The sequence below is a fragment of the Lynx rufus genome, unplaced genomic scaffold (genome assembly GCF_022079265.1).
Source record: "Lynx rufus isolate CCGP_SWC_20201006 ecotype Redwood Valley unplaced genomic scaffold, mLynRuf1.p SCAF_14, whole genome shotgun sequence".
NCBI classification, from domain to species: domain Eukaryota; kingdom Metazoa; phylum Chordata; class Mammalia; order Carnivora; family Felidae; genus Lynx; species Lynx rufus.
Window position 1 is genome coordinate 7258744 of NW_025814828.1, and position 144179 is coordinate 7402922.

At 45.7% G+C, this 144179-nt stretch overlaps 1 protein-coding gene across 2 annotated transcripts; it reads right to left on the reverse strand.

The window, feature by feature from the left end:
• Positions 1–16310: 16310 nt before the first annotated feature.
• On the reverse strand, positions 16311–117030 carry MID1 (midline 1). Of its 2 annotated transcripts, none has more exons than XM_047076356.1 (9): positions 116485–117030; positions 80949–81044; positions 59622–59729; positions 49377–49525; positions 41055–41182; positions 35654–35797; positions 26478–26639; positions 22052–22259; positions 16311–16910 (listed from the first exon to the last, which is right to left on the reverse strand). In XM_047076356.1, the coding sequence occupies exons 1-9, from the start codon at positions 117028–117030 to the stop codon at positions 16562–16564; spliced, it is 1890 nt and encodes a 629-aa protein (XP_046932312.1). In that variant the 3' UTR covers positions 16311–16561. The 2 variants fall into 2 exon arrangements, with proteins under 2 accessions (XP_046932312.1, XP_046932311.1); XM_047076355.1 differs by having other exon boundaries at positions 116371–117030.
• Between the last annotated feature and the right edge of the window lie 27149 nt (positions 117031–144179).

Here is a 144179-nt window from a genome sequence, read left to right on the forward strand (position 1 = left end):
TGTAACCCTATCACCACCGGAGGCTGCTTTTCCACTTCTTTGTTTGCTTGTTATATCCTCGATGAAGATACTCCACGGGTGCTAGGACTCTGCCTACCTTGTGCAGAGCCTAGCACGGTGCCTGGAAAATGGGAGATGTTCCATAATTTGTCAAATGAATACGTGAAGAATTCGTTGTAGGCAAGCCCCCTCTGAAATCCTCAGTGCAGATTGAGGGACACGAGGGAGGAAGTAGCAGACATATTGGCTGGAGGAGCTGGAATTACTTTTCCACCAAGACCACTCAAGACAGGGGAGGGGGAATTGCCCATCAGGGTTCTGGAGTGCTATCGTCTTGGGAAACAGGGGTGAGGCAGGTAAAACCCGACAGATATTTAGTAAAGTTTGTAATTATGGCATAGAAAAAATAAACTTTTGAGCCCCTAGATTCCTGGATCGGGGTGGGCAAAGATTTCTCTGTAAAAGGCCAGATAATAAGTATTTGGGGACCTGTGAGCCATACGGTCTCTGTTGAAACTACTCAACTCTGCCGTTGTAGGACAAAAGCAGCCATAGACGGTATGTAAGCAAATGGGTGTGGCTGTGTGCCAATAGAACTTTCTTCCTGACACTGAAATTTAAATTTCATGTAAATTTCACTCGCCACTACATTTTTATTCTTTTGATTTTTTTCCAGCCATATTAAAAAAAAACCAAACATTCTGCGCTCACAGGCCAGAGAAAAACAGGCGTCAGGCCCGATTTGGCCCACAGGCAGTAGTTTGCTGACCCCTCTTCTAGATGGTCAGACAACTCAGCCTTCATACATATGAGGATTGTTTTCCCCCCAGCTCCCACGGCTACTTTATAAATAACGTTTCATAAAACATTTTCGTGTAATCCTTGAGTCTCTCGGGGTGCTCTGGGTTGGGGGAGGATATAGGGAGAGAGTCTCCCAGGCCTAAATGGTTAACGTTTATATTGCAACATAAATAACTCTTTGCTCCAGATTGCCTGTGCTATCCGTGTAGAATGATTAATGTCAAGATGATAAAATGATGCAGTCTCTTGAATTTGATTCCAGCTGTTCCTGTCTTTGATATGATTTGTGAATGACATTTGTATTTTTCACTGGTGATTAGTTAATGCTGGAAAGGACGGCCAGATGATAGCTGTCTAGAAATGTAAAGCCAAAGATTTACTTGGCTGGAAAGCTGTTCAATAGAATATCGTTACAACATTTACCGCAAATTCATTTAGCATTTGTTATTAGAAGGTGCTTAGCATCAGGGAAGCAATCTATAGCCTGTAGAATTTCTCCGACCATTTGATTACACCATGATTACAGAACAAGGGTAACCCAAAAAGGCTTCTATCCACATGATGCATTACTCTTGTTTAGGTCGCAAATGAACTCTTAAAGAAACGATTCCAGTTTTTCTGAGAGCTCCTTGTCAGCTTGCTCATGGCTAGAGGACATCCCAAGTATGCATCTCGGTTTAGAAGCCACGTGTCAGAAGTTACTGGCTTTGGCCCACGATGACATCAGTGACCATTTACCGAGCCACTGACAATGTGCCAGGCACTACACTAAACTATTTTACACTCATTTTGCCTTCACACCAGGGCTTTGACACGTTATACTACACTGTTAGAATATTTTTCCATCCACCAAGCCATCAGGAGGGCAGGCGGTCTGGTCTCGCTCTGTCTGCATCGTGTGGCCTCTTGGGTTGTGACTCTCTCTGGTCAAGGGGGGGATGAGCTTAACCCCAAGTTCCTCGACCTCAGCCCTGGTGACCTCTGGGGCTGGACCACACTTGGCCGTGGGGGCGTCCTGTACACCATAGGACAGGGAGCACCATCCCTGGTCCCCACCCAACTAGGTGCCTATAGCACACCCCCAAGTTGTGACAGTAACTCTTTTGTCTCCAGACACTGGCAGTGTCCCCTGCAGGACAGAATCACCCCAAGTTGAGAACCACTGGTTTAACTCAATCTCCCCAGTGTAGCATCGTGCAGGTATTGCAGTCCTCGGGGTTCAGCCTGTGTTTTCACTTCCTGCACGAGACCATCCGGTAATGAGTTTCCTTTTACGTTAGGAATCGAAATGGGGGTCGAGCCTACTTTATCATGAGTTCTGCTTCATGGAAAATAGAGTTCATTATGATGTTGGCAACGGTGACTGGATTCTTTACTCGGGATCCAAGTTAGTATAAAGGAGGTATCAATGTTTTTGACAAGTGGAAGGAGCAGATGATAAGAGTCTCTCTGTCTCTCTCCTTCTCTCTCTCCCTCCTTCCCTCTGCCCATCTCTTTTGGATCAACTTCTCCATCTCCGGAATCTAGAGGCAGACAAACCAGCGTTTTCTCTGCACGTAGGACCGTGAAGTATAGTTTTTGTTTTCCTCTGCGCTATTCTTTATTTTTGAAACTGTCTGTAATAGACATGTATCGTTTTTAAATGTTTTTATTTATTTTTGAGAGAGAGAGAGAGAGAGACGGAGTGCTAGCGGGGGAGGGGCAGAGAGAGAGGGAGACACAGAATCCGAAACAGGCTCCAGGCTCTGAGCTGTCAGCACAGAGCCCGACCCGGGGCTTGAATTTCGTGAACCACGAGATCGTGACCTGAGCCAAAGTCGGACGCCCGACTCACTGAGCCACCCAGGAGCCCCTAAACATGTATCATTTTTTATGTCAGATACAAATTCCTTCAGAAAAATGGAGTCGCTAATCCACGCTTAGATTTATCAATTTCTTTAGACAACACGAGCCTCAACTTTCTGATACAGACACTGATGCCATCGTAATTCTAATGGTGAGACTTCTTGGAGAGAACTTGATTGGTGGACATGGGGAAATGATGTTACTTAGTTGTGCACATACAATTAGAGCAATGTCCTGAACATTTGAGATGCCAGGGACCTGGAAAAAGAAACATCCCGTCGCCAGTTCTGAGTTACATAATATTCTCATTAAAGAACAACGGGGGACAGGAACAGCGGTTGCTTTGAATTACATGCTATATTTGGGATTAGCAACAGTGGATTAACAAGGTTTTACTGCATTTCGAAGGCGTATCAATGGTTAATTGTCAGCTTTCATATCTACGTATGAAATGTACATACCAACCTTCCAGGGCACGGGATCTTCAAGGCAGAGGTTATGTCTCTTCTGGATTCTGCACAAGGCTGGACCACACTGGAGAGCCCTAATACACTAGCAGAGGATTCTGACCATTGATAACGGCGTGTGGACCCTTTAGCTCAAGATCCCAAGGCCAAGGTAGAAACAGCCCGGGAACAATGCCTGCAAAAGCTTTTTATGACTATAAAGCCCCAAGCAAGCGTATAGCTTTCCCAATCAGCAAACGCACTTGGCTCTGGTCTGTCATTAAAATGTGGGCATGGGCCCAGCCCCAGGCCCGGGAAAGCAGCCCCCTCCATGAGCAAGCTTCCCTGAGCAGAGCAGAAAGGCCTGGCTCTGGGCCCCCTGGAAGCCGGGAAGTTTCCTTGAGTGGCCTGGACGCCAGCTCCCGCCTAGAGAAGTTGGGAGAAGTGATGGCTTTCAGGCTGAGGCCTACAGAAGCAGAATTCCCAAATTCCCAGCCAAAGAACATAATCCTGAAGTGGAAAAACAAATGGAAGTCATACAAACTGAACCCAACAATTCCCTTTCCTCATTGGAAAGGAAATGGCGGGGAGACGGTGGTGGACAAACAGCGCACGGGGGCCACACTCCTTCCTTTTTCTTATGGCGGAAGCCAGAGGGAACTCAGCTCGGAGCTGACGAGGTCGGAAGGGCCAGTCCGTCGGTGGGTCCCGCTGATCGGCAGTGCCCTCCACGGGGCTCTCTACGCCATCAGGACACGTTTCCTTTGGTTCTTAATTTTTGTTTAGCTTCTGGTTCTTTGGCCGATGGGAGCAATCGGATTTCTTCACCAGAATTAAATTGTTAAGTCCCTTATTGCACAAGGGAGGAAACGTTCTCCAGCAATTTTCATTCGGATGAAATGGGGATAAACTGGTCTTGAAATAGAAGGAAAGAATTAAAATAGTAACTCTATTCCCAGGTACGTTTCCTCCCGTAGGAAACAGCGGTTTCAAGTTTGTGGAGCAGGTTAATGAGTTGGAGAACCTTGCCTTTTGGCCCATGTCCTAAAATAAGACTTAAACACACTTCAAAAATATACAACACTTCTCATTAATGGTGAATAAAGAATTAGGGTTTGAGTCAGGATGTAAAGGCTGAATGATGCATGTGGTAACGTGCAGTAGAAATGAGGTTTTTCAGAAATGAAATATTTCATTGATTAAATGATTCCTGGAACACCACGGGCATTTATTTTGCTTTGCTTTTTCCCTCGTGCTCTTTGATATCGTTCCACATTTTCTTCCGTCGACATACATGACCAGACTGGAGAGAAACGGACTAAATTCGAGGCCTTTCAAGAAGTGCAGTTGCTGTCAAAAGTCTACAGAAATGGAAAATTTTAAAAAATATTTTTTCCTTTTTGGTTTTGCTTGAAGGTCGTGGGATGGATTGGAGGACTTGTAACCCGGTTCTTTTATTCTACTTATGTTTACCTTTTATGGCTCCATAGCGGAAGCCCTGTCCTCCCGTCTAATGGGAACGGGAATGGGCGTAACTCGAAAAGCTGGGCATCTGTCGACTAGTTACGGTTACGTATTTTCTCTTGCTGTCAGTTTTCCTTCAGCCGAATTTCTTGGATCGCCTAAACAAACCCACACGTCGCTTCTTTTGGTTCTACATGAGATGCCGGAGGCCGGAAGCAGTACCAGCTTCTGGGTTAGGTGTGGCAAGTGAGCGTAGGTTAGGCTAAGCATCAGTGGTGTAATTCTTTTGATCATGGAACAAATCTGATTTGAGTACGTATTATATAAATCTAACACTGATATCCTCCCTCCGTCTCTTCTTTCTTTTCTTCTTTTCCTTCGATTTTCCCTCCTTCCTCCTTCCCTCCTTCCTTCCCTCCTCTCTCTCCTTCTCTCTCTCTTCCTCCCTCCTTCCTTCCCCCATTCTCTCTCTCCCTTACTTTCTTTTGGCAGTAAACATCTACTAAAGACATACAACGCACTAGCAAGTGGGTTAGGCCCCAGAGATATTAAAAGGTAATCAACACAATCCCTACCTTCAGGGAGCTTAAGGTCGAAGAGGGAAAAAAAAAAAAAGTCCCTCAGGGGGAGGAAGGCAGAAATCTGTGGATTCTTCTGAACTGTTTAAGGAAAGAAGAAAGAAAGGAAAGAGAAAATATGATAGCTATACTTTGGGGCTACCGTGTTCTTTCAAAAAGCAGCCCCTCATACCATACGGAAAATACGCTTCCGGCCGTCAGCAAAACCAAAACAGAGTCAGAGACCAAAAAACTGTTCTCTCAAGTTAGAGAGAAGCTTCATGTGATGACAGAAGAGCAGTGATGTGGCCGTGACCAGGGACCTTGAGGTCTGATGTGGAAAGTGAGGGTGCCAGTATTTCTTGTGCTGCAAGAAAGTTCAGAAATAATCTGTTTTTGCAGGGCAGGGAAATATTTTGAGGGCTTGAGGAAATTCCCATTAAGTTTTATTTATTTATTTATTTATAGAGCAGGAGAGAGTGAGCAGGGGAGGGGCAGAGAAAGAGAGAGAGAAAGAGAGAGAGAGAATCCCAAGCAGGCTCTGTGCCCAGTGTGGAGCCCAACTCGGGGCTTGATCTCATAACTGTGGGATCATGACCTGAGCAGAAATCAAGAGTCAGATGCTTAACCGACTGAGCTACCCAGGTGCCCCCTTTTAAGTATTTTTTAAAACACATCTATGGGGCGCCTGGGTGGCTCAGTCGGTTAAGCGTCCGACTTCGGCTCAGGTCGTGATCTCACGGTCCGTGAGTTCGAGCCCCGCGTCGGGCTCTGTGCTGCCAGCTCGGAGCCCGGAGCCTGTTTCGGATTCTGTGTCTCCCTCTCTCTCTGCCCCTCCCCCATTCATGCTCTGTCTCTCTCTGTCTCAAAAATAAATAAACGTTAAAAAAAATTTTAAAAATGTAAACAATAAAACACATCTAGTAAGCTCACTCTTTTTTTTTTTTTTTTTTGCAGTAATAATAATTTGTATACGAAAGCTTCTTGTATCGGAGTTCCACATTTACCTAGAATCAGATGTCTTGGGTATTTGCTTATTGGCAGCTTCCAGATCTAGGGAGAAGCTGGAAGTGTTTATTCTTCCCACAACCCTGCCTCCCTCTCTCCTGACTTTACTGATAGCGCCCCGGGCACACGGGAGATGTTGAACCGTGAGCCGGACGATGGCTGCATTATTGCCAGACACCCCACAAGTGACCCAGTGGCCCAGGAGCGGAGAGGAAGGGATAGAAAATCGGTAGGAAGGTGACATGAGAAGATCCTGTGGACAGAAGGAATATTATGCTAGAACGTTGATGGAACATGTACAACATCATATTGTTATAATGATATAATGTTGATATTACGGTTGAAGCCCTCATCTGGGCCAGTGGTTCTCAAACGGGAGTGACTGAGTCACCCAGGGGACATTTGGCAGTGTCCAGAGATATATTCGGTTGTCACACTTGGGAGCAGCAAAGACCAGGGCTGTGGGTCGACGTCCTACAACAGCCAGGATGGTCCCCAACAAGGAATTGTCCAGCCGCAAATGTCCACGGTGCTGAGGTAGAACGCCCCTGCTTTAGAGACAGGGCGTCTGGGGAAAAGACTGAACAATGACGAAGGCAGGGAATCGGAAGACTTTGTCCACAGAACCAGTGAGGTGAGGGAGTAGTCACGGCAAATACAGTCAACAGCTACTGGCTTTTCCGTCCTTTGTCTCCGCGAAGGCAGAAGATTCTATGTGGCAATCTCGTTAGACCCTCCATACATAAGCAGAAAGTTCGCAACATCCTGCCTAAGTTGAAAAGAACTGGAGACACGGTTTTCACTTTTCCCCAATTCAGCGGCGCATTGAACCCTCAGCCACGTCGTTTCCTTCCAGAGCTGTAAAGGTGTCTTGTCGATCTCCCTGCCGTGGAGCTGTTCTGCGACACAAAGCCTGGCCGTCCGGCTCCGCAGATGTCTTTCTCGGAGGGCCGTGTCTGACGGCGTTAAGGGAAATTGTTCACGTTTGTGTCTCGGATGCTGTCACGAGCCGTGTCGATTTTGCTCCTGTCAGAGCTGTCCCTGAGGACGTCCTGCTCTTAGGGGCAAAAGCCTCAGGAAGGATGAGCTGCCTTCGCAAGCCGGCCGCCCGGACACGCGCAGTAGCTCTCCGAAGTCACTGGGACGGAAGCCCGGCCCGGTGTTCTGTGACGTCCAGAAGCATCTCCGGCGCCTGCTTCCCCGAGGGGAAGGGGAGGCAGGCCTGTGGGGCTCCTCTGGGCTGTCCTCCAGGCCCCGGATGAGTCCCGCGTGGCCATCTGCGAGGACGACTGTACCCTCACCACTTGCTTAACCACCGGCAGCGCTGCTGGAGCAATTCTGCCGAGGAAAGATCGACCGACTGGGAAATGCTCAATATACCTGCGCTTCAGGGCCTAGGAACGGAGCCCGGGGGGGAGCAGGCGGCCTTCTGTTTCTGGCACCAGGTCCCGTGGCATCGCTTAACGAGAACCGCCTGTGCGACACCATCAAGGGCTTGGGCCCTGCGGGCCGGTCGGCCCCCGTGAACTCTGGGGTTCGGGTTCACGCCCTGGCACTTCTGCTTCCAATCACCTGAAGGTTTCAAACGCACCCCCAACGGCAGGCTTCTCCGTTTCAGGATGTCCTGAGCGCCGGGTCTGGAATGCGGGCAGGGAGCGAGAGGCAACCGACAACAGATGCTGCCGTGCGGACACCCGCCCCTCCTCTCTCCGTGCAGACCCAGTCCCCGGGGGGCCAAAGGTCAGAGGCCTCCATCGGGCAACTTGTTCCACGCTGAGGGCCGGACGTCTGTTCGTGTCTGTGTCTCTTGCCGCTTCTGAACCTGGCCTCACCGAGACGGACTCACCTGACGCGTGACGTGGGGATCGAAACCAAGAAGATTCATCTCTGTCAGCATCTACGGTAGCTTGTTTATTGGGCGCCAACAGACTCCAAAAAGCAGTAGGCCCGGCCAGAAGGCTGCATAGCCGACTCCACAGCCGACTCCGTTTGGATAGGCTTGCTCCAAGTCCTCCAACTCCAGCCCTGGTTTTTCCCGACTGACCCCGTCTTTGCCATCTTTTGGGGGGTGAAAGAAAGTGGGAATTAGGAGGGAAGGAAAGGGAGAGTGCTTTACTTATTCAGTGAATTGACTCACAGGAAATGTCCTTCATTGGGAAATCTACTTTGCTGTCGACTTAGCTACTCCGGCTTTCGCTTGATGAGGGCTGGCACGCTCTATCATTTGCCATCCTGTACCTTTGGACCCATCTCCGTCTCTCTTGCTGAAAGTGAGTTTCGCGTAGATTGAATGTTGTGTCGGACGGATTAGCCCGGAGCTGGTCTTGGGTTACTTGGGAAACTTGGGTTTCCCAAAGGTGCCCGTGACGGGTTCCTTTAAAGGGGCTGCGGGGCAACAGGCCTGGGAACGTGGCAACAGAATCTGAAGGAACGAAGGAAACAGAGAAATCGGCCCATATAAAGAAGCAGGCAGGAGCCCCCGGGTGACCTAAGACCAAGCTGAACAAGCAAGTGACACAGGCATTGGGCAGGATTCCACGTGCAGGGCTACTGCTGCCCGGGGGGGTTCAGAGCACGCGCTGCAGGTCAAGTCAGGGGGCCGGCTACTGAGAAGAAATGAGAAAGGAGGCTGGGGCTCTGTGAATCGGTAGTGAAGATTAAGGAGTGCGCTTTTGGGGAAGCTGGGCAGAAATGCCGAGGAGGCAGGGCACCGAGGTCAAAGGGGACCTTCTCTAAGACCGAGGGGGACTGTGACGCCTCGGAGACCATTTGATTCGCACCTGGATTCTCTTAGAGTGTGGGATGAGCTGAGCGGGCAAGCGAGAAGTGCGTACATACGTACAACCCCAGACCCACAACACAGGGACAGGAGCTGGGCAGGAGGTGACAGAGGACACGGAGGGGCGGAGTTACTCGCCCAAATTGAAGGTTTGATTTTTGCTTGATGACAAGGAGTCACTATAAAGAGAGGGTGGAATTTGCTAGATGGTAGGTTTCCTAGCTTTTATTTTGATAGTATTTTTTATTCTGTAGCATTTGTGGTTTCTGCAAATACGAAGGACATTTTTTTTTAACACAAGGCTTGTAAAAAGGAGAATAGTGGATGTAGTAGGTTTAAGAGGCAGTTACAAGTGGAACACACGCATGAGGAATAATGATTCTACTCTCTGTTTATTGAGCACATACAACACGGCGAACACTGAGCTAAGTCAGTCTTGGCCTCAGACTTCGGGAACGCTACCGTCTAGTGGGGGCAAAGGAACAGAAAAAGTAAACAAAACTTACACAAATACCGGCTCAATTTCAAGTGTGACAGACACGCGGGGAAGCATGGGCTGCTTTACGGATCAAAATTGGGGGAATTTGGCTCAGGCAGGGAGGTCAGGGTAAGGCTCTTGGGGAAGTGATGGCTGAGAAGGAACCTGAAATATTAGTGGTATGGAAGAAGGTGAGGGGAGTAAAGGTCTGTGGCAGACCAGAGCGGGGCTACGGTAGCCACTGTGGCCAGAGTGCAGGGAGTAAGTGGAGAGTGGTCCAAGGTGACGCGGGGGACAGACGCAGGGACCGTGGCGAATCGTATGGGCACTGCAGAAGAGCTTCAGGGAGAGTTTTAAAGTCAACGTATAGGGGTGCGGAGTGGACGTGAGAAAGGCCGAAGGACTATGCGGGGTGAGTGTGACATGACCCGATTTTGAGATCACCTTGGCCACTCTGTCACCTGGGGGCTGGTGTGGTGTGGATGGCAGGTTAGGTCAACTGTAGAGTGGGAGATCTGGAGGCTGGGACTTGGAAGTTGTGTGCAGAGACAAGAGTAGGTCAAAGAGATACTTAAGAGAGAAAATCAACAGGATTTGGTGATGGATGGGACATGGAGGGCGAGGAAGGCTCTAAACACGAACCTGTGGTTTGGGGTTCATGAAACAGGTTGGATGAGGCAAGGTTCAGGGGGAGAGAGCATGAGTGCAGTTTTGGACATGTGGAGTTTGAGGTAGCCTTCAGACATCCAAAGGAGATGACCAAATAGGCAGGCCGACGTAAGGGGCTGAGCCGGGCAGAGAAATCTGACGTAGAGATTTAAATTTGGGAGGCTCCTGCACAAAATGGTGAAGGAGGAGGGGGTGTGGATGGCGTTGCATAGGGAGGGATTACGAAAGAAGTGGTCAACATCTCAAAAGCTGCCGTATGTCAAGATGAGGCCAAACGTGTATGGTAGAGCGAAGGCACTGAATGCCTGGTGGAGGGCGCGGGGTTTAATGAGAGGTGACGACATAGAGGCAGAACGTCTGAACCTCCCTTTGAGAAGCTGGACAAAAAAGGAGGCGAGAGAGGGTAGAAGCTGGAGGGAAGATAGGACTGGGGAAGTTACAAGCTTTATTAACTGAAATATTTTACTGAAATTGAACAGCTTTTAATGACCAGAAGCAAAAATTAAGCTTTGAGAATAAATAGACCGTGCGGAAGCACCAATGTTCATTAAATCATTTTTTTCTGTGTCTCTCCTTAATTGGTAATTGGTTTTCGGCCATGACACATTTGCTTGTTAATTGCTATACTTCCTGTTTGATCATGCTTTTGTAATTCTCTCTGGACAACATGGCTGCATTCCTCTCCATAAATCGCCCATGTTGAGACAGAACAGCTGCAAGCAAGATTTTCCAGAAGGCCTCAACCCCGTTTTAATTTTGTTCTTGAATGTGCATCCCAGGGAGAACGATACTCAAGAGAGAAGGACTTTGCAAGTTCCACGTCTCTCCCTTTCTATGCTCCTCTTCTAATCACAAGCAACTACCTTCTTCAACATATTGTACGTCTATATATATACATCTATATTGTATATGTATACATATATATATATATATAGAATTTTTTTTTTTGAGAGAGAGAGCAAGTAGGGGAGGGGCGGAGAGAGAGGGAGACAGAGAGTCCCAAGCAGGCTCTACACTGTGAGCGCAAAGCCCAACACGGGGCTTGAACTCACAAACCGTGAGATCATGACCTGAGCCAAAACCAAGAGTCAGACCCTTAACCGACTGAGCCACCCAGGCGCCCTTGTATTTTTAAAAATAATAATTTACCAAAGAAGGCAATGTGGGCTACTCTCTGGAGTGTATGGCATGCCCTTCAAGTTGACTTTGAAAGGTGATTAATTTCAGCAGTGGTTGTTCAGTTTCAAACGTTCAAATTAGATGTGCTTCAAAACTCTTATTAAAGGGAATATATTTTACACACCTGTCACTTGTGAGAAGGGCTGATTCGAGTCAAAATTATGAAAGAGGTAACGTTAATCATTAGACCCGACACACTCTACTCTGTTGAATGAAAGAATCTTCTAATAACCTTTGAGTGGCCCTGTCTTAAGCACTCGGTAACTAATTCTCCACGAGTTCTGTGATTTCAGGATTGATGTAATTCAAAGGTGGAAAGGACTTGAGAGCTAAGAGGCCCAGAGCCCTGAGGGGCTGCTGAGCCCTCAGGGAGAGAGAAGATAGAGAATGTCCCATGGGCTTCGGGCCACAAGTCAAGTACTATATCCGTTATAGTCGGGGTTGGCAAATTGCACCATGGGCCAAATGCAGCCCCGTGCCTGTTTTTGTAAAGTTTTATTGGAACCCAGCCTCACCCATTCATTTGCGTATCCTCTATGGCTGCTTTCACTCTATAGCTGCAGAGTTAAGAGGTTGCCACAGACATAGGTATGACCTGCGAACCCTAAAAAAACTCACTATCTGACTTTCATAGAAAACGTGTTGAGGGGCGCCTGGGTGGCTCAGTCCGTTAAGCATCCAACTTCGGCTCAGGTCCCGTTTTCACATTTTGTGAGTTGGGGCCCCGTGTCAGGCTCTGCGCTGACAGCTCAGACCCCGGTACCTGCTTCCGATTCTGTGTCTCCCTCTCTCTCTCTGCCCCTCCCCTGCCCGTGCTCTGTCTCTCTCTCAAAATAAATAAACACTGGAAAAAAAAAGGCAAAAGAAAAGGTGCCGCGCCCCAGGTGTCTAGCACTTTCGAATCACTCGAAACAAAAGGACAGCGTGCTGGGCCACACTCTAGACCTTCTCAGCCCCAGTGTTTCAGAAGGGGATCCAGGAGTCAGCATTTCTAAAAAAGAAAAGGCAAGTTTCGTGCTCGGCCGGGTTAAGAACCAATCACCGCATTACATCATACGGCCTCTGAAGCACTTTACCTCGAAAACACACTTCGGGTCGTAAGCGCATTTTTCACACGGGAGAGGGGACTGGGTAAAGCCTTCCGGGGCTTTGCTTCACAAACTGTGGCCAGCATCAGAATCGCCGGGAAGGCCTGTTGGAACTTACTGCTGCTCCCACTCCCGGAGATGCTGCCGAGGAGGTCAGGGCGTAGGGCCGGAGAACGGGCATCTCTAAGCAGCTCGCAGGTGGCACTGAGGCCGGGGACCCACGACCACTCGGCAGAGCCCGGGCTTCCATCGAAAGGGCTTGCACCTCTAACGGGACAAGGTCAAGTCCCGGGGCCAGGGGATGGGGTTGGGGATAGACTTAAGACTCGACATCAAGCCTTCTTGCGCTGGATCTCCACTCCTGTATGGGTCTTATTGTGGTTTTGAAATTTCCTAGGGATTATTTTGAGGCTTGTAAAGGAACTGCATTTTGCACGGAGAGAAGCGGGATGCTGGATGGGAGAGTTTCGGGCAGGAAAAGGAGACACCGTATGTTGCAAAGGAGTTCAAAAAACCAGCAGAAGCTGAGTGTTTGTGGAAACCACGAATGCGAACACACAAAATGATGACAAGGCAACAGAGACAGGCGAGACAGAGGGCCTCGGAACCACAAAAATGATTTTATTTTGAACCAGAAAGCAACAGCAATGGAGAGAACAGTCCGGGCCGAGGGCGTGGCACTGCGACTCGAGTACCAGGGACCGGATTCGTTCAGGTGAAGGAGCAGGCCTACACAGAGTCCACTCTGCCTTTCCAAGCTAAGCAGATCGCATCCAGATCTCGGTGACACCAGTCACCGGATTCCCGTTTGCGCAGGCCTGGACCGCCTTTCAGATTCCAGATTTTTATAACGGTTTCGTAAATAGTGTTTAAACTGAAGGAGCCACGGCAGTGAAGCTTTTGCAGTGAAGCGTCCCCTTTTCTTTTCGAGAGATCAGGCATTGAATGTTTTGCCCGGATCGTTCTTGGCTGTGGGGGGCTGCGCTGTGCACTGTGGGAAGCTGAGCGACATCCCTGGTCGTCTACCCTCCAGATGGCAGCGCCCTCTCCCAAGCTGGGGTAGCCAAAACTGACTCCAGACATTGCCAAATCGCCCCCTTGCTGAGAAGCACTATTTCAAAAACATCCTCCCGCTTCCTGCTTAACATTTCACACAGGTAGACCAGATCATCAACTTCCCAACACCAAAAGCACACGTAGGCGAGCGTACGTGCGTGTGTCTCTTCAGGCACCGCATACGTGCCTGGAGCCGAAGCCGAATCCCACGCTCGCTGGACGGTGCCGGTTCAGTTCCTTGGCAAGTTCAGGGTCAACATCTCAGTACCGTGACGAACCGCCCGTTCGTCATCAGGCCGTTCCCTCTTCTCCAGCTGAAATCGTCAATATTTGCAGTCAGTTTTTGAAGTCATTTTTTGTTTTTTTCAAGCTGGAAAGAAAATCTCCACCCACGCCCGCTCTCCTCTTAATCCGTCTAGATTCCTCCTTGAATGACACGGCCAGCCACGTTTGACACCGGACGCAGGTTTCTTCATTTGTATCCACCAGGAAGAGAGGTACCATGTTCCTGAGTTCCGTTATGAGGACCGGCTACATAACGTTCGAGGCCCAGCGCAAAATGCAAATGCAGGCCCCTTATTGACAAATTATTAAGGATTTCAAGATGGTGATAGCACCTATTCACACACCCACGACGTCAGACCCGGCGGCCTTGGTCAGTGCCGCATTAATTTATGGATCTCGAAAACAAAATACGGTGACCCCAGTCCACTTAAAGAATTGTACTGCAGCAAATGTTTATAGCATATATTTTTTTAGACTCTCAAAAAAAAAAAATCCACATGGAAATCTTTTCTACATCATTACAGCAACGAAAGGAAACGCTGTGGCCTTTCACCATATACATATTTTCCTGTAAATAGGACAACAGGGAAATAGTAACTGCTACTATCCACAAGGTTTTTAAGTTAGCAAAGAGTGAGACTTCCACAACCAAATTATAACATAATCCCTCTCGTCCTTATAAAAATAGCCAAAACATAAACTAAATGGCTTGCGGTGAAAATTTGAGTAGTAACTTCTTTATGTTGAAAAACATTATATTCACGGAAATATCGTCCTTGTAAATGCTTTACATTAACATCATAAGGCAAACCGTAGCATCTACTGGCACCTGGCGACCATGATTTGAAAAACTCAGAAGCTGAGTTTTAGACCCTTTTATTTAAAACCTGTTGGTGTACAAAGTGCATTAAAATATCCATTATCCAGCTACCAAAACAGTATGTAAAAATTACAACCCTTTCAGTTTGTCCAGGAAGGCAAATACACATTGTTTTATGTCGTAAAAAAAACCCAAAAACATCGTTTCCAGAGAATGATTAATTTTTTTCCATTGAGGTGTCCATCTGCTAGATGTGAAATTGTCCTAAGTAGCTATCAAAATATTCATCTGGGTATAAATAATATAGTAAATATATAAACTCTATCTGTTACGAAAAAGGAGAGTGTCTGCCAGTGAAGGGGACAGAAACACCCATGACGTGGCCCATGGGGTCCGGGCTCGCAGTCACATGACGTGATTCTGAAAACAGTGGGTCTGTGGACGGATTTCAGGGAGGCAATTGGTTGATTTGGTTAACAACGAAATTGCTAAGAAGCAATGCTTCAATTCATAAGTCTGTTCAGTCAAAATGGCCAACCCAGTAGTTCAGATCGATACATTAGCAAATGAAATCACTTACAGGTATCATGCCCTTCGTCAAGATAGAACCAAGGCCAGATTCCTGGTCCGGGTCCAAGGACTGCTTAAGAAAGCCTTACTTCATGGACCGTTCCATCTTACCGGATCAGCATGCCCAGAATCCCACCTGACAGCTTATTAGCTGGTTCTATTAGCAGGTTCCAGCGCGGCAATAGTTTGATTTTTTTTGCGTGTTTTTTGTTTTTTGTTTTTTTTGTTTTGTTTTGTTTTTTGTTTCACAACTCTATCGTAAACTATACTAGAACACAGAGGGTCCTCTACATCTTTCAAGATGTGTTTAATAGAAGTCTTTTTATAACTTTCGAGGCACGTGTACCAGTAAATAGTACTTTACGCAACGTCCCTTGTCATTACCAACTCATAAATATTAAGTGTTTTTCGGGTGAGTTATATTTGGACGTGGTAGAGACAGTCAGGGCCATGTGTTGATGTCCTGGAGAGCAAAGTCAATCCAAAGTGGTGCTGCCATTTGTAACAGAAAATGTTTATTCCCTCAGCCCCAGCAAGCGAAGAAAAATGATTCGGGGGAGAGGGAGATAGGACAGCTATTAAATGTAGTAAAGCAATGTCACAGGCCTAAAGACACTACTAAAAAGGAAGAACGAAATAGACTTATGTCATGAAACCGAACCCTACTTCTGATCAAAGACAAATCAGCCTCAGACGTTTTGAAAAATCAGTAGGATTCAAAGAGAATATTCTCAATTGCAATCTCAATTCTTAATGTTCTCCCAGAATCCTGAATCCTGGGAAAGGTAAGGTCACACATGGCCAAAGGCTTCACAACCTTTCTTTCCAACATTACCCCACCAGCCATTGGAGGGTGATTAAAGACTGGGCCATGGTGGAGTCCAAGCTCCAGAGTCAATTCATTCAATTCTCTCTTTTGCTCTCCGTTCCGGTTGAGCCAGTAAGTTTTTGACATCACAGTTAAAACACTTCGAAATAAACCACAGTAAGAAAGCCCGTTTACTGCCCTACTAGGCTCAAAGCTATGTTTTATTTTTAAGATACTTGCATATTCTATTATGCACTGTCAGGGCGACAGGACCTACAAGGGGATCGGTATGAGATACGACGATGTGAGAAGGTGGATAAGCACACAAAACTACAAGAGTTTTTCCTCCAGCCCACAGAGCGTGACGAGACGAAGGCTGTTGTGAAGAGCCCGTACGCTTCTGGGCCTCTTAATGTGCAAAACCAAATACTTTCTAAGAGTTGGAATTCCGGTTATGTTTCTTTTATAAATAATCTATAATTTTTCCTGTAGATACAAAAAGAATTGAAGAAATTATTAAAGCGTGTACTTAATACAAAAGACAGCAAAGGGGGAGAATCGCCTATTTTGAGTCCTATCCTAGCTGATTTCTGGACACTTTTTGGCGAGATTTAATCACACTCTGGAAGCCTGTGCTTTCTCGGTCCCTGAAATGGTGGCCACGGCCCTTTTTAATCCCCCAGAAATCAGCTCCACATGGCCCAGTGCTCACGGCAGCTGCTCTGTGCAGTCCAGATGGTCTGGGATCGGAAGGCCAGTTATAATGGTCAAACACTTGTTCCACAGCGTGAAGGTGGGGCACACAGGCTGCGAGAATGTGATGTCGAAGGTGTAGAGGTGGATGGAGTTCAAAGCATCGTAGAAAGCGATGGAACCATTATCATAGTCCAGCAGGATGCCGACGCGCCGGAGATGGGGGGCTGGCTCGATGGGGGTTTCCTTGCTGTTGTGTCTCACCACCCAGTTATTGTGACAGCGACACAGCGCCCAGGAAGCAGAGTTCTTGCCGATCCACTCGTGCTTTGGGGCCGATTTGTAAGCAAGGCCGATGGCATACCTGCACAAACAAAATGGTGACAGCGAGAACGGTGAGGCGTGGGGCACAGGTGCGCTAGATCCCTTCTACGGTTTTCCGGGGTCACGAGAACCAGATTCATTCTTCAGTGAAAGCTTGGCAAGGACCCTGACACGGGTGTTCCTCATCTCCTTCCCTCCCACACATACAGTGGGTGGAAATGGGCTGCTATATTTACTCATATTCCTGTTTTTAGTTCCGACATTACATGAGAATTTGAACTTTGTGTTTTGCTGCCTTTCTTTCTTTCCTTCCTTCCCTTCCCTTCCCTTTCCTTCCTTCTTTCTTTCCTTCTTTCCTTCCTTCCCTTTTTTCCTTCTTTCTTTCCACTCATCAAGACCCACACAGTGAATTCTCTAGACCAGCGCTGTCCAATAGAACTTTCTGCAATGAGCGAAAGGTTCTGCTCTGTTCCGTATGGTAGCCACGAGCCACATGTGGCTATTGGGCACTTGAACTGTGGCTGCTGAGACTGAGGAACCAAACTTTAAATTTAGTTTTAATGAAGTTAAATTATGCAAATAACTGTATGTGGCTCAGGGCTACCATACTGGACGGCACAACCCTAGATTTCTCCTTTTGACCTACTTTGAATTTTTCAACCGGCACCGTGTCTGTCATTTTCCATGACTTCAAGCACACTTTGCAAAAGGCAAGTGTGGAGAATGATTTTCATTTGTAGGGAAAGTTCCTCGTCCTCTCCTAGCCATTTTCCTCATCTATAACACAGGGTCAATGACAGCATCTATCTCGGATGGTTATTTTGAGGAGTAAAGGAAAGAACACATGTAAAATCCTGGGCACGAGGCCTGGCAAGGAATCTTCAGTAACTGCTGTTTTATTCTTTTTGCCCAATAACACATTACTAATAAGCATCAAAATCAGTACTTGAACCTCAGATGACTCAAAAGGCCCCAAACTTAAACAACACTCTCCCATACCTTCCCTCACCAGAAATTATGTGATTCATCATTGCCAAGAGCCCTTCTAATTAATTTCCTACTACATTAAAAAAAATTCTGAATGTCTTTGAGAGACAGATATCCTGGTTATTCTAAACGTACTCGTGGGGCGCCTGGGTGACTCAGTTGGCTAAGCATCCGACTCTTGATTTCAACTTGGGTCATGATCTCACGGTTTGTGAGTTTGAGCCCCGAGTCGGGCTCTTGGCTGACAGTGTGGAACCTGCTTGGGATTCTCTCTCCCCTCTCCCTTCCCCCTCTTGCGTGCTCACTCTCTCTCAAAATAAAGCTTACAAATAAATAAATGTACTCTCAACCGCTCAAAAAAAGTTGAGAATTCTTTCTACAATGTTCTAAGCTCCCTAATCTCTTTTTACCCTGCTGAGGTATGCCTCCATTAACATTTGCAATATTTCAGACATTAAGATAAGCAAAACTCATCATTCTTAAGAAAGAATAAATGATTCAGAGCCCAACTTTTCATATGTTGTAGCAGAAGCCAGTCTAAGTGGATATTGACATATGGTACCTTACCCAGTGCAGACAGAAAAAAACTTCATTGGTCTTTGATAAAACGACGTTCTTTTAAAAATCACATGTTGGACTTCAAATACAATCACTTTAAGAGTGGTGTGTTAAAAAGAAATGAGTGTAACATGCTATCACTGAATTAAAAAAGAGGATGGAATTGAAAATCAGTAAAGGCCAGTGTACCAGCCTGTCAGCCATCACCTTGGCCTCCTCTCTTCCTTCTTGCCAATCCTGTTCTGCATCTCAGGGTGAATCCGGGCACTGTATCTCCCAGAATCCCTTTTCAAGTGGGAGTCTGGGTCGCGTCCTGCCACCGTGATGGCTTTGCAGAAGATCTGGAAGTTCTAAGAGGTGGGGAAATGCCCTTTTCCAGACAACAGACAGCAGAGGTGAGGTTTGCGGGGGCTTCTGGCAAACTCCAGAACTTACCAGGGGGGTTCTGGTAAGCCGCTGGCTCCCCTCCTCCGTGGGGCTCCTCGACCGACTTTTGTTTTTCTGCTGAACCCTACCTACCTGAGGCACGCTGGAAAGGTTTTTGTTTTGTTTTTGAGTATTTTCCCCAGAGACCTTCTCTATGCCCCAGCAGACGCCGTTTCCGTTTTTCAGATAACCCGGAACCTGCGTTTGCATCACAAAATAGCCATGTCTGTATTGCTTCCTTCTTGTCGCCGGTCACCACCTTCATGTTTTATTAAAGAACGCTGCCGTTTATTTCCCAGCTGAGCCTTAACTGAACCCGCCGTGAAGTAGCCGCGGCAGGTATGACGGACTTCATTTAGCAAATGGGAAAACACGGAGGTTAAAATCAGGAGCAGAATCCAGAATCTCGCCCCTTCCCCCTCGACTTCTGGCCCAGTAATCCATGTACGAACCCATGTTTAGTTAAGACCATTTCATAAAACACCAAGTGCACATTAACAGCATTAGGGAGTGAGAAAATAACTCTGTGTATAGTCCATTAAGCAAAGGAAAATATCATTATATGATCATTAATCTGTAAAACTATGTACGTATTTCCATCGAGCTTGAAAGGTGCAGGCGAAGGTAATGTTCCATTAAGTTACGCAGTGAGACTTGGAGAATTCAGAAAGTATAAAAATTACGTTTCTCAGAGCGATGTTAACATGCCTCATTGCAGGGATCATAACATACATGTTAATTGAAAGTCAGGACTGTATTTCACGAGAAAATATATGTGTCGTTAGCTGGTGCAAATCAAGGCGTCACAAGCATTTGATCATACGGGTCACCCCTTCCTCTCTAACACCTCCCAGGAAATGTTAAACTACTTTCTACATGAGAATTTTTTCTGAAATTGACACAATCCAGTTTGTAATGATCCAAAGTGCGGCAATTAATTTTAGAATTCTCCCCCCCTCACGAGTTGGTTTTGACATCTGGAGGGTGTTTTCAAGGTAATACCGATCTGTGTTTATATAACTGAAGAGGTCTGGTGGAATTTCCCGCACCATTCGTCAATGGGAATGAGATCATAATGATCGGGTATCATTTATCATAAATAATTATTAATGGGGTTGTAATTATTTAGACACTGGATTCTGTCCCAGGTTAATACAGCACGTTAATTAACTAGAAATGTTTGCTCCTTTGCACCTGCAAAAATTCATCGTATTTTCCTTTGGGCTTTTATCTTGCCCCACTGCAGCTATAAATGCCAATCTGGCCCAGAGCCGAATAGGGAGGTTGCGGGGGAAGGATTTGTCCTCTATCCTCCGGCAGGATGTTGGAACAGGAAAATGTTCTGGGCAAAGAGAATCGTGGGGATCACAACGGAAGAAAACCTATTTGCTTGGCCAATATAGGTACCATTTTGGGGAGAAAGGAGACACCCAAGCTTATGATTTCACTTTTTAGATTTCTGTCGACTTGTACCAACACTGCAAGGGACTTCGGACACAATGTGTCTTAGCATCCTTATCTCAAAAATAGCACCGTTACAATACTCATCATTGCAGGTTATGCCCATTTGAGGTGTGTCTTTTTAAGCAAGGTTGAAGCTCTCACTCGTCAAGCATACCATTGTAAGCCCTAGCGTGATTATAATGTTTCAAAAACACAAGCACGGTGGTTAAGAGCAGAAAGAGATCAGCAACCTACAACCCATGGGCCAAATCTGGCTCTCTGCTTGTTTTTAGAAATGAAGTTTTATTTGTGCCCTGCCACACCCATTCGTGGACATATGGTCCGTGGCTGTTTTCCCGCTACAACAGGAGAGTTGAGTTGTTGGGATAAAAATCATCTGGCCTGCCAAACCAGCAACACTGGCTCTTTAGCCCTTTACAGAAAAGCTCGTGAACCCTTGGCTAAGCGCTTGTACCCTGCAGACTTCCTAACCCTACCACCTCTGAGCTTTGTGACCTCGAGCCAATGGGCACGTGCCTCAGCCAGCTCATCGGTAAAGTAGGAATAGCAGCACCTGCCTTTGTGGGGCTGTTAGGATGAACGGATGAGTTAACATCCGTAGAATGCTCAGACCAGCGCCTGGCACATACGCCAAATAAAAATAAAACAGCTGCCTTTTTGGGCAGTAGCGAACAGGTGTTTGTGAGACGGCCAGCCAGAGTAAGGGGTGGGGGGCAGTCTGTGGCTGTGGAACAGACAAGGTCAGCTTTGTGAGACGAACTAGGCAAGGTTAACCAATTCCAGCGTGGACACCGCACCCTGACTGGATCTAACGGACCTTTCGAAGGGATTTCCAGCCTGTGATCACTGCTTCACCCTCTCGGCTCCTGGCTATTTACAGTAATCGGCCCAGTCCAGAATCACCAAACATACAGGGCAACGGCAATTAGTTTTCTTTAAAGGTCAAAGAGTAGTGTTTTAGAGTAGGAATCAGCTAACGTTTCCGGAAAAGGGCCGCCGAGTTCCTATTTTCGGCTTTGTGGACCACAGGGTTCCATCTCAACTGCTCGACTCTGCTGTGTGGCTCAAAGGCAGCCACAGACAATGTGGAAAAGAATGGGCACGGATGTGTTCCCATTACACTTTATTTACAAAAACAGGCACGGGGCCCCAGGGCTCTAGTCGGCTGACTCGCATGGGACGGGACTCGATCACCTTAGCTGCAATTCTCGGAGTAAATTAAAAAAAAAAAAGTTCTTCCTGGCTGAATGGTAGATCAGATGACTGCTTTGCGGATACTCACCCCCTCCTCTCACCTCCATGGGAGGAATATACTTCCCTAGACCACTGGCTTTGGGTGTGGCTCTGTGACTGGCTTTGGCCAATCAGAGGTCAGCAGACGGTGACGGAAGCAGAGGCTCCTTGAGAAAGACATGGCCCGGGTGCCCCTCGCGTCCAAAGAGGATGAATAGACACAAAGAATGGACCTAGATCCAACCTGCAGCTTAAAGCAAAGCCCGGCTGAGATTGGTCTTGACAGCTAACCCATGGATGTGGGTGGTTGGTGAGCGATAACAAACGATCATTTTGAAGCCACTGAGTTTCGGGGCGCTGGTTATGCAGCATTACCATAGCAACAACGGACTAAAAAGGCTTTTCTGCCTATTATTCTTCAAGATGGGCTCTGGTATGGATGAATGCTCCGACACAGCACAGCCTAAGACGTGCCTTTTGTATAACGGGGGGACGATAGATAGAATTGCCTACCATGTGCTTCCACTTATGACCACCTCCCAGTAATGCCGACCGCTATCAATGAACACGTTTCCGGCGACACCATAGCTCCCTTGGCTGGTGAAGCGTTCAGGCGTGTGACTCTTTTTGGATGATGACTCATCACGTTCTACTGTCAAGTTATCGTGGGACACCTTCAGCTTCCGATGTGCAGATTTGGGGTCCAGTTTAAATGGTTGGCCTGGGAACGAGTTTGCGAAACACAAAGAGGAAGAAGAAAAGGACTGTTTATTTTGACACGACCAAGAATGTCTTCTCAGAATCAGATTTATTTTTTTTTTAAACGTTTATTTATTTTTGAGACAGAGAGAGACAGAGCATGAACGGGGGAGGGTCAGAGAGAGAGGGAGAGGGAGACACAGAATCGGAAACAGGCTCCAGGCTCCGAGCCATCAGCACAGAGCCCGACGCGGGGCTCGAACTCCCGGACCGCGAGATCGCAACCTGAGCCGAAGTCGGACGCTCAACCGACTGCGCCACCCAGGCGCCCCTTTCAGAATCAGATTTAAAAAGCACGGTAATATAGTGGAGATGAACACGTCCCTGCCTTCGTGGACTCCCTGTCCGTCAGTTCCGAGACAGGGATCCACAGCTGTTACACCTAAGGACTCAACAGTACCATGGGCAGGGCTCAACCACAGCTATCTTCAGGGGTCCCAGATGGACCCAAGCAGCACAGGTACATACTGGCCAAACGGTGTCCCAAAAGGAAGGAGAAAGTGAAGACTTCATTTTTCAACCATTCCCATACTCAGTCCAGCTTAAAATGTGGCTCATGCTCAGCACACTTCAGACAAGAAACCAAAGAAATCAAGACTGCAGATTTTGGCAGATCGAATATTCTATAGGCTTTACGTTATTCTGAAATTGTTGAAAATGAACCATTGTTCCCGTGAGCTCAGAATGGCTACAGAGATGTGTATTTCGGGGGCGCCTGGGTGGCTCAGTTGGGTAAGCATCCGACTTCGGCTCAGGTCATGATCTCAGTTTGTGAGATCGAGCCCCGCGTCGGGCTCTGGAGCCTGCTTCGGATTCTGTGTCTCCTCTCTCTGTCTCTCCCCTGCTTGTGCTCTCTCTCTCAAAAGTAAATAAATAAACTTTAACAAGAAAAAAATGTGTATTTTTCAGCCCACAACAAGGTCAGGGAAAAAAATGTGATCATAACACCTGGGTTTTCTACTCCTGCGTTGTGTGTGTGTGTGTGTGTATACATAATCAAATAAATATGAAATAAAAAATATATATTAAATAAGGCCCTCCCTACCTCTCTATTTCATTATTCACATTTGTGTTTTGGAGACTGAACCATTAGAAAATCTTGGCAGTCCCACCTGAACATCTTGTCATAGCCGTTGTTACTCCTTTGGATTTAACACTGCTTTGGAGGACCGCCTGCCATCCAACACTACATAGGGTACAAGCTTCTAAAGGTGGGAAACGAGTTACGAGAGGACGCAAAAATACCATGATGCCCAAACTCCACAGCCACTGGTGCGGTTGGTAGGCCCGCTGGGAGACAGCCAGTGGAAAAGTCTGGGAGGTTGGCTGTGGCGATACATGATGCCGCTGAGAAACTGACACCGAGAGCCTGGGGGAAGGCGTGTTACGTCACGTGCGGGGAGGCCAGAGGATTTCCAGTCGCCACTCGGATACAAACACGACGCCGACACCCCTAAAATCCTTTTAGATCAGGGCCAGCACATCTTTCTGGTAAGAGGCCGGATAGGTATTTTTAGCTCGGCTGGCCATGTGGTCTCTTCTGTGGCCGCTTAACGATGCTATTGCGGCACGAAAGCAGCCAGAGACAAGAGGTAAAAGGACGGGCGTGGGTCGTGTGCCAATAAAACTTTATTTATAAAAACAGACAGCCAAATTTGGCTGTAGTCTGGGCTGTAGTCTGCTGACCCGATTTAGATTTCCGTCCACATCACAGAAAAGGTTAAAGGGAGAGCTGAGAAGATCTTCAAGTGTTGATCAGGGCACGGACATTCTCAGAGGCTGTGAGACCTATTGGATTACCTGTGTCATTCACATTTCGGCTCGTCCTGTGAAATAAATATGCCCTCAGGAGTGATCACATCAGCAACTATTAGGGATAAAGTATGAACTAAGGCAAGAAGAGCATGAAGATAGTTTTGCTTCAAATATTTCAACTTTTAAAGGTGGAAGACGGAATGTATGCAAAAATTCTCGCTAATGTCAAAAAGGCCGCCATCACGGAAAATGAGGGCCGTGTTCTGGTTGCCCTTCTTCCAGTGAGAAATATCAGAATGTTATAGCCACCAGAGAGACTGGCCTCATGGGGCGCCTGGGTGGCTCAGTGGGTTAAGCGTCCGACTTCAGCTCAGGTCACGATCCCGCGGTTCACAAGCTCGAGCCCCGCATCGGGCTCTGTGCCGACAGCTCGGAACCTGGAGCCTGCTTCAGATTCTGTGTCTCCCTCTGTCTCTGCCCCTCCCCCTCCCTCTAAAAAATAAATAAACATTAAAAAAAAAAAGAAAGATTGGCCTCATAATGGTGAGACGTGTCCTGTCTCGTCTCAGCTCACACCCTCACCTACACATGCACGGAGCGGGATCACGCCAGCTGAGGTCAGGCCCAACCCCTGCCCCCTCAGTGAGCAAATTCCACCTGTGCCTCAGCTGTGTTTCTCACACAAACCCTCGCCTGCTCTGTCCAAGTCAGAGGCTTCTGCTTTCATGAGGACACATCAGTGCAAGGAACAAGTTAATCACTTACTTTACTAAAGAATTCAATTCACTGTAATATTTGCACACATAGGAGTTTGGCAAAGCACAGCCCGCAGGCCAAATCCAGCACACTGCCTGTGTCTGTCAATAAAGTTTTATTGAAACATAGCCACGCCCATTCATTTATGTGTAATCTGCGGCTGCTTTTGCACTACGACGGCAGAGCTGGATATGAGCGGATGGTGACGGAGACCATCTGACCTGCGCAGCCCCAGATATTTACTATTTGGCACATTGTAGAAAAAGTCTGCCAACTCCTCGCGTATAACTTGATAACATCTGTTCAATGACTGCATGTCTAGAAATAGAAGATGACATTATCTATAGTCTACATGAAATGAATCCATTATCTTTAACATTTAATATTTAAATCTGATGGAGCACAAGCAGGATGTCTCCAAGATACAGAATTAACCTCGGTGTATGTATTTACTCATTTTTTCCCCCTAATTAATCTCTAAAAACATCTCCTCCTTTACCAGCAGAAACACTGAGAGGAGAAAGGAGCCCAGGGTTTAAGAGCATGTGTCTTAAACACCTATGTGTGGAGGAAAATAGACGTATTTGACCACTGAAATCAAGGCCTTGGGTTAAGTGAGGGTTCCTCTTGAAAAGCAGTTAACTATTCCGTTGACCAGCTGAGAACCTTACAACACGGTGCCGTACCGACACGCTCCAATTTGCTTTCTCTCGGGAGGTCCCGGGCAAGGAAACTCCATGTTACGGAACATATTTCTAGATCAAAAATAGTCAAGAGAGAAGAGAGGATAAAACAAAACACATGTGGGCAGAGACAGAGAGGGAGACGACGGTGTTACCAGACACATGTATCGGCCAGATTTCTCTTTGTTGTGTCCTGTGTGGTGTGGGATGTTTCGCATCAGCCCCGGCCTCTAACGACTAGATACCAGTGGCATCCGCCTCAGTTGTAACAACCCAAAATGTCTCCGGACATTGTTCAATATCCCTGGGGTGGGCAGAATCGCTTCTAAGAATCACAGACCTAGCTAGACAGATATCTGGAGTAAAATAAAGAATTCCTAAAGAAAGAGCTGTTCCTGTGCTCTTCTGCTATGGAAAGCAATACTACAGGGGCGCCTAGGAGGCTCAGTCGGTTGAGCGTCCGGCTTCGGCTCAGGTCATGAGCTCACAGTTCGTGGGTTCGAGCCCCGCGTCGGGCTCTGTGCGGACAGCTCGGAGCCTGGAGCCCGCTTCGGATTCCGTGTCTCCCCCTCTCTCCGCCCGACCCCCACTTGCGCTCTGTCTCTGTCTCTGTCAAACACAAATAAACATTAAAACGACTTGCTTCTTTTTTTTTTTTTTAATTTTTTTTTTCAACGTTTATTTATTTATTTTTGGGACAGAGAGAGACAGAGCATGAACGGGGGAGGGGCAGAGAGAGAGGGAGACACAGAATCGGAAACAGGCTCCAGGCTCCGAGCCGTCAGCCCAGAGCCCGACGCGGGGCTCGAACTCCCGGACCGCGAGATCGTGACCTGGCTGAAGTAGGACGCTCGACCGACTGCGCCACCCAGGCGCCCCGAACGACTTGCTTCTTGAGGCCGTCGGCGATGCCCGAGGCAGAGAAAAGGAACAGAAAGGGGGGACCGAGGCAGCTGAGAGGAGAGCAGGAGGGAGGCGACACTTACTGTTTGTCTTCAACTTCCCAGGCTCGCTGCTGCGGCTGCCCGCCTGGTTGATGGCCTTGACGATGAAGATGTACTTGGTGCCGCTCTGCAGACCGTGAACGGTGTAGTGGTTCTGCTTGATGTTGGGCACGATCATCCAGCTGTCGGCAGAGTTACACAGACCTGCAAAACCAAGCAGAAGACGGTGCGGTGCTTTGGCGCAAGCGTGGGGCGGCGTCTGCGCGACTCCGAGTCTGGGTAATCGGGGGTTACGTGAACCACAAGTGGGGTGCCTGGCCACTTCTGAGAGAGGCCCCTAGTATGTTCCAGTGCTCGGTCGCCTGCCTACGGTAGGTGATCAACCTGTATCTGTTATTATATATTCCTATTATGTGCTCTAAATGGAAAAACCAATTGCAACTATTATCTTGCGGGGCGCCTGGGTGGCTCGGTCGGTTAAGCGTCCGACTTCAGCTCAGGTCACGATCTCGCGGTCCGTGGGTTCGAGCCCCGCGTTGGGCTCTGGGCTGACGGCTCAATTAAAAAAAATAAAAATAAAAAAAATTATTATAACACAAATTCCGTTCAGCGTAAAGAGCAGCAAAGGCACTTCTGTCTGGTGTCTTGTGCACGTGTGTGTGTGTGCGACGTGTTGTTAGGGGCCGTGGTGATGTAAAGAAAGCGGCGGGTTCCCGCTGGGTCCGCTCTCTGCACCCTCACCCCACACTCTCGTTACGGTAACCCTTAAAATTTGCACCTCGTCAATCGTGAGACTCAGGAAAGTGAGAAGAGACCTGAATCACGGATGAGAAGCTGACCGTGCTAATGTACACGTAGTAAATGGCATTTTTGCCTCTAATTCCTCACCCTGCCCCGGATGCAGGCCTAAGTGACTTCGCAGTGGCTCGCTCCCCAGATGGGATATATCGCCCTACGACACGACCTTCGATTTGGCCGTGTGATTGGCTGCAAGGGCAGGCATTACAGGGCCTTGAGACTTTGTGTTGAGCCCTTGTGCCTCTGCCTTTGCCACGGGGAGAACATTCCCCAGATAGCCTGCTCATCGCAGCAGGAGGAGAGATCTAGGTCACAGCTCTCCAGGCAGCCGGTGCGGGAGGGAGGCCAGCAGGGCCTGGCCCAGCTGCTGACAGGGGAGCTAGGAAAATGATCACCGGGGCTGTTTGCGTTGCAGACTTAGCGTGGCCGTAATTAACCAAGTCAGGAGCCTACGAGGGTTCCCTACAAGAACCCCGAAGCAGGCAGCTGAGGGCCCAGTGCGGCTCTTAGAAGAGCAGGAACGCGGAGTTTTGACCAGCTGCATTCCCTGGCACGGCTGGTTTCAGAGTAGAGTTCCGTCCGGCTGCATTCTGCAGGATGTGGGTTGGGGGGGCAGGCTGAGGATTTATGATGCTTGGGAGAACATGGAGGGAAGAGGAAGCCCGTTTTGTTTTGCAGCTGACTGATGCTGAAAACATCTCTTTGGTATTGGGCCCAACTCTCCTCTCTCCACCCATCAATCTCCATCCACTCTAAGAGAACATTTTCCCAGCCCCCCCCCCCCCCCCCCCCCCCCCCCCCCCCCCCCCCCCGTGACTGGCTGTCATGAAGTTTCCTGGCTCTGGTGAATTTCCTTCACCATTTCTTGGTAGAGGGCTGGGCCCCTCCACTTCCTGAGGGGCTCCCAACTCCCCCCACTCTTTCCCTTTCAGTGGATTTGCAAGTCAAAGGGTTCGTTCTTTTGATCTTGAGGCAACTTATACCTTACCATAATCCCGAGAAGCAGTCCCTTAATCTTTCTTTGGTCTCACCTCTTTGAGAATCTAATAAAACATTTCTAAAGAAAGAAAGTCACATGTGCATTTCCATACCAACCCACAAATATTTGCATAGCATTCCAAGGTATTCACAGCCCCGTGACATCTGTCTTTGAATCCTACTAAATGCTTTCTCCAACTCTGGAGCTCAAGTGTTCCTGGTAGTCTCACAGTTGGAAGGAACCCTGAAAGTATTTTGTCAAGTGTGAAAATTCACCTCATATGATTTGTACCTTAGGTGCATAGTATCTTTAGACACACTTCAGTGAGTCATAGATATATACATGACCCTGTGAGTTTTCTGTCACCTCTTTTCATCCCCACCTGCGAACATTTCGCCAGGAGGACTGCCAGACTTGATAAAGCCAGCGAAAAACAAGGGAACAACGGGAAACTCACAGAACGGGTTGAGTGGGTGTCGGAGACATGGCAACTAACAACCATCCACCCCACTCCTCCCCCCAGTTTCCCCCTGACTCTTAGACCCAGGAAAACACGCATAAGTGGTTCAGCAACATGGGACTCTCCTTACTACGTATCTTTTTTGATACTTTCTCACCTTGAATGTAGCTGCAAGAAACTCAATGCTTCTGGATAGCGGCATGGCCAAATGAGAGACTTCGATCCAACCAAAGAAGGGCCATTTTGAACGCTGAGCTCTGGGCCCCAAGCCTGTCTAATTCACTTTAGACATTTAATAATAATCTTACAATAGCAAGCAACGAGCTTTTCTATTGCCTAGGATAATCTACTCATATGCCTAGACCTTTGTCAACAGCAGTCAAGCACGAACGAAAACAACAACAGCATTCGGGAGAATCAAATGAGAATCCTATCAATGTCACTGCGTTTACACTGGTCCCGTTTAATTGCCTACGTTACAGTAAAATGAGTATTGTGGTCAAAGAAAGCGAAGGTAAAAATGTTTCAATAAACTTTACCTCACTGTACAACCGAAAAGCTGGGCCTCATGTGGTGGGGGAACGCTTTCAACAACATGCTAAAGCAGACAGCAACTTGGCCTATAATCCTGAGTCTTAACCCAACAAAGATTTAATGTTTCAGAACGCTTTACCGAACAGGAAAGGGACCCTGACCATCCTGATTATTTTGAAGAGGTCACTAATTTTTCTCCTTGACGATTAAAAGAACAAAATGTTTACGGCGTAGTAAAATTTGACTGGATGGCTTTGCACCGGGACAATCCGCTTTCGTGAACACTCACTAGTCCTGTCTAGGCTTACCTCTGTGTTATTATTATTGCAGGGGCAATAACCGAGGAGTTGATTAAAAATGCCAAGAAAGCAACACCGACCATTTTCTTTTGGGGGCTGGAGTAAGGGGGCGGGTGCCTCAGAGTACAAAGCTATTGCGCGGCTAGTGGCGGTCTTGTGCCAGACCTCTCTGCCCCGATACCCCACCGTGTCGGGACTGTCGACCGGGTTTTCTTCACCTCTTTATGAGACACCCATGCAACCATCCCGACAGAAACTTCCCTCGTCTCCAAATTCGTTTTCAATCGTCTTCGAGGGTATTCCACCGTTCACCTTCTCTAATTCAGCTTGAAGTATTAAAACAACAATGGAACTTGGAAGATAATTAGTTCGTAATGAAACTTAATTGAGTTTTTCAATTTTATACATTTTGTTCTCATTCACAACGGGTCAGAAGCATTTCCCTACATAATGCCGCTCATTACAAGATCCTAATTACATTTGGGATTTCAGAGCCTTGTATAGCAACTGTCATCTTGCAGTAAAACATTATGTATAAAACATGATGCAACACGGACACCCTTCTGAGAGGCTGTGCACCGGCTGCTAACATCCTTTGTTTCTTTTCACAGATTGGACAGAAGCGCACATTCTTTTCCTCCTTCTCTATCTGTTTAATAACTTGCACGAATGTTTTCAAAATGACTAAAATTAATTAAATACAGATAACTGCTTTGCCATGAACACTTGGAGAAATGCATCTTATGACTTTGGCTAGTGATAAAAATAGGCTGCTGGGAAAAGGCCCCATTTAAGATTGCAAATGGTGCATTGGAAGAAGTTCTGGAAGAAAACATGAAAAACGTGGCAAAATTAAATACATATCTACTTATTAATAAGCAATTCATTAACATCTGCAGTCGCAAAGTCTGTTAATAAAAATGCGTGATAAAAAATTAATAGCGTCATTCATTTTGCATTTGAATGTATGAATTTGATTAGGGAGAGCCTTTTTATAAGATTAAAAGCTGCACAGATCTTATCTAATTCTCCTTCACCAAAGTCAGTTGTGGGCAATTAACTAGGATTTATTCTGACAAGTGAAGGCACCGGTGACCTAGCCGCACAAGGAGCCAGGACCAGTTTGGGAGTATAATGCCTTTGAATTTTCCGTACAGTTTTATTATTAGATCTTGTCATTCAATGTGACATCTGCAAGGGATATTCCTCCAAATGGTAGGACAGATGGACAAACAATATTCAGGGAAGGGCTTTCACGTGACGATTGTGCAAAATGCTATCGCGTAGACAATCCAAATGTCATGACAGACATTTACCATATGACCAAAAATACTAGCTTTTTATTGTTTTTAAAGGTTCTTTGGTTTTTGTTTTTCACATCTATTTGTTTTTGAGAGACAGAGAGAAACAGGGTGCCAGCAGGGAGGGGCAGAAAGAGACAGAGAGGGAGACACAGAATCTAAAGCAGGCTCCAGGCTCTGAGCTGTCAGCACAGAGCCCGACGCGGGGCTCGAACTCACAAACCGCGAGATCGTGACCTGAGCCGGAGTAGGTCACTTAACCCACTGAGCCACGCGGGCACCCCCAAAATATCAGCTTTTTTTTTTTTTTTTTAAATGCAATGACGGGCGACTGTAGTCTATATTTTTGTACGAATAAGAACTTTGAATATTTATGTGCCGACACTGCGGCAAATGCGGGGCTAAGACCTACACTTTTGTTATCGCAACCATGTGAAGGTAAAACATTACCTCTTCTTACAGATGAGGAAACAGATTCAGAGGACGTTAGATGATTTGCCCCCAAATTATGGAGCTAGTGTGGCCCAAAGTTGGGATTCAAATCCAGGTCTCTCTCAGTCACTACAGATACGTATAATAGTTAAGAAGAAAATAATTTGAAGATCTTTGCATCTCACTTGCCTTTTTAAAATGTTTTTTAATGTTTACTTTTGAGAGAGAGAGAGAATGCCAGCAGGGGAGGGGCAGAGAGAGAGAGGGAGACAGAGAATCTGAAGCAGGCTCTACGCTGTCAGAGCAAAGCTTGACGTGGGGCTCGAACCCAGGAGCAGTGAGATCGTGACCTGAGCCACAGCTGGTCGCTCAAGCGGCTGAGCCACCCGGGGGCCCCTCAATTGCCTATTTATCTAAGTTTATTCTTTCCTTGTTACAACTTGATCCTGGAGGCCTCAGGGCTTCACTATACCGGCTCAATGGACATTCAAGGGACAAATAACTCTCGAGACCAACAAACGGATGAGTGTACCCCCATTAGATGAGCACCTACAGTGTCCCTGCTTTCCATCCGTCCTGGGAGAATGGCCTTTTTGGCACCTGTGCGTTAAATAAGCAAGGTCTGTCATCTTCATGAAGTCATTGCCATGTATTTTCTTGTGGCCGCTGCTCTTGGGGAACAAAACACCTTCCCTGGAATCACCAAGCATAAAGCTGTGGATTCAGGAGTGCTGTTGCCACTGCATTTCCACGGGCGTGGCCTTCGCTCCTCTATTCCATTTATATGTCTTGTTGGGGTATTATTTTTCATGCCGACAGCACGGGAGCCAAGTTAGTCACAGCTTAGCCACCTGAGAAGCCCTAAGTTTCAAGCAACAGATCTCTTCTTTTCATTCTGGGGATGGAGGGACGAGCTGGTATCGAGTTAGGGTTCTAGAGCGGGCTGCCTTCTGGCTCTACTCCCTTGCTCCTGGCCGTATCCGCCCCCCTTGTGATGGACCCTGAAGGCCCTCGCGTTCTGACTCTGGCCTCGCCCAGGGGACTTGCTTTGGCCTGTGGCACATCGGCTAACACGACAAAGGCAAGGGCTTGCAAAGCACGTGTGCAAGCGGGCCTGCCCCTCCACCGGCACGCTGCGATCGCCAGGAGAAGGCGCCTGAGCGGGACTGTGGGAGGGCGCTGTGTGCCCCGGCCGAGCAGCCGGACCAGGACGGAGCCTCACCAAGGTCAGCGGGACCCTCTAGCGGACTCCCACCGGATTCCGGACGCACAAGCGATGCGTGTGGATTGTCATCCGCCACCTAGCTTCTGCGGTTGTTGGCTGTTCGGCAGAAGCCAACTGATACAAAGGCCCGCCAGTCCAGGCCAAGGCGCTACGTACTGTCCAAACGCTCATAATCATTTGATTCAAGACACCTCAGGAAAGACATAACTTGGGTAGCCGCCGTGGTTCTCACTCTACTATTCATGATTTTGTGCATTTCTTTCTCCTTGAGTGTGAGCAACACCTGTGACCTGCTTTTAGCCAAGAGAATATGGCAAAGGACAAAAGTCTTACCATCGTTATCATCGTTAACGCTCCTGGTGTTATATTATATGGCAAAGGTAAAGGGAGTCTGCAAACGTACTTAAGGTCCCTAATCCGTTGTCCCTGAGTTCATCAAAAGAGAGAAAATTCTGGGTGAAAAAAGCAAGGTAAGGAGCTGTGTATGGCATGTTACCTTGTGCGCCCCTAAAAAGGTATTTCTCTGTGACTGTGAATGTATACGCACGCCCGTCTATTAACAGACCGTCCCAGGAAAGAGGCATGTGAAATAGAATTGATGTAGTGGGTAACTTTGTTTTTTTTTCTTAACATTTTTCTTTTTTTAAAGTTTATTTTGAGAGAGAGAGAGAGAGGGAGAGGGTGTGAGCAGGGGAGGGGAAGAGAGGGAGAGAGAGAGAATCCCAAGCAGGCTCCCGCTGTCAGCGCAGGACCTCCCATGGGGCTCGAACTCACGAACCACGAGATCATGACCCGAGCCGAAATTACGAGTCAGATGCTCAATCGAAGGAGCCACCCAGGGGCCCCACAGTGGGTAACTTTGGAGCTGAGGTGGCTGGCATGTTGAAAAGCATCCAATTTTCACTAGATACATTTTATACATTATTATACAGTGTTCGTGCATTGCTCACTAAAAAGAAAGATTTTAGGGGCGCCTGAGTGGCTCAGTCAGTTAAGCATCTGACTTCAGGTCATGATCTCGTGGTTCATGAGTTCGAGCCCCACGTCGGGCTCTGTGCTGACAGCTCAGAGCCTGGAGCCTGCGTCGGATTCTGTGGCTCCCTCTCTCTCTCTCTGTCCCCTCCCCAGCTCATGCTCTGTCTCTGTCTCTGTCTCTCAAAAAATAAATAAACGTGAAAAACAATTTTTTTTTAAATAAAAAAAGAGAAAGATTTTAGGGAATCAGCGTTGCTTCATGATTTGCGGGGGGCGTGTAGGGCTGGGGCCGGGGAGCGAAACCAGACGAATCGAAAATCCTGATACCCCCGTGCCTCTCAGATGTGCCCCCAAAAGCACTCCAAATAGCTGAAGATAGTAACGGTGTTCCCCGGGGATACGGGTGAGAGGTGAAGTCTTTCTGGAATCATCTTCTCCCGCCCTCGCCTTCTTCGGTGCTAGTGCCCTTGGCGGGTCCCGGCCAGCTGTGCCTCCGTGAATTACTACGGGCCTCCCAGTTCACGTCTCTGCTTCTAGTGTTGCCCTGTCCCACTCTCTCGTCCCCAGCACTGCCCGACACGGCTTCCAACCGATCAGATGGCAGTGCGGCTCCGCGTGACGCCCAAGCCCACAGGGGAAAATCCAACACGCTGTGGCCGGGTCTTTACTGCGGGTTAGGATTTAGAGACTGATGATGAAGGACACGTGCTTTCCGGAACCAGACCTACTCGGGTTTGAGTCCTGGTTCTACTTCCCCGTCTTCACGTCTCCCCGTCTCCCCTTCCTCACTCAATTCTCCAGCCAGGCTTTCGTAGGCGGTGTCTCCGAAAACGCCTGGCCATTCTAGGTCTCTACAGGTTTGCGCCTGATCAGGTGGCTGCCTGGCGTCCCCTTACCTCTCTGATACGTACCCACTCTCTTCCGAGACTTAGGCCATCATCTCCCCCAAGACGTTTTTGTTACACCTGCCGCTTCTGCCCTCTGTTTCCCCCCTGCTCGGGCGGCTGGCCAAAGCTGTTCTCGACGTTTCACGGTTTTCCCCCTTACACATTCTTGGAAAATGGTAAGATTTTAATAAAGCTTCCAAGGCAGGCCAATTAGGGAGGGGAGGGTCCGAGGGGTGAGGAGGGAAGCCTGGGAAACGAGGCGCTAAGGAAGCTGGGGGGTCCATTTGTTGGCATGAGCCAGTGACCTTCAGTTACTCAGAAGCAGGGCTCTTCGCCCATCACTCTTTTAATTAATCCTACACCTGATTTCTTTTTTAAGCATCACACGTCTCAGAACTGTGTCAGAATTACACGTGCGAGGAAAGAACAGTGTGGTGAAGCCGAGAAGAGGTTTACATAATAAAAGCACATTAAGTTGATACTGAATTTTTCAAAACACTTCTTTGTTGAAAAGTGGCTTCTATTCTATTCTATTCTATTCTACTTTGACATGCTCTATTTTAATTTGCTAAAGAGGCTTCAAACTTGCTCCCCTGAAAAGCCACTTCCTCTGGTCCTTTTCCATTTACTCAACTCAATTGAAATAGCTGCGGGGGTGGGGAGGAGAGATTCCTTTGTGATCACCTCTCCGGCCAGCAACTGGGGCGATGTGAGATCATCACATTGTCTCTGATGCCAAATATCTCACGGGCCCCAGGGAGAGAGGGGCCTCTCCGTGTTTCAAGGAAGGGCTGAAATTCTTCCCAGGTGGGGCCAGTTACTAACATTGCTCGCCTCTCCATTTTATTACATTTTTTTTTTTTTTACATCGTGAAACAACACTCGAAAAAGTACATAAAACTAAATGTATGATACAATGACTAAACCATGTGACTCCCACCCAGAAAGTAGCCACCCCGCTTTTATCTCTAGTTGTTACACGATCATATGCATCTCTAAGCAAGAGTTTCCTTTTATCTTTAAGTTATGAACGTACAAACGGACTCGTACTGCGTGTATGCTTTGGTTTCCTGCTTCTCTCTCTCACATGTTTGTAAGATTCATCCATGTGGTTTGCTAGAGATCATTAATTTTCGTCGCTATTTGGCCAGCTAGTTTTGCTCGTAGAGCACGAGCGAACGCCATCATCTTCTTGGTTAGGAAAGGCAGCCAATAAATACCATGGATCCTTTCCTCCCTTGTCTTCCCCCTGATGCTTAAATTTAGAAACGCAATCTATCCGGAAACAGTCACCAAACAGAGAGACCGATAGGGTGCGCAATACTCACTAACGACATTGGCTTGTCCGGTGAATATGGTGTATTGGAGCTCATAGGAGACCACACTGAATTCATCATCGGACGTCCAGTGAACGGTGATGGTGTCATAGGAAGCTGTGCAGAGCTCTTCTCTAATTGTGGGAGGGTTGGGAGCTGTGGGGATCAAGAATGCTCATCAGCGACGAGGCAGGCACCTCTGGGATACGTTGCAGAGGAGATGTGTGACAGTCAAAGCAGGCCTTTGTGGACAGGTCCATCAGGACCACCGTCCTAGAGACGGTGGCCCCAATCCAAAGCACATTTGGTTGGCTGGTGATCGCTGTGATTTTTAACAGGTAGCGTGACTTCGGCCCTCCAGGAGGGACTTGTCTCTATCGTGAAAGCAGGTTGAGGAGACTAAGCAACTAATACTCTTGTCCATGCAAGAAAACATGTTAGGCAGAAAGTAAACGAGATGAACTTTTGGGATTTCATCCGTGGGAGGGGGGGGGGGATGGCAAACTTTTTCAGTAAAGGGCCAGATGGTAAATGTTTTAGGCTTTGCAAGCTATATGGTCTCTGTCACAACTACTCACCTCTGCCTCTGCACTACAAAAACAGCCACAGACAATTCAGACTCAAACAGACATGGCCAGGTGCCAGGAGAACTTTAGTTACAAAACCAGGTGAGCGCTAGATTTGGCCTGAGAGCCAAAGTTTGCCAACCCCTGAGGTATGTGAGGCCACGTATTTTATGAAACCAATTGGAAAAATACTGATGTTCGTTATGCCATAACAAACCTACCAAGTAATTGTTTGAAAATTTTCTTTCATTACATGTTTTTTTTTTTTCAACGTTTATTTATTTTTTTGGGGGACAGAGAGAGACAGAGCATGAACGGGGGAGGGGCAGAGAGAGAGGGAGACACAGAATCCAAAGCAGGCTCCAGGCTCTGAGCCATCAGCCCAGAGCCTGACGCGGGGCTCGAACTCACGGACCGCGAGATCGTGACCTGGCTGGAGTCGGACGCTTAACCGACTGCGCCACCCAGGCGCCCCTAGATGTTTTTTTTTAAATTTATTTATTTTTGAGAGAGAGAGAGAGACAGAGAGAGCAAGCGAGTGCGTGTGTGTGAGCAGGGGGAGGGCAGAGAGAGAGAATCCCAAGCAGGCTCCGCACTGACCGCACTGTCAGTGCGGAGCCTGACTCGGGGCTCGAACTCACAAACCGTGACATCATGACCCGAGCCGAAATCAAGAGTCGGACACTTAACCGACTGAGCCACCCAGGTACCCCTTTCATTAGATGTTTCGATGCCTTATAAAAAAAAAACCCTTATTAGTGTGGCCCTATTTTCCCCTCAGTTTTTAATTTATAGGTGATATTTCAAATTAAGAAGGACATGATGAACAATCGATCATATCTAAGAAGTACATTTTCCTTCCCCGAAGAAAACACTGGAGAAGGCTGCTATTTTATGTCTTGAACACAGTCTGGAGCAGAGAGGTCTAAATCCTACCAAAATAATTATTTTAAGTTGATTTAAAACCTACCGGCTTGATTTCAGTACCTGGTTTTATGAGAAGAGTTTGTGAGCAAGAAAAAGACTAGGCAGTGAGTGCTTTGCACCGGCAATAATCTTTTAGAGCAGGGGTTGGCAAACTATGGCTATGGGCCAAATCTGGCCCACTGCCTATTTTTGTAAATAAAGTTTTATTGGAACACAGCCAGGCTCATTCATTTACGTATTGTCTGTGGCTGCTTTTGCGCAACAGCAGAGTTGAGTAGTTGGGACCATATGTCCTGCAAAGCCTAAAATATTTACCATCTGGCCCTTTATAGTCAAAGTTTGCCAACCCCTGGCTTAGAGAACTGATCCAGGCCTTTATTTCCACTCTTCTGGATACTAGAACCTAACTTCAAAAAAGGAGAAAATTGCAGCATTCTACAGATTGGTAGCAGCCTCAGTTTACATCATTGCAGAGTTCTTTCTTGCTTTAAATTGCGATTAGGATTGGTGAGGCCTGAACAAACCCAAAGAAGGAGAAAAGTTTATAAACATGGCAAATTTAAGACCCTAATTGTTTTCGTATTCTTCCTTTTGCCACCTGACGGTGTATTCAGGACAAATACGGTAGGCGGCCAAGTATGAAGTGTGTTCGCTGTACAAAGTCACATAGACCAGCTTTGTCTCTTGGTTATTGGATTCTACAAACATTATTAATGAGCACCTACCCGTGGCAGAGGCTGCATTAAGCTGTGCATTAAGACAGAAAGGCTCTGTCGAGCCTTTAAAGCATTCTTTCTGGAATATGTATTTACACACCTATCTCCTGAAGTATCCACACGCAAGACTTAGTGTCATGCGCTGTGACTTTGATGTGCATGAATCAGCGACGCCAACCCAGAGACGCATTCTGCGGGGGAGGCCCGGCCGCACCATAAAACGTGCTTCCAATTGTCCGTGTTCGTGTGGGATCACCCCGCCTGGACCAGTGGAGAAACGCTTATTCTCCCGTGATCTAAATAGTTCACTGAATTATTTTTTCCACCCACCGCTGTAGAAAGGTTGTGTTCTTTCTGCATTGCAATATATGATTAAATATAAAGAAAACTTACGCTCAAAATAAGCGAGTGGCTGGGAGGCACACGGCAGTTGCTGCAATCGGGGAGGAAATGTCACCTCTCCGGGTTATTAACTTGACATACCGCTTAGAGGCATGTCACAGGGGAAAAAAAAATCTTGTTTTCACAGCCACGCGGGCTAACCCTGTTTTGATTATCAGCCCAATGGGTTTGTCCTGAAAAGTCAATACCTAATTTACGGTAAATGAAAATAGCACCATGCTCCCAATTTCAATATTCATGGACCGGGTAGCAGAGCTGTTATTTTCCTGCCTCTGTCATAAACAGGGCACAAGAAATGGCGGGCTCATATTCTGCAAACACTTCATTTCCTGCTTACGAACGTCTGATAGGCTATTTGGACTTGGCAATATCAGCCAAGCATCCTACGTTATGGCCAGGATCGCTGTTATGTCTAGAAGTGGACCAAATTCGTATTTGACGTTGACAGTTAAGAAGGCATAAGAGCAGGTACCCCATGTGATCTTTCGTTTGGCATAAACAGGCATCAGGGATGATACATGGTGTGCTTGGTACTAGTCGGTGCCAAGTGCTTTCACATTTTCTCCTTTAATCACTACTCTGGCATTGGCTTAGAGATTAGCCCATGAAGGTGTGCCCACTGAAATACCATTAAACAATTCTTGGGGAAGGGGAGGATACACTCAGGTCAACGAGACACTGATTTTGTGCAGAAAGGCCAAGGGCCCAGCCAAACAGCGTTTCGTTCTTCTGTGTCCTTGGCCGTGACCTTGTGACGTGGATCTGGCCCATAAGACACAAGTGGGAGTCTGCTAGATGGGTCTTCTGAGCAAGCTTCTCATTTTCCTAATAACCCAAGACAAAGCTGGCTCACGGATCTTTGTCATCATCTCCCCTGTGTCCCTCTCTTTTTGCCTGTAATTTGAGCATAATGCACGGAGGTGGGGTAGTTGTGCTGTGATCGTGTGGCGAAAAGGCAACACAGTGAAGACGGCAGAGCAAAAAAAGAAGAGAGCTAGAGTCTGAGGTCGTCAGTGAGCCGCTACCCAGGCCCGGGACACACAGCTCCGTCCTCCTGTTCCCGGGATACAAACACTCCTTGATGGGTTTAGTCACTGCTAAGTGGATTTTCTGTTGTTGCCATCACACTCAATCCCAAATGATGTAAGAAAAAAAGAGCTTTTTTTAATCGGATGTCATTATGAAAAACAGCTTAGCCAGAGAAAGCACTGTCTAATGCAGTAGCCACTGAGCTCCATGTGGCTTTTTAAATTTCAATTACATTTAATTACAGTTAAATAAAAGTAAAAACTCGCCACACACATTTCAAGTTTTTGATGGCCCCATGCGGCTAGCGGCTACCATAATGGACAGTGTAGATATAGAACGTTTTTATCATCGTGGAAGGTTCTGTGGGGTAGTTAGTTTAGATAAATCTCAGAGTGAAAAGCTCAAAAAAGGAGGGCAGGATATTCATAAGTGTTTGAAACCAAGTTTGGTTCCTTACTGCAAATGCATTTTTGAGTCAACTTCTTTGAGTGGTGTGGTTTGAAAGAATTACAGAAGATAAGAAGTTTGTGGGATGACCGCTTCCCTTGCAAATGCAGAAAGGCTAAAAACAGCGCCTCGGATTCTTGTGAAGAAAAAACCTGTCTGGGTATAACGCCCCTTGGATGTAAAACTCCTTGCTTTTGATCCACAGACTGTAAAAACAAACTATACACAATGTTCCCTTTCTCCTGCTCCGTCTTTTCCAACCACTCTCCCCCAAACACACACACACACAGAGCTGGAGTCGAGAAGCTGATGCCATGCTAACTAAGCCAGGGATGTGGTCTCTCGAGGGCCGCCTGTCCTGAGTTTGGTGCACATCTGGCTTCACTGTATACGTGGAGCTTTCCTGAAGTCATGGGCACCGGTGGCTTTGGCTAACACAAATAGAGGTCATCTAAACAGTCCACATCCTCCCAGCGAATGATTTCAGTTCTCGCTCTAGAGGTTGACAGCAAAGAAAAGTCTGGAAGCATGGTTAGGAATGGGAGGAGGCTAAGGTTTTCTTTTATTGTTGTTTGCTTTTGTTTCTTAAGTTTGACCCAAAAAATGCCTATTGGAAACATGGTACCAGGAATTCGCGTGTGATTTCTGGGACGTTTGCCATGGTGACCTTTGCCAAGATGAAATGTGGTCTTTTACGAGAAAGACCAGGAGGTCTTTGGGAGTCTGTACAGACCCAAGCAAATGCTAACTCTGCCAAGTCCTTGGCTACCTGACCTCCCGCAAGATGGGTGACCTCCGTCCTCTGCAGAATGAGGCTGACAACACTTGACCTCAGTTGGATGTTGGGAAGATTAAACAGGCTCTCACATACAAAAAGCCGGAGCAGGGTAGACACCCAATCGAAGTTAGCTGCCAAGTTTTTCTCTGGCAAGACACCGTGAGAGTCCGATGCCTTGCTGAGATGAAATGGAAAATAGCCACGCTCCCTTATGTATCCCTGCGATGGCCAACAGAGCCATTATTTGTGGTACCCACACTCTGAGAGGGAGGGAAAATGGTGGTAAATATGTTTTCAGTTATTGAGATTCTCCTTTTTCCTCTGTTCCCAGTTTGGTCTCAGACTGTGTTGTTTTGAGTGAAAAAAAAAAAGAAAAAAGAGTGCCAGAAATTGTTTATGGGAATATTAGACTCCATTCCTAAATCAGAAGCGCACCCCTCTGGTTTTTAGGGAACGGATCTGGGGGGCAAAGTATGCGTATTACTGAATGTACACAATATTAACCCCCCCACACACACACACACACGCGCGCGCGTGCAAGACATTACCTGTAAGGTAATCCAGACATTCGAGCAACTTCTTCTCTCGGGAAAAATCTAAGGCAAAGGTGTCAAAGGTGTCATTGAGGTTGATTTCAGGAATTAGGACCTGGGATGATGCAGTTGCCATGGAGACTCTGTAATGTAAAGAAAACAACATTTTAGAACTGTCAAGATGGCTTTCACTGTCGCCGCATAGGAATGAAAGACAATAAAAGGACAAGAAATATCATTTTAAAACCGTGCTGTTTTCACACGTGAGCCTCAGAAAGGATCTTGGAGTGGCACAGCACAGCAACACCATACTAATGAATGGAAGCTCAAAGACCAGGCAAAGGAATTGGGTAAACAGTAGAATAGCGTTCTGCCTCCCCCCGCCGCCTTTCTTTTTCCCTCGGAAAAAAATTCCCCACGGAGGTGAAAGAATATTCATATTTCATGTTGCTGTGTATTTAACAGCCTGGCCCCTTCACATCTAACCCCAGCGAGAAGCTCATAGCTCCGGGCATTTCTTCACACATCTGTCTGGGAAACGGTTTGTTCCTTTCAGACCCGACCCTGCTCTACTTCAAAGAGGAGTCTCCAAAATTTCAAACTGCATAAAAGGCAAAGTGAGGATTAAAAAAGAATGTTTCCAGATATTGGATTGGTTTCATCAATTACCAGCCCCTCTCTGAAATAAACATTAAGAGAGGAGTTTTCTCCCTGGCTCGCTCCATTCTCCTTGTATTCATTGTTTTGCCCCATATTCCCGGCAGATGCCATGAAAAATATTCATGAGCTTTCTCTCACATTCCTCCAACGGATACACCGTTTCTCCTCTTCATTTAGGGTTGCTAGTTAGAGTTCTCGTTCATAAACTCTACGGCAAGGTACTGGTGGGTCTGACTCTCCTGCTATGTGTGAGAGATCTCCCGAGAGGCCTGTGTGGAGCTCTCAAGTTGATTTGCAAAGTTCAGTTACTAATGGCAGAACAATCTGACTAGTTAAGAACCGCAGGCGATTCTCTTAAAGGCAACACAATTGTGGCATGATGTAGGCCACTTCTGAGCATATCAGGCTATGCCAGCCTCATAATCTTGGTGATCTGGGTATTTCATTAAGTTTGGTAAACACCACCATTTATACAAGGTCACAAAGCTGGCTGGCCCCAGCCAGGAGGAGAATTCCAGGTCTCTACTCTTCCGTTTAACCTAGAAAAATTTCAACCTCGTTACCTAAGGGGATGTAGCTCCTCCTATACCTCTTAGTGGCTCTTAAAACTTTGTGTTTTATTTTATTTCAAAAATTTTTTAATGTTTATTTTTGAGAGAGAGAGAGAGAGAGAGAGAGCGCGCACAAGCATGGGAGGGGCAGAGAGAGATACACAGAATCCAAAGCAGGCTCCAGGCTCCAAGCTCTTAGCACAGAGCCTGATGCGGGCCTCGAAATCATGAACTGATAGATCACGACCTGAGGTGAAGTCAGCCACTTAATCAACTGAGTCACCCAGGCGCCCCGGAACTTTGTATTTTATAAACATAATATATTTTCGGGGCGCCTGGGTGGCTCGGTTGGCTGGGCGTCCGACTTCTCAGGTCACGATCTCGCAGTTCGTGGGTTCGAGCCCCGCATCGGGCTCTGTGCTGACAGCTCAGAGCCTGGAGCCTGCTTCGGATTCTGTGTCTCCTATGCTCCCTGCCCCTCCCCCGCTCACACTCTGTCTCTCTCTCTCTCTCTCAAAAACGAATAAACATTTAAAAACCCTTAAAAAAGATAATAATAGGGGCGCCTGGGTGGCTCAGTCGGTTAAGCATCCGACTTCAGCTCAGGTCACGATCTCGCGGTCCGTGAGTTCGAGCCCCGCGTCGGGCTCTGGGCTGATGGCTCAGAGCCTGGAGCCTGCTTCCGGTTCTGTGTCTCCCTCTCTCTCTGCCCCTCCCCCGTTCATGCTCTGTCTCTGTCTCGGTCTCAAAAATAAATAAACGTTAAAAAAAAAAAAGATAATAATAGTTACACCTGTGAAGTGCTCAAAATCCTTAGAAATAGAATTTCTGTACTTGTACTTCTGGTACATTTTCAGTTCTGTGGAGGGGAGGGAAGGAGACAGGATAATTAACAATGTAATAATCGGAATGATACTGGGATCCATAGATGAAAGTTTGAAGAGGCATAAACTCTGGAAAGAAAAGTTTCAAGTGTTTCAATGAGGGTGGAGAGTCTAAATTCACCACCTCACCTTTTCACCAAGAAACAGTAAATAGCAGAGTTACGGGATCTTGTTGGCTAAAGATTGCGCCCGAGGGAGACGGGCAAATTATTGTGGCTAACACACCTGCTAATTTAGACTGATGGATAAAGGGACGGTTGCTGGCATCTTTTACAGATGGTCAAACTGTACTTAAAAATGCTTTCCTTATGACCCAGAATCAGAAAAACTCCTCAAAACTCCGAGAGATCCCAGGATTATTTAGCAAATATTTACTAAGCCCTTAAAGTATGCCAGGGGCTGAAGAGCCCGACATATTTGCATCGGTGCAGAAAAGTTAAAAGAAATGCTCTAACGGCATTTGAACTCCTCAAATAAAAATTTCAAAGCGAAACCCCAATTAGAAGGTCTTGGGCTGAGAGGACCTTAAGGCCTCTGACTCTCGCCTTAGCACTTGCCCAGTCCAGGGGCAGAAGCTTCTGTTCAGGCTCATCCAGGATAGAGTTCACCCACGTTTCTCCTGGTCCTATGGTCCACAGGTAACTAAAAATGTGTTTCGGTCACGTGACAGGGTTAAAAATGCCTGCCATCTTAAATTTTTTTTTTTTTCAACGTTTATTTATTTTTGGGACAGAGAGAGACAGAGCATGAACGGGGGAGGGGCAGAGAGAGAGGGAGACACAGAATCGGAAACAGGCTCCAGGCTCCGAGCCGTCAGCCCAGAGCCCGACGCGGGGCTCGAACCCACGGACCGCGAGATCGTGACCTGGCTGAAGTCGGACGCTTAACCGACTGCGCCACCCAGGCGCCCCAAAAATGCCTGCCATCTTGATGGTGGGAACTTTGCGGGGTGGGAACGGAAAGGCTGAAAGTCCCTAAGCCTGAGAGGCAAAGACTGACGGCAAGAGTCTGTGGAGTTACTGCAGCCTTTAACACCTACACAGTTTTTTGATGGAAGGAAAGATATTTATCATTGGCTACAATTTCAAATTCTTAATTGGAGTGGCAGGCGAGGGGAGAGCTGCCATATTCAACATTTTAGGTCACGTTTTTATTCCCCAAATCCTTGTTGCCCATCTTCTGGCCTTTCAGATGAGATGCCAAAATCCACCAGGGCCATCAGTGTTAGGCCACTTTCGCAATTTTGTGCCTTCACAGTTGTGTGTGTGTGTGTATGTGTGTGTGTGTGTGTGTGTGTGTGTGTACACACATGTGTGCACATGCCTGTAGGTGTATGTGAAGCCTTGGTCATATTGAGGCAAATAAGGACTTTGTGCCCTATGACGCTTAAGGGGGTGGACTGCACGTTACTTCTGTTGCTGGTTGTACTTTGATGGCTCTAATCTCTATAACACTCTGTTTGCTAGGAGCCACATGGGGCCAGTTTTCCAGAAGGTGGATGTGTCTAGAATTACACTGCTTACAGGGTTTCTGTCAAACAGTCAATGTCAGGGCAAGATGCTCTACCATTCCTGCTGAACGTCGCCCCCATGCCAGGCCCCCGACAATGGCACTTAAATGGGTCGTCTCTCTTGGGCGAGAGGGCACATCACCACAGTAAAACCCAGCGAGGTCTCATGGCAACAAAATGTGGTTTACTTGGGTCTGCTCAAGATTTCCCGGATGCATTTGGCTCTGGAATTTTGTTGTTTTAATACCAATTAACACCCTACCAGAACACTCTTCAAAAACCACTCATCACATGTGCTTAAATTCTTAAAATCAAGTGACATCTTGCCAGAGCTGACAACTGGAGCTCTGGGCTTTATATTCGGGGTAAGTCTGATGGATCCTTGAACTGCTTAGGTGTTCAAGGGCAGAGGGGTCACTCTGTGGAGTCGGACACCCTCCTAGAAGGTCTGAAACATGGGTACTGTTGAGAGGGAAGTTTCCTTTAACCCTCCTCTTGAGAATTCGCTGCTAAAACTTCAGATTTCTCATAACCAGTAGACCAACTTTCTTATGCTTCAATTCAGTGAAAAGTTTTGCTTAACGTGATTTTGTAAAGACGCCCATACAATCATACAAAAGACCTATACGTTAGCGTGGCTTGAGAATGCGGTATGTTATACAATCTGTTTGCATCAACTCAGTGAGTAGGAAGGACGGGAAATGAGCATTTGTTGCATGTTCACCTTGGGACGGGAACTGGAATAATAGTTTTACTACATTATCTCATTTTGTCCCTGTGACAACCGCATCAGGTAGGACTCCTCGACCTGTTTCATAATTCGTTCACTCATTCATTCACGTCAGGCAGTTTGCTACGTGCTGGGGCTATAATGGTGGAAACAAGATGGCTGGGGGTTCCGCCTGCTAGGAGCGTGCGAGCAAGATTAGACTCACAAGTGTTAAAGGAGCAGCCCCAATGCCGTCCGTAATTACTGCCAGGCAATGAACTCAGAGCCGGATACTTGATTCCAAAGCACATGCATCTCCTACAAGGTAAAGCTTGAGGGTCTGTCTCCTTTTTTTTTTCTTACTGTTTCTAAATCAAAAAGCTTTCTGCAGTTTGATTCAGCCTGTAGGTGAACATATCCACTTCAAGTGGTTTAAAGATGTCGAAAAACCTCCCCCAAGTCTCACTTTAGGAAGGCTTGCAGGATTCCAAGTTTGTTCTGGGCTTTCCACCCTTGACTAGAAGAATAAAGATGGTTTGGAAGTATACAGGTGCCAACGCCCAAGGCAGACACAATAGGAGGCAGAGAATCACGAAGTCACGTCCCAGAGTGGAATGCTTACTAAGTAAAGGACTGAAGAGTAGAGACAGGCAGAGACCAGCCCCAGAAGAGACACACAAGGCAGGGCCGTACCGACACAATGAACTCTGAAAACTTAAATCCAACATACAGTATGGAGTATCAATGACATTAAAGGCCCATTCTCAGGATAGGATATCAGCAGTATTATGAAAACTACCGATAGAGGCAGCTATTTCGAGCCCACTCCTCTTAGCAGAAAATACCTCACGGATAAACCCCAAAGGATCGCAGTTAAAAAGTGGCGGTGCTGGGATCTGCCCAAGTTTCCCAGGTCCTAGTCCAAGCCCCCGGCCCTTTCCCTTCGTTCCAGTCCTAGAAAGAGAAAGGCTCGGGAAGTGACCAAGAAGATTGACAAATGAAGACAGAAGAGAGGGGCTGCAGAAACGGGGGGACGAAGGACGTTGGCAAATTTTTACAGGTACTATGTCTTTAAACTTTGATGGAAGTTTAGCCTTCTCATAAACAGGCGGCCGACTTTTTTATGTCTGGACTTAGTGCATAATTTTGCTTATTTACAATAATTTTAGGAGTGCTTGGGTGGCTCAGTCGGTTAAGAATCAAAGTCTTCATTTCGGCTTAGGTCAGGATCTCACCGTTCGTGAGATCGAGCCCCGCATCAAGCTCTGTGCTGACAGACAGAGCCTGTTTGGGACTCTGTCTCTCCCTCTCTCCTTCTGCCCCTCCCCGACTCACCCTGTTGCATTCCCCCCCACCCTCTCAAAATAAATAAACTTAAAAAAAATAATAATTTTATAAAAGCGCACATACAATCACAGCGAGAACTATGTATTAGTGATGCTTGAGAATATAGTATACAGTTGACCTTTGAACAATGGGGGGGTGATTAGGGGTGCTGACCCCCACCCAGTTGAAAATCCATGTATAACTTTTGATCCCCTCCCCCCCAAACATAACTACTAATAGCCTACTGTTGACCAGAAGCCTTACCGGTAACATAAATAGTCGATTAACACATTTTTTTGTATGTCATATGCATTATATTCTGCATTCTTACAGTACAGTAAGCTAGAGAGAAGAAACTATTATTAGAAATATTAAGAAATATCATTATAGAAAATATTATTAAGAAAATCATGAGAGAAAGTACACTTACAGCACTGTACTGTATTTATTTTTAAAAATCTTTGTATAAGTGCACCTGTGCAATTCAAACCCATGCTGTTTGAGGGTCAACTGTATTATACAATTCATTTGTAGAAAGAAAACTCAAAGTCATGTTTCTGTTCTTGACGAGATGGGCTTGTTACGGGTGGAGGTGAATGGGACCAGTTACACCCTACTGGATCTGAGGGAGATCACGTGTGGACACTCATGTGCTTATGTTACACTTCAAAGGTAGGTAGGTCTTCTTCCAGAATGTTCTTTTTTTTTTTTTCAATATTTATTTTTGGAAGAGCGCAAAAGGGGAGAGGCAGAGAGAGGAAGACAGAGGATCTGAAGTGGGCTCCACGCAAACAAGCTGACAGCAGTGAGCCCGATGTGGGGCTCGAACTCATGAACCGCGAGACCGTTGACCCGAGTCGAAGCTGGACGCTCAACCGGCTGAGCCACCCAGGTACCCCCAGAATGTTCTGTCTTAACTGGTATGGGGCCACATTCTCTGCCCTTGAGAATTTCTTCATATTGCACGGGATCAAATTTTTAGGGATTGCTGAGAAATGCACTTCACGGTAGCCGTTTCATCTGGCCATCTCGTGATTTAAGGCTGGAGAAAAGTACTTGGATCCCAGTTGGAAATCATGACATAAGTGCAAACACTGTCTAGTAGACTGCCCGAGGCACACCGGAGTTATTAGTGGTATTTGCACTTTCTAACTTTAGGATGCATATAAAACAATTGGATGCAGTCCAGATGAGAGCTGGGAAGACAATTAAACGCTTGGAACCTAGGAGACACGAGGAAAGAAACTGGCTTCTCTTAAGAGTAGGGAGGTGATCATTTTAAGGATATAACCAGCTGTTATCCACGTGCTTTGGAAGAGATCAGGTGTCGGAACCAATCGCGGAAGAAATGTTTCTCAACTATAACAACACGGCGAGGCAGGTTCAATACGAGACCAGAGTTGTAAAGCTACCACTGTACGTTACTCTAATTGAAAGAAGAGCGGAAATGGAAATATCAATGCCTACCTGTACGCGACATTTTGAGAATTAGCACGGTGGCCGCCACAAGCAAGCACTCAACTAATGTTGGCTTTCTTTCTCTTTCCTTGAAGAAATTCAAGTCATAGGATGGTATTTCCCCCCCCTGGGCCAGGGGTTGGCAAAATACAGCCAGAGGGCCAAATACCTGTTTTGCGAAATGTTTTTAGAAACACCCTTTAGACAGTGTTTCTGTACTGTCTAAGCGAGGCTGATAGAGAGCTACCACGGCCGGGTTGAGTAGCTTCCAAGGAGACCTCATAAGTTGCAAAGCTGAAAATATTTACTCTCTGGTCCTTTATAGGAGTTGGCAGACTCCTGCTCTAGGATAAAGACCAGCATGAATGAGCTGCCTGGGGTTGTCCGGTGATTGGATTCTATTATTGCTCTGGATAAGGGGCAAGTGACTCTGAGAAGCAGAATGAATGAGAAGTCAAGGGCATTGGCAAGGCTTGGAGATATCATTTAGGTGGAGTCAGGTGCTTTTTGTGGCTCCACGAGAGCTGCTGTAGGTTTTTGCATCAGGGAGAACAAGTGATTCTGTACCGATCAAGTACTCGGACCAAGGGAGTACAGACTCCCACCAGTTCTACTGCTGAACCGTCCATTTAAATAATGTTATCTCCATGTTCCCTGCCCTAGAATAAGCCACACATTTCAAAGCAAGAGGTAGGAGATTGACAGGTGGGTCCGCTCTCTCTCACATGAGTCAGCTTTGACCTTTCAGAAGAGGCGAAGCTTCTCGACCAAATAAAAACAGGTCTAACGGAAAACAACACCTGGGAGTTTGCTCTTTTTTTTTTTTTTTTCCAAATAGATGAGCCCTGAGATGGAAGAAAAGATTCCCTTTTATGTCTTTGCCTTCATTCTGATTCTTTGTTATCAAGCGTACGATAAGATCAGGTCTGAGAGTCACAATAAATGCTGGTTTTGTGCCACCATAAGCTTTCTCCCCCCCAAAAAGCAAGGCTGATTTTATTCTTTCTAGCTGGTGGACTCTTGTTTCAAAGGCCTTGAACTCCAGGGCGCTGCTGAAAAGGCTTTGACATGTCAAAGGGAAGCATCTTTAGCTGGAACAAAGCTGCTCAAAGCCTCTATTCTCCCTGGTACTCAGCCTTGAAAATGAAAACAAAAGCAAGGGGAGGGCAAGGCCAACCAATGGCTCCCCAGACACAGGAGCCCAGCGGCTGAGAACTTCCCAGCAGCCCCCGCACTCACCTCTCAGTGATATTCTTCGCCGTCTGTAGGAAGCGCGCATGATCGTTCTCCTTCAGAGAGTGTTCCGCTTGGGAGATAAGTGATGCCGACCGCTCAATGCACTGCTTGCAGTTTGCAATCTGCTGAGCCAGTTTGCGGAGCCTCATCACCTTGAAAAGAGGAGATGGTTACACGGGTGGGCTCGCTTAGGGAAAACGCATCGGGCTGGACCCTTCTGATGCGTGCGTTCTGTTGCACGTAAGTTGTCCTTCAATAAAAGTCCGACAAGCAGGCAGAGACATATGGAAATCTCCGATACGGGACTCCTGGCTTAGACAGCCTTTGTCTCCTTGGAGAAGCGTTGCTAATTTGTTTTATGGGAAAATACTGAATGGCGAATTACTTCCTTGTTGATGGGGAAACAAGGTGTTGCCCCATGGTAAGTTACAAGGGTCACCAGACCTCTTCCCCCACTATTCCACTCAATTACTGAAAGATCACAGGGAATGCTGGAACTTTCTCTTATCTCAGGTTTGCAGCTGGGCCATCAAGCAAATAAGACATCTCCATAGGTGCAAACGTGTGGCCTCAGTAAGAACCATTTTCTAAAAAGTTCTTTGCAATCCACGTAATAAAATCGTGATGTGAAAACATGAGGTATTACTATTTCCCACGCGATCTAAAACTCATGTGTTAAATTCACAGAAAGAGAGCGTTTTTTCCATTGATTAATATTTTTCCTGTTGAGCAGATGAGAGAAGGCCAAAAAAAGCACAGCTGGGCCGTTTCCCCTCACTGGGAACGTCATTTCCAGGCACTCTGTGCTTACTTGATAACTAAGAACTATTTTGATAAGCGTTTCCCAGTCGGGATAAAAACGCATGTTTGGTTCCAACCTCCATTCCGATTCCTGATCCTGTCTTGCTTGAAAACGACCCTCAAACGTAATTGACCGTAACCTCTGGGGTAGGCCAAGATAAGTGCACGGTAACCCACTTGACCATGCGCTCTGGTGTTTGAAATGTGCTACAAGACGAAGCCCTCGGGCCAGAAGCCAAGTTAAAATTAGACTGCTAATTAGAATTGCCGAGCGCCCGGTGCCCTCTCCACACAGCTCGGGACAGGTCTTGGCCGGCTTTATGATCATTCCGGAATGGAAACCAGCCCTGGGTGAAAGGGTAGGGAGGAGGCCAGTTAATCTGTCTTACAGACAGGGCTAGCTCCAGCTCCCTCCAGAATTCCTGCTAACTCCAAGAAATTCCTTCTTTCTCCAAGTCATCATTACCATTCCCATGCAACTTTAATCGGAGAAAAGGAAGGAAGGAGATGTCAGAACTCGAGGCCTCTAAGGAACATCTGATTCCAGCTATGCCGTACTGCAGCAAACAAAGGAAATGAATGTGCTGCGCTGAGAGACCGCGGCCACAAAATTTCAGGCAAGAGTGCGAAAAATTCCTGAAAGGAGAGTTAGAGAATGAAGTGTCAAAACCTTGGAGCAAACGGTATATGATACGAAGCCTGGCAAAAGAATTCACTCATTAGAATTCTAGTGACCCTCCGCAGCGGATTAACCGTGTGTCTCCTATGCTCCCTGCCCCTCCCCCGCTCACACTCTGTCTCTCTCTCAAAAACGAATAAACATTTAACGAAGTGACGCTTAGTTTGCACCAAACTGAATTTAGCTTCTAACGTGAATACATCCAGAGGAATATTGCGACCTTATGTGGAATAACTTCGTGTCAATCACTTATCCTTTCAGTACGCCGGTCAGTGATCCCATGACTACACATCTAACAATGCTTGAACTCTATTCTCTTCTTTCTTTTCTTCTATCACGATATTGGAAATTAAAAGTGACATTGAGAGGAGAAGGGAGGGGCGCCTGGGTGGCTCAGTCGGTTAAGTGTCCGACTTCCGGCTCAGGTCATGATCTCAAGGCTCGTGGGTTCGAGCCCCGCGTCGGGCTCTCTGCTGACGGCTCGGAGCCCGGAGCCGGCTTCGGATTCTGTGTCTCCCTCTCTCTCTCTCTGCCCCTCCCCTGCTTGCACTCTGTCTCTCAAAAATTTTTTTAAAAAGAGAAGGGAAAAAAAACCTCCTCAGTCATGCGTAAGTTGAAACAGGCCAAAATGAGAGCCTCCTTTGAACACATAGGAATGCTTCACAGAAAACAATTGTTGGAATAATTGTAATTTTAACTCAAGTGTACAATTCTATCTGATACACCGGATCAGAGCTTTTCAAAATGGTGTGCATAAGAAGCTGCTGGGGATCTTTTACAAAGAGGACTACAGACGTTTGGGCTCACGTCTCAATATCCTAGGTAAAAAGCCGTCACCGGCAGAGCAGCGGGATTCTGCATCTCAACAGGCAATGAGGTACAGGTAGGATGAAAACTAGCCCTGAAAACACGAAGTAGAAGACGGGCGCCTGGGTGGCGCAGTCGGTTGTGCCCGACTCCTCATCTTGGCCCAGGTCATGATCTCACGGTTCGTGAGTTCGAGCCCCATATCGGCTCTGTGCCGGTGGCACAGAGCTGTCTTGGGATTCTGTCTCTCCTTCTGTCTGCCCCTCCCCTGCTTGTGCGCTCGCTCCCTCTCCCTTTCTCTCAGAATAAACAAATTTTAAAAAAATAAAACATCAAATAGAAGAGGGGAGGAGGAAAGAAAGTAGCAGAGTGTATTTCTGGTACAAAGGGCAAATTAGGTTTTGCAAAACTCTGTGTGTGTGTGTGTGTGTGTGTGTGTGTGCGCGCGCGTGCACGTGCACACAAGCTGGATTTGATGTCCTATGTACTTCTTACTGTGAGTTCCAGTTAAAAAAAGAAAAGGTAAAAATACCGCTCTAAGTTAGGTGTTCATAAGCTATGGTCTGTGAGCCATACTCCGCACACACCTGTCTGTGTAAATAAAGTTTTATTGGCACGCTACCACATTCATTCATTTAGGACTCGCCTGTGGCTGCTTTCACACTACAACACTGGGCAGAGGTGAGCTTCTGCAAGAGAAACTGTCTGGCAAAATCAAAAATAGTTATTATTTGGCCCTTTACAAAAAAAGTTTGCTAACTGAAACGATTCTGATCAGACGGCCTTGATCGGACCCACACTCTGGGAAGCGCTACCCTACTTGGTATACAGCCCTTGGGGATCAGACACGGAGCGTTTGGCAAAATACTAATTTCTTCATTAGAAAACACTTCATGTATTATTTTAAAAATCTGACAAGATGAATAAAATTTGATTTTTGAAAAGAAACACTAGATCCTGACACATAAGAAGATCCTTTATATTATGTGTTACTGCCACAGGGGAAATTTTTCCGAGTTGGCCCTGCTCTTTTTTCCTTTGGGAAGTGTTGATTGCACACTGTAATTTCAGGAATTCATTCCATACTCATCATGGAAATATCCCGCCTGGTGGATCTCCTTTGACTGGGGACACCGGCTTCAGTATGGCGATTTACTGGCTGTTTATTATACCTTACGCATGCTTTGAAAAGTAGCCCTTTGTTTTTCTTGAAATGCATTTTAAATGCTTTTAATACATGTGCTTTTATGTATATTGCAGGATTCCACCCCAACATCGTTATGTCCTAGCAACTGATCCTCAGTCATCACAAATACCTGAGTGGCCAAGGAAGCCGGTCCTTGGCATTTCAATCAGGCTGAAGAAAAGCCCGAACGTGTAGTCCGGTTAATTATCTTAAATTTTGGAGATTTAGAGTACACAAAAGCAGTGAGGACGAGGGACCCTTTTTCTCTGCGGCTACAGCTTTTTACCATCGACCCGTGCCTGAACATAACGCACGTGATTTGCTTCATCTGGAGGCTGGTGCCAGCTTTTCGTGTGTTGACATGAAATTTATCGCCCACCACTGAAGAGATAAGACAATTCTTTCCCAGGGAGTCTCATGGCTTGAGACTCTCCAGTCCGTCCAAGTACAAAGGCTGCCAAGCTATGTATTTCAAAGAACGCACAATGGTCTGAGAGCAATGGTCTGTGTCGGCACCAGAGACACATGGTGGCAAAGGCGCGAGGTGGATGAAATTCACCACCACGATCCCCCAAATCCTGCTGGCGCTTCCTCCAGCTCCCCACTTCCAAGTGCCGCTCAGAGGGCCCCCCAGTCCCTTCTCTGCATTCAGGGTCCTCAGGCACGCTTGCCCTCCCTGCCCAGCACCTCAGATTTAAAGGGTGTAGGTACCCATGTTCCTCTTTTCCTGAAAATGTATCCCTTACACCAACACACCCTGGCCAGGGACCCAGTCACTGTGAATTCCGAGTTTGGGGATCAACTATTCCTTGACGATATGCCAAAGCAGTCACTCAAGAGAAAGCCAAACTGGGCCTCATCTTTCCCAAGTACTGTGTGCTTTCTAACACAGCTTCTGAGATAATGTCCCTGGGCACTTTTTTAAAAAAGGGAGAAATTCCACACGCACAATTTTTCAAGGAATAGGGGCAAATTTCCTATCCACGGTACTAGCTTTACCAAATCTCGATATTTTCATCATATTAGCGTAAGATTTTTCAAAAGGAAGTAAAATATTATCGATAGCATTGAAGCCCTGTGTGTCCCTCCCTAATTTCACTCAAGTCCTTCTTGAGAGGAAAACACCTTTTTTGAAGTCAGGGTGGGTGACTCCCAAGCATGTACAACGTGCCCAAACACTGTGTGGGATTTTTTTTTTTTTTTTTGCAGTGTATCCAATGTTGTATAACAATTCTCATTCCGTACAAAAGTACTGTAAATCTTGTTTATATTTTTGTGATTTGTCCATATGAATACATATCACCCTACTTCATTAATTTTAATTTTTGAAGACTGTTCCATCATATAAATATGCAATTGTCTTATAAACAGCTTCATTGAGGGGCGCCTGGGTGGCTCAGCCGGTTAAGCATCCGACTCTTGGTTTCGGCTCAGGTCGTGGTCTCACGGTTGGTGAGATTCAGCCCCGAGCCAGGCTCTGTGCTGCCGGCTCAGGGGCTGCTTGGGATTCTCTTTCTCTCTCTCTCTCTCTCTCTCTCTCTCCGCCCCTCCCCTGCTTGTGCTCGCTCGTTCTCTCTCTCTCAAAATAAACATTTAAAAAAATAAACAGCTTTATAGAGATACAATTAACAGATAACAAACTGTACATAATTAACGTGCAAATTTAAAAGTTTTCAAATATGCATAAACCCAGGAAACAGTCACCAGGTTCAAGACAATGAACGCATAGATCATGCCTCCAGTTTTCCTAGAGCCCCTTGGTAATTCGTCCTGCCCACCCCTCCCTGTCACTAAGCAACCACTGATCTGTTTCCTGTTGCTGTAGATTATTTGAAAGTGTTATTTCTAAACTTCCATATGAATGTATTCATGCAGAATATACTACTTTCTGTCTGGCTTCCTTCACTCACCATAATTTATTTTTATTTTTATTTTTTACTTGTTTATTTTGAGAGAGACAGAGAGAGTGAGTGGGGGAGGGGCAGAGAGGGAGGGAGAGAGAATCCCAAGCAGGCTCCACGATGTCAGCGCAGAGCCCAACAAAGGGCTTGAACCCACGAACCGTGAGATCTTGACCTGAGCCCAATCCGAGAGTCAGAGCTTAACCGACTGAGCCACCCAGGTGCCCCCGCTCACCATAATTTATTGAGATTCACCCATGTCATGGCATGTATCAGTAGCTTGTTCTTTTTTGTTGCTGAATAGTATTTCATTACGGATGCGCCCCAAATTGTTTTTTCATCTGTTGATGGACATTTGGCTCATTTCCAGTTTGGGGCTAGTACCCTTCACACTCACATGAAAATTCATGTACATGTCTTATAGGGACATATGCTTTCATTTCTCTTGGTAAACACCTGGAATGGCTGGATCATATGGTAAGTGGACGTTTAACTACTTAAGAAACTGTCAGTTCAGGACGTGTGGGTGGCTCAGTTGGCTGAGCGTCTGACTCTCGATTCCGGCTCAGGTCACGATCTCACTGTGCATGGGTTCAAGCTCCAAATTGAGCTCTGTGCTGACAGCGTGGAACGTGCTTGAGATTCTCTCCTTCCCTCTCTGCCTCTCCCCTGCTCTCATGCACGCATGCATGCACGCATACATGCATGCATGCACGCGCACACACACGCTCTCTCTCTCTCTCTCTCTTTCAAAAATAAATAAATATTTAAAAAAGAAAAAAAGAAACTATCAGGGGTGGCTGGGCAGCTCAGTCAGTTAAGCGTCCGACTTCAGCTCAGGTCATGATCTCACGGTTCGGGAGTTCAAGCTCCACATCGGGCTCTGTGCTGACAGCTCAGAGCCTGGAACCTGCTTCGGATTCTGTGCCTCCCTCTGCCTCTGCCCCTCCCCCACTTGCACTCTGTCTCTCTCTCAAAAATAAATACATATAAGAAAATTTTAAAAATCTGTCAGTTCTCCCAAATGCACTGTTTCATTCCTATAAATAGCATGCGAGAGTTCCAGTTCCTCCACATTCTCAACAATACTTGCTATGGTCCAGCTTTTTAATTTTAACCATTCTACTAGGTAAGAAGGGTATCACACCGAGGTTCTAATTTGCCCCGATGACTTTTCTTGACAACTTCCTTAATGACTAATGATTTTGAACATCTCCTCATGTTTTTATGTGCCACCCACACATCTCCCTCGGTAGAGTACCTATTCAAATCTTTCATCCATTTTGGCAAAGGTATTGTTTATTTCCTCACTAACGAGGTTTTAGAAGTTGGTATATATCTGCGTACAAATACTTTTTGATTTAGATAAAAATTTGTCCCCAATCCGTGGCTTGTCTTTACATTCTCTTGACAGTGCTTTATAAAGAGTTTTTACTTTTGATGAAATACAATTTAGAATGATCTGTTTAATTTGTAAAGATTTCTTTGATGTTTTTTTCTCATTCTGTATAAACCAATCTTTGCCCAACTCAAGGTTCACCAGGATTTCCTCCCATGCTTTCTTCTAGAAGTTCTTTTTTTTTTTTAAGATTTTTTTTTTTTGTTGTTGTCAAGTAATCTCTCCACCCAACGTGAGTCTTGAACTCACAACCCCGAGATCAAGAGTCACATATGCCTCTACGACTGAGGCAGCCAGGCACCTCCAAGTTCTGTCCCGTTGTCTTTCACATTACGTATATGATCCATTCAGATTTAATTTTGGGGGTCGCCTGGGTGACTCAGTCGGTTAAGCGTCCGACTTCGGCTCAGGTCACGATCTCACGGTTCGTGAGTTCGAGCCCCGCGACGGGCTCTGTGCTGATCGCTTGGAGCCTGGAGCCTGCTTCGGATTCTATGTCTCCCTCTCTCTCTGTGCTTTCCCCACTCACAACTGTCTCTCTCTGTCTCTCAAAAAAGGAATAAACGTTGAAAACAATTAGATTTAATTTTTGTATATGGCATGAAATATGGATCGAATTTCATATTCTTACATGCGGATATCCCCTCCTACGGGGAGGCTAAAACTCAGTTTCCAAATTCCCCTCGTGGCCAAGTTTTCTTTGTAGTTTCAGGGTCTACGTTTTTACCTCCCAAACTGCTAACTTGTTATTTTCCTATTTCTTTCTCTCTTATTTTCTATCCTTTTGTGGTTTCACAAGTTTTTGCTCTTTTAAAATCAAAGTTATGCCCTCATTTATTTCTTTAAACATCTTTTTAATATTTTCCCATAAAATGAATTTCACCTGGGGTGAGGTAATGTCTTTGCTGAGTTTGTCGGCTGTATTTTTAGAAATGCAAGCTTTCCTTATATGCTCCAGAACTGTGGTTTGAGTTTCAGATTTAAAGGGAAGGAGTTATCCATAATCTTTACTTCCCTCGCCCTCCTTGCTTAGCCCACCCCGCCCAGCGGGTTTACCGTCAGTCGCCCTCACCTCACCCGCGGGGGTCCTCATTCGGGAACCCGGTATTACCTCCGCCTCTCTGAGGCTTCTGTGTGGGTGTCAGAAATAGTGCAGAGCCAGGCGCTAACCTGACAACGGGCTTGTTCCAGACTCCCAGGCCTGAAGTTTGCTAAAAACTCTGACCCTAGGTAGGTAGAGGTTGGCAAGAATCCTTTTCGGTGTCTTTTAAGGAAGCGAGAAGCCTCATACAGCCCGTGGCATGAACCAATGAGCCTGATTTCAGTCCCCCATACCATCCGGAGCACTGGTACCCTTCAGCCCAAGGCATCAAGAACTATTGACCCATTGGACTTGAAGGCGAAGCTGCTTCGGTCTCTTCCAGACCAAGTCTCCACTAGCCTGTGTTTTAGCCACAGCCGCGGCTTTGCAGGTTCGTCCCATTTCTGGCCCGTGGAGATCTTTCCCTTGTTTTGGGTCCAGCTATGTCTCTTTGCTTTCCTACTTTGCTATGTGCTCTTGTCACTGCACGTGCACCCCTTCACTATCTTGATCCGGCTCATGAGAGAGGTCGTCATGCTGGGAAGTTAAGCAAGGGAAAGGCATGCTGGCCGGGCTGAATTAAGGGCCCCCAAAGATGCTCTTATCCTAATCCCAGAAGTTTTTGAACTATGGCACCTTACATGACACAGGGACATTGCGCATGTGACTAAGGCAGGGACCTTTGAGAGAGGGCGTATCATCCTGGATGTTCTGAGTGATCCCAGTGTAATTAGAAAGGTCCTTAGAAGAGAGAACCCGGAGAGGCTGTGTCAGAGAAAGAAACCTGAGGAGGGAAGCAAAGGGCACAGAGTGATGTGATAAGGAAACCAGGAGCCGAGAAATGGCAATGAATGGATTCTGCCCTAGAGCCTCCAGAAGGAAACAGCACAGCCAAAACCTTGGCTTTAAGGCCAGTGACACTGATTTTGGACTCCTGACCTCCAGAAGGTCAGATACCAAATCTGGGTGTTTTAAGCCACCCAGTCTGCAGTAATTTGTTACAGCAGCAATAAGAAACTACTACGAGCCTTGAGAGGTGGTGCACGATAATGGAAGGGGAAATATATCCCGAGAGGATTCCAGGCGGACGCTAAGTTGTACAACGTGTATGTGGGGAAAAGTCGCTTCTCAACACAGCTGAGTCAGTTCTTGGCCAGGGACTGGTTTCACATTAATTTGTTAATTCACCGTAAACAGCTTCAAGAACTATTTGATTTGATTTCACTTTGACGTCTCCGATCACCGTCACAATTTACCTGTATAAATAGCTTTCAACCTATACAGACAAAGTAATCTAAAATATGATACAATATTGAACGTACCTTTGAAATTTTGTAGAGAACAGAGAAGAGCACATATATTGGCTATCGTTACCTCTGTGCACCACTTAATAGTTGCTAATTTAATTTAATTATACATATTTCATGAAAGTATGGTTATGAGCAGTAGTAGTTAAATCTTGAATGAATGTTTCCGTTTTTAAAATAGCCACAAAATCACCTTTGGAGGGCGGCAGAGAAATGGGTAAAATAAAATGGATCCTAAGTATTTCAATAAAAACCGTAGGAATTTTAAACATATAAACATTAGAAAAGAATTACTATTCATATATCCACAAAGGGATATATGATACAGTGAAACTACAGGAATTTTGCCACCACAAAATTATACCTGTCTGAATTCGCTCAAAGGCATGGGAAAACACTTCGCCATCTCTATATAAAATCTGAGTCACTGAAACATTTATTTCATACTGTGATAATTGCTAGGATATAGCGATAAATAGGAAATGAACTCTTCCTCTGTGGAACCCACCTTCTCATAGAGAAGAGAGATGAAAACAATGGCTGGGGCGCCTGGGTGGCTCCGTCGGTTGGGCGACCGACTTCGGCTCAGGTCATGATCTCACGGTTCGTGAGTTTGAGCCCCGCGTCGGGCTCTGTGCTGACAGCTCGGAGCCTGAAGCCCGCTTCAGATTCTGTGTCTCCCTCTCTCTCTAGCCCCCCCCTGCTCACATCCTGTGTCTGTCTCTCAATAATGAATAAACGTTAGAAAAAAAATTTTTTTTAATAAAAAAAAGAAAAAGAAAAGAAAACAATGGCTGTAACAGACCAGAGCTCCACACTGCCCTCTGGAGTTCAGTAATGGAGTAGAGGTAATGTAATGCAATCCTTGTATTACAGATGTGCATAGGAGACCATGATAATACAAAGAAAGGGGTAGAGAAAAAAAAAGGTCAACCAAGGGACTTTGAGTTACGTCTTAAAGACGTAAGAGGGGGTTATAGAAAATATAGAAAAAGGGGGTATTCAATATTTCCTAAGCTATTGAAATGCATGGGAGTATGACATCCTCTCCAGGAGAATATGGTATCTTCTGCCCTAGAAATCATACCTTCCCTTCTTTGATCTTGGTTCCAATAATTTGTCGTCTTTGTTGAATGATCTCAATGAGAAGATCACACTCCTCCATCAGTTTGGCTTCTTGACGTGATGCATTGACCTATAGGACAGATAGAATGGTGAGCATTTAATTTGGCCTTTGTTTTCTGTTAAATGCTCTTTAATGTAGACTACTACGTTTCGGGTAATCACTAAAAGATACTTTAAATGTTAACTCTTTTTCCAATTATACAAAGATGGAAAATATAGGACTTACATGTCTACTCCCTTCCTTACACTCTTGGAAAACACTATTATCCAATGATAGCAGTCTTCTCTGCTAAGCCATACTCAGCCACAGAATCTTTCTTAACACAACATATACACAGCTATTACCAACTAGTTGGAAATCGACACTTGAGATATATTTGCAATTCCTTCTTCTATATCTTGAAAGAGAGTGGAATTTTGGCCTATTAGACATAAAAAGTAAGTTTAAAAAGAACGAATATTATTCCTTTATGGAGGACAGACTACCATTAACGTCCATTGGACACATTTTCCAAATGCAACGTAGCAAGACTATATCATATTTACTTAACTCTTCTTTTAAATACAGACATCAACTTTGCATTTAGTCACTATGAAAACACCAAAAAAGAAAAAGGATGGTTGGATATTTTATTCACCTTATGACATAATTTAAAATTTTACTTCTGGTATACGTCCGAAAGACCAAGATTCTACAATGAACATAAGCCATTCTCCAGGAAAGGTAGATCATTATAGAATGGCCCTTATTTGAAGTTTTTAAGACTCATTATATGCAAGGCAGGGTGACAATTAGCTCATTCTTGGCAACTGGGCTTGGGAAATACTCTGCACACGCTATTTCCTCCACCTCTTGACAATTCTGAAATGCTTATTCGCAAACAGAGACCCCAAAATCACAGCTGTGGGAAATGGAGATAGCATGCTTGAGTTTTATGATTTTAACCCAGCACGCAAGTTGCAGTGTTACAGAGAATGACAATGGCACCATTGATTACTCTACCACATCTCAGGGAGGAGCCATGGCCCAGTCATTAAGCCCTTCTGATTTGGGATACTTTATTTAACTGGAGTAATTCCATTCTCTATGAATGAGATAAACTGGAAGTAGGGTCAGAAGTTCAGGATAAATATCCATTGATGGCTGTTCAGAGGAATCACGTCCTGTTTCCAGAGGCCAAGATTCCTTGCGTTTTATTCCTGATTATTATGAGACGCAGGAGAGAGACTACTCAAGACATCTTCTTATTGAGAAGATAATGGTCACTGGCCATTTGCAGCAAACCCTGAGATCAGGTCCTATGTCAGATTAGCACGCAAACATGCTTGCTGAATGTGATGAACAAAAGAGAAAATTAAAAGACGTTTTGAGGGGCGCCGGGGTGGCTCAGTCGGTTAGGCGTCTGACTTTGGCTCAGGTCATGTTCTCACGGTTTGCGGTTCGAGCCCCGCGTCGGGCTCTGCGCTGACAGCTCGGAGCCCGGAGCCTGCTTCGGATTCTATGTCTCCCTCTCTCTGGCCCTCCCCGGCTCACGCTCTGTCTCACTCTCTCCCCCAAGAATAAATAGACATTAAAAAAAAAAAAGACGTTTTGATGGGTAAGTACAGAATGTGGAACTCAGGCTAATATTTCGAGGAAGTTCACCACTGGACTCAGTTTCTCTTACCATGACTTTTATGTTGTCATTTCTAATTTCCCTTGAGGATTCCCAAATAAAAACTCAGCTATCCATGGACATATTTACTCAAAATGCCACTACTCTCAAGAAATTTCTTGTCTTACCTTTTGACCTCTAACTGAATGTAATAACTGGCTACAACTGAACTGTGAAAAGGAAGGAATCATATTGAAACCATGGGCACATTATGATGGAGAGAGTGAAATTTCTGGAAAGTAGCACCTTATACTTGAAAAGTATCTTTGAGAGGAGTGCCTGAGTGGCTCAGTTGGTTAAGCGTCTGACTTCACCTCAGGTCATGATCTCGTGGTTCATGAGTTTGAGCCTGGAGCCTGCTTCGGATTCTGTGTCTCCCTCTCTCTGCCCCTCCCCTGCTTGTGCTCTGTCTCGCTCTCTCAAAAAAAAAAACAGAAAAAAAAAAAAACACACAGAAAAGTATCTTCTAGAATGAGCCCCAAGAGTGACAATTTTGATAGAGTCCAATTTACTTATTTATCTATTGTCATCTGTGCTTCTGGTGTCATAGCTAAGCAACCCGATCCAAGGTCATGAAGAGTTAGGCCTCTGTTTTCCTCTAGAAGTTTTATCTCTTACATTTAGGTCTATGCACCATTTTGAGTTAGGTTTTGCGTATGCTTCCAAGCAGGGTCCAACTGTGCCTTCTTACTTCTGGATAGCCAGCTGCCTAAGCACCATCTACTGGAGAGACTATTCTTTCCTTCAGTGAAGTGTCTTAGCACTTTTGTCAAAAATCAATTGACCGTATCATGAAGTCCTCAGGTTTTGATGTTGCTAACATATTGTGTGCTTAATGACATTCCGGTTTTGACTGAACTGGATCCAACCTCACTAATAGTTCTAGAGGTAGGTGTCATGAAATGTGGCGTCGAGGACTAGCTCTACTCATAGGTCGATGTTGGAAAAGTCCAGGAAGATAACCATTTCAAAATTCTCCTATTTTGTAAAATGAGGGGAACGGTATCTGCTGTCTCAGCCACGTGGGATTATTGTGGTAAATACATGAACTAATATCTGAGGAAATAGCTCACACTGTGAAGTCACAGACAAATCTCAAGTAGTATCACCTGCATCGAGAAGTAGCTTTGTTAATAGACTATGATTTAGTTTGGGATCCATTTCACTCTCAAGATCATTGGGATTTGGGTTACTCCACGGGAGGAAAAGTGTCCCAGTTGCCATCCTAGCATGGGGTTTGATTTAATCCAAATTCTGACCATTTGATATTTATGATGGATAGATTTGTTTTACAAAAAAAGTAGACTGAAATCTACTTTGTTGAGCCAAATATGTTTTGGGAAAGCTGATACCACAACCACCACTGGCCCAAAATATAATTTCTCAGAAATTTGGAAACATGATCCATTCATTTTAGGCCAAGTATTTTCCTTAGATCTTTCAAAAAACACAGAGTTGACTTTCCTTTGAAACCAGGAAAGTTGAATCTCTTTTGAAACTTTGATGAAGCTTCCAAATTTTTGTAACTCTAGCATGCTTCTATTCCAAAAGGTACAATAAAAGAAGTTGAATGCTATCCTGTATTTCTAAAATTCTCCCACTACAAAGAAGTTTTCCACAGTTTTGCTGTTTTATGTGTCACTTAAAAGAAGTTAATGACTTGATTGGATTTCATTTCTTATATGGGCAGCTCTTGGTTATGATTTCAGCCTTCGATTTCTGATTCACGTCTTTTGATTCAGAATCACGAAGGCTAATACAAGCGCTTTGAGTAGAGCCAACCTAAGGATGAAAGAAACAAGCCTCAAACCTTCTTTCACAGACCTCTATGTCCACCTTCTTGGTCCCTCACCTAAAGACAAGAGTGGGATGACGATAATTAGGGATGACGAATCATTCCCCCCATCCTCGTCCCTAGTTCTTAGTACTGACTTCATCTCTAAAGTAATTCTTCTAAAGTCAGATCCCATCTGCATCCTGTCAGGATTCATGTCTTCTTTCAGGTGTTATTATCCCATTTTTAGGCCCTGACGCCTTATCTGAGGCTGCGAGCGGGACGGCCAATGTTATGCAAGCTCAAGCCTATTCTTATAAAACACTCGCGTCCCTCACTTTGAAAGACACGCATACAACTATTGATTCATTCACCCATCTAATCATTTATTCATTCAAATGATAGCGACGGGGTTCCGAGAGCATATCAGGCAGCACTCCAGCGCTGGGCACAGACAAAGTCCACACTATCACAGAGTTTACATACAAACATAGGGGAACAGGCCGAACAAGTCAAGAAATAAATGAAACTTTCGGCTCATGACTAGTACATAGAGGAAATTAAAGAGGGTGACGTGATTGCCCGTGCCTGAGAGTAGGGCCCGTTTTATTGAAGGTCAGTCAAGAATTCTCTGAGAAGTCTTCGAAGGGGTGCAAAGGAACCAGCCATAAAATATAGAAAAGGTGTTTGCAGGCACTCCCAACTCTGCTTTTAACAGGGACCCCCTCACAAACTCTACAGCGCACCTTCAGTATTCACAGCTTCCGTATTTGCGATTTGTACGCTCGCTAAAATTAACAACTCCACTTGTAACCCGAAATCAATGCTTGTGGCCTTTTCACATGCACGTCGGGCACGCTCAGAGCCCGAAAAAAATGTAAGTCACCCTGCCAGCACCCAGCTGAGGTTGAACAAGGACACGCTCAGCCTTCTTGTTTTAGCTCTTCCATAGTCCGAGGGTGGAGACAATAAGGGTAGGGCAGTGTGGTGTAAGGAGGTCTGGCTCTGGGGCCAGATGGATGGGCTTGGAGTCCCAATTCTGGCACCTGTCAGTGGTCCAGCCTCAGGCAAGTCAGTTAACACTTTGGAAGCTCTTCTCTTTCATAAAATAAAGACAATAGAATCTACCAGGAGACTTGCTTTCAGGATTTAAGACCATATCATCTATGCGAGGGGTTAGTGTGTGTGTGTGTGTGTGTGTGTGTGTGTGTGTGTGTGTGTTTTCTCCCCTAAGAGCGATGGTTCAGTATTGGCCAATTCAGTGTTCCTGGCGACTTTATAGAACATAACTACCACAATTAATGAGAATCAATTGTATTTCCCTACTACCGAGTGTGTCCATAATCGTCACGAGTATTTTAGGAGCAGGAAGGGTAGAGTGAGAGGGGAGATTATGGAAGACACAAAAGAACAGTCTGGCTTGTAGAGCTGGCACCCCACTCTCTCTTATTCCTAGGGCACTTTTGCTTCTTCTCTTCGACCAACTACGACTATCTCACCCTCGACAGCCTAATGAAGGAGAAACTGGAAAGTCAAACAATGACTTGAGCACAGAAGGCCACCACTCCTGTCTTGGCCTCCTAGCCCTGAGATCGAATTCAGCTGGGGGCCATTCGGCTGCAGTAACGCTCCTGTCAGATACCAGCAGTCAGTTGTAGTCCCGTGGAAGTTGCCACCGGGTGCCAAGCTTATCTGCCTTTGCTGGATGTGCAGGTACACGTACTCATTCCCCAGCTTGGTTAATGATAACATAAATGTTGGCTATTTTCTCCCGAGCACGTGGTTAGCAATGGCCAGCAAAAAGTCCCCCCCCCCCGCCGCCGCCCTGTTAAGTTTTATTAGATTGCAGACACATGTGGCCTTAACATCTTCAGAAATATTTTATGGCGCTCTTAGAAGACAACATCAATGGGGAAAAGTATCTAGCCACTTCTCACGGGTAAGACTGGACTAATATGTATTTTAGAAATCCTCATTTTCTGGGGCGCCTGGGTGGCTCAGTCGGTTAAGTATCCGGCTTTGGCTCAGGTCATGATCTCACGGTCCGTGAGTTCGAGCCCCGCGTCGGGCTCTGCGCTGACAGCTCGGAGCCTGGAGCCTGCTTCGGATTCTCGGTCTCCCGCGCCCTCTGCCCCTCCCCTGCCCGTGCTCTGTCTCTCTCGCTCTCAAAAATAAAGAAACATTCAAAAATAAAAGAAATCCTCATTTTCTCATCTTAAACGCTTTGTTGAAATGAGTTAGCCATCTCTAGATTTTGAGAAAAGACCCTTCGCGTCCTCTCGTGAGAAGGATGTGCGGCCTTGATAGGTCACTTTCTATTCGTACACAGATGCACGCAGCGGAGGAAGTTTTGGAGAGGATGAGGTTTATGTGGTGGAAAAAGGGCATTTTATTTCAGGGCGTTGAGGAAGGAGGGGTGCCTAGAATTGGTCCTCATGGCAAAAGCAAAGCTGTACCACGATTCAAATGAAGGTGACCTGGAGAAAGATTAAAACCCTATTTTATTTTATGCTACGTTGTTTTTCTCTCTTACTAAGAATATGTGATTTTGAGGGGCACGTGGGTGGCTCAGTCGGTAAGCGTCCAACTTCGGCTCAGGTCATGATCTCACGGTCCGTGAGTTTGAGCCCCGTGTCAGGCTCTGTGCTGACAGCTCGGAGCCTGGAGCCGGCTTCCGATTCTGGGTCTCCCTCTCTCTGCCCCTCCCCCGCTCACACTCCGTCTCTCTCTCAAACATAAACACACATTAAAAAATTAAAAAAGAAGAATATGTAATTTTGAGTCCGCATCCAAATTTAAAGGGGGCGGTGTTAAGATTATGTCTTAATAACACTATTATTTCATACTGTTCTATGCTACAACATCTATAACAATCCCACAGGTGCAAAGGGAAATACGAGGATCTGAGGGTGCTTCGGGTTTTATTGCCAAAGGCAGCTGCGATGAACATTCCAGACCCTGGGGCAGAAGTTAGACGGAGCTGCCAGAAGGAACAATGAAAGCGACTCTAACACTTGAGTTTGTATATAAAACTGAGCCAAGGAGAATTGAGTAAGAGCAGACCGTATTACTGTAATTCATCTAATATGTTTATATGTAATCTTCACCCTGAAACTCTCTCACACCGAAGTCAAATATTTGTGGACGTAGCTCAAGTAAAGGAGAGGGGGAAGAGCGGCCAAGTTCCCAGGGTCCCTGTCTTTGGGGCAGAAACCGGAGTACAGGAGAATATTTTGTGATATTTAATCTATTCATCTGACTAAAACTTTCGAAAGCCCAAGAAATGTTTTTCAGAAAAATAAAAAGACGGAATCCCTTCATACGGTGCTAACCATAGTCCGGCCTTTACCATGGAGTGACGTGCGGGGAAATGCTTGGGCCCAGAGGAGACCAATTCTGCATATTGATGGACTATCCACACGGGATCTTGCTATGTTTTTGCTATGGGATCAAAAAACAGCTCCCAGGAACCTCACGATAAAATCCTCCTTTCTGGAGGTTTCTAAGATAATGGAGCTTGAATGTTGGATAAGGAAGTGAGACGCTATTAAAAGTGGCAACACACTGTGGTGAGCTGGGCAATAAAAGCCTTCTTATAAATGAAACACAACTGTAACAATACAATAAAACTGCCCGGCAAGAACACCACTCCTAATACCTAAAACCTTGAAGCTTCACACAAAGGAATTGCCGCCCCCCCATCCCCCCAAGAGGAGCAAAGACAACGCGCCCATCCGAAACGTTGTTCGTTTTTCAGTAAAGCGAAATCGTCAGACAAGGTGAGAAGATTTAGAGTGAACAGGGCTAAGGGAGGCAGTAGTTCAGAACTCAGGCTCCCTAGAAAGTCTTCCTGGGGTGGAATGCCAGGCCTTCCTTATTTCCTAATTGTATGTTCTCAGGCATTTGCTTAAACTCTCCATTTCTCAAGTCCCTCAATATCGACTCTTACGGGGTAGATCGGGTGTTCCTGGGGGACCGCTGGCAATGTCTGGAGACATTGCTGGTCGTCACGAGGGGCCCGGGGGCCACGTCTCATATCTAGTGGGTGGAGGCCCAGCAAACATCCAACAATGCTTGGAAGAGCCCCCACCACAGCAGAGAACCGTCCAGCTCCAAAAGTCACCAGTGCCGAGGCAGAGAAACCCTAGGGGAGCTTGTGGTTCAGAGCCAAACGCACTAGCACGTGAAACGCCACTGAAAAATGTTTCACATGTAGCAATTATTCAATAAATGTTAACTACCACCATTGTTAAGAGATTCTGTTTATCTGGAATGTCCACACAGGACAATAGTACGAGTTCCAGGACCGGTCAGCCTGTGCTGATTACCTGGGGGACTTGATAGCAGGAATCCAAATTTTTTCCCGTCTACGTCTTTCACCAAAACGATGGCTTTGGAAGCTATAACATGAGGACTAACTCCAGAATTTGGGGAGTTATTTTCAAATCCCCAATGCATTCTCTTAAGGGCTCCTTCCTGATGCAACGGGGAGGGGACAGAGGAGAGCCTTCCATGATGTACCGCAGGAGGCGAGAGACTTTGCTATAAAGGGTTAGATGGTAAATATTTCAGCTTTGCGGACCATATGGTCCCTGTTGTAACTACTCAGTGCCGCTGTTGTAGTATGAAAGCAGCCACTGACGATACGGAACCAGATGGGTGTGGCTGCGTTCCAACAGAACCTTATTTGTGAAACCCGGTGACGAGTCGGACTTGGCCCAAGGGGCATAGTTTGCCAACCCCGAGCAAAGGGGAAAAGAGCATGGAGTTTGTAATCAAAGAGCCGCTGGTGTGAAAAATGTGTTGAATCTGTGTAGGAAGGTCTCCTCGTTTGCAAACTTTCAATGAAAATATCCGTAAGCTCTCTGGCACATAGTAGGTGCTTGATAGATACCAGTTTTCTTCAAAGCGGTTCCAAAATGAAGAAGCGGAATGGAAGGTGTTGCTCGTAATTCATTCAAAAACAATAAACTCCTCCCTTCCTCTCTCTTATTAATTACACACGTTATAAAATAAATGCTCCACACCCTTCCGTTTGGGTTGGGCACACAGAATGAAGAAAAAAAAAATCTATTAACCTGTCATGGACACTTGGGCTTATCAAGTCTTTTTCATAAAGTTTCTGAAAAGCGGTGCTTTCTATTAAGTAATTTTCAACTAATGTATTTGGCAAAAATCGCATTGTGGTCAGAAGCTAAAAAAATTATTTACAGCGCGGGACAGTTAATGGAGTGCCGGGGAGGACAGAGGTGATCCGTCTCGGGGAAGGGAAGTCATTTCTAATGGAAAGAGGAAGCTTCTATCCCATGACCTTACATTACTCATTTTCAGTCTCACATGTCATTTCTCATTAAGTGGCATTCTTTTTAGTGGTTGTGCCGCGATTCCCGAGTAGTGATGGACTGGAAAAATACAAGGTTGAAGTCCTATTCGGGCTTGAGTTACTCAAAGATAGATGCCATCTGGCGCCCCGCAAAGTTAAGGAGGATGAGGATCGGACCTTGCTCTTCAGCATCCCTCACACTACGTGAAATACACTCGACTGTATCACTGGTAGGACTCGCACTTGGGCGCAAGACTGGAAAGTGTTAAGCTTCGTTCTGTCTGTCGGACGCGTCCCCAAGTAACATCTATGAAGCCCTGCCTGGGTGTCGTCACTCCGGAATGCCGGCAGAAGCAGACAGACTGATCTTTCAATATCTGTGATGCCCAGTGTTTAATAATATTCACATTTAGTCAAATAAAGTCAAAGACAGGAGGCTTTAGGGAAACCGAACACGTGAGCTGGGGGGGGGGGGGGAGGGCAAAGAGATGCTTCCAGGAAGCAGGGCAGGGGACAGGGATGGAAATATAAGTAGCTGCCGGGGAACACCAGTAGGGGTGGGGAGGTGAGACAGGGCATGAAGCCAGAAGCGCGTGTCTGACCGAGACCACGGTGGCCGACTGCAGATTAATCCCGGTGGGAGACCGGGAAACTCAGAACGGTCCTGCTGATGGGGAGGAAGGGTGGGATTTACCTAATATCTCCCATGGGTGGCTGGTCGGAGGCTGTCGGGGGTGGTTGGGCAGTAATTCTCTGGAGTTAACGGCTGGGCACCCCGGGTGGGGGAGCCCCCAGGCAGAGTGTTACGGGCTTCCAGAAGCTCTCGGGCCAGGAAACATAGGACTGGTGAGCGCTGTAAGCGCCTGGCACTGACCATTACAGACAGAAGTGCCTACATCAGAGGGGACGACGGTCTGGACGTTTCTTAAGAAAGAGGTCTAGAGGGGGTCAGAGGGCACCGGTGTCCCACTCATCCAGTTTGTTCTACAGCCCCAACGACTTCTGACTAATTGCAGGGCTGAACAGAGTTTGCATCTGGCCGTGCTGTCTATCCTGACCTTGGTTGTTTTTTCCTTCGGGCCACAATCTACCCACAAGTGTTCATTTACAACTGACCACAAGTGGGTCTAAAGCTGAGCAATGACAGGCAAAGTTGCCTGAAAAGAAAACACGTGAAATCTAGTGAGTCAGACTAAAATATATGTATTTCTTTATCTAGAGACCCTTGGATTTTCCATCATTCCAACTCACTGTGAAATTATTATTGTCTTTTTAAAACAATGGCTCTCCAGTTCTAAGCTTAATATGTACGGTCTTCTAGAGTAAAACTGAATCTTAAAATACTTAAGTTAGGGATTACATGAAGAAGTGCCTCTCTCTCTCTCTCTCTCTCTCTCTCTCTCTCTCTCTCTCTCTCTCTCCCTGCCTCCCTCCCTCCATTATCTGAAAGACGCTGTCTTCTCACCTCCTAACTGGGAAACAGAATGCTCTGTTTACATTTGTCAGGATCAGGGGGTGGCGGGCAGGCGGCATCCTGCCAGGTAATGGAAACACTGCTTGCTTTAACGTTATTACCAAGAACAAAGCCTTCTTATTGTTTCATGGAAGCCTTCAAGGCGGGCCTCACGGGCATAGTTCTGATTTTTTCAAGACCACAAACAAGAGGAATTCTTTAAGGCCATTTCATGAAAAACAGAAGGCAAAAATACTTTATTCTGCAAAAATTAAAGCAGACCTTTGTTTAAGTAGCCAGAGCCCGACCCAGGTCAGCGTTTCGTTAAGATGGGACGGAGGCTATGTCACCGGTATGAGAGAATACCACCTTCCTCTCGGATATCGTCACTTCGGCGCCGTTATTTTCAGGTAGCATGCTGCAGGAAGAAACATCTTGCACCAAAAATGATCGTGCCAACACTGCCCTTGCGAGCTCTCTCTATAAAACTAGGAACCCCGCAAGTCTTCATTCGGTGCTTCTTAGGATTCTGCCAGCCAACTAAACTTTCCAAGCGGTCCCTCTCTGCTCCCAGGCTAGGTGGTTAAAGCTACTGCTTTCCAGAGATCTCCGCAACGGTCTGGGTAGCTGAGGAATGTCCGCGAGAGGAAATGACGACGCTCCCACCTCTCCCAGAACGAGGAGGGCGTCAGCGGGGGCCGGGTGGCCATCCTGGGGACTTGTTGGGTGCCCACGACGTGCAAAGTGGCACGCGGGCCCAAACTCTGCCCTCCAAAGACGATGACTCCCTTAGAGAACAACTAGCACACACGCCGGCTGCACACAGAATTAACTGCACCAGAAACCCCGGAGCCAGACATATCTTACTGCCCCTTGAGAAAAGCCACGCTGAGGTCCACCGCGGAGAGCTGGCGATGACCCATCGCACTCACACAGAGCCCGGCTAAGGCAAAAAGGTGAATTTGGAGGCTTAACTCTGGGGAGGGGTGGTCTTCTCTTGACCTTCTTCAAATTGACTTCCTTGATTTGATTTACGACAACTGAGAGTCACCGTCTCTCTCCGAAGCTGTCCCTGCTTACTTGCTCTCCTAAGGTTTTTTTCTGAAACTGGGGAGCTGGTGCCCATGAAGGTGCTGAGGGTGGTAGGAGGGAGATGGGACACAAACTACAGAGCACTGTCACCGTACAAGCTGGGCTTTGCCAAAAGGACACTGAGAAGGAATCTAACCTGGTCTGGAAGAGAAAAGGAAAGACCAGAGAATTCAGATGCTTGTCAGTTGCCGATTTTGAGGTTCTGGGGTGTGTGTGTGTGTGTGTGTGTGTGTGTGTGCGCGCGCGCGCGCGCGCGCATGCGCTTCAAACGTGTGTTTGAAGATCAAGAGAGCCTAATACTGAAAATGTCATTCTAGGGGCACCTGGGTGGCTCAGTCGTTTATGCGTCCGAGTTGGTTTTGGCTCAGGTCATGATCTCACGATTCGTGAGTTTGAGCCCCGCATCAGTCTCCACGCTGACAGTGTGGAGCCTGCTTGCGATTCTCTCTCTGCCTCTCCCCTGCTCGTGCTCTCTCTCTCTGTCAAAATAAATAAACATAAAAAAAAAAAAAAAGAAAATGTCAGCCTGTAAGCCATCTTCAGACCTAGGCTGACTGGCCATCATCCTACATGTGTGAAAGTGTCCAAAAGTGTTTCCCCCAACTTGTTTCGAAGTGGCTGTCTGGCCATTTTTTTCTTTTACAAACCAGAAGGGATAGAGAGGGTATCCCAGAACATCAAAAGGAAGGAGATAGCTGTGCAAGAAGGGGACGGGGAAGGCCCACTGTGACCTCCCTTAAGGGCTCAGCAACGACCCAATGGACAGTTCTCTCATCCTTGACTTCCGTCCTCCTAGCCCTCTGCCAGTGACAGGGACCTTGTGCCAGGAAGAGCTCACAGTGTGCGTCAGCCATCCAGCTACTGCCTCCAGGAATTACGGCTGCTGAGATGTGCCACCATAGAGACCCTGTCCTGTGTACCGTCTTCTCAAGAAGGATCCTTTTTCGGGGCACCTGGGTGGCTCAGTAGGTTGAGCCTCCGACTTCAGCTCAGGTCATGATCTCGTGGTTTGTGAGTTCGAGCCCCGCGTCGGGCTCTGTGCCGACAGCTCGGAGCCTGGAACCTGCTTCGGATTCTACGTCTCCCTCTCTCTCTCCGCCCCTCCCCCACTCATGCTCTGTCTCTCTCAAAAACTAAATGAACAAAAAAATTTAAAAAAAGAAGAAGAAGGACCCTTTTTCTGCCCTTCAGGATGAGAATTCATCTGATGCACTGATCGACACAAATGCACCAGTGACAGAGGGAGGGCAGAAGGAAGCAGCTGGTCTCTCTGGGAGAGTCCTGATTTCTCATCCCTGGCCACGTGCCGTGTGCTGAACGCAGGAGATACTAGGAAAAGAAAGATAGCGCCCTGCTTCCCGAGGAGTCCAACCGACCAGGAGACGGAAGACATGTGTTTGAAGAGCACGTGGATATTTGGCCAAGGACTGTACCTGTATCAACAAATCGTCATGGTGTTTTCCTTAGGCTTTTAAATTCAAATGGTGAATCTCATTATTCTATTCATAAATCCAACAAATTTTATAAAACCAAGAATCATCACTCTCGGGGGGATCCTGAATCAATGTTTAACTCACTCAACTTGAACAGACATAACTCCATTAAACAGTCAATGCCATATATTAATTAGTTGATTCAGTTCCTGTACTCATTTTTTTTTTAATGGAAGTAAATCTACCTACAGGAAAATGCATAAATCTTAAGGGACAAGTCAATAGATTTTGATAACCAACATAGCCCACAATTTGACCAAGACATAAAATATCTCACCCCAGAAAGCCCATGGGTAACCGCTGTTCTGATTTTTATCACCAAATTCCTGTAACATTTTAAATTGCATTTATAAATGTAACATATTCAACTTACTTTATAAGCACTTTAAATGCCTAACGGTGTAAAATTAAAACCCTAACAAGGTAAACCTTCTCACGTCCTTAAGTAGCTCTTAGAAATCTAATAAATTAAACTTACAAATGTTGTGAAACTCCAGTTTTCTCCTGAACGTTCCCAGCACTGGTCTCAAACAAACTATTTTACACTTTTAACGGAACAATCACAGGTCTAAAAGAAATTACGTGTTTCGGATTGGAATTTCAAAGCTCGCCTGTCAAATTTCTGTAATATGCCATTTTCTCTTAAATGCTACACACCCTTAAAATTCATGTTTTTCGCTCCACATTGTAATACAAAACATTGATTCTATAGATACTGTTTCGGTCTTTGTCTTTACACATACTCCTCAATCTTCCTGGGGAGGAGAAAAAGAACTTTCTTTACTAAAGGGGGCAAACTGATCATCTCAAAGTATGCTTGTTATGGTGAGTTGGACAGGGTTTCCAATTCCCAGCAGATGGGATCGTTTGTTGCCGGGAGAACTCCCCTAGGAATCTAAGATTCTGATCATCTCTTTCAATGCTATCACCTGGTTTGGGTAGCTGAAGTTCAGTAACCACTCAAGTTGTTTTACTACTTGATTAGATTCAGTCACCCTGCCCCCCTTTTGTCTTACTGGCTGATTCTTGTTACGTCTGCCTTCAAGTCACATATCCATGGTCATCTGAAGGACATTCACCTCAACAGGCTTTGGGATAATAAAATCAGAAAGTCATGGTGGGACCTTGTAAGTGGTCGTTTTTGTTTTGGTGTATATCTGTGTAAGTCCTCCCACTGTCGTCTTCTCTACATGACAGCCACATGTCGCTGTGGAGCTGTGAGACTCGATACGGTAATCACCTTCTAACATCTGCAAGGAGGGACAAGGTGCCATCTTCCCAACCTACGTAAACAGACGGAAGGCTTTCTTGAACTTACCACAGCCCCAAACGAGCTTGCCTGGTCAGAGAATTAGGCTACTAGGATAGTTTTCATCACCTCCTATATAGAAACCTGATGTTCTATCTAGTGAAAATACTTTTAAAAGCATAGTAAAAGCTCTATCATAAATTCCCAGGCCGGGAAGTTACCTCACTTGGTTGTAAAAATCTTTATTTGTGCTGCTCCTCACTGAAAGCCTTTTACACGCAGTGGTAGCCTCGGGCTTTTTAAATAGCTGAATTTCAAATTTCATATTTCTGTTTCAAACGAAAATAATCAATGCTACAATTGTGCTCTTGTTAACGAACATTTTATATGCATGACTCAATTATTTTGCTGGCGAATTTCAAAATCAGAACAGAGCTCTTCAGTTTTCCCTATAACATTTAGCAATTTAAAACAGAAGTGAATCAAATGAAGGCAAAAGATGATGTGTCCCATTTCTCTCCCACTCTGTAATTATCTTAGGTACAGAGATGATTTCAGCTTGATTATCGTGAAAAGCAATTTTATATTCATTTGTTGAGAAATAGAATTTAAGCTAGATATTGAGACCCAGAGACAAAAGAGGCTAGTCCAGTAACAAAATGACAGATTGACGGTTGGGACCGCTTATCTCTCTGAAGGGCAGGCACGAGCACAATCATGAGACACAATCTACCTGACAGTCACCTTCTCACCTGCGATCGGTCCTCCCGCAACTGGATCCATTCAACTACCACCATCTCATATGAAAGCTGGAGTCAGAACTAACCACAGCGGCCATTTTTTAGATCTGTCCCGACCTATCCTTATTATTCTTTACATCATGCCAGAAGCATCCTTATTGTGCTAGTCACCATCTGAATATTTCAAGGCAAGAAAAAAAAATTAAATAAAATTGTTTTTTAAATGGGGCTCCGTCGGTTGAGCATCTGACTCTTGATTTCAGCTCAGATCATGATCCCAGGGTTGTGGGATCGAGCTCCGAGTTGGGCTCCGCACTGAAGCGCGGGACCTGCTTGGGATTCTCGCTTTCTCTCTCTCTTTCTCTCCCTCTCTGCCCCTCTCCCCTGCGCATGCACATTCTCTCTCCAAAAATAAATGAATGAATGAGTGAATGAATGATCTCCAGGCAAGGAGGTTGTGTGTGGAATAGTGTAGGGGAGACACGATGAAGAATTCCTATACTATGGGGAGAAACCACATTAGGATATATGTATTCTTGGGGTGCCTGGGTGGCTCAGTCGGTTGAGCGTCTGACTTCGGCTCAGGTCATAATCCCACGGTTCTCATGGGGTTTGAGCCCCGCATTGGGCTCCACACTGACCCAGTGGAGCCTGCTTGGGATTCTCTCTCTCTCCCTCTCTCTCTGCCCCTTCCCCGCATGTTCACAGGCTCTCTCTCTCTCAAAATAAATAAATATCCCTTAAAAAATTTTAAATAAAGATACATGTATTCTCTCTCTTTCCCACGGCTCATCCACTGGGCCCCAATTAAGGCCAATTATTTCACATTTAAGTATTAGCTTTGGAAATCTGCATTACTACATTGAAATATGTTCAGAGGAACTATCTTCAGAGGCACGTACATGTGCTCACACTCCAATCCAAGCCACCTGGTAGGATTCTGAATATGACACAATAGTTCATCCCATCCAAAGTAGAAAGAATAGCAGGTGAGGAGAGGTTTGGATCATGTTTTAAAATTTTTTTTAAACATTTATTTATTATCAAGAAACAGAGAGAGAGCATGAGCATGGGAGGGGCAGAGAGGGAGGCAGACACAGAATCCGAAGCAGGCTCCAGGCTCCGAGCTGTCAGCACAGAGCCCGACGTGGGGTCGAACCCACAAACCGCGAGATCATGACCGGAGCCGAAGTCGGACGCTCAACCGACTGAGCCTCCCAGGTTTCCCAGTATCGTGTTTTTAAACAACTTTCAAAGCTGAAACTTGGGAATGTCATTCTCAAAGTAATACCAAACTAACTAAGCCTTATATTCAGTCATTCCTGAGACTGATCTCTTATTCCAAAACAAGACTGGAAGACTTACTGCTGATGTCTTCTCACAATTCCTCACGAATATACCTAAGACGGTAACAGGATCCAATCCCCCTTATGAAACTTTTTTTTAAAGACAAGAACAATGAATCTAAGGAAAGAGTTTCAAGCATGTGTTACATACTACTTTAATAAACAATTACACTCAATCTCCACGGCTGAGAAAAGTGAAGTTTGATACATGAGCTGTCCATTTTAGCAAACTGGATACATAGCCATTATACACATGCAGTAGTCAATCTTCTTCTAGTCTGTCCTGGGAATCCCAAGACTTGAACGTGGGAGAGCAGCCTTTACCACAGTGGCTCATAACCCAGGTTTTGAATGCCACCATATTTGTCCTATCACATGATCGCCATTCCAGAGCCACTTAGATGGAGACCCCATGGATGATGTGGTTTCAGGAGGCCAGAATCTGACTCTAATTATACCTTGAGAGCATTCTCATGAGGGCTCAGATGGGGTGGGAATCTAACCCTCATCTGCAAGTGACAAGAGATGATGACTCTGCACATTCAAGTTGGCCCCCAGCGGGACATATGTCGTACAAGGTCAGCCACCTGTCCACAAAACACAAACAGCACATTTGGCGTTCAGATGCTGGTCTTTATGCGATGGCTGTGGACAGAGCAATCGCCAAGGTTTCCATAGAGAGGGAGAGAGCGCTTTTGCGTAAAACTGTATAATAAAGTTAATTTAAACATAAAACCTGGGGCGCCTGGGTGGCTCAGTCGGTTGAGCGTCCGACTTCGGCTCGGGTCATGATCTTGCGGTTCGTGGGTTCGAGCCCGACGTCGGGCTCTGTGCTGACAGCTGGGAGCCTGGAGCCTGCTTCGGATTCTGTGTCTCCCTCTCTCTCTCTGCCCCTCCCCTGCTCATGCTCTGTCTCTCAAAAATGAATAAACATTAAAAAAAAATTTTTTAATAAAAAAATAAAAAAATAAACATAAAAACCTCATGTTTCTTTTTAACCCAGCAATTTTTCCTCTTATTTCAAAGCTTACAATTGAGTGCTTTTAGGATGTGGTAAATGACTGAAAAAGTCTTTTACAGACCCCCTGCTTTCCCAAATCAAGGTTTTTAACCGTTTCTTACAAGCTACTGTAACATATTACCCTCCTCCCTCTCAATTCACGGAGCCCAATATCTGGGCAAAAATGGAATGAAATTGCCCTTAGTTCACCCCCAAGAAGTCTGTCACTTCACGTGTCATCTAGCAGTGGCAAGACTCAGAGAAAGCCAGCAAAAGAACAAAGTTTCCATTAAAATCAAAGAAAAAGATCGTTTAAAAACTCAGCGTGAAAAACAATGGCAAAAGGAATTTGTTTTAAAAAAAAAAAAAAAGCCTTTGTCTTCTCCACTCTGATCTGGCAATTAATTAGTCACCCTTGCCCAGTCTTTCTTTACCATCTCTCAGCGGATTTAGTCATTGGCCACCTGTAATTCCCCAAAGGAACATCTCTTTTGTGCCCAGGTGTTACAGTCTCTGTGAAAGGACTCGATTCTCAGAATGTGTGGAGAATTGGAAACATGTCAGTATTTGCTTAACTAAACTAGGCCCTCTGATTTTGAAAATAAAACTGGGAGGAGGCTGAGACGAACTAACGCTAAACTCATCCCAAGAGAATTCTCTAATGTCTTCCTCTTCTGAAGAAACCAAAGCCCAGTGGCTAAAAACCCACTCATTTTTAGAATCCCAGCCACCACATTACGCACACACGTTTTGGGAGTCTACCTGATACTGTTCCTTCAGTATCTCTCCCCTCCTGAGGCCTGAACTGCCTCGGCCTTCATTCTAGTTTTAAAAAGATTTGGGGCGCCTGGGTGGCTCAGTCTGTTAAGCATCTGACTCTTGATTTCGGCTCAGGTCATGATCTCACGGGTCGTGATTTCGAGCCCCGCGTCAGGCCCCGTGCTGCCCGCGGAGCCTGCTTGGGATTCTGTCTCTCTCTCTATCTGCCCCTCCCCTGCTCGCTCTCTGCCTCTCTCTCAAAATAAACAAAAATAAACTTACATTAAAAAAAAGATTTGGTACTTACTGTCTAAGAGCCATTTCATTTGCTTACCCTCGCTGTATACGCAAGTTATGAAACAATGGGGATGTGTGGGGGGAGGGAGACCTTCAAACTCTTTTCATTCTAAAGAAAAGCAGAAGTGAATCCCAGGAAGGAGGTGTGGACTTATAAGGATGTGGCACTTCCTCAGGATCTGGTGGGAATTCATTGATTTGATTTACAACAATTGAGAGTCACGGGATTATTTTCCCTAGGAATGCTCATGCCCGAAAACAAGGACACCTTCAGGAAGAGGAAAAGGAAGAAATACAGTCTAGGAACCTAGGATGCGAACCAGGAAATTCTTTTCCACTGCCTGCATTTAAAAGTGCCTGACCAACTCCACCGGCTTTTTGGAGTTCAGTAGTGTGCTGTGAGGTTTTCCCTTGGGTGTGCACTTAGCGCATTTTGCACTAAGAGGTCCATCCGAACTTTCCATTAGGCAAAAATATCACTTCCTGAAAAGAATCAGGGAGGCCAGTTGTCGCTGTGAAAATTACCCAAGTCTCTGTGTTCCTCAATCCCTCATTCAACTTTCAAGAGCACATATAGCTAGACAAGGATGCAATTATTAAAGCCCACCTAGCTCTCCGCTCTCGAAAGCCGGTTCCTACTGATCCCCCCCGACACACCTTGTGTGTCTACAGAACGAACTACTTGCTGTGCGCACATACACTCCTTCTCATTCTATCCCCGTGCCTCGGTTTCAAGGCCGCCTACCCTTGGAGGCGGGCTCACATCAGGCACTGCCTTTGGGACACCCAGCTGGAAGAAACGTCTTGCTTCTCTGAAATTCCAAGTACGGAGTCCGTACCTCTCTTACGGCAAGGGGTTACGGTTTTGTCTTGGACAAGACGGTGGGTCCTCGGCACCCAGCACAGTGGATGCCCCCCCCCCACGAACGGAACGAACAGAGTAGCGTGGCGCTTTAACCAACCGACGTCACCGGCCGGAAGCAAAAATGCACACCCTCGCCCGGAAATATCTGTGTAGTGAACACAACTCATAGATCAACGGTGTCCAGAACAGACAGAGCAGAAAGTCATCCAACACGCGGAAATAAGGCAACAAGAAGACTGTGCGCCCTTGCCGGGGCGGTGGGAGAACATCCTCCACCGAGGCCGCCCAAGGAAGGGTCATGGAACTCCTCAGGCTGGGATGTCACAGAGTTCGGCTTTCTATTTACTCTCACTGGAGGCTTAGTCTCTGCAAAGTTAAATGTCAACTTGGACACTTGGAGAAAACTGATGATATGTAACTCATTTTGCCCAAACGTTATGACTTTACTGCCCTTTACGTCACCAACCAGTTTTGCATTTCATTCAGCTGCCTGATTCTAGCGCCCTTCCTCCCGCACTCCCACCCCACCCCCACCCCCACCCCCACTGTTTGCCGGTCCTTCACCAGTGACCTCGATAAATCCTCAACGGACCCATTTGGTTACTGTATGAGAACTGGATGCTCAACTGCTGGGAAGTTACACTCTGAGAATATTGATAATTATGAATAAGAGCCACATGTAAAAACATAGGTAGTCCTGGCATCACTTTCTACTCATAATTCGTTTTCTTTCATTTTTGTCTAGAAGAAATTTCCCAAATACCAAATTTATTCACCTGCAGGCATTTCTTTCCATTTGGAGGCTTTGTTCAGAAACACAGTAAAATGAATGAATATTCTTTACTCCTTGTCTAGCATGACTTCTCATGGCCTCCATGTGTCTCCTTGCAAGCCTGCTAACATCAATTCAGTAGTAACTTTATTTATGTATTTGTTTATTTATTTATGTATGTTTATTTTTCAGAGAGAAAGCACACGAGCTGGGGAGGGGCAGAGAGAGAGGGAGACACACAGGCTCCGTGCTGTCAGCCAAGAGTCTGACGCGAGGCTCGAACCCACAAACCGGGAGATCACGACCTGAGCCGAAGCCGGACACTCAACCGACTGAGCCACCCAGGCGCCCCAGTAAGTAGCTTTATTTCGAAAGCCTTTATCACAGCTAAATATCTCATCTTTTTGCATCAAAACAAAATCTGCTTATAAATTTCTATCAATCATTCGAAATTGCTGAACATCATAGAAAGCAGTTTTACACGTTACAACGATAGCATTTCGTAAATTCGAGCCATACTAATACCGCATTAGGAGCAAGACCGTTGTTCTGAAACCGCTACCGGCCGTAATGGAAACCAGACCCTGAGTGCTTTAAGAAGTCACTAGCTGAAATTGAATGGAATGATCACCCAATCTGTAAAGGCTTTGTAAGATTTCCCCATAAAACACAGGTAATTTCTTTTTTTTTTTTTTTTACCGGAGAGAAATTATTCTTTCTGATTGTCCTAAACGTCAAATGCCGTCACATCATAAAAATAAAATATAGCACGTGGATCATTCCATTTTGTTCATCCATTTATTCCTATAACACATATTCACTTTACCCTACAATAATGAAAACATTATGCTTGTTCACTGTTATTTACCGTGTTGTTTAATCAACAAGGCTCAAAACGTTCCCTGGAGACACCCTTGCCACAAGTGAATCCATTCGAAGCACACTCTTGACTTAATCCCAACAAGTGGTCAATTTCATGGAAACATATGTGACAGCGAAGATGCATTTTATAGACACCTGCGGTGGGTTGAATCATGTTCTCCCCCCCCCACCCCGCCCCGGAAAAATTACATCCAAGTCCCAACTCCCGGTATCTGCAAGTATGACCTTATTTGGAAGTAGGGTCTTTGCAGACGTAATCAAGTTGAAGTGAATTCGTGCTGGGGTAGGATGGCCCCAGTCCGACGACTGGTGTCCCTGGAAGGAGGTTTGGTCATAGACACAGAGACACAGGGGGAAGGTCGTGGGAGCACAGAGGCAGAGACAGCAGTGGGGGCAAAACAAAGCAGTGCGCGGGGAGAGATTCTCCGAGGTTCTATTTCCTTCGATTTTGTGCATCTCTTCTATTTGGCTTCTCCAAAAGATCTAATTTTAAGAAGACTGCCGTCTTAAAAATGCAAAAGCCAAGGGGATAAACCAGCCCAGCGGTCTGTCAGTTCTCACGTGAAACACAGCGCACAGAGACACTCACCTCCACGTGCTGGCAGGTTTGGATGAGTTTAGCCAAGAGGGTCTCCAGTTCCGTGTTCCTCTTAATAAGGTTGGTGAGGTTACTCTCTAAGTTTTGCTGTTCAAAAAGAGAAGAAAAATATTATGCGGCATACTTTTAATACTTCAGCATACACAAAATTACTCATACTCAGGAAGAGCCGATCCATTTTTCAGAAACCTCAATGAAATCTATGCAGCTTTAAGGATTTATAGATTTAAGCTCGGCTTTGAGAAGCTGCATTTAAAAGAACCTTCAAAAAAGGTTCGAATTTCATTCTTTTTGTTCCTGCTTCTCGTACGAACTCCGGCACATGTACCTGAATAATTAGTTATAGGTCACGAACTAGGGAGAAAGGAGGTAATTGGATTTCTACTTCTTTACCTGAATCAGAAATAGCAATAATATAAGGAGTATATTCCCACAGCAAATCAACCATTATTGGATTTTTAGGATTTACCATCTTACGGGCAGGCTGAGGCCAGCCCCTCAGAGGAAGGTTTGAATTATCCGGCTATCGCTGACATTATGACTATTTATAGGCATTTATGAGATATAAGAGGTCCTCGCCATACACATTTACTCACTCACGGTACATTTTATTGCACACACTTCTTTTCTTTGCCTATCAACCTATCAATGCCAGATCAAATTTCCTTGAAGGCCACATTTTTCACATCACTATCCTGCTTACGAATCTAGAATTATTCCCTATTCCTTGAGAACATCAAAGTTAAAGCTCCCTGCAATGACTATTAAACATCATTTTCAACCACAATAACCCACTTCTCATTCTCCGTTTATGCCATCCATTCATTTATCCACTCCTACAAGTACTTACGGAGTTTCTACTAAAAGCCAGACTCTGAGAGATACTGGGGAAGCAAAAATAGAGACTCCCACTCCCCGTCCACAAGGAGATAGCACTGCCACTGGGTGAGAGATGCTCTAAGCGAGCCAAGGGGCAGAGTCGGGGCCGCCTGGAGAAGGTTTCCCGGAGGACACAGTCTTTCCGCTGAGTCGAGAAGGGTGGGCGCGGGTGGAAGGATGGGCGAGGGAGTGTCTGGCGAACGAGTGGGGATTTCTTGGGAAGATGGGATGGACGCGAAGGTGTGTGCGGGGAAGCGCGTTCCACGGGCAGGGGTTAGAACAATGTCACGGACCAAGATCAGGCAAAGGATTAGGGTGACTATGTGTTTCAAAAGTCAGACAATTCACAAATTCAGCGGACATATGGGACAGAAGGAAATTTTGTGGAAAAGAAAACAGATCGAGGATTTGTAATGCCACCTGAGAGAAAGGATTTGAAAAGAGTATGGGGGGCGGATTATGAAAATTTACAACTTCATAAAGGTGATAATAGCTCATTACACGGTGAAATTGCTTTCTCAGAGTGTTTACTTCTCCTACTTTCCAAAATTTTAGATTTAGGAAGGTGTATTCAGGAAAATAATCACTTTTATTTAACGGCTAAGATGTGTAAGTCAGAAGCAGAAATCTCTCTGGTCATTCTTAAGGAAGTTAAGCCTATTAATCTGGTCTTTATCCTATTGCCTGATTCTTTTTATTCCAAGGACCACCTTTTTCATTTCCTACAGATTCTTTATCACAGCTCCCTCTTCTTGAATTACTTTCTCTTCCTGTTCCCAGGATGCAATTCCCTCCTTCATGATTTCAAGAGAATGAAACATTCTTATTTATTCCTCAGCCTATTCGAAAATTAAAAAAAAAGCAATTCCATATTTTCCTGCGTGCAACACTTCCTAAGAACCCGAACTCTTGATGACGGGGCTCGAGGTTGTTTCCCTGGCGAGGACCCTCCCACGAGACACCCGTGTGTCAGAGAGGCACAGATCCTGGTATGACTCGGTGCCTCTGTTTCCTTCCCTGAGAATTCTATCTGGATCCAATTCCAGAGAAGGTGGGAGCGACGAGTCCAGGATGTACCTGGGGAGTCCTGGGTCTCCTGTCCCGTGCGGGATTGTCTCCGCCGTGTGGCCCTCAGGTCCCCACTGCTCTGTCTCGTCCCCACTTCTCATGAGCAGCCCAGTTTCAGCCTTCCCTCACCATTCTACATTTCCTTTCATTTCCAGTCCTCGGAGATTCTCCTCGTATGTTTATACACGGTTATTAGTCTTATTTATTTGTTTGTTTGTTTTTGAGAGAGACAGAGAGACAGAGTGCAAGCGGGGAAGGGGCAGAGAGAGAGAGAGAGAGGGAGACACAGAATCTGAAGCAGGTTCCGGGCTCTGAGCCATGAGCACAGAGCCCGACGCGGGGCTCGAACCCACGAACTGTGAGATCATGACCTGAGCCGGAGTCGGACGCTCAACCGACTGAGCCACCCGGGTGCCCCGGTTGTTGGCTTTAAAATCCATTTGAAAATATTTTATCTGTAATTCTCATGTGTTCGGAACTCAGAGGGAGGTTCTGTACATATTTCATCTGGACTGGAAGACCAGCACGAACTGTCAAACACTCAAAGAGTCTCAAATAGAAATATTTTAAAGGAGAAAAATGCCACCAATCATTTTATGGTCGGAGACCAGAGTATAATTTTGAGGCACTCTATTATTCAGTGTCGTCCTTGATCTAGATATGACTACTTTATGGTGTATTTGTCAACTTCTTTTGGTATGTTAATCTTAGGGAATCTTTTTACTTGTCTTTTTGGCTGACCCTTCAGAGCAGGAAATTTCTAGGGAAAGACATCATCTAACTGTTTACGGTTCAGCTATCACAGGTATGAGTTTTCTAAAGCGAGTCAGCAAAAGAGAGCCGAATAAATATAATCTAACACATTTAGATTTTACAAACATCTGCTTGCTTCCCCTCCCTTTATTGAGCACACATCATGTATAAAAATCTGTTTTTAATCAACTAATGTGTAGACTAAAGCCTGTGGTTTAAACACACTGACCTATCTAGATCCTTTGGGGTTATTCACATTTAAATAGTACAAGTGTTACTGAAGTCCACAAAGAATTACCGAGTCACTTACAAGCATAATAAAGGGAAGTGAAGCCGGGAGACACTTGTTTCCAAGAAGTACCAAAGGGACTGACAACACTTGCGAAGAAAGCCCGGGTAATGGGAAGGTAACAAAATCCAGCGCTCAGCGAACCATGCATCCAGAAGCTTCCACCACAGGGACTTCTGTGGAGTTTTCTAGAACTTAACTGTATCGCTAACATCCTGTGTGGCGGTCAGCAGGTCCTATAACCTCCTAATTTTGGCTGTGCTTTGTGCAGAAGAGAGATAATATTTTTTGGCATAAGGGTCGGGGGACTAAGCGTATGTAAGTATCCACTTCCCTGTGGATATCTAAGGAATTCTACAGAGTACCAAAAAAATAGTTTTAGTTTCCTGTTCTCACCTCGAAAACGTCAACATATTTACATCTCCTTATGGAGCTGAGCTTCGTGGAGACCGAAGGAGGCAGGCCGGAGTGACCACACATGCAGAGTGAGGAGACGGGGGGCTGCCCTCCCACCTGAATCCTCCTGGACAAGGGACTCTCGGGCTCAGTCTTCCCATCCACAATCTGGGCTACTGTCTAGGTCAGGGGAGAAAATGAACACGTACACCAGGAACCATCGAAACGCGTTCAGTTTGGTGTCAGTGGCAGGCACCACAAGGGGACCAACCCCATGCCTCAGGCTTGCTGGTGACTTTAGGCTGCGAGCACCTGTTCTGGTCCTGTTCTTCTCCGCACTGGGGTTTTATCTGGCCCCAGGCAGAGCAGGCTGGGGTGCTGGGGAGAACAAGGGGAAGCTGATGCCCCTAGGGGCAGTAGGTGGATGAAAAGCCCAGTTCCCCTCATCTCCCAGGTGGGAGCGCTCTGAGTCGTGCCCCGTAACATCTTCCAGAGAGCCCCAGCGAGAGGGGCCCAGGGGCCCACAGCAACAACCTGCTCCAGTCCACACCCTCTTTCCGCTTCCTTCCCTTCTTGGTCCCGCTTCCCCTCTGCCCTACAGATGCCGCCTGGGTCACCTTCCAACGTGGATTGCGAGCCATGGTCTTCTTCCGGGAGAACTCAACTGAAAGTTTACTGGGAAAATAATCCTAATGTATTATTTAAAAAAAAAAAATTTAATGTTTATTTATTTTTGAGAGACAGAGCACGGGAGGGGAAGGGGCAGAGAGAGAGAGAGAGAGAGGGAGACACAGAATCCGAAGCGGGCTCCAGGCTCTCAGCTGTCAGCACAGAGCCTGATGCGGGTCTCGAACTCAGGAACCGAACCATGAGATCATGACCTGAGCCAAAGTCGGACACTTAACTGACTGCACCACCCAGGAGCCCCCTAATCCATTATTTATGAGTACACCTTCTCATGAGTAATAGCCACATTAGTAAAAAAGGATTTTGGGGCGCCTGGGTGGCTCAGTCAGTTGAGCCTCCGGCTTCGGCTCAGGTCATGATCTCGCGGTCTGTGAGTTCAAGCCCCGCATCAGGCCCTGTGCTGACAGCTCGGAGCCCGGAGCCTGCTTCGGATTCTGTGTCTCCCTCTCTTTCTGCCCCTCCCCCGCTCATGTTCTGTCTCTCTCTGTCAAAAATAAATAAAAATAAAAAAGATTTTTTTCCTTTTGAAAGACATGTGCAAATACAAGAGATTGTTTTCTCTTCCTCCATTTTTCTTTTTTCTAGAGGTCACATATCTTCCAAATTCCAGGCTCAAAACCAGGAGTCACCGGAAATACAATGTCCGCCACAAATGTGAATCACATTTAAAATTTTCTAATAGTCATGTTAAAAAACAAAAGTAAAAAGAATCAGTTAAAATTAATTTTAAGACTATATTTTACCTCATTCAACAACCAAAATATTATTTCAACCTGGGATGAACATTAAAAAAACTGATGAGCTGCAGGCGCTGGCTGGCTCAGTCAGTGGAACAGGAGACTCTTGATCTTGGGGTTGTGAGTTCAAGCCCCACCATGGTTGTAGAGATGACTTAAAAATAAAATCTTAGGGGCGCCTGGGTGGCTCAGTCGGTTAAGCATCCGACTTCAGCCAGGTCACGATCTCGCGGTCCGGGAGTTCGAGCCCCGCGTCAGGCTCTGGGCTGATGGCTCAGAGCCTGGAACCTGTTTCCGATTCTGTGTCTCCCTCTCTCTCTGACCCTCCCCCGTTCATGCTCTGTCTCTCTCTGTCTCACAAATAAATAAAACGTTAAAAAATAAATAAAATAAAATAAAATAAAATCTTAAAGAAAAACTGATGAGCTATTTTACATTATTTTCGTTTCTTTTTACTAAGTCTTTGGAGTCTGGTATGTGTTTTATACATGTAACACATAAATAATTCAAGACGGTCCTTCTAAAAGTAAAGATACACGATGGTCCTTCTGCAAGGCGGATTTGGTGTCTTAATATTAAGCCAATGATTGGACTGATAACCGGAAAGGATGTTAATTTTTCCCATAACTTTTTTTTCTACTGTTTATTTTTGACAGAGAGAGACAGACAGAGAGACAGAGTGTGAGCAGGGGAGGGGCAGAGAGACAGGGAGACATGGAATCTGAAGCAGGCTCTACGCTCCGAGCTGTCAGCACAGAGCCCGACCCCAGGGGCTCGAACCCACGAACCGCGAGATCATGACCTGAGCGGGAGTCGGACGCTTAACCGACGGAGCCACCCAGGCGCCCCCCATGTCATGTAGTTTTCAGTGAGGGTTATCGGAGCTGATGCTTTAACAGTCCAGGGCAGGATAGCGGATTTCACACCAATCTCAACACGAGCCTGTAGGCATCGGATCTGGACACCAGCCGAGAACAGTCAATGCAACTTAACAGATGAGCTTTGTATTTCCACATACGCCGATCCCTAATCGAATAGCAAGGTAAGCAGACAAAAATACTGCTAATTTTAGCCTTTGGAGACCCGTACCTAAGAATCAGGTTGCAGGGAATTAATGACTTGTCATTGAGTGCTACTATTAAAATGTATGCCTGAAACAGGAGATTTCAGTAATTCCTTTCGGGTTTATCCAGGCCTTAAAGAATGTTTGCTCTTATTCCGAAGTCAATGCTTGAAAATGTCTTTAAAGTATAATATTAAGTCTGGATGCCTTTCAAGGCAAACACAGATCTGGCTTGTTTCATGCCATAATATTCAGAGCGACATTCAGGAACCGTGTTTGTAGCCCTGACATCCAACACCACCGCTCCAGCACCATCAGGATATGAACACGTTGAGTGCCACAATCCATACATTTTCTTCTAAGGAACTTTAATCACAATCCTTAATATGAAAACACACCCGTATTAACACATGCCACCTGCGTGAAGGCAAAAACTCTTTATATACGTAACGAAACACTTAAGATGTTTTAATTACATCGCAGGAGTTTAAGGTTCAACTCATGACGGACCGCGGATACGTGTGATTTATGCTGGTTTTATTTTTTAATGCCTTTTTTCATTGGTTATGATAGCTAACATTTCCAAATGCCCTGGCAAGACAGGCCGCCCAGGGAACTTCAAAAACATAATAAAACTCAATCTACATACAAATTTAAGTCTAGTGTTCCGTGGACTACAATTTGAGCCATTTTGATACGCGATACTGTATTTACCTTGTCAGGTTTTATTTGATATTTCTATATTAATTCCACAGAACCTGCTCCATATAGTTATAAATTCCATTGTCCAGAGTTCGGGGTTTATATTCTAATCTGGTAGTCAATAATACACAGAGAGCAATTTTTAAATACCATTTATGGTCTAGAAGAGCTTTCAGATTTTAATGGAGATAGGTAAATATCTCAGTAGAGTTAGATTCACCTAGTTCTAATTTTAGCAGATCCAACAACAACTCTTCATCCCCTGGCCTTATTTCTGCCGGTAATAAGAGAGGCGAGCAACGGACCCGTAACCACATGTGTCACTTTTGAGAATCAATACTGAGGTGAAGGAAGCTGGATTACTAGGAACCTCTGAAAATCTGAAATGTAGAAATTCCCATTGCAAAATTTGTGCCCATAGAGAAGTATTTCAGATAAAACGATTGTAACTTTTATCAGTGGAACACACAGGAAGCATTTCCTAGGATTGTGGCGTAAGTAGAAGGGCCATGAAGGTCCAATTGGGCAGCTCTTTTGCTGCCTTTCTCTGCTCATTTGCCCCTATCCAGGCTCTGGAATCGGCCTCCACACAGCACATAAGAGGCAACCAGCTGTCAGTCCAGAATTAGATGGTGAAGGGGCGCCTGGGTGGCTCAGTTGGTTGAGCGGCGGACTTCGGCTCAGGTCATGATCTCATAGTTCATGGGTTCAAGCCCCGCGTCGGGTTCTACACTGACAGTTTGAGCCTGGAGCCTGCTTCAGAATCTGTGTCTCCCTCTCTCTCTGCCCCTCCTTTGCTTGTGTTCTCTCTCTCTCTTTCTCTCTCTCAAAAATGATAAACTAAAAAAAAAAAAAAAAGAATTAGATGGTGAAAAGATCATGGAAATATCGGAAAACAGACTGACAGTAGTAGTTGATTATTTCTGCTCAAAAGAAAAGTTTTCAAGTTGGGGAAATCTGAATCTCCCAGAGCAGGGGACGACGGCACGGTACAGCCCGCAGACCAAATCCCGCCCGCCACCTGTTTGTGTATGGCTTGCCAGCTCAGAATGGTTTTGACATTTTCAAATGATTTGAAAAAATGAAAAGGTAAAATTTTGTGACCCACGAAGAGTATATGAAATTCAAATTTCTGCATCCATAAAGTTTTACGGGAGCACAAAAACTGTCATTTGTTTAAGGGTTGGCTGTCGCCACTTAGGAGCCACAATGACAGAGTTGATTACTGGTCCTTTGCAGAAAGTTGGTCTCCTTAGAAACAATAAAAACATCTTAAAAAAAATAACCTAAACACTTTTTATTGGCTAATACGGAGTGTTTTCTCTGTTGGTCCAAATCATTTTAAAATTTCAACAACTCAGCTCACTTAACATTTTCTTTATTAAAAACAAATCTTTTTTAATGTTTATTTATTTTTGAGAGACAGAGAGAGACAGAGCACGAGCAGGGAGGAGCAGAGAGAGAGGGAGACACAGATTCTGAAGCAGCCTCCGGGCTCCGAGCTGTCAGCACAGAGCCCGACGTGGGGCTCCAACTCACGGACCGAGAGATCATGACCTGAGCCGAAGTCGGACGCTCAACTGACTGAGCCACTCAGGCGCCCCTCACGTAACATTTTCAATCCGTGCTATGAGAGCGGAGGAATATGCCTAAAATTTCAATCATTCAGCGACCCAAAATTCTAAAGAAAACTCTTTTCGTTTCTTTTTGTTGGCTACCAAAACGATTTTTAATTCATAAAAGAAAACAATGGCTTTCAAGCATGGGTGAAACGCAAATGTCCGAGTCAATTCCTCCGTCAACTTTTGCTCAGAGAAGCAGAAGATCCAGGCTGAAAAAGACTCAGAAAGGACCTCATATGGAATCAAGGTTGTTCCAGCAAGACCATGGTGGGTAAAGACAGCAGCGAGCACAGGATCAGTCAGTTCTTTCTGACATGTGAATAAGTGTCAAGCGTTGGGTTGCAGGTACACACCGAGTGTGGAATCACTCGTTAATTGCTTTTTCCATCCACTCGACTTTCCTCAGTCTTTTTTCTTCATCATAAGACACACCTCAAAGGGGTCCTTAGAGCACAAGATAATTAATGTCTGTAAAATCCCCTGAAACTGATGAACGTCATACACCTTGTTTGTATATGTCACTTCGAGCTTTACTTCCTCCATCACTCAGAGATTGAATAATCTTGATCTTATCCCCTTTCCTCCGTTTTAAGTAGATGATGACATTGTTAGATACTCATTAACGAACATGTTCTGACTTTTCTACTTAAATAGGGTTTTAATACCATCAAACATTTTTACCAGACCTGAATGTGTCATGGTGGATGTTTAGCCTTCAACGAATGGACATATAGTTGAGTCTTTGATCTAATAATTTGGCATCGATCACTCTGATTTGCTTTGTTTCTATAGCAACATTTATCTCCTCAAACCTTTAGGTTTTAGAGGAATACGCCTTTTCTGGACCAGCTGCTGAAAATGATTATTAAAATTCAATACATGGGCAGCTCTGCTCTTGAATTTGTGGCATTCCCAAGAAGGATTCATATTGTTCACAAAATTCATATCCCCATCTGGGAGGTGCAAAAAGTATTAAAGCCAAGGGAGGTTACACTCTTTGACTCAAAAAAATAGATTAAAATTCCATTCCATCCAAAGGGGTCTGGTCTGTTAAGAATTTACAAAATCAATGTTAGTAAGAGAATTCCCCATTTGGGACAGCCTAGAGAATCAAAGAAGAATATGAAAGCATGCCATTGTTTCTCAGCCCTGAATAACCTTCAAAGACAGAACCTTCCTTGGGCTTTAGACCTTTGAATCTCAAATTCCTTGAATTCAAACCACATCCTTCGTCCCTGACTTGACCATCTTTACTCAGCCATTTCCTCCTCATTTAGTAGGACCGATTCTGTCTTTGTCCAATCAAGGTGATTTTCATGGAGTCGAAATTAAAAAAACATAGAAGTTATGGAAGGAAGGGAGGAAGGGAGGAAGGAGGGAAGGAAGGAAGGAAGGGAGGGAGGGAGATGATGCCGGATCACAGGGTAAGTGGTTCCCACCCTGGCCTGTTTGCTGCAATCACCTGGGGAACTGAACAAACACCACGCTCAATCTACACCCAACCAGAGTCTGAATTACTTAGGCTGGGGTAAGGTCCAGGGATTGGAATCTTGAAAACTCCCCAGGAGATTCTAATGTGTAGCCAAAAGCAAGAACCATTGCTCAAAACTGAGACATCGGGTTGCTGCATCTTGGGGTCTATAACACAGTGGACACAAATTCATAACTTACTCACTTTACTAGTTTTACACTGTAAGATTTATTCAGAACAAAAAGAGTCTTTTTTTGTAATGCAGCATATACATATAGTGAGTGCAGGGATAAAAGTACATATAGATGTCGCTAGAAGTGTGAATTTATGGGAATTTGTCATAGAAAAGCCCAGGAACCTTACTAAAACAGTGCTTTGCAAGCAACACCGATTATTACGGTTCAGAAATTCAGAGGACTTTTTTGACTGGAAACTACAGGGCAATACTTTGTTGAATCACTCAAGTATTCCTAACGGCTAAAGAGAACTTCTGGGGGTGCCTGGGTGGCTCAGTCGGTTGAGCGTCCGACTTCGGCTCAGGCCATGATCTCGCAGTTCACGAGTTCGAGCCCCACATCGGGCTCTGTGCTGACAGCATAGAACCTGGAGCCTGCTTCGGATTCTGTGTCTCCCTCTCTCTCTGCCCCTTTCCCGCTCACAGTCTCTCTCTCTCTCTCTCTAAAAGTAAATAAACATTAAAAAATTTTTTTCAGAAAGAACTTCTGGTTACCTTGATTTAGACCTTGCAACCTATTACTACCATACCAACTTAGTTTGTTGATTTCAGCAGTAATTATCTCACCAGAAATATAACAGAAGTATGATACAGATGTTTATAATCCAACAAGATTTTTTAATGTGGTAAATCAAAGATGTAGGGGGGAAATGTTAAGAACTCTTGATGACAAAACAATAGATTCACTGCCCTACCCAGATTCTTTGAAAGGTCAACTCTGGCAACACAACTGCCCTGAAGACTAGAAAAGCCTCTAGACTAAAAGGTAAAATGCAAATATTTACAATGATGGAAACCGCAGTGAAACCATTTCATTCCTTCCATCTTTGTCCATAATATTCTGTGTCTTTGATCGAGAGCCACCTGTCTACTGGCCAAAAATAATAATAATAAAATAAATAATAATAATAATAATAATAATTCTAGAGAGTTAATTATTTTACTTGTAGTGCTTTACAAAAAAAAAAAAAAATGATTAAGCCATTTTCCCAGAGTTGGTTTGTGTATACATGACTAAAGACATTTTAAGGTTCAATGTATTTCGGAAATGAACAAACTCCCATTTCCCCGGAATATATCCTGGTTTGCACATACAATGTTTTGCTAAAGAGGAAGTCAAAGAATAAATGTCGCTTTAAAAAAAAATGTTTAAAGCCATTTGCTTTTAACCCAGTGAGAGAAAACTGTCCAATATTCGGAGAACTGGAAGGAGACTTGCCAGTTAAAACAATTACGAATTACAAAGTCCCATCTTGTCCTGTCCATAGAGCCTAGTTTGCAAAATGTAGCGTGGACCAAGCAGCGGCCTCCTCCCCGGGGAGCTGGTTGGAAAGGCAAACTCTTAGGCCCTGCCCCAGACCTGCTGAATGAGAAACTTGAGGCGGCCCAGATCCTGTGATTTAATAAGCCCTCCAGGGGATTCTGGGGAGTGCTAAAGTTTGAGAACCACTTACCTGAATGTTGTGACACTCTGGGGTGGGGGGCGGGGGAAGTAAAATTTTTACAGAGAAGAGAAGCTAAGTGGGGGGTAAGTAATGCCTGTGCTGTTCTTTTGATCCTATTACTCAGTCTTTGTCATCAGGCCTTATTCTTGGCCCCTAGCTCCTTCAGTCTCCACTGGGAAACAGGGGTGAAACAAGGCAGGGCTGGAGAATTTGGGCAGTGCGGGGAGATGACCCCATGTCATGGCAGACGGAAGGCTCGGGAATGAATGTGTACCTCAGTCAACCGTGCTTTTTACCCCGTCACCATTGGCAAGTCTGAATTGCTTTTTCTAATAAAAACATAGATAGAACTCAGATGTTCAGCAAGTTCCAGGAAAAAAAAAAAAATCAGTCTTGGTGAAGTTGCCCCAGTGTATTCTCAATTACTTATAAATGCTGTTTTGAAAAATGTTTAAGTGGTGTTGAAAGGGGGAGAGGGCAGCCAGCCAGCACAGGACCCAAACTCATCTGTTTATGATGAAAACATAATGCCACCCCCCCCCCCCAACTGGTTGAAGTCAGTGCACCTCTTTACGATTTGGCTTGACACAAAGCACACAAAGCTGAAAGCAAACGTTAAAGTTCGCTCTCAGAACGTTTCAGCGTGACTTTTGTCATCTGATTTTCAAATGTCTGTGATCCTGGTTGACCACTGTGATCGGACACTCCAGGGAGGTCGAATGCTAACCCATGACATCAGAGACGGCTCGACAGTTCAACGGTGACAGTAAATCATATAGCGGCCTTCCACTAACCATTGTTTTTCTCTAATGCATTAGTTTTATTTGAACGGAGCGTCCCTTATGTAGCTAATGAATACATTTTCAAATCAAACACATTTTACTATAATTAAAGGCAGACTTTAGCACTGCGTAATTTTGACTGCAAGTGAGTCTTAAACCAGAATGTGTTCTTTCCATCTCTAAACAATGATGACAAAACAGTGACTTCATATATATATATATGACACACACACACACACACACACACACACACATACATATGCCTCAGCCATAAATATTGCCTCAGCCAACATGTATTCTTTTCCAGCTTTGACTCTCTCCTCTATCCTGATAATATTCAAAGTTTGACCTCAGATCTCAAGTGTGACCTAAACTTTGGTCTCTTGTTCCCAAAGCTTTGATGCTACCTTATTTTAAACTCAACTTTCTTAACGGCATCATCTGCCCCTTTGAAATTTCATCCCATTTTCTAGTCTTTACAAAGGATAATGACCATTCTCCAGGCGAGAACTAAACTCAACATACTCTTAGACTTTGACCTCTCCTTCATGCATTCTATCAACCACTCTCTAGGGTTGCCTGGTTGTTTATTAGAAGGCCCCTTGACTTCAGCTTTCCCTTTTCTTCTCAAGGTTACCACTCTAACCATCTTCTTCCGAGAAGTGTTGGTTTTCATTCCTTTAATTTTTGCCCAGCCAAGTGGGTCCATGCGTGGTCACCAAGGTAATCTTCTAAGTTTGTATTACTATAGTATCACATGATCAAAAGTCCAAAAGCTGTCTAGCCTTAATTTCCCCAGTAGAAGCCAGCTATAATCACTACTGCCCTGCAGAATGAACATGACAGTTGCTCCTTCTGAGGTTGTGTCTTTCTACCTACCTAGAATTTTTTTCGTTCCACCCTCCAGCACTCTGCTGAGAATCTAGCCGACTGCTATACGCGCAAATTGAGGCACCAGTAAGTGCTTGCTTGGCAAAGGAGTACGTGAATAATAATTAATGCAACTAACGATTTCCTGTCTATAACAAATCACACAAAGCCAAATCAGAATTCTCTTTCAAACTCAGATAAGATTAAATCATACGTTTCTGAAGACATCAATACATATTTGAGACATCAAGCCAGAGTTCACTATATTATAAAAACACTTTGATTAAATTAGTTTCAGAAACTGCACTCTGGCCAAGGAGCTATCTACTACGCATTGGATCAGGCAATAAATCTTGGACTGTATGTGCTGACAGGTGTAAGATGATTTATTGAATTGTGAGACAAGGAATTGTAAGGCATTACTAAGAAAATACATACTCTCTTGCAATGCAACCTTATTTTACTTAACAAAAGGAATTTAAGAGGATACTATACTATTAATGTAATCGCACGAATGCTTCCCATACATCATTAATTCTATATATTAAAAATAATCCAGGAATGAAATCATTAGATTGTGCTGCTGGCTCTAGATCAGACAGATGACTTAATAATGATCCATTTCCCTGAAATAAAGCTCATTTCTGCCTGGTAATAATCAGAGAATTTACACTACCTGTGACCTTCAATACTGCTGCACTCAAATGTTAGCACTGTGGTTTTTACTCTTTTATCTGGTTTTTCTTTGCAATGTTATTCCCTTTTACACAATACCTAAAGAAACTGAGCCCATGTATTTAACTTTCTCTTCATGATTGAACTTCATTATAATGATTTCCTGAATTTTTCCATTTAACCAGTTCCTTGAAAATTACCACTAACCATTTGCAGCTATAAGCTTCCCCAATAACCAAAAAAACCCCAATTTTTTCATTAAAAAATGTACCTAAGGGGACCTTCATGTTGGTTTAACGAAAAATGGCATCTTGGGTGCTCAGGATACAAGGGCAACCTGACATGTCCTCGGAGAGGTTGGTACAATTATGCCACGATCTACACGTAGAACAGTGTGGAGGTGTGCCAATCAGAAAGGTGCGTTTTGTTTTGTCAAGATGGAATGATATTGCTAGAGAATTTGATATTCCTGCCCTTGGCCTCTAGCTCCCAAAGAGTATTCCAGCCCTAAACAAAATCCTAGGTCCAGAAAAGAGATCTCCTTAGGAGCCCTCTCTAGCATAGGATGCTAAAGAGATTTGATTCTGGAGAGAACCAGCCCTTAGGGTCAGAGGGAGGCTGAAAGATAGTGGGTAGGTGGGTTCCTGGCTCCTTGTGGAAACCAGAGTTGTTCACGTGAATCTTAATGACCATTTACTTCCTGAAACCTTATGGAGGAAATCTGGGCCAACAGTTATTGGACACAGCAACATCTGAAGTGTCTCTATTAAATATGCTCCTGTTGTATAGAGAATAGGACAGCTGGGCCTCTGTTCATCACCATTGTACAAGCGATTCATTAAGTGGGAATGGAAGCTCAGATAAAACCATCCTGCACGCTGCCTGCAAGACTTTAAAGAGCTGACCTCTCTAAAGGGCCTTTGCAAGGTTCCAAGATCTGAGAGACTCCCCAAGTCTTCAGAGCACCAAGTAGTTAGGAAATCAGTCAAAAGACTTCTGCCTGTAACCTGAGTCTGTTTCCTGGGCTGCTGGTATTCCACACAAACAGTTCTAGCTGTGGTCTATAGCATGCTCTGTGGTGCACAGAAAGAGATTCAGAACAAAAGTAGCTCAATTACAATCCGATGTATTGTTTCAAAGTATGGGAGACAGCGTGTCCTTGATCATCGGAGAACCGGCATCTCACCCTCGGAGGGGATTCCAGGGATGGGATATGGAGTTCCATCCGAATTGAATCTACGGCATAAGTAATGAGGATCCCACCCACACAGTCAATTTGGTACAACTTAAGTCTCCCAGTGCCAATGTTCTCTAGTAACACATTCAGAGATTCCCCCTGCCTCTTCTTATTGTTAGAAAACTTCAGATACAAAAGACGTGAACTCCCTCGAAGGAAAGCATCATTAGGACAGGACTCCGGACTCGCTTTTTCCCCAGTGGATTCAAAATACCTGATACCATGTTTGCTGCATAGCAGATTCTAGAGAATTTGCTAGAGAAATGGGTGGATGAATGGGTGAGTGGATAGATGGATGGGAGGGTGGGTGAATGAGGGCTCCTACAGAGTTTAGGAAAATAATGTGGCACATTAGTCCCAAATCCTGAGAAAGAATTAAGGTGATGCAGAAAGTTCTCAGATTATACTGTTCTCATAGTTATCCTGGTGCCACCGGAGAGTTGGAAATATTTCCGGTTCTCGTAAATGAACACTTCTGATTCTATCGAGAGCTTTCTGGAAGGATCCACACACTTGGTATTTGGACATTCTGTGGAAGATACCAAAGGCAGTGGACCTATCTGTCTCCTTCTCTGTCAAAAAGCTTGATTCTCTCCACTGTATGTGCTGAAAAGAAAGGCCTTGCCCTCAGGGCGACATTTCTCCTGTGGCGGGAAAGTTGCTGTTGCAAATTAGCAGAGTAGATGCTTGTTTTTAGATTACAGACAAACAGAAAACACCGAGTTCAGGTGCTAGTAATAGGTTTTCCCTGCAGTGATTCACAACTGGTTATTACAATGTCTTAATGTCCGAAACACTAACTTTAAAACTGGAATCTGAAGAAAACATTTCATGCTACGTGCATTTCATCCCCTTGATAACCAATTACGTGTATCAACACTGAACAACAAGGGGAAGTTGTCAACTGACAAGCATTTTCTTTCCTGTAGTCCTAAAATACAATGAGGGTTTAAAAATGAGGACACGGGTAGTTTTATGTTATTTGCATTTTATAGTATAGTGAACTGTATCCTGAGGATGCGAGCCTGGAATTCTAGTTTAGGGTCCATCTCAAGAAGTATCCTAGAAATGTGAAAGGAAATTGCCAAAATGAGTTTCAAGCACAGAAATCCCAGGTGTGAATTTTCTGAGCACAGGTGGAGTAAATGAAGAGTCAGATAGAAGTATATGGGGGATGGGGGGGAGGGGGAAGGCTTTACGGGAGAAACACCTTACTCCAAAGACTTTTGGGACCCTCCATGGCCAGGTATTTCCACTACGTTTTCCAGGCTTAATCACACTCCCCAGGACTGTGGTTCATTTGCTTCCAGGCTGCCATTTTACCATTTGACTCAAGAGTCAAATCTATAAGGGGAGTTTTATCACCACTAATGCAACCCAGCATGGACCATGTTCCTACGGCACAGAATGAAATTTGGCAAAATCAATGGTCATTTAAAATGGTTAACAAACCTCTGGATCATATCAATTAAGTCCTTCATAGAATTTTCACCTAAATTAAACATTACAAATGTACAGCTGGAAGGCATGTTAAAAAAAAAAAAAAAACACCCAACTGTATACATTACAACCCTTAATGTGTTTTGCAGATTTTTTTAGAGGCTGGGATGAATCCAAATTGACCATGTGTATGCTGTCTTTGGCAATCATGTGGTTTTCCAAAACAATTATAAAAATAAAAGAAACATTTGCTCATTGCTACCAGTGTATACAATGTCTCCATAGGGTACTTTGTGCTGTCGGAATAGAGGCTCAATACCTTTAAAAACTGTTGTAGCTCATTATTCACCAATGTCTGCCAGTTGTTAAGAAATGAAAGAGTCACGATGAGGGTTGGGGTGGGGGATTTAAGACTTAATGAACGTGGTGATTAACATCACAAATAGTGTCTAAACAAAAAGCTGAAGAAGCAAAGGACTGAACTTGAACCTTCACAGTTCCGGATGCTTTCTTTCCTACAACTAGTACATGAGTTTATAATGATAAGTAACATTTCAAAAATAACCATGGACTAAATCTAGCATCCAGATTTACTGGACAGTAACCTCCTTAACGACAATGGTATCTTTGTGCTAATCTTAACTTCTTCCCATGTGAACACGGAGTAGGATCAATCAATGTTTGCACGGCATCGGAATATATATGGACATTGGTGGCGGAGGAAGTGAAGTATTCCATTGCATCGTACTTCACACTCAAAGCTTTTCGAAGACACACCATCTACTTCACATTGGAAGGCCCCATCACAATTATATTTAAGTTTCTTTTAGTTTTGAATTAAAAAGAAACAAAGAATTTTTAGTGCAATCAACCGCGGTGCATTAAGGGGAAGCCTTAGTCCAACGACCACATACCAAACATGTCATAATCTTCCCCATAGGACACCCTTGCTGGCCTACGAGTGTTCACAACAATATCCACACCCCAAAGTCTACCTACTTTGAATCCAATTTGAGGTGTGTTAAGTATTCATCTGCTTCGAAAGATCAAATATGGACCACAAGATAAATCTCGATACCTTTGACGATGTTCGATTTTGCAATGAGTAGCAGCAGCAGCAAGTAGTCATGATAACAGCAGCTAGCATTTATTGAACATACGCTGTGTGCCAAGTATTTTGCATATCTTATGGAGCTCTAGTCCCCTTCATAATGCTACAGGAATGCATTATTACCCCGATCTTTAGTGATGGAGAAACGCACTCCAAGAGCGTCACTTTCCCAAGTTGGCACAGCTAGTGAGTGCTGGAAATAGGCCCCCGAGCCCAGTTCTGTCTGATTCCAAGCTCGTTCTCCACCCCCCACAGCATCCAACTTTCGCGGCATCATCTTCTAAAAAGTCATTCATGTCCGTCACTTTCTTTTTTATTCCATTGTCACATGCCCAGAAAATGCCTCTTATGAGTACAACAGGCCGTGCTGGTTTTGCAAACAGAGACACCAAAGACAGAGTCAGTGTTTCAAAGGGAAGATTGGGATTTCCAAGGTTACACTGATGGGAGAAAAGCAAATAAGCAAGATTCTTCATCCGAGTGGCCCTGGTTAGAACCAAGAGGATTTGGAATCTCAGTCAACAGTAACTGCACCATACAGAAGGACCTCTGCTGGGCCAAGGCATGCTGGGAGCTGCTCACCAAGGACTTAATGAAAAGACCTTCATTTAGGAAATACTTGTCTACCATGAATTGAAATCTTCATCGGAAGACTTTTCCGCAAAAGGAAAATATTGTTCTATTTTAATATCCAACTCATTCTAAAAAAAAACAACCCTGGGTCATTGACTTAATTTAGTTTCATAAAAAATAACAGGGCTGCATCCAACTTAACAGTATAAATACATAAGATACTGGGGAGCCTGGGTGGCAGTCAGTTAAGCGTCCGACTTCGGCTCAGGTGATGATCTCACGGTTCGTGGGTTGGAGCCCCATGTCGGGCTCTGTGCTCACAGCTCGCAGCCTGGAGCCTGCTTCACATTCTGGGTCTCCCTCTCTCTCTGCCCCTTCCCTGCTCGTGCTCTGTCTCTCTCTATCAAACATAAATAAAACATTAAATAAAAATTTTTAAATGCGGAATCTTGAGGCTAGATAATTAGACTTTCAACACATAGTAGGCGACTGTGATACCGGTTGACAAACTCTAAAGGTGATTTCTTTGGTTGTACATGCTGTACATGATTGAAATAAATAAAATATTGTTCTTCACCCTTTCCTCAGTCTACAATTAGAGAAAGGTTCATATTTTCCTTCAGTGCATCTAGTAATCCCTTTGCCAAAGGGACTGAAGTCACACCAATATTCAGATCACAAAATTAAAAGAGAGGGAAGGGGCACCCGGGTGGCTCAGTCAGTTGAGCACCCGGCTCTTGATTTCAGCTCAGGTCATGATCTCGTGGTTCGTGGGATCAAGCCCCACGTTGGGGTCTGCGCTGACAGTGCAGAGCCTGCTTGGGATTCTCTGTCTCCCTCTCTGTCTCTCTGCCCCTCTCCCATTTGTACTCTCTCTCTCTCTGTCTCAAAATAAATAAACATAAAAACAAATTTCTTTTAAAGACAGGGACATGTTCCTGGAAAACATCTTCAAAATGGGATGTGTGCCTGTGGTGACAAGATGATTATTTCTGAATGAAGGAGGGGGTGAGAGGAGAGAGAAACACATCCGAAGCAATGCCACTTTAACGTCCCCAAAACAAGGCTGGGGTTGATTTGTTCTGTTGCTTTTAAAAACTTTCGTTTGTCACTTTGTAGTAGTCCCAATTCTCATATTTTCTTAATTTCTTTTCTTCTTTAGTTCTGTTTGGCAGTGTTGGCTGCTGGAGTAAACTATGTATTTGAAAAAGCGTATACTTTAGATTTCCAGAACTTCGAAAAAAATATTGAATATTGCCAGTGTGTTTTAAGTGGAACTCCCGAACAATAGCATGTCGTACGTGGACTTCCCATGGGGTTTTAAGACCTTACAAGAGAAATGGCCAAGTCCCATGAGATTGCTTCCTCCACGTTTTGGGCACGCCTGAAATGTTCTGGCATTATGCTCTCGGCTTGTTGTCTTTTATTGCATGGAATTTATTACTTGGGAAATATTTTTGAAATATTTTAAAATAATAAGTAAGTATTCTTCGAGCAGTAACAGCAAAAACAAACAAACAGAGGGGGAAAAACCGAGTTCTGAACTGTTTCTGTTTCATGAAAATTATTTTAATTTCAGCTACGTATAAATCATCATTCAAGGGCTTAGCGGCATTTAATGACCTCACTCTGTCTTCTTTATAGCTGTTTTCTCAATGATAATGTGAAACAAACAAACCTATTTTTTACAACATTTTCTGTGCCTATTGTCCCCCCTACAAAGGCAACCTCAAGTGCAGAGCTTATCTGGATAAGGATCAGTTCAACCTTCAGCGAGCTGTCTTATCATCTAACACTTCCTTGTCAGAAGGAACGCATGGTATTAACTCATATCACCCATCTTCTAGTACAGTCCTTTGGAACACTTTATTTCATAAAACCGCTCAGGGCTATAAAACTCTCAACAGCACTGAAAAAATGACTCTCCCGGAGCCTTGGGAACCAAAGATTAAGGCAGCAGTGAAGTTTTACTAGGGCGGAGTAAGCCAAGTGGAGGAAGCAAACTTAGCTACAGCTGTCCTCACATCTGTGGGGGCATCACAGCGAGGGGGCATCACGGGGAAAGGGCACCGTAAAGAGGGGTGTCATAGAGATAGATAAGGGACACTTCCTGTGGGACACAAATTTCATTTTGTTTCACCATCTTTATCCATTCGGAGAAATCACTGACAGAAAGCCATTTTATCATTGTAAACAGGACACGTCAGGACAGGGAGCACTTTTATCAAATGTATTCTTTAGACACAAAATGGAAGAGAGAATCATCTTCCTGAAAAATATAGTTATGTGTGTAACTGACAAATGTAAGTCAATCTCCAAGAAAAAAGACCCGATTCAATGGCTTTTTAACCTTCCAACAAACCTATTTTTATGTGTGCATTTGGAGGAAGTGTTACACAAACAGCAAAAAAAAATAAAAAATAAAAAAAATATATACCAACATTGTCATTAAGAGCCAAACCCATAACTCTCCCCATTAATTGTGACGGTTTCATTTCCTCTACCTTGGCCTTACTCCATGGTCATTCTCAAGGACTCCTACGGAGGCATCTCTAGCTATTAGATAGAACGCTCAAGATTGCTCACAGTTGTTCGAAAGAAATTAGTTTCGGACTTTCCAGTTGAAAAAAATAAAACCCTTGGACAGAAATATTATTGACTGGCTTATTACGTTAGTAAAACAGAGACACTGTGATTGTAGATCCCGGGATACTTGTCTTAACTTACATAAAGGTATGTATTTAACTTCTACAGAAATTGGGTATGTTATAGACCCTGCCTCAAACAGGAAGGCTGCGTCCAGTGGAAGAACGTTTACTGAAGGTTGGTGTATTTGCGGTCTAGCCATATGGGTTTCCACCAACCGGTCGTGAGACCTAAACCAGGGGTTGGCAAACTATAGCCCGTGGGCCTAATCGGCCAGCCACGCGTTTTTATAGTTTCATTGACACACAGCCACGCCCGTTTGGGTAAGTATTGTCTGTGGCTGCTTTCACACCAGGACAGGTTGAACAGTTCCGAAAGAAACCATATGGCCCAGAAAACTGGCAACATTTAGTAGCTGGCCCTTAAAGTGTTTGCTGACTCCTGCCTTTATGAATTAATCTAGACCTCAGTTTCCCCGTTTGGAATGGAGAGACTGAGCAAGACTGAAGTTTTTCAAGCAAGTCTGCACGTTAGAATCACTTGGGAAGTCTGAGGGATCTATGCGCAGCCAGGGCAAGACTCATTGGACTAGACAATGACAAAGGCCCTTCCAGCTCGGGGCGTTCACGTTGTGAACCTCTGGTGAAATGAACAGTATCTGCCTGCAGAAACAAGCGCTTGGAAATTATGCCGGCATTGAAGGCTCATGTTTGATTCCAAGACTCACGTTCCAAGCCTCCGAGTTGAGAAGCTGAGAATCTACAGCTTTGCAGATAAAGAAGCACAGCTACATAAATATAAACGGCGTCTCTGGAAGATGGATTTAAACTAGACGAACAGATTTAATGAGTTAACTTGGGAACTGTGGAATTAATCCACTTTGAATGTACCACAGTTAAGACCATTATACATCAAATGCACGCCATTTGGGTGAAAATCTCAGCTGCCAGCCTGTTCTCTGCAGACTTCCCACTCGGTCGAAGGCCCCAGGCTGTCTCTGACACAGACAGCTACACCTGGAAGGTAGTCTTGAACACGAGCCGCAATGACTCGGAAATCTACGGGACAGCAGATCATATCAAGTGCACCTCAATCATGTTTGAGGAAGGGATTAAGGAACGTTTAATAAGCTTTCGGAGGGTTAAATATTGCTGAAACAGCCCGAAGGACGGCATGTGCGGGCCCAGACTGCTCAAGACAGGCCCCAGCCTAAGGTAGAGGAAGCCTGCCATGCAGAGCGCCTCGGGGCGCTGCCATTCTGCCACTCAGGGCGGCCACAGATGGCGGAAGCGGGATTCTCCAAGGGCTGAGCTTTCTACATCTCCAAAGACATTCGGTTTCGGAGATCACACAGACAAGTCAATGCCTCTGAGAATGAGGCTGAACATTTCCCTTGGTGTCACTGGCAAAGATGCTTTGGGTCAATTCAGGGTGCCCCAGCCTTGGCCTTTGGGGTCAGATGATTCTCTGCCATGGGGGCTGGGCTGTGCATTTAGGATGCTTAGCAGAATCCCCGACCTTGACCCACTAGGTGCCATTATCAGCCCCCTGGCCCTCCCAGTTGCCAGGAGAAGGCAATCGTGCACTGCTAAGCTGACCCCCTAAGCTCTTCGTGATTTCTTAGTATTCTGCCTCAGAATGGAATTAAAGGTAACTGTTCTGAGGCAGCAGAAAACAAAATGTATACACAAAAAGTATATATACAAGCAAATATACGGGTATATAGTGCTATTTTATCCTACCTCTTGTGAATGACAAATATTTCATCACCTCTGCCTGAGGTGAAGTTTAAAAAAAAAAAAAATCAAACGGTCTCTCTCTAATACTTTCTCTAGAGAAATCATGGGGGAGCGATTTGCAGATTCAGAAATGAATGCAAAAACCTGAAAGGCAGTGTTTCACTTGCTTATGTATTCAAAATTCAAAAGAATGGCTGGTGGGCTATGTATGGCTTTCCTTTTTTTTTATCTGATGGGCAAATCCTACCGACACAGTGGAGACTATAATCTGATTAAATTATTATGGGCTGTTCCATTTATTTCAACAAGTATTTACTACTGATAAAATGCCTCGTAGCTTTAAAAAAAATGCTCTAGTCACTGAAAACTGAGTAAGCAGATACAAAAGAACTACAAGATACGGTCACCGGGTTTGAGAAATGGACAAATGGTTGGGCCGAGAAGGCTCTGCGCCCCAAGAATGTTCATAAAACGGTACCGAATACTACGTAATCATGAAAAGACAATACGGAACGTCTGGGGTGAGCGAATTTCATGAAAAGCTAAGCTGGAGAAGTCCTCAGTGAGCCTAGAGTTGGGTCCTTTAAGAACAGCGTGGAGTGAGTAGAGGAGGGGATGGAAGGATTGAGGAAGGAGATCCATCATTCACTTGTGTTTCTATAAACTTTATATTGTCTGACTTCTTAGAGTCTGTACTGGCTTTATTACTCCTCGTCCAGGGTTTCCCAAGGGTCAAGCGTTACAGGGTTTAGTCCTGAATTATTATCACCTCCTGTTTTATCGAGGAGCAAATGAGGCTTAGAGAAGTTAGTTTTGCTTTTATCCCTAACTTAAATGCATATGACTCTAAAATGGCAAGGCCAGGCCCCAAGTTGAAATCAGACCCCAAACCCATCTCAGACTTGCTGAATCAATCTGCATATTAACAAGACCCCCGAGTGGTTCCCGTGTACATGTTACGTTTGAGACATTCTGGTCTAAGCTACTAATTGAAGCCTACAATTCCGACGGGTTAGCAATCCTAGAAGGAGGAATGGAGGATAGACCCAAAAGCTCTATTATTGACTAACACGTAGTGACCATTTTTATCTGTAGCCAGGCTTTGCCAAGAATAACTAAATATGAACACGAGCTCAGTTGGGTCTCTTAAGAGGTTTGAAATGTCAAAATCATAGACCGAGACTCTAAATTTACATTTTTAACCAGGGCAAATAAATAATCACATTTCAAGTGATGAAATGAATTTAGGGATCACTGGAGATTCGTTCATTCCTTCATTTAACACTTACATATGCAGTGGCTGATGGGTATGGAAGAATTCGACATTACTGTAGATACATAAAAATGATTCCACATGGATTTCCATATTTCAACTTTGTATTTTTCCGTCTTTATTTCTGTTAGAACGGAAAATAGATCATCTTCGATCATAGTCACCACTGTAAAGAAAACTTCTTCGCTCTGTCCAGGGAGCCCTTGTGTCCAAAGTTAAGGCAAAAGCGCTTTCAAGCCCTTTTTCCTTGTCAATAATTTTTTGAGGTGTGGGATGTTTGAGCCATAGTTCTTTCAGCCTTAATCCTAGGCAATGATTCGTTAGGGACAGGGTGGGCTCCCTGGGTCTGAGCCCCAAACTTTTATGTCTCTAACCGTACTTATGCTATTTAATTTCCCATGGCCACGTGTTGCACATGGTTAAAAAGGTTCCTCTTTACCAAGCTTCTCCCACCCACTAGACGCTGGGCTAGACACTTGGCCCTACATTATCTCATTTAATCCTCCCAAGACCCCTAATGAGCAGGTATCATCATTCCCACATCTTTGCCGGGGAGACACGGTTGTTCCAAGGATCAAATAATACTTGAAAGTGCTTTGCAAACTGTCAATCTGGAGATTTACCAGTGCTAGTCATTACTCTTGGTAATAGCTGGTTCTCGGTGTTGAGTCAACAAATACCCTTGAACCACATCTCAGAACAACTGAAAGCAGCATCTTGAAAGAGAACTCTCCCTCCCTCTACTACCACCCAGCCTTGGCCTACGCGACATTTTTCTAGAGGTATGGAGGCAGCACGGTGGCCTTGCCTCTTACGTTTCTAGATGAATTTCTAGAATACAAGAGAAAGTGTAACTACTTCACTTAACAAGATGAACACTACACACGGGCGAGCCCCTTTTTTGCCAGGACCCTGTAGAGCCTGATTTCAGCAATCCAGGGGGCCAGAAAAACATCTCTCTCCAAGTTCCTTGGGTGGGTTTTGAACGGGTACCTCAGGTCTCCTAGATCTTCCAGAAGCAACAGGTCATGCTGAGCGGGAGTCTTAAAATCTGTCCATTTTGCTTCTCTCCATACCAACCGAGAGCAACTGAACTCTGAACAGCCATGTCAAGGGTCAAAGGAGGAAGGGATAAATCTCTCACTCTACCACGTCAGGATATTCATCCTATAGTGCCTAAATTTGTAAAAAAAAAAATCCCCAACAGATAAAGCCAGCCTACTGGTTGGCTTTGGCAACACAAGGGCACTTCCTCCAGTTGCCTCTCATAGCGTCTTCTTAGAGATGGGCCCCTTCAGAGTGGAAATGACAGAAACTGCTTCTGAGCCTGGCTATTTACCTGACCTATTAGCTCCGTCCAGGAAGGACATGGAGACTGCGGGGGGAAAGCAGACCTTAATAAATAAGAAAGGGCCTGGCCCAGATTTTATTATGGATTGGGGACCTCATCTCTTGTCCTTTCCTGCCACTCCAAAGGAACGCATGGTGCGAAAGCAAGTCACTGCTTGTCCTCCGCATGTGGCTTTTCACGGGAAAGTGTTTCCACTGCAGCTTCTGGAATTAGGCAATTTCCAGGTAGCAGCACCTAAGCCGTCAATTTTTGGCTATCATTCATAGCAAGAACTATCTCATGGATTGAGTTTCATACACTTCTTTTCATAGTCCTTTCATATACTCTTATCACACGTTATCATTACATCTAGACTTATCTTGGTTATTCGCCTCTGCATTCCCAGACTTTACCCAGTGCTAATCTCATTAGCTACAAACAAATAGTCTTTGGGTGAATAAACAAGCCTTTTCTTTCTTTCTTTCTTTCTTTCTTTCTTTCTTTCTTTCTTTCTTTCTTTCTTTCTAAAAGTAGGATTTGATAAAACAGATGGGGGGAGATCATTTATAGAGGTACAAAAGGCGTAGAAGCTTTTCATGATTTCCATATTGCTTTATTACTAACCTAGTCTATACCAATGTGAATAAAAGCCATTATTTTCCTGATCCCACCCCCCCCCCCCCATTAAGCAGCAAAGAAGACAGAAGGGAGGAGGCAGATGATAACCCTGCTGTTCTCTGCATTCTGTCCCCATGGAGTGGCAGGAAGCATAGAGAACAAAATCCCCCAGGGCCACTATCGTGGAGGACCTCCAACCCTTCTCCTTCTGCGAGTTCCTTCTTCTGAGTTTTCTTCCTCTCGTAGCCCTAACCAATACCAAAACCTCTTCTTCCCATTCTAAGGGACACGGCTACTAACATTGGCCAAGGTCAGCTTGCTCTATCCTTCCCTCATACAACACAAAAGAAAGTTGGCCCATGGAACTTGTGATTGGTCCAGGCTGTCTACGTGTGACATAACCCTGAGCTGGCTTCTTTTTCCTAGGAAATAGTCACAGGTCCTCTGTCAACACCCACGGTGTTGATTCTATCAGATAAGCCTAGCTCATCCCCCATGGACTGAACTTCAAAATGGTGCCTGTTCTTAAAGCCATTTCTTTCAGTCTACCACTCCCTGCTTCTTAAAAGTCCATTTTAGGGGCGCCTGGGTGGCACAGTCGGTTAAGCGTCCGACTTCAGCCAGGTCACGATCTCGCGGTCCGTGAGTTCGAGCCCCGCGTCGGGCTCTGGGCTGACGGCTCGGAGCCTGGAGCCTGTTTCCGATTCTGTGTCTCCCTCTCTCTCTGCCCCTCCCCCGTTCATGCTCTGTCTCTCTCTGTCCCAAAAATAAATAAACGTTGAAAAAAAAAAAAGTCCATTTTACTACCTAGCTCGGTTTAGAAAGAAGGACAAATCAAAGTTTCCACCCAATTATAATTCCCCTGAAGGTTGTTTAGTTTCCCATGTCAGCCAGAAACACAAATCGACCCTATAACCACGGAGTAATTTATGATACTGTCATGAAATCCATGATTGGATTACACCAATGAAGCCTTTAGTGTAACAGTAAATGCCCAGATGTAATAATACGTCACGTTCATGGAACGCTCACTATGTGCCAATCACCATGCTCGGCACTTTACAAGCATTTTCTTTTTTGACGAGAAATGTAAAATGTGTTTCCTCTGTCAGCTTCAAACCTATCCTCACGGGTATGCAAAGACTTTACGTATCATGCCCCAAAGTGCAAAACATCAAGTGAGTAAGTTTTAAGTGGATTTTGTAAATGCAGTTTCGTCAGATTTTTCCAGAATGCTTACGTCACATACTGAGAATAAATGAAATCTTTAGCCACATTCACTTTCGCAGGCCACTCATGTCCTCTTTATTACTTAGCCGGGACTAAAAAATGTACCACTCTTTCGAAGATGGACTTAATTCATGACCTGCCAATGACACAGAAGGAAGGAGAGTTTTGAATACCACAGCCTTGAAAAAAATGGAATGTTTTGTTAACGTAATTTCAGCATATCGTACTGGCCTTAACTTTGTAACTGGTCGCGATGAATCGCATTCTTTCAAAACTTTTCAACTTAAATCCAAATACCACGCACAGATACTCCTCACTTATGTTTACTCGGTTAATGTATTTCAATAAAATTAAATTGTTAATCTGTATGTTAAAACATTCAGGAAAAAAATTACCCTAAGGGCGGGGAGTGGGGGGGACGCCTGGGTGGCTTAGTCGGTTAAGCGTCCGACTCCTGGTTTTGACTCAGGTCATGATCCCCCGGCTTGTGGGTTTGAGCCCCGCGACCAGCTCTGCGCTGGCAGCGCGAAGCCTGCTTGGAATTCATTCTCTCTCTCTCTTTCTCTCTCTCTGCCACCCCCCCCCAACTATCTCTCTCTCTCTCTCAATATAAATAAACTTTACAAATAATTATCCTAGGAGGGAAATTAATGAGCCATTTAAGCTGCAGTTGTAATTCATTTGTTTCCACGTGAGCATCTCCTTTTCTCTGTGGTGTCCCCAAGGGCAACTGGGTCCATCTATACGAACCCGCCTCCTGGCATGAGGTCTGGCCCTTCAAAGCCACCCGGTCTACACTGGCGCAGCGGTAGAAATGACAGCATGGGGATATCTTGAAGCAGCTTTTTTGGTGGCCCTAGAGGCATCATCCTACATCCACGATGGTGGCTCACAGCCAGGCCAGGTGCGTGTTCAAAGTCACTGTAAAATCAGTGCATTTAGTCCCAGTGCCTCAAAAGGACCCAGAGGAACGCCCGGAGGGCGGCGGGGCTGAAGGGACGCAGGACAGACCGGGCAGCGGGACAGCCGTGTCCAGCCCCCGTGTAGCCACCTCGCCGGGTGGTTGCAGGCAACTCCTTTTACCTAATATTCTCATCCAGGAGGGGGGTGAAATAACGTGAGCTCCGAGGTTGCTTGTGGCTCTAAAACGTCACTTAGGTGTATAGCAGGCATTCCGAGGCTTGAACGGCATCCTGCTTATTGTGAATCAAAAAGCCAGAAGAAATCAGCACATGTTATCACCAGTGCGTCGCGCTGCACTAGGACAGGAGGAAAAGAATCGCCTTTCCGCCTGGACCCAAGACCCGCCCGGCAAGGACACCCTCCTACTTCTTCTCAGTCTTCCTGGGCCCCTCTCTGAATCTCCCAGCTTTGCGTGTTTCTGTTGACGGTGTGGCGGGTTCTGAGCCGTGTGACGCTACTTTGCTTCGCCAGTTAACGAGGACACCACTCTGGGGGCACCTGGGCGGCTCAGGCGCTTGAGCGTCCGACTTGGCTCCGGTCACGATCTCGCGGTTCGTGCGTTCGAGCCCCGCGTCGGGCTCGCTGCTCTCAGCACAGAGCCCGCTGTGGATCCTCTGTCCCCCTCTCTGCCCCTCACCGGCTTGCGCTCTCTCAAAGAGAAATAAAACGTTTTTTTTAAAATGTTACAAAAGAGAGACCACAAATTCTAAAGGCATGGGAACGTCTTCCCCCCCCCCCACCTCTGTGGATGCCTACACGTTCGCGTGACCTCACCTTCAGAAAACATACGTCACATAAGCGTCCCTCGCAAAAACAAAATGACTTCAGCGTTCCCCTGTAGAGAAGGCTAAAAATGTCGCACGCTCTTAACTTGGCACTCGAAAGGCTTTCCAAATCTTATCCCAACAGGACTCTTCCAACACTCTCTTTCCTGGCCCCTCAGTCGGCGCCCCAGGCTCCAGCCAGCGTTGTCTAGGATCCCTAAACTCTCTGGCAGGTTCCTGCCAACAGGCCTCACGTCCATCAACACGTCCATCAACAAGTGGATATTCATTGTTGCGCCTCTGCCCTTTGCCAGGCGCTTTGGAAGCAAAACTACAGAACACATGAAAACGGTAACACGACCCTTATCTCACACACAAATAATACAAACAGTATTAACAAACGACTGGCAGGCAGTCTATCTCCAAAGTCCACACTGTAACCATCCTACCCCCTGGCTCCCAGTAGACACTGTTATGTCCTAACATACACTGCAGGCTTCCTGGGGGCCAGGCACAACACCGAGAGTTTATGTGAAACATTTTACTTTGTTCTCCCAAGTGTCTATGTAAGTAACTACATACTTAGCCCTGTTTTTTGACCAGTAAGCAACGTGCCCAAGAATTACATTTGTTTACATAGCCACACGGCTACAAGGTACCTCTGTACTTGCCTGTGCATCTTCCAGAACTCTCCAAACTTACTGAAAATGGTTCCAATAACACCAAAGCATCAGGCGAAAAGACCTTCCTCTCTGCAGGTGCAAGAAGGGAGAGGAGATTCTTCAGGGAGAAGGATGTGGCCTTGAGCTTACAGTTAAAAACTCATCCCTGGGGATGGTTTCCTTTCCTCCGTGTATCATAAATCCTTTGGGTACCAAACCGAGAAAATGAAAAACTAGGCTTAAGGTAATTTACAAATACTTGGAAACCACATTTTATTTTTATTTTTATTTTTTCAACGTTTATTTATTTTTGGGACAGAGAGAGACAGAGCATGAACGGGGGAAGGGCAGAGAGAGAGGGAGACACAGAATCGGAAACAGTCTCCAGGCTCTGAGCCATCAGCCCAGAGCCCGACACGGGGCTCGAACTCACAGACCGCGAGATCGTGACCTGGCTGAAGTCGGACGCTTAACCGACTGCGCCACCCAGGCGCCCCATTTTTTTTTTTATTTTTTTTTTTCAACGTTTATTTATTTTTGGGACAGAGAGAGACAGAGCATGAACGGGGGAAGGGCAGAGAGAGAGGGAGACACAGAATCGGAAACAGTCTCCAGGCTCTGAGCCATCAGCCCAGAGCCCGACGGAAACCACATTTTAAATATATATCGCTGACTGAAAAAAACCACAAGCAGAATGGCATTCTCAAGGGGCCAGTCAGAACTGGTGAGACCCCATACAACCAAAACGTTCTACAAGACCTATGTCCGACTTACGCACATATCCCACCGGCATCATGCGGTGAAATGTCAGAGGGCATATCCATATTTTAGACTAAAATCTAGCCTGGGATTATTGTGAACTAGCTTGAAATCTTATACAGGGTTGCACAAGGGATGTCGCAGGAGAGAACAATAAAAAAGAACGACCCAGCAATGGCACTACTAGGCGTTTATCCATGGGATACAGGTGTGCTGTTTCGAAGGGACACGTGCACCCCCATGTTTCGAGCAGCACTATCCACAATGGCCAAAGTATGGAAAGAGCCCAAATGGCCATCGTTGGGTGAATGGATAAAGAAGATGTGGTCTAGATATACAATGGAGTATTACTCGGCAATCAAAAAGAATGAAATATTGCCATTTGCAACTACGTGGATGGAACTGGAGGGTGTTATGCTAAGTGAAGCGAGAAAGTGTCAGTCAGAGAAAAATTATAGGACTTCACTTATATGAGGACTTTATTAAGAGACAAAACAGATGAACATAAAGGGAAACAAAAATAATATAAAAACAGGGAGGGGGACAAAACAGAAGAGACTCTTAAATATGGAGAACAAACAGAGGGTAATTGGAGGACTTGTGGGAGGCGGGATGGGCTACATGGGTAATGGGCATTAAGGAATCTACTCCTGAAATCACTGTTGCACTATATGCTAACTCATTTGGATGTAAATTTTAACGAAAAAAATAAAATGGAAAATAAACAAACTTAAAAAAAAAAAAAAACAGAATGACTAACACCAGGGCAGTTACAGACACCTAGGAAATTCAACGTTTTCTAACAAAAGGCTGGGAATGGTGAGTGTCATGGTCCTTTTCTGGGAAGACTTTCTCCATCGCTCAGGTTTAGGGTTGGTGTTTACTGTTGTGGGCATGCAGTGCTTCCCCCCCCCCCCAACAGAGAAAATATTGGCCTGATTGGAGTTCTCTGCTAGACTACGAGCGCCACGAAGGAAGGAGGCTATGCCCGGTCATTTATTAAGCATATACTGGCTTAGCAGTTTTCGGCAGCCCATTAAAACAACACCTAGATGCCAGATATGGTTAACTGGAGGGGAAATGAAACAATGGGTTTAATGGGTCTATCAAGTGCCCATCACATAACAGCGTGAAACAAATGTGAATTGTTGCACAATTAGCCGAGATCTAGTTTATCAAAATTCACGGCCTTTAAGCCAACAAAATGCAATAGGGTCCAAAATAATGGTTCACGTCCAGTTGGGTGGGATGTCATGTAACGCCTGGCTCCTCTCTCATTTAGATATTATAGGATGCTTTGTCACGTAGAAGAATGAATATCTGCAGTATTGTTATGGCCTTAAATTAAAATTTCCACGGAGGGTTAATAGTTGATCATCAGTGAAGCAGCTGACAAGAGTTTATTGGGAATTCATGATCTACAAGCCCCCACGGTCAGTCTTAGGTGAGTGCCGGGGCAGTGCGAGCCCACAAGGCTCTGCCTAACTTGAGGTGATTAAATCCTTGATGGAGAAAGAATATGTGTTCAATTGACTAGATAATTAGGTACACACTGAAGTAAGGAACTGTTGTGGGTTGAATTGTGCCCCCCCAAATTCACACGTTGAGCCCCTAACCCCCAATAACTTCAGAATGCGACCTTATTTAGAAATCGGGTCATTGCAGATGTAATTAGTTATGATGAGGCCATACTGGAGGACGGTGGGCCCGTCCTCCAGTATGACTGGTGTGCTTATAAAAAGGGGAAATCTGAACACAAAGACGAGCACAGGGGGAGAACGGCACCCGAGAGAGAGAGGAGACAGTCACCTACAACCCACGGAGACATGCCTGGAGCACATCCCTCCCCTCACAGCCCTCAGGAGGAGTCAACCCTGCTTACACTTTGGTTCTGGGCTTCTTGCCTCCAAAACTGTGGGACAATAAATTTCTGTTGCTTAGGTCACTGTGCTTGTGATCCCTTGTGAGGGCAGCCTACCAAATTACTACAGTGATGAACACTAAATTCTTCTCACTGACCAGGGTCTCTCGACTGGGCACTATTGACATTTGGGGCCAGATAACTCTATCGGTACCATGGATGCGCCATGTAACACACACACACACACACACACCTTTGCGCTGGAACCCGTACTATGCCTGTGACTATTTTCAGAGTAGGGACAAGGTGTAGAAATTCTGAGGAAAGAGAAAACCAGTCTAGCTAAGTATCTACTTACGACATTCCCGGTTGCAAATAACGTACAGGACTTCCCAAATTATGGAACCTTACAATCTATAAATGAAACCCAAGAGTGAAATCCCTTGTCTTGACCTCCAGATAAGAAGGACTACACAGGAAGGCTAAGCTTGAATTGGAACTTTTACCAAACTGTGACCAAATTCCACTGGGATGACCCATTGAAACGGACATCATACAAATAAACTCCCTCAGCCAGCCTTTAGAGTCAGAAATGCAAAACAATGGTTTGGACCTTCAGCATCAGCTAACTTGAAGTGAGTCTATGCTGAAGTTGAAGGGCAAGGCAAGGTCAATTTCTCTCAGTTTGTATATTTTTATAGGTATAACTAGAGAAAAGAAACTAGAGCTCCAACATCGTATGTTGGAACAGGGAGAAAATGGAATGATTGCATGGTAATTCCTCGGTCACTCTGCCATACACTATATTAAATTCTCTTATATGTTATGTAGTTCACCAATCAAAATTTAATCCAGATTTGGGGCACCGAGAGGCTTCTTCAAATTCAATTAGAATGACGCAAGAAAGTCCACAGTATGACATGCTCCATTTAGAGACGTGCATTTGGTAGGAAGACTTTTCTCTTTTTACCTTCAGATAAAATTCTACACGTTGGGATTTTTATGCTTTTTTTTCCCTTTTGTGCCTAGAAAGAGATGTGCAAAAGTATATTCCAATTCTTTACATAAACATACGTATACTGAGACCTAACATGAGTAAAGGTGCCCCCCGAGGTTTAAGATCAGTGCAAGAAATAATTGTTCTTCGTCATCATTGCAGAATTCCCGTCTTCAGATAGTGGACTTTTACTAACAGAAGGACGGACACACACGTTTTTCAACAGGAGACCCCTGCGTCCCTACATATCCAATTTACAGAGCGTAGTCACTTGTTCAGACCAAAGTAATAATTGACAAAAACGCCCTTCCTTGGCTTTGGTCCTTTCAAATATTAATGCACACGCTGTGCTTGGGTTTTAAGCAAAACAAAGAAGTACGTACGTTCACAATTATGTGACAGCTGAAACATCACAGACGCCCCACATGTCAGGGTATTCTTATGATCTGTCCATTCTAATGGCGTGTTTTGGAGCAAACACGTTACGTTGGCATGTTATCTGTTTAAATGCTCATCAGCGCATTTTGTGAAAAGGCTGTAAGTAAATGCTCGGAAGCATATTTTGTTGAGTGGCGGTAAATGTGCTTGGGTGCACCGGGTGCTGTTTATATGCTTATGCTTCTATAATTCGAAGAGAAAATATACTGCTTCGTTAACTGATACTGTTACCAGGAGGGCCTGACAATTATCAACGACCACTAACCCACTGGCTCGATCAGACAAGTGTGCAGGGCTCATAAGTGAAGAGTTGTCCGTTTCATCGCAAGAAGGGCCTAGAGCATGACAGTATCTCCTCATAAATTTGGAGATGTTCTGTAAATAACTAATAACTCCCCTCTGATAGTACACAAATAACGAGCAGAACCTGACTACCAAGTTTAACTACCGAGTCCGGGGTTGTCGAATATTGAACATCACGGTGGGGTTTTAACAACTGATCATCAAAAGGCAGTGTCGATCCAGTCAGAGGAACATTTTGTGATAAAGAAAAGACCCCGTCCGCCAGGTTTACGTTGGGAAAACAAAACCACCTGTGTCCGGTCATCTCAAACGTTCAGTCCCCCACCAAAACTGGGGCGAAACGGTCACCTTGGTCTCCAAGATGGATCGCCGCATCCATTTCCGAAGAATTTGTCTCAGAGGCACAATTCGCACACGCATTGCCTCCGCCGTCGTTAACTTTGGAGGTGTGCTTGTGGTAGTGCTGGGCACGCTAGAAAACCAGGCAGCTTCCATGTCCCCTTGTCCCCAGCACCTAAGTCCTCGGGCTTAACTCCCTCTCCAGGGACACTTAAAAGTGAGGCGTGCTGCCCAGGTGAGGTTTTGTTCCCCAAGTGACACTCAGGAGCGGGATTTACTTCAGCTCCTCCATTTCCCTCCGCGTCTCAAGACACAGCCAGACCAAATCACAGGTGTGGTCCATTAATCCCAGCGTCACAAAATAAACAATGAGGTCCCGGGAAACACAACCACCCACTAGCTGAGGAAAAGTGATAGGAACCATTTGTGACAGGTGACGGTGTGCTCCCAATGGTAGCACTCTCGATCATGTGATTCATTTTCTGTTTGCTCAACAACACGGTGTGTGTTTTTCCTGAGAGGAAGGACTTGAATATATATTTACTCAAAGCTCTTAATTTCTACTTCCTTTCTTTTTAATTGGCGTCTTGTGATCTAAAACTGACTGGTGAGCATAGTATCTCACTATCAGAGCAAACTCTCGGCTGAGTTTGCCATAATTAGACCCACCGTCGCCTGAAGTTGAACAGACATCAGGAGACCTGACTTATTTCTTCCCTGGTGCATTCTATCCATATTTAGAGAGTGATTTTTTAATTTGACGTATAGTCATATTAATTATCGTTCCCCGAGCTGGAGTCAGGTTAATAATTTCATGTTAAAAGTGGAAGTTCAAATAGTCTTGCCTGTAACCTTCCTGAACACAAAGCCCAAATGAAAAGGAAACCCTTCGTGAAACCCGAGATGGTCAGCGCACTCTAACTCACCACTAAGCCAGATATCACTCACACGAGAAATGAAAGGTCACAGGTCCTCCAAAAGCCCACAGTTGCCACAGGCTGTCCTCCTTGCGTCCTTTCGTTTATGCGGGTAACTTAGATCCAGGTACAATTCGGGTGAAATTAGCTTTCCTGGATGAATGAAGAAACTGAATGCCCCCCCCCCCCCCGCCGCCGCAAATGCCCAAAGCCAGATTTTATCTGCCATTCCTTCTTTCCTTCTGTCTGTCTCTCTCTCAAACACACACACACACACAAAACTGCAAGGGCTGAAGGCGATCCAGATTTTGCAAATTCACCGTCACCGTGACAACGCTAAAATTACAAGCGGCCGTCAACTTTTACAAGACACCCTTATTGTGCAACATTTATAGGCTGCCAGAAACATGCTAAAACTAATCAGATAGCAAAGGTGAAGAGGACACCTTCACCTGCCATGTAGCTAGCAGTGAGTACACTTTTTATTTCCATGACATTTGCCGGCAGAAAGGGGTTGGCTTAAGGCGGATCGGACTAACCTTCAACTTGTCATAGCGTTCACTCAAAGCTGCCACCTGATGATCTCGGTGCCGCCCAACCAGTTTACACAAGGCACAGATTAACTGGTCATCGGTCACACAGTACATATTCACCTTCTCATCCTCGTGCTCCAGGCACATCAGCCCCCGGATGTGCGAGTCCGGAATTGGCTCAATCAGACGATGCCCTGTAAAGGGCTTCTTGTTTGGGTGAGTGGCTTTCAGGCACTCATCACAGTAGGACACTTCGCAAGTGACACAGGTCTTCACAGCGTCCTGGGCAGGATCCTGGTCACAGAACTGGCAGAGGACTTTCTCGGCGGAGGTCATGGTGTTGGCGTCGAACGCCCGCTCCCGGCGGGTCTCGCTGGGGGAATTGGGCCCGCTCACGGACGCTTTCTGGAACCTGTCGATGATGTTCTGCAGGGTGACGTTGCGCTTGAGTCCGTCTAGACCGCGCTGGCTGAGCGTGATGACATGTCGGCAGGTGGGGCACTGGAAGGCGGTGATGGACTCCACGGACTCGTTGGTGGCACAGTGCGACACCAGGATGCGGTGGGCACAGTTGAAGCAGAGGCTGTGTGCGCAGGGCAGCAGGAGAGGGTCCTCAAAGAGCTCCAGACAAATAGGGCAGGTCAGCTCCGACTCCAGTGTTTCCATCTTCAGGCAAAGCTCTCCTGGGTCATCAGCAAAATCCAAGGAAGCTGATCAGCTATCTGGAAACAGAACGTAAGATGTGATTAGGCGCGAGGGGGTCAGCCATGGGGGGCTGTCAGCTTTGAATGCGTCTCAAAATGATTCCGAACGCGGGTCACGGAAGGGTAAAATGCGTGTACGTTCCAAATAATTCTCTTTCTGTGCACGTGGGGCAACGAGGCGGGGAGAAACACCCTAGGCCAGCACACCAACGGACGTTTCCTCTAAGTCCCAGTCCCTGAAAGCAGCGAGTGGGTTTTTGCCATTTTGCTTGCGAAAAAAGGTCTTACTCCAAACTGGCAAGTTACTGAAACGGCGGTTTCCACAATTTGTATCTGATCCCAATAACCTGAGTGGGTCACGGCCAACTTCTACCTTGTGCTGAGAATTAAAATGTAGAAATGCTAACTGGGGCGCCTGGGTGGCGCAGTCGGTTAAGCGTCCGACTTCAGCCAGGTCACGATCTCGCGGTCCGTGAGTTCGAGCCCCGCGTCGGGCTCTGGGCTGATGGCTCAGAGCCTGGAGCCTGCTTCCGATTCTGTGTCTCCCTCTCTCTCTGCCCCTCCCATTCATGCTCTGTCTCTCTCTGTCCCCAAAATGAATAAACATTAAAAAAATTAAAAAAAAAAAAAAAAGAAATGCTAACTAATGAGCGAGAGCCTTTCAGAACTCGGAATCGATGAACTTACACGCGAACATTTATGCGTCCGCAGGATTTCTCCCTCTGTGACACCAAAGCACGCTTCAGAGAAGTAGAAAGGCACCTCCCGTGGAAACGGGCATGAAATGTGCGTGAAATCAAACGCGTGGCTTCGGCGGCGACGGTAACGCTTAAATACGCGATGTCAGCTTCCCAAATATATTCCCGAGGAAAAACGCTGACTTTCGCGGACATGATCGTGACAGGGGCAATGTTTCTGGCATGCGTTCGCTACCCTCCTGAATAATTCTACTCGTTGATCCCGCAGTGGGATGTGGGTGGGCAGAGGGAAGCAGAGAAAAAATATCTACGGGCCTTTTCTGGGGCTGCGGTGAGCTTGGGTCCCAATGACTAATAACGATTCAGTTAATTAGAACAAGGATTCTCGGGGCTTCAACACGCATCTGGTAAGTCATTGACAACGGTAACGCCTGCAGATCGGACGGCAGCGTCAGGCCGTCGCGTTACCGCGGGGAGGCTCACCAGGGCTGCCGAGGGGACCCCGTCCTGCCAACCACCGGATGGTAAGCGATCATTAAAAGCGTCAAGTATGTGCTGAGTTTGTTAAAACTTAACGAGCTGCCGGCTTCGTAGGAGGCCGGTAGCTGAAAGAGATCTTCGGCCATTCGCGAACATTAACTACATGGGCAAGATTAAGCGGGCAGCTGAGATTTGAAATATTAAAGCTTCTCCTGTTTCCACAACCTGCAGCGGAAACCCCAGTGGGGGGGCGGGAGGGGGGGGTCGCTGCCGTTGGGAGAAACCCGCCGTCCCCCCTCGGTCTCGTCCCCCCTCGGTCTCGGCCACCTCTTCCGGCAGATGGCCTGGAAGAAATTGAAAGGGTTTACCTATTAATCACTATTTTGGTTGATCGCGGAAAATGAGAATTATCTCTAAATCGAACTCCTTCTCTCTTCCCACCGGAAGAACGTAAATTAAAGGGAAAACGTAGCCCTTTAGGTCGGCTTTGTTCGCAGGTGGAACGAGAGGAGCCCCAATTCTGTCTGGAGAGCTGTGACGCTGCTAACTTTTTAAAACATGTCCACTTACTTATTTTGAGAGAGAAAGAGAGGTGAGAGGCAGAGGGGGAGGGACAGAGAGAATCCCAAGCAGGCTCCGTGCCGTCGGCGCGGACCCCGACACGGGGCTCGATCCCGTGAACCTCGAGACCGTGACCTGAGCCGAAACCAAGAGTCGGATGCTTAACGGACTGAGGTGCCCAGTCATGACTGTACTTTCATGCGGGTGCCAGGATTCCATCCCAGAGTGGCACGATCAGAATTTCCAGAGGTGATTCCACCGCTGACCCCGGGAGAAATGCTGACGTTTCATTCAAGGACATCAAGTGTGCTGGCTCGAGAAGCCGGAATCTGGCGTCCTCACTAGCCCAGCTCTATGATCGTGGGCCAGCCGACATCACGCCTTACCTGGATTATCCTAATACCCTTCCAAACGGCAGAAGCCAGAGATCCTGTTAAAACATGACTGAGCCTGCCCCGTCTCTGCTCTACCCTCCAGGGGCTTTCCCATCCCACTCGGAGAGAAACGCACCAGAATAACTCCAGCCCCAGAGAACACAGACTCAGACAGTGACCTCATTTCCTCCCACGTTACCCCTTGTTCGGCTCCGGGCACATGGCCTCCTTGCGATTCCTCAAACGTGCCAAGCACGTCCCGTCTCCCCCCTCACAAGGTCTGGGGAATCCACAGGACTCTCTGCATCGGTGTCACCTTCTCTGTGAGCCCGCATAAAACCAAGTCCCCTGCTACCACCACGACCACCTGCCCACCCATCACGGCCACCCTTCTCCCCCGACCTCGGTTTGCCTTTCTCCACAGCTTTTATTGCCCAACGTATTCTATTCGTTTGGTCACCGAGCCATCTCTCCCCACTGCCCCAGCAGAGGGCGGGCTCTATGACAGCACAGAGTCCGCTTTGCTCAGTGACAATGTACGGCCAGCACGTGGAACAGCGCCTTGCACACAGGCAGGGCTCAAGCATCTGTTGAAGGAGGTGATAGACGTCCAGATGTTGGGGTTAAAACACCTCAAAGAATAAAACATAACCGCCACCCTGAAGGATCTCTCAACGTATCAGAACAGAGGTCAGCAAACTTTGTGTCCTATAAAGGGCAAGGCAGTAAACACTTTTGGCGTGGCAGGCCAGGCAGAATCTGTCGCGGCCGCTCCAGTCCACTGCTGTAGCGCGCAAAAGCAGTCACACACCAGGCGCGAGGGAGTGAGCGTGGCTGGCCAATGAAATCGGATTTACAAAAGACAGGTAGCCAGCTGGACTGGGCCTGAGGATCTTATGTTGCTGACCCGTGTGTTCGAAGGTAGAGACACGTACAGCCAGACAAAAGGCAAATGAGACTCCCTCCCCAAGAGATACGAATAAAATGCAGCAACGGCGGTGAAGTAACACTCTGACAAGCGGGTACAAGTTTCGAATGCTAACGAGAAACGATATGCAATGGAAATAATGGCAGTCGAGTGCTTAGGGGCACTTCATGTAAGAATGATTTAATAGCAGCTGCTCAGAACAGGATCTTTTTCTTTTACGGCCATCGCGTTTGGCGTGGCAAGCGCTTTGTGCAAGTGTCCACGCTGTAAACGTTGGCTTAATGGTATTAAGCCATGACTACATATCTGGATACCCAGAGAGGTGCAGCCCATTTTCTGGATCTTTCGCCCATATGTTGCCGAAAAGGAAGGGGCCACGGGTTCGCTATCTACAGTGGATCGGATTTTTTCTTTCTCCTCTCCTGCAGATCGTATTTTTGTTACGTTACCCAACAAAATGTTAGCGGTAAGCGTGCGTAGCATTCACCCACCTGAAAAAAAAGTAGCCTCGTTTATTGTCTAGCTTCCTTTGAAACACCCTTTTTGAGAAATGAAAACACCATTCATTCTTTCACCAAACATCGAAGCCCCTCTAGGTTCTCGGACCTGGGACATGACAAAAGACACGTGCCAAAGATTAGGAGGACAAGAAGATAGGAAAGCTTCCCGGAGGAAGCATCATGTGAGAAAGATTTTTGAAGACGAACAGGGGTTCGCCAAACAGGTTGGGGGAGGAGGCTGTGAAAATGTTATGTTTTTCCTTTTCTTAAATCCCATAATTTAATTTCTAAGCTTCAAAAGAGAGAGAGAGAGAGAGAGAGAGAGAGAGAGAGAGAGAGATTCTTAGCCTAAATGCACTACAATGGAAGGAAATCCCACGTGCATATCATTGTCAGGAAATTCTATAGCTCAACATTTTTCTTAATGGGCTGAGCGGTCCTCATTCACAGGAGGATGTGGGCAATCCTGGGAACCCCTTGCAACAAACTGGGAGTGGCAACAATTTAGAGCTCACACCCCTGCTTGTCCACGGTTTGTAGTCTAGAACAGGGCACGGAGTAGAGAGAAAGGAGAGAGCTGGACGGGTGGCCAGACAGTCGGGGACGACACGTAGCTCGCCTATCTATTAGCTGAGTGGCCCTGGGAGTGTGTCCCCAGATGCTCCCTCCAGTTCCTTCCAGCCCTCACTGGGAACAATCCCTAAGCAGGACAGTCCTCAGGGGCAGGTGCGAGACACGTTTTCAAGAAACTTTCTTACAAACCCAAGACTTTCGAGGAAAACACTTGTTTACAACGGAAAATTAATCAATGGGTGTTTCGGTTGAAGTGACAATGGACACATCCCACCCTCTCTCATTCTACGTGTCACCGAAACTGCTCTTCGGGTTTTCCTCTCTCTAACCACTGCCGACTTCTCCCTCCAGCGAATCAAAGCCTGGGTGTTTTCTAAGCCAGAGTCTGGCCTTCCATCCAAAAGTCATCAAAGAGTGGTCCAAAGGCAGACTTCCAGATGTAAAAGAACATACTCGCGGGGATGTAACGTAGAGCACGGTGACTCTCGCTGACGATACGGTATTGCATAATTGGAAGTTGCTAAGAGAGGAGATCTTAAAAGTTCTCATCACAAGAAAAAAAGTTGTAACTGCATGGTGACGGATGTTAACTAGACTTAGTGTGGCGATCATTTCACGATGTATACAAATGCGGAGTCGGGTCGCGCACGTGAAACGAATATAACATTCTACGTCAATTCTAGCCCAATTTTTAAAAAAGCTATCCCGGTTGTTCCTTCGTTTCCCGTACGGCCTGAGAACGACTCCTGGGCTTGTCCCTCGCAGTGCCAGCTCTTTCCAGAAGCCCAGCTCATCACTGCCAGTTCTTTGCTTCATTTACTGTAAATGCCCCACTTCACAGCGTGCACCTCCTGGGTTTGGTCAGCTTCCCTCCGGAATCTGCCTGCCCTGCAAGCCTCCTGGTGCCTCACATTCGATCCTCCCTCCCTCCAAAGAGGGCCTCATCCTAATCCCCGGAACCTATATGTCAGGTTACAAGGCAAAGGGGAATGCAGGCTGTGGACGGGATTGAGCTTGCCACAGCTGAGCTCAAAATGGGGCGCTCAGCCCGCATTGCCCAGGTGCACTCGATGCAATCGCCAGGGCCCTTGGATGTGCAAACGACAGGAAGCGTCGGGTGATGAGACGCAGAAAAGACTCGATGGCCATTGCTTTGAAGATGGAAGGGCCACGAGTCAGGGAACCATTGAGCCATTTCCAAAAGCTGCAAAAGGCAAACAGATTCTTCCCTAGAGCCTCCCCGAGGAACACAGCCCTGCGGACACCTTGACCTCCAGCGTTGCTGAAGCCATCACGCTGGTGGTCATTTGGTACAGCATCAGTAGGAAGCCACACGCTCTCCTTCCCCCAAATCCAAATCACTAGCCAAGACATGGGAGTGTCAGTCCCTAGTTCTCGGGTCGGTTTCTTTCTCTCTGCTCTTGCTCTCACTGCCTTCTGGGTAGATCTACACCTTCTGTCCTGCATTCCTGGACTATTACCAACCCTCCCCACCCCCCCCACCCCCCAACGAACACACAAAACCAAAACAACAAACCACCACCTCCCGAGGTGATTCCTTCCCTCCAATCTTTTGTCCCTCAGTTTCATCTTGGCCACATGCTTCTGGCACCAACGGCTTCTTCCTGTCGCCTGCCTTAAAGGCCCAGGCACTGAGCAGCACCCGGCTGCCCAAAGCAGGAGTCCGGAGGGATGCCTCATCTCCTGTCTCGAAGCCATGCCCAAGTTTCTCCCAAAGTGCTCCTTCGGCCTGATTCCCACGCACTCACCTCCCATCCCGGGAACCGGGACTGTTGGCTGCTCTTAGCGACTGCCTTTGTTGTTCTGCCTAGCACAGATCATTTTTTCCTTTGGCAGATTGTTTTGTGTTTCGGGTTTATTTTCTTGTTGTCGTTTTCTGGTTTTTTTAAGATGACGGACGGCAGGACCTCGTAGAGGCCCGAAGAACCCTGGTCACTGTTGTTTTTGGAGATTTCATATTAAACAAAGAAGGATTGTTTTAAAAGACAGCTATAAATAGCGTGACAGGTCTTAAATGTTTACAGTGAACAAAGTAAAGCTTTTAGGTGAAAACCACAAAGCAGCATAACTATCATCTGTGCAAAACAACCGAAATATTCATTTAAAGATCCTAATTCCTACTCCTGAAATCATTATTGCACTATATGCTAATTCACTTGTATGTAAATTAAAATAAATTAAGCTCTGGGACTGATAAAGGCATGCACGATACAGGCGCGCGTGCGCACACGCACACACACACACACATCTCACACAGAGATAACACTCATAGTCTAGATTTGAGGCCAATGACCACCTACTCCTCGAAATCCCCCATGCTAAACCTGGATGTCAAGAGGCTCGCGCCTTTTGGGGCGAAGGAAAACTAAGCAACAGAAAGGGCTGCAGGAATGATCGAACCTTGGCATCAGGGGGTGGCTAAGGTGGTCTGGCTGAACCAGCTGCCCGGGCAGGTGGCCCCTCGCCCCCTCGGGGCTCCAGGTATCATCATCCTTTGGTAGCACTCCTCCCAGGAGGAGGACTTTCCTGGAGGGAGAAGGGCTTTCTTTTGTCCAAGGTGCGCGATCTGGGGGGAAGCAGACTGCATGAGAAAGTCCCCAGTGGAAGAGAACGGACAGCAGGACTTAGTTCAGACACAAGCTTTGGACCTGAGAAGGCAGATGGGGAACTCAGGACGGGTGCCCTAATGGATTACTGTCACAGGCCAGGCAACGGAAGGTCTTTTCTGCCTCCTCCTTTAAAGTGAGAGAGAGGCAAAAATCATTGTCCGGGCAAGTCCATGCAAAGAAAACGTTTAACCCCCTGCCTGTGCAGTCACAACCCTCGCCATCATCCTGCTCGCTGGCTCATGTAAGAATTTCACAACTATATTCCTTATCGTCTCCCCCAACTCCTGCTATGACACAGAGAAGGTAACCTACAGCCCGAAGGAACCCCCAGTACCCCGTGAAGACGACACGCCTTGCACGGCTTAATCCGTGGCCAACGTCAGTGAGGGGGCTTTCCGGTTCAAACTCCCCAGAGTGTGCAAGTTTCACCCATAGATGCCAGAAGCGACCAAGAATCAGGAGTCTCCAGACCGAGCGCATTCGATGCGTTCAGTCACCCACGAGGCACATCATCCGTGGGTTTTTAATCCCAAACGTCTCTTAACGGAGTTTCGACATCTTAATCGTAAGGTGAACCCATCTCTCGGCGCTTCCCTACAGGTTCTGGGTCTCCACGAACAATAATCATGTTTCTAATTTGGTCTCACTTTGTACGCCTCTGAAGGCCATCGCTCTGAGGGAAATTCATGAGTCACCAGACCAAGGAATAAACTCGGAGAGCAACCCTGGGTGGCCCGTGGTCAACTGTTACTACCAGGTGGCTCTCGGCCACTGCCCGGACGATTCCCAAGGCACTCCCTCCGATTTTTTCCTAAATATCCTCTGGGGTGGGGAAACTAAGCCCGATGGTCCATTTACCAACACAGAACTGAGCCGACACACACACACCACCCAAAGTGTACAAATGTTACACCAAATCACATAAAAACGGTTTGAGGGGGGAAAAAAACCCTTGAAAGTGTTTTTTCACAAACCGCATCCCCCATATCCTATGAATAAATTTTCTTTAAAGCATCCTACATTTCAGAACAACGACCAAGTCCATTTCCTATCCCCTCTTCACAGGGGTAATGAAGATTTAGTGGACTTATTGCCATTTGGGTTTTTGCTATGACATCATCCCTGTTCTAGAACCACAGGTGGAATTTTTTTTAAGAACTGTGGACGGGGCGCCTGGGTGGCTCAGTCGGTTGGGCATCCGACTTCGGCTCAGCTCACGATCTCACAGTTTGGTGAGTTCGAGCCCGGCGTCTGGGTCTGTGCTGACGGCTCAGAGCCTAGAGCCTGCTTCCGATTCTGTGTCTCCCTCTCTCTCTGCCCCTCCTCCACTGGTGCTCTGTCTCTCTCTCTGTCTCTCAAAAATAAATAATATGTAAAAAAAAAAAAATGTTTTTTTTAAACTGTGGAATGATGTTTTTATCTTGGATCAGAAGGCACATGGGACTTTCAGAGGACTCAAAACTTTGGAACTGGGCAACTTTGGAAATTAACCTGTTTGTGAGGCAGAAACAATGGAAACTGGGTGCTATATTCCAGATGAATCCACCACAAATGCACTATTTTCAATAACAGAATACAGGCGCCCAATGTTTGCGCATTCGGCCATGGTTTAGGATTTAGCTTTGAGTTATAAAAACTACAGCTCTGAGTTCTAAACACCCTACCCAAATGCTACTTTACTGCTTAGCAGCACCCTGGCCGATTGGAGACACGGGCAAGTCGGCAAATGCACAATAAAACCGGGCCATGAAGCTATGGAAAGGGGAGGGTGAGATCCAATTGAATGTAACGGCATTCTGAAAGACTGGAAATTGATATGACAACAGAGGCAGTCAAAATGCAAAGTGGCTCTTAAAGCAACAGTACAAATAACACACGAGCGGGAACAGGTGGAGAAAAAAAGAAAGTGATCCGGTAACATTCTATAGGTAACGTCTCCGAAATATCACTGTGGTTAACCTCCGACTGTCAGCACCCTCAAGTTGGTTCACTTTATCGGTGACAGACTTAAGAATTTCTGCCAGCCGAATTTTAAGGGACCAGAGGGACTGACTGAGGCAACAAAAACAAAAACAAAAACATGACAGGCAGAGGAGCACGGAGGCACCAGCCTCAGGTTTTAAAGTAACTCATGAAGACGACAGATTTTCTTAATAACTTGCCACTTCGTGTTTATTTATTCTGAGGAGCGCTTAAGTTAAAATGTCCTACTTGCCACGGAAAGTGAGAAACAAGGAAGACTTTGAATGTCACCAACCACCCACCTGGTGGAATTCATGCAGACTGAATGAAACCGTTCACAAAACCTGTCCATAGTGTGCTCGATTTTTAGTAATTGGATCTCCAGGATATTCTTTAAAATAATCACATACTCTCTTGACCATGCAACCTGATTAATAATGAATGAACATTCCTGAAAAGAATCCTTTGGAAGCACAGCAGATGTCTTTGGGGATATGAAGGCTTTAATGATAAAAATTAAGGGGAAGCGGGAGCTAGGTCACACTGTCTGGTTATTTTAATTGAAACCTAGTCTTCCACATTGACTTAACAGAATGCTTAAATACACCTTCTGGAGTTCATTTATACAAGCAGACAAGAAAAAAGACACCAATGACAAGGCAAAAAAAAGCAATCCCGATTTCTCAAGGACCGACCGCCCGACCCCGCTCTGCCTTAATAGTAAAGAAACCCCCTCGACAGTCTCAGAAATGCAACTTGCTCTCTTGAAAACACTGATAGATAGGTTAAAAACAGGAAACAGCACATTTGTCCTTAATAGTTCTTTGAGCACCTCTCCAGATTCTTACAAATAGATCGCCTTGAATACCCACCAATGGACTGCACCCTAGTTCTTGGTGAAGACACATCGCCGTAGGCAGAGGAAGGGGACCCGCGGAATGACAGGCAGGCCACCGAGACCAGATGGCGGGTGGCAGGCAGTGCCGGAGCAGTCCTGTGTGTCTGTGAGAGCGTCAACGGTGAAACACAACAGGAAAATCGACGCGACAATTCCAGGAAGCCCAGCTCCACCTCATCCACCCCGCCAGGGTTGCTGAGTTGAAGAATCAAAACTCCCTCTTGCTTTCCAGCTGCCTTTTGCACAGACCCTGCCGTGGCTGCCCTATGTCCTCGCCCACTCCACGTTCAACTCAAGCCAAATGAAAAGGCAGCTCGGGGCGGATTAACACCCACTGCCTCGTCCCCAAAACGACGACGATTTGGCACTGCGATCTGTACCCTCATGGCTCACGGGGCCCAGCACGGGTCAGTGTCCCGCAGCCGAGTGCCGGGTGCCAGCTTTTCCATGCTGCCAACAGGAGCGTCCCGTCCGGCTCCCGGGGTCAGCAACGGGCTCTTGCCTCCCTTGCATTTCGGTCCTTTTGGCGGCTTCCTGAGCACATGATCACACTGTGCTCTGGACGCTGTTGTTGTTTTTTTTAATAATACACTTATTATTTTGTATCTATCTTCTGAGTTAAAATATAATATCTGGAAGAAGTTTTGATTTTTTAAATTTTTTTTTAAATTTATTTTTGAGAGAGAGAGACAGACAGACAGAATACGAGCAGGGGAGAGGCCGACAGAGAGGGAGACACAGAATCCGAAGAAGGCTCCAGGCTCTGAGCTGTCAGCACAGAGCCCCACACGGGGCTCGAACTCGTGAACCGCGAGATCATGACCTGAGCCGAGGTCAGACGCTTCACCGACTGAGCCACCCAGGTGCCCCCGGAAGAAGTTTTTTAAAACATCACATCCAGGGGCGCCTGGGTGGCTCAGTCGGTTGAGCGTCCGACTTCGGCTGGGGTCATGATCTCACGGTTTGTGAGTTCGAGCCCCACGTGGGGCTCTGTGCTGACAGCTCGGAGCCTGGAGCCTGCCCCGGATTCCTCTCTCTCTCTCTGCCCCTCCCCCACTTGCACTCTGTGTCTCTCTCTAAAAATAAATAATAAAAAAATAAAAAATCACATCCAGAAGAACAATCTCTTGTACAGACTCCATAAAGCAGTCATTTTTTTCTTCCCCAAATAGAGAGCTAAATTGCAATCTCTCATCCTGATAAACAACTGAAAATATAGGTGTATGAAATATACACACATGTATACACACACACACACACACACACATATCATGCCTGCATACAACATGTCGTATGCACACGTGTTTATACATACATATGATGCATACACACATACACACAGCAAATCTGTGATAGGTGTCCCAAATTTCAGTCACCAGAACGGCAAAGAAAGAGTGAATTGAGAATGGAAAGTAATCTTTTAAAAATTGATTGTCTAAAGGAAGAGGAAGTAGTCTTCCCAAAAGCAAAAAAAAAAAAAAAAAGAAATTGTCTTGCCCTGCAATTCTTTCAAGGATGTTGCTTATCACCATGCAAGACAAGAACAGGCAACTCAAGTAAATCATCAGGAAAGTGTAAAAAAACATACACACACACACAAAACCCCACACACTGATTGCAAACCTGCACGATTCACGTGCAAAATCAGACATCCGGCCTGCACCAAAGGTGGTTAAGAACCTTCTTGATAAAAGGGCAAGCAGGAGGCAAGGACTGTTGCCTGGCTGGCGTGTCGTGACGCCTACTTTCGTGCCATTGCAACACCTCACGGTAAACCAAAGCGTGCTTCACACGTTTGGACATAAAAATGCAAACATACACTTTCTTGGCTTATGTCTGTACAAATCACAATTTCATCCGCCTGTTAACAATAAACAAAGGGATTACTCAATTTCACAAAGAGGTGACTTCCCAAGGAAGACCTCGCTGTCCACAGGAGAGACACGCGTACATCATCAAACAGAATTCGAAAGAAGTTTTCGGCATGAGATGTGAAAGCGCTGCCTTTGTTAAAACAACCTTAAACCTGCCAAAATTTCTACGACACATGCCTAACTTGTCCGTATTTTGGCGCTGCGGTGGCAAATGAGCCTGAACGTCTAGAGTCGGAACATCAGGAAACAAACATGGACTTCACCCCTCAAAGCCAGAAGAAAAGGATCAACAACGGCAACCTTGATCATCTTCTACGGAGCATCATCTGACAACCTCTACAGGCGATTTCCCACCGCCGGAGGGTCTCAGACATTTCATGTCTGTTACAGTTTACGCGAAGAAAGCAAACATCCAGTGTTAAAGGCAAATGGCACCTATTTCGCATTCAGTCGAAAGTGACGGACGTTTTCCCCGTCTGTGCTGTACCGAGCGCCAGGCAAGAATCTGGTGCTGAGGGCAGCGGCAGCGGACACGAAAGAGAGGGGAGGGAGAGAACACCTGTCACACCTAGTCTCCTGACACCTCCAGTGTGGTGGTGGCAGAAATGGAAGCTCCCGTGGACGCTTCTTCCCAGTGTTTCTAGTTCGACAGGCATTTCTACACCCATGCATGGAACTATTCTCTGTCTCTATAAAACCCTACGTACGTCTACAGTGGAACTGATTTTTGTACACACCCACACACGTAAGTGCCTTTGCAAAATTACGTGGGACTTGACGGAACTCACCCTTCACAAATCCCTCGGTGACAACATCCCTCCTGGGTCAGAGAGACACGCCTTCCTCTGTGCAAAAACGGAAACCTCTACACGATTTATATATTACATTTTTTTTTAAAGCCTGCCCGTATCTGAAAAGGGTTACCTGGAAAACAGCAAAATGACATCAGAGGTCTGGTCTGTGAAGGACGGACCAGTTGAGCTGGATTATTGCAGCAAGTAGATTCCATCTGGAAAAACGCTCGCCCCTTGGGAAAACCTTCTCTTACTTCATTCCTACAATGCTCCTCTAGAAGGCAGAGAAAGTGCACTCTCCCCCCTTCCCACTTATTATCCACCGGGAGAAAAATGCATCAGTAAATAGTTCCTGATGATGGCCAGTATGGCATTTCACCATTGTTCTCTGAACATCGAAAAGCTTACGTTCAATGGCACACACAACTCCTCCAGTCCCATGACTCACTGAGGTAATGACAATGTCATATAGTAACTGATGCCTATTGTATGGACAGATTGGGAAATTCTCTCAAACATGCTAGCTCCTTTCCTCAAAGGAAATCGCTTTGTCTCTCAACTTCAAAGTTAGCCACACACAAAGGCCTCATGTTCACAATGCCCCGAAGCTACTTTGCGATCTTGAAAAATAAAGAAAAGTAACCTTGATTCACAACTCCTGGTTAACTATTATGAAGAACATGCTTTCAATGTTTCCCGTGATCACTGAGGCCCTACCGTCAGGGGATGAAGTCTTTTGTTTTTTGGGTTTTTTTTAAGGCAACAGAAAGAGGAGTGACTCTTTTGTTCGGAGTTGTTATTGTAAAGCACCACACGAGAGAAGGGGGACGATGGAAGAATGGCAATGAAAAGAACAACAGTGCTGACGAAAACAGGATATTAAGAACAGCATCTGAACCGGGCGTCCTCACAGAACAAAGGCAGGTGGCTTCTTGGGAGAAATCTGAGCAAAAATACTTTGAAAAGATTTAAATGCTAATGGATGAATGCGTTTTCCAGGCAGCAAGAAATCTTTAAGTCTGGGGCGGTAAAACTGGGTTGCCATTTAAACACATACACACACACACACACACACACACACAATCATGAAATTAAAACTGCTTTCAAATCAGATTAAATCACTCACTTTTTAAACCCATGATCCACTCCTTGAAACTTCTAGATCTGTTTCTGCCCCATCTAAAATAAGATACTTTTTCTTTTTATTAGATAACTGAAGTAACTTAGGGTACATTGGTAAGGAAACGGAATTTGTTACAAAAATGGCTCTCTCCATTCGGAGCAACTCTAACTTACACTTTTTTTCTTCTAACTTACAGACTTTAAATATAACCTTTAAGGAGAGTTTTCAAGAACTCCTAGGGAAGCCACGGAATGGATTCTTCGCTGAGAAACAATCACCGCGACCGAACAGCTAACGTGAAGGTCACAGATGGGTTTGGTCAAATCATGCTCTTCTTTTTTTTTTAATGTTTATTTATTTATTTTGAGGAGGGAGGAGGGGTAGAGAGAGAGAGAGAGAGAGAGAGAGAGAATCTCAAGCAGGCTCCATGCTCGGTGCAGAGCACGACACAGGGCTCGATCTCACAACCACAAGATCACGACCTGAGCTGAAACCAAGAGTCGGACGCTTAACCGACTGAGCCACCCAGGCGCCCCCAAATCATACTCTTCTTACCTTCTACTTTTTTTCCGATTCAAATTCCGCTCAAGCTGCTAATGGGACAACACAGTTAGTGAGAGCATCAGAGTTCATATGGTCTACTGGACTTACCACATAATGAGAATTATAATGATCATGATTGTAGTCTCTGAGCTAGAGGGTTCAGAAAAGTAAAAATATATCCTGTCTTGCAATGCTTCCAAAATGGCCGTCCATTTCCTCTTCTCTCTGTTCCGCTGCTATTTCACGTCTTTCGCCTTTCTCCATCCCCTCCTTCTATTGCCAGCGGAAGGAAAAGCAAATAGACTTTCCTCTTTTAGACAACGCATTTCATCTGGCTCTCTCTTTGACGTGCTGGCAGAAAAGCTGGGGTTAAGCCTCGATTGAGCTCAGCTGGCCCAACTACGCTTGGTCTCGTTTTGGGGTGAGACCGCCAGTATGGTGTCGTGCAAAGGAACGTGTACCTTGAAACCAGATACACCTGAGTTCAAACCGTGGCTTCTGCCGTTTCCTATCTTGTACGGTTTCCTTATCCGCAAAATGCGACAATGAGAACAATCTCGAAGGGTCTTTTGAGGATTAAGTGAGGCAAAGTTGCGAAAGCGCTGGCAAAATTGTAGCTCCCACACCCCTCTTCCTCTCGTGTCCCCGGTCACCACTTCCCACCCTTCTCTGAGTACATTCATGATCTGTATTTTTTATTGCAAACTGTTCCAGACCACTTTTGGAGACAGGAAGGATATCAATCCATGTCCTCGTTCAATAACATTCATGGGCCGTCTTCTATAAAGAAATAGTATATAACGAATAAACCGGCATTCCTGCTGTTAACATTAATTCTTTTTTAATAACTGTCTTCACGTAGGCAAGGTCCTCTGTTTCCCAGACATCAATATACCTCTATTCATTGCCACTGGGCCTCCGGCCGTGACCTCGAGCCTTCAGTTCTCCGCTCCTCACTGAAGAGCTCCCCGTCCCACATGAATCCTAGGCCAGAATTTTTGATGTCGCAGGAAATAAGAGACCCCGGCACGGGTGGCGCAGGCGAGACTATCAAGACCAGTGACGGCTTTCAGATTTTTCCTGCTCGGGAGCTAAGCTGTTAGCCTACCAGTTTCATGGATTTCGGCAGAAGACATGAGACCCGTGAGTCAGAGACAAAGGACGATTTTAAGGCAGGGCACAGCAGGCATCGCGTGTCTCATGGTCACGTTGGTTCCCCTCGTCCCCCAAGTCCACGGAGCGCCCCAGGTGCTCACTGCATTCGTAGAGGGTTTGCATCACAGCTGAAAAACCCGAGCTCAGGAAACCCCAACCTCTCATTATGGGCTGCAAGCCAACCTCTCTGGCATTCGCTCTGTAGAGAACATTATCTTTACCATAACGGACAGCAGACCAACCTACTTTCTACCCCGGAGGGAGATACTCTGTCGAGATACTCTATGTCAATCTTCTAAGCTGTTGGCTATACGGATGAATATCCTCGAAAAGACCGTCTGGAACAAAAGCCATCCGTACCTCAGCTCGCCAGAGGTACAGAAACGTGAGAGGTCCCTGGAGAATTATTGTCCAACAGACACAGCTCCTGGCTCCTCCTGGAGATCTGGCCCAGGAAATCGGATCGATCGCCACCGGGCTTTCCAGCAGTGAGGGCAGAGGCACTTAACGTGACAGTGAATGACGCTTGAGTCATGGAAGACCAGGGGTAAAAGGAGCCCGCCGGAAAGTGCTCCACACTCCTCACCCCTACCATCCTTTAACATCAGCTGGGGTTCCAGGAAGAGAGCAGGTGGGCCCCACCCATAGTAAACAGAGCCCTTAACTACTTCCTTATTAGCCCCAAATCAGCCTGTATCTGGTCTTTGCTCTTAACCGAAACTCATTTTAAGAGGTGGGAAGAGTAAGCTGGTTTTGTTACTTCTTTGATATTAGAAATCCTACACGTGCGTTAAGTTGGCTTAAGCGTTTCTTGTTTTTTGAATGTTAGAGCTACCTTTGGCGTAAAACCAGAGAGCAAGTCATTTCTTCTGAATAGTCTTTCATTCAGTAGGTATTTCTGAGGTCCTGCTGTGAGTCGGGCACTGCCCTGGGCACTGGGAATACACGGGTGAATATGTCCTGGGAGGGCTTACGTTTTAATGAAAGGGACATAAAATAAACCAGGAAATGGGTGAGAACCATACATAAAATGAAAGAAATAAAAAGGATATCACGATAGAAAATAGAGGGGTGGGTGAGGTCTACTGTAGCTACAAACACGTTTATACTCATATCTGCGCAGGCTTTCTTAATATTTTGCCTTGCCGCCCTGCCAATAAATGAGCAACGTCTTAATTTCAGTATAAAACTTTCCAGCATTTGGGACCAGAGTTTGGACTTAATTTCTCAAGTTGTTCAATGTTTACTGACAGATTTCCTTAAGGGATGATTTCTGTTTCAAAGACGTGAAAATCCAACTTTTACCAAGAAAAAAGGAAGAGGTCACGGCACGAAAAGATAACGTGAACAATTATTGGAAAGCAGTGACCTCTTGATTTTTTCTAGCATTAGGACTTGCGAGAAAAGCCACGATCACACGGGGGACCCCAAAAAACCCAGGAACTACGGGACTTAGAACTCCCTGAAGGTCTGAGAATCTTGATGGCAGGATGTTAACACGAAGTCGAAAGTGACAACGGGCCAGGCAGTTAAGGGTCCAGGGAAGGGCGTGAAGGAAATTAACAGACATTTCAAGAGTCATTGGTTTTGCTGTTGCCTCTCTAGGAGAAGAAATTTCAGGAAGGACAGGAAAGAGGTGGGGAAAGAGCGCGGGGGTTAATGAACAGGTACAGCTGGGACTCCATGCCCAGGAGATCAAAGAGGAGTGGAAACCGGGGGAGCCCATGGCCTGAGAGCTGTGTTGGCGTCTTGTGGGCAGTGATGTCAGTAACGAAAGGTATCTCAAGAGAAATAAATTCCCTGCCTGAAGGGAGGCCAGCACGGCAGGAATCGTGAGACGGTAACGCGTGGCTACTGCAGCGGTAGCAGAGGCCAAGGGCCCAGCTTGGGAAGCAGGGGTGGCAGGTGCCAGCCCTACACCACAGAGACACCAGTAAGCAGGTTTAGGAGAGGACGGAGCACCAGGCATAGCGGCGTTTATAAAGCAAGTCGTTCTCGGAGGGGGAGTTCTCCCCAGCCCAAAGATTTTTGGCCTAAAAACCAACATTAAAGGGTGTCCGGGTGGCTCAGTAGGTTAAGCGTCCGACTTCGGCTCAGGTCACGATCTCAGCGTTCGGGAGTTCGAGCCCCGCGTCGGTCTCTGTGCTGACAGCTCGGAGCCTGGAGCCTGCTTCGATTCTGTGTCTCCCCCTCTCTTCCTGCCCCTCCCCTGCTCATTCTCTCTCTCTCTCTCTCTCTCTCAAATAAACATTAAAAAATTAAAAAAATTAAACTAAAAACCAACATTAAAAATGTCTCATTGGAAGCTTGATAATTCTGAAAAAAAAAAAAAAATACTTGTAATCATATGAAAACAAATCCCACAAAGGCCATGAGGCTTCTTCTAGTGTCTTCTTAAAAACACTCTCATGGCAGGCTAACCTCTGAGAGATTTTCCTTGCATTATCCAAAGGTTTCCTGTCGTAACTTTGAGAGAAATTATAAATGCAACTTATGAAACAGGAAGTCAAGACGTTCCCTTGGAATTTACATCGAAAGGTATGATCTCAGGGACCCGACTCCAGGGGTTTTGTTGTTGTTTGCTTTGTGTCTTGTTTGTTGTCTAGGATTCTTTGAGTCTTAAAGGAAAAAGAGCTTCATTTTCAGCCACTAAGTGAGCACTTCATCTTGCGCGTTTTATCCTCTCATTGAATCAGATTATATGAAGAGCTGGCTTTTTGGATATAAACAAAGGCGAAACTGGAAAGACTCAGTACTTGAGATACAATCTAGGGCTTAAAAATTCACTTACGAAAAACTACCTAGCTTTGAGAACAGTGAGCTTTCCGGGTGGCTAAGCTACCTCAAAGTGGAGATGTATTTATTCTGATAATAAATATGGACGTTGTTTGGCAAAAGTATCGCAGTTACGTGAGGAAGCGTCGCGTTTTGGAAAAGAAAGACAAGAGCCCTTCTCAACGTCTGCTCGCTCATCTTTAAGGTAAAGACGGTTACGGCGCTCCTTTACCTTGTCCTTATTTAAATCAACAGACACTTGACCCAGGGCGCGGTTCCAAAGGGTCCTGCCAGTTGTCTAAGTCTATTCTTTCCATTACAAACTCCTCCAAGTGACTCCCTTGTAAACGGATGCAAATATTCCGTTCCCCCACTCTATTCATTCTCTCCCTCAGAGTGGGAAATGCCTTTCTCCGGGGGCGCTGGGCCGAGGGGGCAGGACGGTGGCAGGGTGACTTCCCAGAAGGGAGCTTTGTTGTGCCCAAGCCACTGCCAGGCAACCTCCCTGAGCATCAACTGCCAAAACATCACGGTCCGAATAGGGGCGCTCCGGTCCCCCCCTCCCCCCCCCCCCCCGGCCCGCCCCCGCCTAGCAGCTTCCAGAAAGCAATTCTTTGCATGGTTGCTTCTTCATCGTGATCCTGACTGGCAGCTCCGAGGATTAAACGCAGGTCCTTTATGCACATTAGCCCCCTGGAGTGTTGAACTCCAAAACCTCTATTTTCTCCCAGTTAGCCACTGTGGTACACAGCCTTTCTTCCACTCTGGGCTATCAAAAGAAAACAAAACAAAACACCAGACCCTACAACAATATGATGGACATGGTAATGACGGAGAGTCGGTGGGGTAGTGGGCAGATTCGGAGACTGGGAACCCATTTCCTTCTTTATCATTAAAACTTCGCATTCTCAGCAGCAGAAGCTTGCTCACAATGGCACCAACAATCGACTGGGGGAATGAAAACCCTGTGCTCTGTGCGCGCGTATATATATCTCCATTAACACACGGCCCGCAAAACTGCTGAATGAAAATCGACACCGGAGCCTTCTTAATCAAGCAAAATTTCCTGCTTCGTGGCTGCATTAAAAAAAAAAAAGAGAGAGAGAGAGAGAGAGAGACCATCTGGCCTCTCTCTGCTACTTAGGGTTTTTGCTCCCCACTTCCTGGTTATCTTCAGCAACGCATTACATTTTCACTTATAAATTATTTTTACCACGATGCATTTCCTGCGGTGAACTAGAGGCCGAGTAGAAAGCATTGTTCTATTTCTAGGAAAATACTTCTCCGTTCCTAATGGCAGGTTGGAAAGGGGAAAAGAGCACTTGAAATAGGAAAATGGAGGACAAGTCGCAGTGAGAGCATTAACTACTCATATTTCTTTCGACGTAAACACGTCTGCCACCAAGCTCACTCTGTCTCTTCCTCTCTCTCTCTCTCTCTCCCTCTGTATATAGAGAGAAAAAGAGAGAGTAATAATTTAAATCCCAAAACAGAAAGCCACCTCTGCCCTGCTCATTCAAGGTGTACTTCGTACTAATCAGTCTCCAAATAATAAGTCAGAAAGTGGAATTCATTTTTGCACGGGAACAAAGACCCTGATAAAAGTACAATCAACCTTCAATGAGCTGAAATTCTCCGAAAATGGGAGAGTTCTGGTTAATTTAATTTTCTGGTTAACTGAACCTCAAATAGAAAACCTTCTCTTTTTTTTTTTTTTTAAATCCTCGTTGAGAACGTTCCTAAAATGCTTGAGCCTACTTTTCTTGCGTTAACTACAAATGGGATGGAATTTAAAAGTTCTTAGGTAGTTCCAAATTGTATTGTTTCTTGAGATCATCACCATAAAGTCTTCTTCCTTTTAATCATAAATAGAGGAGATTTAAGAGATGGAGCGGGACGTAGATTTGTACTCGTGACCGTGAATTTTTACATTAATCCACGATATTTCCTTCTTTCTTGTATTTCACCATCTCTTGGGAAAGTACAACGTAGAAAACTGGTTAACAGAGACGTTTGACTCTTTTGGCAAAATTCAGGTAGGCTGAAGTTTCTGTATGCTTACGTGTTAAAGGGACGAAAATTCCCTCTATACCTGTTCAGTAAGTGTAAATAGCGAATACTTTTACTACAGTGCTTCCCATCAAGCTTATTAACACAAATTAAAGACCGTGTAAATTCCTCTGACGTACGGATTTAAACGGACCAAGAAAGCGCTAGGATTGAGGTTTCATGGTAGAACGTGATGGCGGCTCAGAACTGGCCCCAAACGTCCTCCTTCCACAACATGGTCACAGCCAGCCCAGCCCTCTCTTGGGTTCCATGTTGCAAGTTCCCACAGAATTCTATGCGGCGCCACCTGCAGCCATCAAACAATAACACCATATTGACTCAAAGCACTGCCCAATGGTCAGAGCCCTCGAGTCTTACATCAGGCTTCCGGGAAACAGGTCAGCTAGGATCATTTACGATTCCAGATACCTCACCATGTACGCGTGAAGAGAAGACTGGGGCTTTTGCTCTCTAGGTAGAATGAATCTAAGTAGAATGTCTTTGTCTCTGTCTCTCTCTCACATACACACGCACCTCTTTTTCTGGGGGTGGGGCGGGAGTAAGGGGCGTTACGATGCACTCATCCTCAAAGAAGCACTGGGCAAATCTAATGCAGATTGAGACCTTATTATCCGCCAGGAACTGTTAACCACTGGGCGCACAGTAGGATTTTCATAAAGATTTCTCCAAAGGACTGAATGGAAGTGAAGGGATCAGCCATGGCTCACTTATGGACCTATACAAGATCGCCTTATATTGGGGCGCCTGGGTGGCTCAGTCGGTTAAGCGTCCGACTTCGGCTCAGGTCACGATCTCGCGGCCCGTGAGTTCGAGCCCCGCGTCGGGCTCTGTGCTGACTGCTCAGAGCCTGGAGCCTGTTTCGGATTCTGTGTCTCCCTCTCTCTGTGACCCTCTCCCATTCATGCTCTGTCTCTGTCTCAAAAATAAATAAACGTTAAAAGATCGCCTTATAGGTAGGCTAATGATACGAAATGATTCTGAACAATGACTATTTTCAAAATGAGGCAGTGGTCACACCCTAAAAATAGGACTTTACTGTAAGGCACAAAGATAGCCATTTATGTATTAATGTTATCAACCACTATGTCTTGGGCACAGATGTGGTGAATATATATGGAGGATGTATGTATCGAGTGTGTATTTTAGATCTCAAAACCTACAATGCAACATAGAGTTTGCCCGCGATCAGAACAACCAGGGCCTTCCTTCTGGCTCACTATTGTCCTTCTGTCCGTACTGTCGGCTCTTCTCTCAGTCCGTTTTGCAGGTCCTGCCCCGAAGAAGGATACTGACACCCAAAGCACTGACACTTTTCTCCCCCTAAGGAGCCCTCGGGGAATACAAGAGATCGAAAGCCTTGGACAGTTCTGCAGACTTCGTAAAGTGGGACACTCAGAAGCAGCGTAAGGGGCCTGAGGCTGCTTTGCCTCCGCCATCTGTCATGACGGTGATTTCCAGGTTGAGTGGGTGCCTAGGACATCCTTGGTCAAAGGTCTGGACGAGTAGCTCCATCCCATGTAGAACCACTCCAACACCCTTCCGGCTCATTTGCGGAAGCATCGGGAAGTGCTGGAGATTGTTACCTGCTAGCTCTGCGAAGCCCTCCCGTTCAATACTTTAACAGCTTCCTTAGAAAAGAGCAAGCAGGTCTCACGTTGCATGACTCACTTAACTATCATATCCTGGGAGGCAGTGTGCTTATACGGATTCCTCCCTGCACTAAACAAAGAGTATCTATAAAGGGAATTGTTAACCTAATGGAAATAATACTTACTTGGGGGGGTGGGGGGTTGGGGACTTCTAGGCAAGAATAAAGCATGTGTTAATATACCTAACACGCAAGTGTTTGACATGGAATGCCAACTCACGTAAGGCTTCCTTTGAACCTCCCTTTTCTCGACCATTCTTCCATATGCCCACAGCTGACATGTTTCTAAGTACCTACCATTTGTCAGGCACTTTCTATCAATTACAGACCCAAAAGGGTAGGTACCATTTTCTCCACTCTCTACATGGGGAAACTGAGGCTCCGAGTTAGGGCACCTTGCCCAGGGCCACAGAGCGGGAACATGGCAGAGTCCAGCTGAGAACGTGCTGCTCCATCACGAGGAACTGGAAATTTCCGATGTACGAATGCAAAGAAAATGTGGATGCTGTAGGTTCCAGTAAGTGCTTCAACTACTTCGAGACCTTAATTTAAAAAAGAAAACAAAACTGGAGCCCCAGTTGTAGGGTGGCTCAGTAGGCTAAGCATCCGACTCTTGATTTCGGCTCAGGTCATGATCTCACGGTTGGTGGGTTCGAGCCCCGCGTTGGGCTCCGTGCTGTCAGCATGGAGCCTGCTTGGGATTCTCTCTCTCTCTTTCTCTCTCCCCCTCCCCGACTCATTCTCTCTCAAAATAAATAAACTTAAAAAAACAACAACTAATAGTTAAGCATTGGTCATGTGTCTTTACCAGGAGCCATTGAGGAATTTCACAAGCTAAGCACTCGCCAGTCTCCCTTGGAAGGACTGACATCTGGATCATATTGGCAAGTGGGTGCCTTAAACACGAGAGAAAATTAGGAGAAAAACCTAAGACTGGATTACGTCCACGAGTTCACTCACCAATATCTCCCCAAGTACTCTTTTTTGTCTTTTTTAAAAAAATATAACAAGCTCGTCAACCATCCTTTTCACTCAGTGAACAATGGCTTGTGACCTCCCAGGTAGCAAATTCACAGGAGAAACATATCAGTTATAATTAATGTTTACTAGGATAAATGTAAATATTTAAAAACACACAACAGTTCCAAGCACATGTGATTTCCATTTTATTTTATGAAACACTAAAAATCCACTTGTCCACCCCATTAATTATAAGCTGCTCCCAGCCCTGACCTGTATATAATTCCCTCTGACGTAAATTGGAACAAGGTGCCCAGAGTGGAAACAGCCTACACCCTAACTGGGCTACAAAATGTCAAGTTCCCAAACCTCTCAAAAGTGTAACCTGACATTTTTCTGAGATTAGAGGCAGTTTGTGAATTTAAAAAGAGGGCTTAAAGACTCACCACAGTTAAATCCTACAGTAACTCCTGAAATATCCAAAGTAAACAGGACTAAGGGGGCTCTGGGGACACCAAAACCCTACTAGAAGAGAAGAAACACTCTTTAGTAGGTGGTATTGCTTTGCAGAAAATAATGGACGTGCGTTCAACCAGAATTAAGAATGCGACAGTACACTTTGAGGCATGAAGCCCTCTAGAGATCTAAAGGAGCCATGAATGGACCATGCGAAAAATTTCTCCTTTTGCTACACATGAATGATTGAGTTTATAGTGCCTATTAATCTTAAATGTTGAAGGCAAAAAAAAAAAAAAAAAGAGACTGGTTAACTTTTCTAATAGTATTTTTCTTGACACAATTATAGTATGTGTTCATTTATAACATTCCCCAAAAGCAAAATGCCTAGAAAAGAATCTGACCACCAAGAAGCAGCATTCGGTCCATCAATCTTTCGAGTCATTTTTCTATCGTCTTATCCACAAAAATGGGAGCATACTTCACAGGCTGTTTTGCAAGTTGTTATTTTAAAATAGAACATACTGGGTGATTTTTCATGTTCAAAGACTCTTGTGATTTCTCAGGATTAATCTTAAGTGCCTTTTAGTACAACTTAAGTATTACTGCCAGTTGCCAAATCAAACAGACCGTACGAGTTGAAGATTTAATAAATATTAAAATGTGAGCAATTTCTTTTTTCCCTTTACCAGCATGCGTTGCCAGTGAGGGCAATACTGCCCTCAAGGGCGAGAAAATCAGTTCTTGGTGGCAAATAGTCTCACTCTTTTTATGTACAAAGCACAGATACACATAAATAGGTATACAATATAGCTGCGCAAGGAAAATTTTATGGGGGGGCGGGGAGCGATTAGGAAAAAATGTTTGAAAAGGCTTCTTGGAGGATCAATGACGGAAACAGGTTGCCAAACACAGTGCTATGCCATCAGACGTACTGCAAACCGTAGCCTTTACGTCACTGGGATCCAAGAGATGAATTTTTCCATTTTAAATGTCTCATCCTTGAACGAATTCCAGCCCATTTCGGGGCTGGAGAAACCCAGCTTCCCAGCGGCAGATCTACGGCGAATTTTTTGTGGCGTGCCCATGGTCGGCACCTGTTCCCTCTCCCATGTTCTTACTAAAGACTCAACGGGGTCTGGGTGAGGAGGCACACGTTGGGTGAGAAGATGCTCTGAAGACAGATGAAGAAACCATCTCTGAACAAACTCGCACCGTGGGAGTCTGCAGGTCAACATTTAGTAGCTCTTGCTCTGTGCTGCCCTCTAGTGCTGTCTGGGCCTCCGGGATACCTCTTCCCGACAACCTGAAGTTGCTCCAAACTGATGGGCCAACTGCCCTCCAGTGTTTCTTCAACGCGCAGGAGGTGGCCACGGACAGAAAAGAAGGCCCAAAGACACCGATTTCCTTGCAGGAAGAAGCAAGTGTCAGGAGGAAGGAAAAGCCATGGGGTTTCTCATTTGCCCACGTTTGGACGAGAGCAGACCAACTGCCCACAAAGCTGCTGTCATCATAGGCAACACGACTCACAAAGGAGCAAGGCAGCAGTTGGAAACCTTCCTCACTTTCCGCGGGAGGCAGAATTTCTCAAGGGGTAGCCCAAAGATGTCGGCCCTAATCCCCAGAACCCACGGATGTGAGGTATCACTCCCCCGACCATGTTGTTAAATAACAGCGCAGTTGACGTCAGGGGAAGGGAGATGATCCAGATGGGACTGACCTGAGCACATGGGCCCTTACGATAGAAAGCGTCTTCCACCTGGCGGCAGAGGAGGGATTTAGAGAGATCATGTGTGTGCAAGAGACTCTACGTGCTGTTGCACTTTGCGGATGGAGAGGGCCACATGAGAAGAGGAAGACAGAGGAGACTCGGCCGACAGCTACCAAGGACACAGGGAGTTCAGTCCCCAAACTGCAAGAAAATGAACCCGCCAACAACAGGTGTGAGCCTGGCAGCATCTTCTTCCCCACAGGGCCTTCAGATCAGAGCCCACCCTGGCCAACACGTTGACTTCAGCCTCAGGAGACCCCGAGCAGAGAAGACAGTGGGCTACCCGGACCTGTGACGTACAGAAGCACGAGCTAATAAATGGACGTGGTTTTCACCTGTAAGTCTGTGGCGACTTGTTACGCAGCAAGGGTGACGAATACACCTTCCTTTTTCTACTTTACGATCGTATCAATTATACCAGTGGAGGACATCCTGGCGATGTCTGTCTCCCAGGTCACAGACCCTGGGTCAGAGGGAATCAATTCAAATACAGTTGCCAATCTCAGGCCTCTCGCTGGCCTGTGTGACCCTTTGAGAATCTACAGTCAATCCTGCCAGTCAAGTCCCAGCTCTTGACCCCTGCTCGGAGCAATGGTCCCTCGGGGGGATTTTCATCACCTTCCACTTAATGACCAAGTTCCCAGTGCCCCCCGCCACCCGGTTTTCTTGGTGCTGGGCGACCTCGCCGGCTCAGGCATCCATCGGATGTATTTCACTCAGATTGTCTTTTACTCTTTATGACGGGCTGACCAAAGAATCATGTGAGGAGATAAGTGGAAATCTGAATGCTCTGCCGGGCCTTAATTTTCCTAACTCTGCTGCAGGGAAAATTGAAGCAGTGATTGCTAAACCATATGCTAAGGTGCAAAGAGAAGGAAGGGGATTAGGGATCAGATGTGGCTGAACAGGAAGCTTACCCAGTATTTTATCACCTCTGGTACCTGCTGCCCCATTTTATATCTTTCTAGGCCTCATTTCCCTCATTCAGAAAAGAGTGGTGGAAACATTTACCTCACAGAGCTACAAGTAAGAATAAAAATGGTAAAGTCCCATATAAGAAAAACTAAACTACATAGACACTTTAAATATCACCGTGAGGGGCGCCTGGGTGGCTCAGTCGGTTAAGCGGCCGACTTTGGCTCAGGTCATGATCTCGCGGTCCGTGAGTTCGAGCCCCGTGTCGGGCTCTGTGCTGACACCTCAGAGCCTGGAACTTGTCTCGGATTCTGTGTCTCCCCCTCTCTCTGCCCCTCCCCCACTCATGCTCTGTCTTTCTCGCTCTAACAAATTAAAAAAAATACCTATCACCGTGAGAAGAAATCAGGTAATGGTTTGTATAAAACGCTTGCAACCTTCCAGGAGGCAGCTCTGTAAATAAGCTCTTTATGTCTTCTGTTATCACCAGAAAAAAGCCACAGTTAACCTTCTTTAGGGCAGACTTTAGCCTTGACAAATTGAGTACCGTATGACATGGAGACAATCAAACGGCATTGGGATGCTGTATTCATTACTCTGGCCAAGAATAAGGAAAGAGTTTTAGGATTAGGAAGAGAGTTCTGCAGTTGCCATATTTGTAAGGATATTTCTATTGGCTTTGCTGTAAAGTGGAATAAACCATAAGCCCCCTGAGGATACAGCCCATGTATGATTCACCATGGATACCACGGTGGGCACTTGACTTATTCAGGCACCAAAAAAAATCAGTTCGAGAGTAAAGTTTATGCTACAAACTGTGGTGAGCTCAACATTCGATTTGTTCCCCCTTGAATTCTCTTCTTTATGATCCGGGTAAATATAGATCCCATCTTTCTTCAAATTAATAGATCTAAATACTTCCATTACAGAATTGAAGGGGATGTTCAATCGAGGGGGCTGGGAGCAGTGGGTCAGACCTCCCCCAAATCTCCATGTTCCTCAACTTTTGACTTGTGCTCAAATCAGAAAATAAGGCCCCCAAAGTGTAGCATAAAATGGCCCACATATTCCCAAGGTTTTCTTCCTTTTGCATTTCCGGCTCATTTCCCAGGAAGTATTTCCAGGCTCCTGGCCGGGCTGGAACGTTGGGGTCATTTATTTCCAGATGTAAGAGACCCACTTTCTGAAAAGTTTTTCTTTCCGGAAATTAGTTGTCATTAAAATAACATCGGATGCACTCATCAGTCAAATTAAAGATCATCTTTCTGGATGTGTGTCAAATGCAGATAAAGTATAAAGAAGCATTGTCGGGGGCGCCTGGGTGGCGCAGTCGGTTAAGCGCCCGACTTCAGCCAGGTCACGATCTCGCGGTCCGTGAGTTCGAGCCCCGCGTCGGGCTCTGGGCTGATGGCTCGGAGCCTGG

Bases quoted from the DNA above. Each gene is read 5' to 3' on its own strand.
- MID1 (XM_047076355.1), bottom strand. From the start codon at position 117,030: ATGGAAACACTGGAGTCGGAGCTGACCTGCCCTATTTGTCTGGAGCTC. The intron at 41,183-49,376 runs GTGAGTGCGGGG...TTTACATTACAG, and splicing joins GCGAAGAATATCACTGAGAG to AGTCTCCATGGCAACTGCAT. The intron at 35,798-41,054 runs GTAATGTCTTGC...TGATCCCCACAG, and splicing joins ATGTCTGGATTACCTTACAG to CTCCCAACCCTCCCACAATT.